The following is a 124,375-nucleotide window of genomic DNA, read 5'->3' on the forward strand; positions in this document are numbered from 1 at the left end:
TACCTGGAGAACAGGTGGAGCCTTGGGGGCCGGAGCACCCTACCGCTTGAAGAAAGCAGGTGCGTGCTCCCTTAACATGATATGGCCCCCTGCTCCCACCATATCTACCTCTCCCACACACAGTACCGATGGTAAAAACATAGCTTGGACCAGCTAGACCCCCTCCAGATACCCCCCCGCCGAACGTCCTGGCCAAGCCCGACTCTCCCCCTAGAGGCTTCCTGGTGGTCTCCCATCCTCAGGCTAACCAGGCCGATCTCTCTCAGCTGGGTGAGGGCATCGGAGGCTGGGCAGCTGCCAGCTATTGAGGGCTGAGGATCAAATACCAGCTAACGGTTGGTGATGCCAGATCAGAGCCCCCACCCTCTCCCAGCTGCAGCAGGCAGACATCCCACAGGGCGCCTATCCTGAGGCGGCCTGGATCCTCTCCTGGGATGGGGGGAGGGGCAGCACCAGCCTCAGCAGGCCAGAACTGGGTCCCCTCCTGCAGCTGAAGGAGGCGGCAGAGTCCGAACCTGCCCCACAATTGTGTGTTTGGACACAGCCAGTCACCCAAAACTGGCCCCAGATCCAGAGAGACTCTGGTGGGATCCCATCGCTCTCCTGATCAAAGCAGAACTTCTGGGCTCTTTTCAGGTTTCCCCTCCCCCACACAGAGTTTGATTCTGAGTTCTTCCTGACATCACATAAACACACACACACACACACACACACACACACACACACACACACACAGAGCAGCCCTTCTTTCTCCGGCCCCCAAGAGCTGCAGAGGGCTTCGCTTCGCTTCCCCAGCCTGAAGCTTTGGGCTCCTCCGAAGCGGAACTGAGGACCTGGCCAGGATCCAGCAGGCAACAAGCCTCCATTCTCCCTCAGGGCAGCTCAGGGACTCCCCTCCTCCTCCTCCGCCCCATGGCTGAGTCTGCAGGTGGGGCAACCCCTTGGTCCTCTTCCCCATTGGAGGAGGCTGAAGGGGCCCTTCCCCACCACCTCATTATAGTTCTCTGGTCCTTTTCTCCCTCAGTTAAAGCCCATCGAAGAAAGGAGTCCTTGACTTGTAACGGTTCATTTAGTGACCTTTCAAAGTTACAATGGCACTGAAAAAAGTGACTCTTTGCCTAATATTCCTTCTTTTTAAAATATTTTTATTTGTGAAGAGACAGTAGAAGCTTATTCGTTCCCATCAGTGTGTCGCAAAGCGAAGGGAAGGGAAGGGAGTGGGAGGAAGAATGATGGAGATGAAGCTGCTGTGGGTTCAAAGCCAGGAGAGTTGAGGGGTCTGGAGTGACAGGTCAGCCCAGTATTCCTGGGGACAGTCTAGATCAGGGGTCCTCAAACTTTTGAACGGGGCCACTTCAGGGTCCCTCAGACTTTTGAGGGCCGGACTGGCTAGATGGGTGTGGCTGGGGGGGGGATGAGACTTGGTGGGCGTGGCTAGGTGGCCATGTGACTTGGTGGGCGTGGCTAGGTGGCCATGTGACTGGGTGGGTGAGGCTGGGTGGGCGCATCCAATTTAGCAGTCCATTAAATAATACACACAAATGAAACTTTAATTGGTTTTCCTCCTGGGAGTGTTTTATTTGCTTTTGTTTGACTTTTCTTTTGACTAGATTGTTTTTTAAATTGTTTACAAGTCTAGTGGGCCACTTCAGAAAACTCAGTTTTGCAGCAATTCACATCCATCCATCTCTCTCTCTCTCCCCCTCTCCTTCTCTCTCCCTCCTAGAAGAGCAAATGGGGGTGGGGAAGAGAAACCTTGCTCCATCCCATCCCATTCGCTCTCTCCCTCCCATCTCTCTCTCAGGAAAGAAACGTCAGCCGCTTGCCCAGGTCCATTAGGCTGCGGCCACCGCAAGTGGGGAAGCCAGATCCCCATCGGAAACTTGGCTGCCCAGGATCAGCAGAGATGTGGGGGGTGGGGGGTGGAGGAACGCAATCCCGGCTGGACTTGGGCAGCCATAGCACCAATGGGGATCGAGCTTTCCCCACTCGTGGCCGCAGCCTAATGGACCTGGCCAAGCTGCTGACAGCCTTGGTGGTGTGCGAGAGGAACACGCCTTTCTAACTGGCCTCTTCGCCTCCTTCAGGCTGCACAGGTCTGCTGAGTGGCGGTGGAGTTGCCACCCAGGAGCTGCCAGGAGTAGAGACCCCCAATGATGTGCCTCTTTCACTGGGGCTGTTCAGCAGAGAGAGCAGCGCCCCGCCCTGTCCTGCCAGGCAGCAGCTCCACAGTGCTTTCGGGATGCTGCCCGAGTGACACAGCTCCTCCTGCGGTCCCTTCCCTGGACTGAAGGCAGCCTTCTGCCTTGCAGCCCTCCCCCACCACCACCGCATCTCCATTCCGAGCTCTCATGCACCTGTTGGCAAAATGGGACTGGTGAGAGGCGAGTGATCTAGGGAGTGGGCGCTGCACCAGCTGCTGCCTTCTCCCTCCCCCCCACCATTGCTCAGCTGCCCGCTCCTGAAAGAGGACAGCCGTCTCCGCCACTGGAGAGGGAGGGTGGCAGCCAAATTCCGGGAAGGCATGGCTCGGGAGTAGCCGGGCCTCCTTCCGTGTGAGCAGGCGAGTTGGCAAGGCGCCACCCAAACTGGTGCCTAAGGCTCAAAGGCTCTCTTCCTCCAGCCTTGGGGTGAGTGCTGCTTCTTACCACGCCCCCGCCCCCCAATGCCTCAGGGAAGCCCAGATGGCCCCACATGTTCTGTCTGGTAGCAGACAGGGAAAGGCCGGGCTCCCCTCCCCATTTCCTGCAGGGTCTGCTGGCAAAGCGCCCCTCTTGTGCACCCACGGCTGCAATTGGGTGCGTGAGGGGAACATGCTTCATGCATAGGCCAAGGGCAAGACCCGCGAGGGGACCAAGGAGATGACCAGCAGTGACGTGATCTCCAACTGCAGGGCAAAAGAGATGGGAGGCAGTAGGCAGCAGCCCCCCCCCACTCCTCACCTTGTCTTCCCCCGCAATGGGAGCAGTAGCCAAAGACAGAGGCGCAGGGGAGAGGAATGCCGTCCCGCGGGCTGGATGCCTCGGACAACCATGTGCCTTGTCCCAACCACATGGGATGGAGCAGGCGTGTGATCCGTATCACGTGCCTCACCCGCCTCCGCCCCTCGGCCTGCTGCCGCCACCTTGCCTGTTTCTCGGAGGGCCAGCTGCGGAGTCCCTGCTGCCACACAAGGACCATGCAGTCCCTGGCCGTCCCCCGGACCCTCTGACAGCCACAGCAGGTGAGGCACCTCTTCCCCGGGCACCTGTCAGCTAGGAAAAGCCAGCCATGCGAGGAGTGGGTGGGAGTGGTGGGGCAGCGGGCGGGGCTGAATCCCACCACTGTGTGGGCTGGATACATTGTGTCAGTGGGCCGTACTCGGTCTGCGGGCCGTAGTTTGAGGACCCCTGGCCTAGATGGTCTCCACCCCTCCGTCACAAGAAAGAGAGGCCCTGAAAGGAAGCTGGGGTGTATGTGTGTGTCTCAGCAGGAGAAGGTCCAGGCTGCCATTCTCCTCCTCCCCCCAAACTGCCACCTTCAGCCTCCATTTCTCACAGGTTGCAAACAGGACAAAGTGTCATCAGCGACTAAAGAAAAAAATATGCTTTTGCATTGGAGAGCAGGATTAGTTCATGAGTGCTGTAGAAAAAAAGATGGGGAAGAAAATTAGAAAATAAAGAGACACTTTTCCTGTAAATAACATATTTTTCTTCCTTTTCAGCTCCCACCCCCAAGGCAGACCCACACTGCAGGGGGGTGGTTGATATAGGCAGGGACACATAGAGAGAGAATTTCAGGGAGGAAAAGGCTGGGATGCTTCATATGAAGAAAGAAGACGGGGCTACGATGGGGGGAGCCTGGGCTCACTTGGCCAGAAATCGTGGGAATTCTCACAAGGAGAAGGGGGGTCAGGAAGAAGAGCCTGTCCAGGTTCCAACTAATGAACCCAAAGGAGTCTGCATGGGGTGCCAAGAAGGATCCTCTCGGACCGGAGGGTGGGGTGCAGTTCAGGGCGAAGTTTTGGAGGGAGTTCATTAAGTTGATAGGTTCATCTCAAGGGCTTAGATCCGCCTCCCACCTGAGGACGAACGGAGGTAGAGAACGAGCGAACGCAATGACAGAACAATACCTGAGATGCTATGATAATTATCAGCAATTTAGCTGGGCAGATCTCCTGCCATTTGCTGAAGTGACCTACAATACCGCAGTGCATAGTAGCATGGGTTTCACCCGGGGTGAAATGCAAAATTTGTGTGTGCTTTTGTTTTTGATTGCAATACTTTTTCAGACCTCTGTAAAGAAATGTTGCCCAAAATCCAAAAAACTGCTCTATCCACAACAAGGAGATATTGTTCAGGCAAGTTTTTTTTTTTTTAAAAGGAACAATTAAAGAATTTTAAAAGCCACCTATAACTCTTAAGAGAGGCTGAGATGAGGGGGAAGAGGAGAAACTCACCTGCAGGAGGTTGGATGGGAGTTGCTGGAAGGAGAAAAAGACCCAATCAGGACCCTTCATGGGCTGGAGGACTCAGCGGGACCCCCTCCCCATCGATAGCCCATAATGGGTTGTGTGATCCTCACTTATAGCCCCTCAAATAAGTGAAGCTGCCAAAAACATTCCTCAGGGAGACCCTCTTGGCCACCTGCTAAGCTTGAGGAGAGGCCTCCCCTAGAGGGTCCCCTCCCCACCACCTCCCCTCCAGCCCCCCAGACTCACCTTTCTTGCTCTTCAGGTAGGAGAAGAGCCCCACAGCCAGGAAGGCCACTCCTATCACGACCCCCATGATCCCCGTCCAGAGTTTGCTCCTGGCAGAGCTGGAGGAACGGGGCTCTGGGGAAGGAGAAGGAGCCTCACCTGAGCAGGAGGATCAGGCCCACCTTCCCCCAGGAGGGTCCATTCCGACTCCCCCCACAGGGAGGGTCTCTCCCCCTTCTCAGGGCAGGATGGGAGTTCCCAGACCAGGAGGCGAGGGAGGGAGGGGCTTACCCCACTGGACGGTGATGGGGACCTCCAGGCTGGCGTGCCCCACCTTGCAAGTGTAGACGTCCCCCCGTTGGGGCTGGGTCTCCAGCATCACCTGGAGCTGGTAGGTCCAGTCTCCGTTCTGGAGCTCCTCCCCAAAGGCCACGCCCTCCTCCTCCGGCCGCCCATTCTTCAGCCACTGGACCTCGATCTCCACGGGGTAAAAGCCGGTCGTGGTGCAGAGGAGGATGGTGTTGGGGGAAGAGGGGTCCATCTTGGTGGGGGAGATGGAGACGGAGGGCTTGGCTGGAGGGAAGGAGGAGAAGGAGGCACATGAGAGACACAACAGGAAAGAAATGACGCAGAAGACGGGAAGGACAGACGCAGCACGAGTCGGATGAGTCTTGGGATCTCGTTGAAAATGAAATCAGATTTTTAATTAGATCTAATACCACAATATTTGTTTGTTTGTTTGTTTAGTAAACTTAGTTATTTATTAAATTTATTTGCCAAAGTGGCCACAACTAACCCAAAGTCTTACAGACACTCTCCTAGCCGTGACTGCCACCTGCTCTCCGGGAGTCCAGGAGAACCTCCAGAATTGCCAACTGGGTCTCTGGGACAATGCAGCTCCACCCAGAAGGAAGTTGGTTAAAGTCCCCCATCTTGGGGCTCCCAACACCCAAAGCCCTTTGGCCTTTCCAGGGTTCAGCCGAAGCCCCTAATCCCCCACTCAGCCCCTCCCCCCACAGCCTCCAGGACCCTCGAGGGGGCAGCCTCAGCATCTCCTGGGTCCCCAGAGGTGGAGATGAAACCTTATAACATCAGCAGACGGAGGAGACCTCCAGCCCTGGTGACGGATGGCCTCACCCAGCGGCTTCATGCGGAGGTTATAGAGGAGAGGAGAGAGGATGGAGCCAAATGCCTCTGGGCAGCCCTGAAGGTGGTCAACCAAGCTTGCCAAGAGAAAGAAAGAAAAAGAAAGAAAGAGAGAGAAAAGAGGAGAGAAAAGCCGATATTTGTCTCAATTTTCTTTGGTGTGTCAATCACGTTTCAAAAAGTTTTATTTGGAGAGAGAAAATTTCTCCTTCCACTTTTTCTTTTCTCCCTTTAGGATCCACAAGATGCAGAAATAAACAAAAAAATCAGCAGAAGATTTCAGGGGGAAAAGTGCAAAATGTGATGTGGCTGCAAAACCCTCCAATTTTAGGCAGCCTCAAGAGAAAGAGGCATTTTGAAGGACAGGGCAAAGGAGCCCAATGGGGGGGGGGCAGCCCTTTGCTCCCCATAACTGCCAGAATCCCCTGAAGGAAAAGTTTCTCCCCCATTGAAGATGAGAGACCCTGAATCCCCCCTTCAGAGCAGGAAGGGCAGAAGAGCTTTTGGGGGATCTCATGATCTCTCTCAAGGATCCTTCCTGGGGGGGCTTTGGGGGGATTCAGAGGGAGACCCCCCCCTCAGACCAGGCTCTGCCTGCACCCAGCCGGCCTCCTTCCCAGCCGCAGGAACCGGCCATTCCTGGGGAAGGAGGTGGGGAGGGGTCCCTCTGACTCCCCGAGGGAAGCCTCTGCCCTGGATGAGGGGGGCAGGGAGTGGGGAAGGGATCCAGAGGGGATCTTGGATCTGGATCTCCTCCTTCAGCAAATGCTCCAACTGGCACAACTCTTGGATGGATTAATGGGGGGGGTTTAGTCTGGATGAGCCCCCCAAGAGAGTTGACAATAGATCCATTCCAGCCCAGAGTCCTTTGCTAACCATTTTCTTTTCTGTTGAGGGATTTTCTTCTTAACAGTAAATTCTATAATGCTTAAGAAGAACCCATTTTTAAATGGTTATTTGTAATTCCAACCTGGGATCTGGTCAGGTTTCCACGCAGACAAATAGCAGCATTTCAGGTGTGAGTTTTTTTTATTTTCCAGGAAAATCCCATTTGCCTCTTGGGACATTAAAGGCCTTTGTGGAATTGCTAAAAGAAGGCAGAGGCTTTACAAACTGAAAATGGCTTTTTTTTAAAAAACAGGAAATGCAAATTTTGGATGAGAAAAAAAGTCTTTTAGCAAGAAAATGGAAGGATCAGATTTTAAAGCTGCAATTTGGTATTTTTACATTTTTATTTTTATAGCCCATCCCAAACCTCCTTATTTACAAGACTGCAGTGTGAAGATTTTGGGGTTCCTATTTGGCCAGATGGGAGTTGCTGGAGATTTTAATTGAATTGGAAAAAGGTTTTTTTTTTCCTTTTAAATACCTACCGAGGGACACAACTTTCTCCCTCGGCCCATCCAGGAATCCAATTTAATAGACCTTTTGATTTAAAACAGCAGGAGGACAAAGTACATTTTAGCTGCCCCACATCATGTTATTCAAGATTTCTTTTTGATATCAAGCTTGATGCATAAAATAGTAAAATAGGACACAGATATAAATCAGAGTTTCTTGTAAAAACCAAATCCAGAAAGCACCCACAGGCAGATTGATTCAACAGGATTCATTAAGGTCTTTATATACATATATATAATTTTGGGGAGAATTGAGGGAAGGTTGGGAGCCTCTCTTGGTGGCCGGAGAAAAGCTTTGGCCTCTCGGGGGAAGGAGACGCCCGGATCTCTCCGGAGAGAAAAGTCAGCTCAGAAGTCAAAGAAAAAGGAAGAGAAAATTCCCCCAAAGAGACTCAAGAAACATCCTGTGATTTCAGGTCTCCTCAACTGGAGCCGCACCAACAATTTGCTCTAAATACATGGGATTTAATAAATATTCCTGTTCTTTTAATAAATGGAGAATTATTGGCCTCTTGTCTGAAGTATTTTCATGGAAGTAAAAATAATACTTTTGATGAAGAAGAAATTATATGAATCACAATGAAATTCAGGATCACCATTTTGGATTTATAATGAAAATGCATTTTATTTATGTGGATGAAGCTTCTGAGCAGCTAAAGCAACAAACCATCCAGAGATTTTGGTCCTGTTCCTGAACCAGAGGAAGGAAGGAAGGAAGGAGGCAAGGGAGGAAAAGAGGAGGGGAGGATGGGCTTTGGAGTCTTTGGGCAGCTGATGAAGCTCCTTTCCCTGAAGGGAAAATCCCCCCAGAGACCCCCAAAAGGAGGGAGGAGGGAGGGAGGCCCTGAGAGGCCCACAAAAGAGACACACTCACAACACCAACACAATTGGCACTTGGGGCACTTTCGGAGGTTCTCAAAAATCACTAGAGAAATGAATAAAAGTGAAAGTGAAATCTCTATATTAAATATTATTGGAATGAGAATTATTTCAAGTACTGTGCCAGATGACAAGAATGTTGGGCTGTTTGTAGGGGAAAAAAACTTTAAATATCATCCAGAAACCAATTAAACAGCTGAATATTATTATCTCCATGAAAATATCCTCTTTGGTAGTAAAAACATTTCCAAATGCATCTTATGTGGCAGCTGAAAATCCTCTCTTAGGATCTGGAGGTTTTCCTCTTATGGAAGAAAGATCTTATTGGATTCTATGGTGAGATGTTATTTTTGGAGAATCTCTGGAGTTAAACTTAACCAGTTCTTAAGTGATGATGCTTTAAAGACTTCTCTGATTCTAATAAAAGGAATATAATTTCCCTGGAAAGGCCGAATGGCAACAAGGGCAGCTAAAGTCCTTGATTTGCGCAATGCTTTTGGCCTCTGAAACCCCATCAGTTGATAAAAGAAATATAGAAGATTTTTATTACATAAAGAAATAAAATGAGAAAAAGAAATGTAGGCAACATTGAAGGAATCTGGAAGAGAGAATGAAAGAATCTGAGGCTTCAGGGCTGAATGGAGGCCCAATTTCTTTCTTATGACCCCAAATTCAGTTTTAAGGTTTCTGGGTGTTTTTGGATTCTCCCCCCAAATCAGGAGCCTCCCCAGGAAGGAAGACGGAAGCGATCAGGGTTCCTATTATTGAGGTTTTGCATCTCGGTTTAAGCATTGAATCATGATTACAAATTCTTGCCTGCTTCCGTTACTCATTTCTTTCTTTATTGGATTTCAAAGCTGCAATCCAATTCCAATCCAATGGAAATGACTCTGAATGAAGAAAGATGAAAGAAAAGCAGAAGATCCATAGAAAGGGGTCGACAGGAGAAAAAGTGTCCACTAATTCTTTTTTTTATTTTGGGTAAAAAATGAGGTTTTCTCCCAAAGTGCCAAAAGCAGCATTTCTGGGGCAGAGGAAGAGGGGAGGGGCTTCTGGGTGGGAAGAGGGAGGGAGACGGGAGGTTCCTGAATAGGATAGAAATGAATCGGGGATAGAGAGAAATATATATGTAGATACAGGGAGTCCTCGACTTATGACCACAATTGAGCCCAAGATTTCTGTTGCTAAGTGAGATGTTTGTTCAATAAATTTTGCCTCATGTTACGACCTTTCTTGCCACAGTCGTTAAGTGAATCACTGCAGTTGTTAAATGTGTAACAGGATTGTTAAGTGAATCCGGCTTCCCACGGACTTTGCTTATGGGAAGGTCGCAAAAGGGGGTCACGTGTCTGTGGGACACTGTGACCGTCACAAGTACGAGGCCGTTGCCAAGAATCTGGATTTGAATCACGTGACCCTGGGGAGGCTGCAATGGTCGTAAGTGTGAAAAAGGGTCATAAGTCATTTTTTTTCACTGCTGTTGTAACTTTCAACGGTCATTAAATGAACTGTTGTTAAGTGGAGGATTGCCTGCATTGAGCAGGAGAGAGAGAGAGAGAGATCTGGCTGGATTCCCCTCCCCCACCCCAAAGGAAACATATGTGGATGGATTTTCTTGTTGAGGGGGGGGAATGGATCGAAGGGATCCCAGATTCCAGAGCGGATGAGACTTTGGACCCTGGGAAGAAAAGGAGGATTTTATGAATCTGAGAGGGTAGAATAAATTAATAAGGAGCAAAACCTCCATCCCGGAGGATCCTGAGGGGTTAAATGAAAAGGGGGTCCCGGCATCCGCCTCCCTCCCTCCCCCCCAGACTCACTTCTCCGGCCAACCAGGCGCTCCTCCACCTTGGCCGACTGGAAGCTGTGCGCCCGGTAGTTGTGTCGGCAGAAGCGATCCACTCCGGCCTTCATGTACTGCAGACGCTGCTCATCCCTGTTCCACTTGTCCACATCCACCTTCCCAAACTCCGTGACGGCCACGTACTTCCCGAGGTCGCTGTCGAAGCGGAAAAACTCCTGCTGGTCGTAGAATTGCCTCTCCAGGTATCTCACCCACTGCGTCCCGTTGAGGAAGCGGCACTCGTGCTTCACCTGGGCCAGGAAATGGGCTGCGCGGGGGAGGAGGAGGGGGAGGAAGGCCGTCAGGAGGGACTCCAGGGCCCATCGCTCCCAGCCGCTGTGAGAGGAGGGGGGATCTAGCGGGAAGGGGGACCTTCCTTTCAGGTAATGGAGGAAGATGCCCCCTAGAGGAGGGAGCGGGAACTCTGTCAGTCCCAGAGAGGAAGGGAGGCTTCCTGGGGGGTCTGGAGGGGGAGGGGAGGGAAGAGGGGGAGGGGTGGGAAAAGGCAGGCAGAAGCTCAACCGGTCCAGCGATCCCGTTCAGTCTCTGCAGGGAAGGTTGGATCTCAAGGGGCAGGAAGGATGGGGGGAGGGGCTGGAGGGAAAGTAGCTTCCATCCCCCCCACTCTCTCTTCCTTTGGGAGGGGATCTGGGGAGGGGCCACAATGAGGACATCTAGACCGACTCTCGTGGGGTCTCCCTGCTGTTCAAGCCTCACCTTCCCTTCCTCTCTCCTCCCTTTTCTCCTTCCCCCCAATCTTCAGCCCAGCTCCCTCCCTTTGGGGGACTGTGGAGGATCACCCCTCTTTCCTCTCCCCCTCCCCAAAAAGACCCTGCAGTGCAGCCCCCCCGAAGAGCCTCTCAAAGGGTGGGTCTCCCGCCCCCTCCTTCTCCCTCCCTTCCCCCTCCCCTCCAGGGGGATTATGGGGGTTCTTGGTCTCCTCCCCCAATTCAGGGTCTCCCCCAGAAGGGCCCGAAGCCCCCCTCTTGCCTGACCTTCAAAGCCTCAAATCTGAGATTGAGAAGAAAAAGTGAAGTTTGTGAAGAAGGAAAAAGACTTTTGCTCAAATGCCTCTTTTCCCTTCCGGGGATTCAGGGCTGAAAATGCCTCAGTTTCCCTCTTTCGCTTTTCCTCCCCTTCCTCTTTCCATGCAGCCCCCTCCCACCCAGGCACAGGAGAGGCCGCGACCCCCACCTGGGCTACATGGGGGAAGTCTTAGGATTAGGGTCCCTCTCCGTCCTCCTGGGGGAGATTGTGGGGAGGAAGGGGGAGGAGACCACGCAGAGATCGAGGCTGGGGGAGGCTTCCTTCCCCCTTCCCAGCCCCCTCCTCCCCCGCCCAGCCCCCTCCTTACCGGGGGTCTCCTCCCCCCCTTCGCTCCCGGGGATCCGGGCCAGCGCCCCCAGCAGCAGCATCAGGGGGAGCCCAGCCAAAGCCATGGAGGCTCCCCACAAGCGCCCCAAAGGGGGGAGAAAGACGCCCCCAGCCCCAGAGGAGGAATCGGAGGGTCTGGAGGGGGGGAGGAGTTTTCCTCGGACTTCGGAAGAGGGAGTGTCCAGAAAGAGCAGGAGGACCAATGGGAATCCTCCCTTCTGCAGCGTCATCGGTCTCCGGGCAGAGCCTCCCTTGACTTCGCCCGATGCAGGAGAGAGTTCTGCGCAGAGAGAGAAGCGGAGAAAGTGGGGGAGGGGAATCCCTTCAGTCTTGGGGGTCTTTCATGCCAGCTCCGGAGGGGAGTGTGGACTTCCTTCTGCGCCCCCCCCCCATGATTCTCCTCCACTCTCCCTTTCTCTGGGCGCCCTGACTGGAGGGGCGGACTAGCTGCCCTCTGAGTTCCCACAGTGCCCAGAAGGAGCCTAAGGTGGATCTGCCGAGAGTCCAGAAGGGCAAAGTGGATCCAGAGCTCGAGGGGTCCTTCGGGGCTCAGAAGGGGAGGAGGGACCCCCAGCAGCTGCCCTGGATGACAAGGGGGGAGGGGCAGCCCCACAGCCAGCCAGGATTTGGGGGTCACACGCTCCCCCCAATCCGAAGGGAAGCCAGGAAAACCCTCAGCTGACAGTCCAGGCAGGATCTGCAGGGATCCCTCCTAATCCAGCCGAATCCCCCCCCTTCACAGGGAATCTCCATAGGGATCTCTTGGCTTTACAAGAGAAAAGGGCGATTTCCTTCCTTGAAACACGCGTCTCCCTTGCTCAGAACGTCTGGACGGACCGTCTCCTTCAGGTTTCCCGCCCCTGAACCCCGATTGTGTAGGAATCTCCCTCTTCCTTTCTCTCTGTGGGTCGGGATCCCCCTTTTCCTTGCAAAGCAGCCCCGGATGAAGATCCCGGAATGAAGTTGGGCCGTTTCTCCTCCGCTTCCCGCTCCTTTCCTCCTTTCCATAATGCAAAACAATCTCTACTTTCAGCAGAGAAATATATAAAGTGACATTTTGGAAGAAATTTTGCCATTTGATTGTGCTGATCCTGATGAGATTTGCCTATTTTGGCTGTGGGACAGGAAGGCCCCTAAAACAAAAGGCTCCTTTTTATGATTTTTATTAAGACTATAAGGGCATAAAAGAGAGAATAAAAGTCTTAGGGAAATGGGGAAGGGAAAGAAAGGGGAAGGAGAAGTGGGGGATAAAGGGCAAAAAAAAAAAAGAGAGAGGAAAAAACTTTCCCCAGCATAAAAAAATACAAAATGAAATTGTACCCTCTGTTTTTATTTCTTCTGTAAGTAAATATTAACCATTTCCATAACACTAATTTAATTTAATCAGTAAATCCCAAAACTCCAGATTTCCTTTTTTTCCTGCCTCAAGCACAAAGTCCAGAAGTGGCTTCCAGGTAGATAAACAGCTGGATATCTCTTCTTTCCTCTGCTCAAAAAGTTTATTTCTCCATCTCTGCCACATTTTTCATTCCATCCTTTCCTCCATCCTGGGGATGGAGGTTTCTTTCCATTTTTGCATATAAGGAATTCTGGCTGATGTCCAGTAATAAAGTAATAAATTTATATTTCAAGTTCCTTGTCCAGGAATCCTGAAAGGAAACTTCTGGTTGTCAACAGACCCAGAGAGATGAATCACATTTACACCCCATTCAAAAAAGACAATAATAAAGCTCGGAAGGGAAGAAAAAGACCCGCCTCCCCTCCAAGAGGCAACAGATATGCCAGGATCCATAAATCTCACAAACATTTTATATTACGAATGAGCCGGATTCTCCATTCTGGCCGTTTGTTCTTTTTTTCTAGTCTTTGGGGGAGATTTGGGTTCCTGTGAGTTACGCAAAGGCGGCTTAGAGAGATCCTGAATTCCGGATCCTGTTTCAAGAGCTTTGGGGGTCCAGAGGTGGCCTGGGTCCTTTCCAGGGATGGGGGGGCTGGAGGGGTCAAACTCCCCCCTGGCCCAGCACCAGCCTCAGCAGCCCAGAGCCAGGTCCCCCCCAGCATCTGCCCCACAGTTGTGTATCTGACACAGCCACAGCCCCAGATCCAGGCAGCCTATGTGGGGCCTCCCTCCCTCACCTGACCCAGGCAGAACCTCTGGGCCCCTTTCATGCTTCCAACCCCCCAAATATTGTGCTCTTCTCCGAGTTCCCTCTCTCTCTCTCTCTCTCTCACACACACACACACAGAGCAGCCCTTCCTTCTCCAGCCCCCGAGAGCTGCAGAGGCGCTTGGGCTTCGCTTCCCCAGCCTGAAGCTCTGGGCTCCTCCGAAGTGGAACTGAGGACCTGGCCAGGATCCAGCAGGCAACAAGCCTCCATTCTCCCTCAGGGACTCCCCTCCTCCTCCTCCTCCGCCCCATGGCTGAGTCTGCAGGTGGGGCAGCCCCTTGGTCCTCTGCCCCATTGGAGGTGGCTGAAGGGGCCCCTCCCCACCACCTCATGATAGCTCTCTGGTCCTTTTCTCCATCACTTAAAGCCCATTGAAGAAAGGAGTCCCTGACTTATGACGGTTCATTTAGTGACCGTTCGAAGTTACAATGGCACTAAAAAAAGTGACTCTCCGCCTAATATTCCTTCTTTTTAAAATATTTTTTATTGCTTTGAATGTTTTTTAATACCTGTTTTTATTTATCTCACTTTTTGTCAGATGAGGGGCTACATAAATGTGAGAGAGAAGATGAGAGAGATTTGATGGATGGATGGATGGATAACTTTATTATTTTGAATATAAGCAGAGACAGTAGAAGCTTATTCGTTCCCATCAGTGTCTTGTCCATTCGTTGCAGCCTCTTTAAATACGTTTCAATTTCTGCCCTTGAAGGAATCTCCTCGTAGATCCCCCACGGCTTCTGCCGGCCACAGTCTCCCTAGTTCTCTCCTGGGTCCTCTCTGATGAACCTTAAAGGCTTCTCTGCTGACCGGAGCCTCCCAGAGAGAGGATCGGAGGGGCCAGGAGGAGGGGGAGGGGGAGCCTCAAAGGCTCCCTGGGGGTTGGAGAAGGCCCCGTCCAGGGTCTCCCCTCCCCTGGTGGCAAAGGCCCCGTATGGGGGGAAAGGAGGGGGGGCTGCTTCCAAGGCGGCCTCTGGTCTGCTGGGTTTCCCAGGAGCCTCTTTCCTCTTCCACCAGGCGCAGAACCTGCCTCCCAGGTGAGGCAAGGGGAGTCCAAGCCCCCCATGACTCTTGGGGGGAGCTTCCTCCGGGCCTCGGCTAAGTAACAGAAACTTCCATCTCTTTCCTCTGGTTGGTTGGGAGGCTCCGAATATTCCCCCATCCCTCTTTTCTCCCCTTTTATCTCAACCCAAATGCATTGAAGGAGGTTTTTCTTTCTTCTGTTGGGTTTCTAGATCAGTTTGTTTATTATTTATATACATAGTGCAACTCCACCTCCTCTTTTATTAGGTCTGTTTCTTTGGAGCACTTTAAATGTGAAGATATTAAATGTTGAGAGCTGAAAGAGGGAAATGCACAATGGTCCAGAACACACCGTTGTGGCTGAGTGCGTGCAGGCTCCTGTATGAGGTGATCTGCGCTCTGATTGGTTGCTTTGGGTGGAAAGGGGGCGTTTCCCTTTTTCCCGCCTTTTTCTTCCATGTGCTCAGAATGCTGTTTGAGATTTACCTCACAATCTCCCGGCATTCCCAACTATCTTGTCTGCTGTGAATGTAGACGTGAAATACATTTATTTACATAAAACTACAAGTTAGTGTCCGTGTCTCCCACTTCCTTTGGACAGCTGCTTCCTGATTCCTCCGCATTAAATCTCTTTAGTTGCACCTTCCAATTTTGGGTTTCATCCCATGAAGTTTTGGTGATTGCAACAATGTCACACCTGCCTTTGGGTTCCACCTTCACCCCATTTATTCCTCGTACTATGAACATCCGTGCATCTGAGTCCCTTTTTGACTGACCTCATATTTGCTTTTTACATCTCCTGCTCTGTCTCCGAGTTTCCCTTCTTTCTTTCCATTTGGTTGATTCCTCTGAGATTTGAGCTTGGAATTTGCTTCTAAAACTTTGTCTCCCTCTCACTTCGGTCTCACTTTCAAGCCCTTCGGATGAGGCGAGCCGGTTCGTGTCCAAAGCTGAACTTCTGGGTTCTTGTGAGGGCAGCTCATCCCCTGCCAGAAGCCCCCCATGTGGGTGTTGTGGACCATGGTCCAAGAATCCCAATATCCCTCCAGAGAACCATCCCCTAAGCCAGGCTTGACTTCCCTCCTTGGATGGTTCCCTTTATTGGGAGAGTGGAAGAGAAATCCCCCTGTGCCCCCAACTCTTTGGCTCCCTTGCCCACCTGCTCCGAGTCTCTTGGCATCGTTTCCAGGGACTTTTTCATTCCTCCCAGCATGAAAGAGGAAAAAGGGATAAGAATCTGTGGGCTTCATTATTTCTGTAAGCCCCTCAGTCACGTCTTTGATAGCTGCTCCTGGGAAACAACCAACCACCTTAGTTTGATTGTCCGTCTTAGAAACGGCTGTTTCAGTTCCCCTAAACAATGAATCAACACAAGACTTACTTTTTTTCTTAAGGAGGTCCGGTCTAATTTTTCCCCCCTGCCATTGGTACATTTGGTGTTGTCCCTTCTCCAGGTTCTTGCACTCTGTCTTGCAAGGGGAGGCATTGCTCAAAGGAGCCCAAATCTTCTCAGACAATTTCAGACAATTCCTACAATCACACTCCGACCTATTTTTCCTCTAGTGGCCCCAAGACCCCAGATGAGGAAGGGGAGGGGGAAATTTTGCCTCGGGGATTGAGGCCACTGGAGTCCTGCACAGTCAGTCTGGATGACCTCTGGAGAGGGCGAGGCTCAGTTGGAGGGCTGTCTAGGGGCATCTAGAGGTGATGGGGAGAAGGGAGGGGTCTTCCACTTAGGGTTGCCCCATTGAACTCCCCCCCTTTTTCCCCCAGAGCAGGTCTTCCCCTCCATGGCAATGTCTTCTGCACCAGGAACGGCTTCAGATGGTTTCCTTGGAGGTCATCTAGTCCAACCTCCTGCTCAAACTTACACCATTTATACCATATAGCAGGAGACTCTCTACCATTTGAATCTGAGCCCCAAAGAGGGAGGGAGCCATTGGGTGCCCAAATGGGGCAGGAACCTCCAGTTGTGAAGGAGAGAAATGGATGAAATGGCTCCATGAATGTAGGGGAGTCTCGGGTGCCCCCCAATGGCTCCCCACAAATGCTCAGGGAGGTCCATGCCTGCTGCCATTCTGCTCCTCAAAAGGGGGCTTGAGGGGAAGCAGAGCAAGGAGGCCTCTGAGCAGAAAGTGGGGTCCTGCCCCTTCGCCTCCCTGGATCTGCCCACCCTCCTCCTGAACCAGTTCTGGCTTCGGACCCAAAGTAGCCTGGATGGTGGATCCAGAGGCAGCGGAGGGAGGACCCTCCTGCGGGGGCAGCAAAAAGGAAGAGGAGGAAGAGGAAGGGAGGATTCCAGGGTTTTCTTACATCTGAAGTTTATTCTTTTATAGCAAAGCGAAGGGAAGGGAAGTGATGGGAGGAAGAATAATGTAGATGAAGCTGCTGTGGGTTCAAAGCCAGGAGAGTTGAGGGGTCTGGAGTGACAGGTCCACCTAGCATCCCTGGGGACAGTCTAGATGGTCTCCAACCCTCCCTCACAAGGAAGAGAGGCCCTGAAAGGAAGCTGGGGTCTATGTGTGTCTCAGCAGGAGAAGGTCCAGGCTGCCATTCTCCTCCTCCCCACAAACTGCCACCTTCAGCCTCCATTTCTCAGAGGTTGCAAACAGGACAAAGAGTCCTCAGCTGTTAAATAAAAAATATGCTTTTGCATCGGAGAGCAGGATTAATTCATGAGTGCTGTAGAAAAAGAGACGGGGAAGAAAATCAGAATATAAAGAGACACTTTTACCGTAAATAACATATTCTTCTTCCCTTTCATCCCCCACCCCCAAGGCAGACCCACACTGCAGGGGGGTGGTTGACAGGCAGGGACACACAGAGAGAGAATCCGCCCATTTCAGGGAGGAAAAGGCTGGGATGCTTCATTTGAAGAAAGAAGACGGGGCTACGATGGGGGTGGCAGCAAAGTGGGGAGCCTGGGCTCACTTGGCCAGAAATTGTGGGAATCCTCAGAAGGAGAAGGGGGGTCAGGAAGAAGAGCCTGTCCAGGTTCCAACTAATGAACCCAAAGGAGTCTGCATGGGGTGCCAAGAAGGATCCTCTCGGACCGGAGGGTGGGGTGCAGTTCAGGGAGAAGTTTTGGAGGGAGTTCATTAAGTTGATAGGGTCATCTCAAGGACTCACCTCCACCTCCCACCCGAGGACGAACGGAGGTATAGAATGAGCGAATGCAATGACAGAACAATACCTGAGATGCTATGTTGATTATCAGCAATTTAGCTGGGCAGATCTCCTGCCATTTGCTGAAGTGGCCTACAATACCGCAGTGCATAGTAGGGGTGAAATGTAAAATTTGTTACTACCGGTTCCGTGGGCGTGGCTTGGTGGTGGTGGGGTAATGTGACTAGGTGAGCGTGGCCATTTTTTTTTTCAAAGCATTTTTTTTACCACCTCTTTGGCCGAAGAGGTTGCAGAAAAAAATGCTTTGAAAAGCCTCTGATGATCCCAGTTGAGCCGCGCGATCATCAGAGGCTTTTTTTTTTTACTTTTAAAAGCATTTTTTTGGCGGAAGAGGTGGGCATGGGGTGTGTGGGGGGGGGCAGGGCTTTTTGCTACTGGTTCTCCCAACCACCTGCCACCATCGCTACTGGATTGGGCGATCTGGTCTGAACCGGGAGCATTTCACCCCTGGTGTCACCCCTTTTAAAATAGCCATAGGGTGGAATTTGTCCCCATTCCTGAATACCCTCAGGAACCCCCCTCCACAGTGAGCCTAACAGAATGGGTGGGTTGCTTACAAAATGCGTGGGGGAATTTAAACGTGGGGTGCTCCCTCCCCAAGGGAGGAATGGGAAGGAATGGACCCCCCCTTCCCTTCCCTTCCCTTCCCTTTTACAATTTCCCCAAATGTGGAAAAATTCTGAGCAAGATTTTAGCATTTGTGTGTGCTTTTGTTTTTGATTGCAATACTTTTTCAGACCTCTGTAAAGAACGTTGCCCAAAATCCAAAAAACTGCTCTATCCACAACAAGGAGATATTGTTCATGCAAGTTTTTTGTTTTTTTTACAAAAAGGAACAATTAAGGAATTTTAAAAGCCACCTAAAACTCTTAGGAGAGGTTGAGATGAGGGGGAAGAGGAGAAACTCACCTGCAGGAGGTTGGATGGGAATTGCTGGAAGGAGAAAAAGACCCAATCAGAACCCTTCATGGGCTGGAGGACTCAGCAGGAACCCCTCCCCATCGATAGCCCATAATAGGTTGTGTGATCTTCACTTACAGCCCCTCAAACAAGAGAAGCTGCCAAAAACATTCCTCAAGGGGCCCCTCTTGGCCACCTGCTAAGCTTGAGGAAAGGCCTCCCCTAGAGGGTCCCCTCCCCACCACCTCTCCTCCAGCCCCCCAGACTCACCTTTCTTGCTCTTCAGGTAGGAGAAGAGCCCCACAGCCAGGAAGGCCACTCCTATCACGGCCCCCATGATCCCCGTCCAGAGTTTGCTCCTGGCAGAGCTGGAGAAACGGGGCTCTGGGGAAGGAGAAGGAGCCTCACCTGAGCAGGAGGATCAGGCCCACCTTCCCCAAGGAGGCTCCATTCCAGCTCTCCCCATGGGGTGGTTTTCTCCCCCTTCTCAGGGCAGGATGGGGGCCACAGAGCAGGAGGGGAGGGAGGGGAGGGACTTACCCCACTGGACGGTGATGGGAGCCTCCAGGCTGGCATGCCCCACCTTGCAAGTGTAGATGTCCCCCCTCTGGGGCTGGGTCTCCAGCATCACCTGGAGCTGATAGGTCCAGTCTCCGTTCTGGAGCTCCTCCCCAAAGGCCACGCCCTCCTCCTCCGGCCGCCCGTTCTTCAGCCACTGGACCTCGATCTCCACGGGGTAAAAGCCGGTCGCGGTGCAGAGGAGGATGGTGTTGGGGGAAGAGGGCTCCATCTTGGTGGGGGAGATGGAGACGGTGGGCTTGGCTGGAGGGAAGGAGGAGAAGGAGGCACATGAGAGACACAACAGGAAAGAAACGACGCAGAAGACGGGAAGGACAAACGCAGCACGAGTCAGATGATTCTTGGGATCTCATTGAAAATGAAACCAGATTTTTAATTAGGTCTAATACCACAACATTTGTTTGTTTGTTATTTGTTTAATAAATGTAGTTATTTATTAAATTTATTTGCCAAAGTGGCCACAACTAACCCAAAGTCTAACAGACACTCTCCTAGCCGTGACTGCCACCTGCTCTCCGGGAGTCCAGGAGAATCTCCAGAATTGCCAACTGGGTCTCTGGGACAATGCAGCTCCACCCAGAAGGAAGTTGGTTAAAGTCTCCCATCTTGGGGCTCCCAACACCCAAAGCCCTTTGGCCTTTCCAGGGTTCAGACGAAGCCCCTAATCCCCCACTCAGCCCATCCCCCCACAGCCTCCAGGACCCTCGAGGGGGCAGCCTCAGCATCTCCTGGGTCCCCAGAGGTGGAGATGAAACCTTATAACATCAGCAGACAGAGGAGACCTCCAGCCCTGGTGACGGATGGCCTCACCCAGCGGCTTCATGCGGAGGTCATAGAGGAGAGGAGAGAGGACGGATCCAAACGCCTCTGGGCAGCCCTGAAGGTGATCAACCAAGATTGCAGAGAGAGAGACAGAGAGAGAAGAGAAGAGAAGAGAAGAAGAGAAGAGGAGAGAAAAGAGAAGAGAGGAGAGGAGAGGAGAGGAGAGGAGAGGAGAGGAGAGGAGAGGAGAGGAGAGGAGAGGAGAGGAGAGGAGAGGAGAGGAGAAGAGAAAATCTTTGTCCCAATTTTCTTTGGTGTTTCAATCACTTTTCAAAAAGTTTTATTTGGAGAGATAAAATTTCTCCTTCCACTTTTTCTTTTCTCCCTTTAGGATCCACAAGATGCAGAAATAAACAAAAAATCAGCAGAAGATTTCAGGGGGGAAAGTGCAAAATGTGATGTGGCTACAAAACCCCCCAATTTTAGGCATCATCAACAGAAAGAGGCATTTTGAAGGAAAGGGCAAAGGAGCCCAATGGGGGGCAGCCCTTTGCTCCCCATAACTGCCAGAATCCCCTGAAGGAAAAGGTTTTGAGGTTTTGGGGGATCTCATGATCTCTCTCGAGGATCCTTCCTGGGGGGGCTTTGGGGGGATTCAGAGGGAGACCCCCCCTCAGACCAGGCTCTGCCTGCACCCAGCCGGCCTCCTTCCCAGCCGCAGGAACCGGCCATTCCTGGGGAAGGAGGTGGGGAGGGGTCCCTCTGACTCCCCGAGGGAAGCTTCTGCCCTGGATGAGGGGGGCAGGGAGTGGGGAAGGGATCCAGAGGGGATCTGGGATCTTGAGCTCCTCCTTCAGCAAATGCTCCAACTGGCACAACTCTTGGATGGATTAATGGGGGGGGTTTAGTCTGGATGAGCCCCCCAAGAGAGTTGACAATAGATCCATTCCAGCCCAGAGTCCTTTGCTAACCATTTTCTTTTTCTCTTGAGGGATTTTCTTATTAACAGTAAATACTATGATGCTTAAATGCTCCAAGAGGCTTTTCTCTCTTAGGATCTGGAGGTTTTCCTCTTATAGAAGAAAGATCTCATTGGATTCTATGGTGAGACGTTATTTTTGGAGAATCTCTGGGCTCCCAATGGGAACATTAAATTTAACCAGTTCTTAAGTATTGATGCTTTCAAGATTTCTCCGATTCTAATAAAAGGAATATAATTTCCCTGGAAAGGCCGAATGGCAACAAGGGCAGCTAAAATCCTTGCTTGGCCTATGAAACCCCATCAGTGGATAGAAATATAGAAGATTTTTATTACACAAAGAAATAAAAGGAGAAAAAGAAATGTAGGCAACATTGAAGGAATCTGGAAGAGAGAATGAAAGAATCTGAGGCTTCAGGGCTGAATGGAGGCCCAATTTGTTCCTTCTGACCCCAAATTCAGTTTTAAGGTTTGTGGGTGTTTTTGGACTCTCCCCCCAAATCAGGAGCCTCCCCAGGAAGGAAGACGGAAGCGATCAGGATTCCTCTTATTGGGGGTTTTACATCTCGGTTTAAGCATTGAATCATGATTACAAATTCTAGGCTGCTTCCATTACTCATTTCTTTCTTTATTGGATTTAAAAGCTGCTGGACTGGAAATGACTCTGAATGAATACAGAAAAAAGAAAAAGCAGAAGATCCATAGAAAGGGGTCGACAGGGGAAAAAGTGTCCACTAATTCTTTTTTTTATTTTGGGTGAAAAAAAAAATAAGGTTTTATCCCAAAGTGCCAAAAGCAGCATTTCTGGAGCAGAGGCAGAGAGGGAGGGGCTTCTGGGTGGGAAGAGGGAGGGAGACGGGAGGTTCCAGAATAGGATAGAAATGAATCAGGGATAGAGAGAAATATATATGTAGATACAGGGAGTCCTCGACTTAGGACCACAATTGAGCCCAAGATTTCTGTTGCTAAGTGAGATGTTTGTTAAATGAATGTTGCCCCATGTTACGACCTTTCTTGCCACAGTCATTAAGTGAATCCCTGCAGTTGTTAAAGGAATAACATGGTTGTTAAGTGAATCCGGCTTCCCCACGGACTTTGCTTATTGGAAGGTCATAAAAGGGGATCACGTGACTCCGGGATGCTGTGACCGTCACAAGTACGAGTGTGTTGCCAAGCATCTGGATTTGGATCACGTGACCCTGGGGAGGCTGCAACGGTCGTAAGTGTGAAAAACAGTCATAAGTCATTTTTTTTCACTGCCTTTGTAACTTTCAATGGTCACTAAACAAACTGTTGTTAAGTGGAGGACTGCCTGCATTGAGCAGGAGAGAGAGAGACCTGGCTGGATTCCCCTCCCCCACCCCCACCCAAAAAAACCTTATCTGGATGGATTTTCTTGTGGGGGGGAAATGGATCAAAGGGATCCCAGATTCCAGGCAGGAGGAGAGTTTGGAGCCTGGGAAGAAGATTTTGTCCCTCTGAGAGTGCAGAATAAATAAATAAATGAGGAGTAAAACCTCCATCCGGGAGGATCCAAAGGAAGGAAAGGAAAGGGGGGTCCTGGCATCACCCTCCCAGGGAAGAGCCCCCCCCTCCCTCCCCTCCAGACTCACTTCTCCGGCCAATCACCCGCTCCTCCCTCTTGGGCGCCTGGTAGTTGTACACCCCGTAGTTGTGCCGGCAGAAGCGATCCACTCCGGCCTTCATGAGCTGCATGACCTGCTTATCTCCATTCCACTTGTCCACATCGGGCTGCCCCAATGGAGTGACAGCCACGAACTTCCCGAGGTCGCTGTCGAAGTAGTCGGTCTCCTGCTGGTCGTAGAACTCCCTGTACAGGTATCTCACCCGCTGCGTCCCGTTGAGGAAGCGGCACTCGGACTTCACCTGGGCCAGGAAATGGGCTGCGCGGGGGAGGAGGAGGAAGGCTGTCAAGAGGGACTCCAGGGCCCATCGCTCCCAGCCACTGGGAGAGGAGGGGGGATCTAGCTTGGGAAGGGGGAGCTGCAGGAGTCCTTCCGAGAGAGACTGGGAGAAGACACCCCCTGGAGGAGGGAGCGGGAACTCTCTCAGTCCCAGAGAGGAAGGGAGGCTTCCTGGGGGGGTCTGGAGGAGGGAGGGGAGGAAAGAGGGGGAGGGGTGTAAAAGGCAGGCAGAAGCTCAACCGGTCCAGCGATCCCATTCAGTCTCTGCAGGGAAGGTTGGATCTCAAGGGGCAGGAAGGATGGGGTGGGGGCTGGAGGGAAAGTGAAGTCCATAACCCCCCACTCTCTCTTCCTTTGGGAGGGGATCTGGGGAGGGGCCACAATGAGGACATCTAGACGGACTCTCCCGGGGTCTCCCAGCCATTCGAACCCCCACCTTCCCTGGGTCCCCCCAGCTTCTCTTCTTCTCCCGAATCTTCAACTCAACTCCCTCCCTTTGGAGGATTCTCTGGGATCACCCCTGTTTCCTCTCCCCCTCCCCAAAAAGACCCCCTGCAGCCCCCCCAAGAGCCTCTAAAAGGGAGGGTCTCCAGCCCCCTTCACAAAGGGGAGCCCCCAATCTCCTTCTCCCTCAGTACTCCCCAGGGCCGGATTTAGATGAAAAGAGGCCCTAGGCTAGTCCACTTATGAGGCCCTTTCACCTATAGTGAAAGTGTAATTTTAATTTTGCTAACAATTTGAATGTAGGCCCCTCTTGATCTTGAGGCCCTAGGCTGAAGCCTAGTTAGCCTATAGGAAAATCCGGCCCTGATCAGACTAGAAAATACCCAGTTCCAACAACTGTTGTTTTTTATGTTTTAGCCTCCATCTTTGTTGCTCTTCTCTGCACTCTTTCTAGAGTCTCCAGATCTTATTTATTATACAAAACACAAAGTACTCCCCCCTCCCCTCCAGGTCCCGAAAGAGCAGTGGGGTGGGGAGTGTTCTGTGTCTCCTCCCCAAATTCAGAGGCTCCCGAGAAGGCACCGAAGCCCCCCTCTTGCCTGACCTCCAAAGCGTCAAAGTTGAGACTGAGAAGAAAAAGTGAAGTTTCTGAAGAAGCCCAAAGACTTTTGCTCAAATGCCTCTTTTCCCTTCTGGGGCTTCAGGGCTGAAAATGCCTCAGTTTCCCTCTTTCACTTTCGCTTTTCCTCCCCTTCCTCTTTCCCTGCAGCCCCCTCCCACCCAGGCACAGGAGAGCCTGCGACCCCCACCTGGCTACATGGGGGAAGGGTTAGGATTAGGGTCCCTCTCCGTCCTCCTGGGGGAGGAAGGGGGAGGAGACCACGCAGAGATCGAGGCTGCTGGAGGCTCTGGGGACCCATCGGCTTCCTTCCCCCTTCCCAGCCCCCTCCTCCCCCGCCCAGCCCCCTCCTTACCGGGGGTCTCCTCCCCCCCTTCGCTCCCGGGGATCCGGGCCAGCGCCCCCAGCAGCAGCATCAGGGGGAGCCCAGCCAAAGCCATGGAGGCTCCCCACAAGCGCCCCAAAGGGGGGAGAAAGACGCTCCCAGCCCCAGAGGAGGAATCGGAGGGTCTGGAGGGGGGGAGGAGTTTTCCTGGGACTTCGGAAGAGGGAGAGTCCAGAAAGAGCAGGAGGACCAATGGGAATCCTCCCTTCTGCAGCGTCATCGGTCTCCGGGCAGAGCCTCCCTTGACTTCGCCCGATACAGGAGATAGTTCGGCGCAGAGAGAGAAGCGGAGAAAGTGGGGGAGGGGAATCCCTTCAGTCTTGGGGGGCTGCAATCTGGGGGGTCTTTCATGCCAGCCCCGGAGGAGAATCTCCTCTTCCTTTTGCCCCCCCCCCCATGATTCTCCTCCACTCTCCCTTTCTCTGGGCGCCTGGACTGGACTAGATGCCCTTTGAGTTCCCAGAGTGCCCAGAAGGAGCCTAAGCTGGAGCTGCCGAGAGTCCAGGAGGGCAAAGTGGATCCAGAGCTCGAGGGGTCCTTCGGGGCTCAGAAGGGGAGGAGGGACCCCCAGCAGCTGCCCTGGATGACAAGGGGGGAGGGGCAGCCCCACAGCCAGCCAGGACTTGGGGGTCACACGCTCCCCCCAATCCGAAGGGAAGCCAGGAAAACCCTCAGCTGACAGTCCACGCAGGATCTGCAGGGATCCCTCCTAATCCAGCCGGATCCTCTCCCCAGCCCCCCCCTTCACGGGGGAATCTCCGTAGGGATCTCTCGGCTTCACAACACGCGTCTTCCTTTCTCTCTGTGGGTCGGGATCCCCCTTTTCCTTGCAAAGCAGCCCCGGATGAAGATCCCGGAATGAAGTTCGGCCGTTTCTCCTCCGCTTCCCGCTCCTTTCCTCGGAGAACGTCCACATCTTCTCCCATAATGCACCACAATCTCTACTTTCAGCAGAAAAAAATATATAAAGTTACATTTTGGAAGAAATTTTGCCATCTGATTATGCAGATCTAGAGTGGAATCGTGATGAGATTTGGGTATTTTGACCATGGAACAGGAAGGCCCCTAAAACAAAAGTCTCCTTTTTATGATGTTCCATGAAGATTATAAGGGCATGAAAGAGAAAATAAAAGTATTAGAGAAATGGGGAAGGGAAAGGAAGGGAAGGAGAAGTGGGGGATAAAGGGCAAAAGGAAAAAAGAGAGGAAAAAACTTTCCCCAGCAAGTGAAATTGGAGCCTCGGTTTTTATTTCTTCTGTAAGTAAATTTTAACCATTTCCACACCAACAACTTAACTTAATCAGTGAATCCCAAAAGTCCAGATTTCACTTTTTTTCCTGCCTCAACACAAAGTCCAGAAGTGGCTCCCAGGTAGAAAAACAGCTGGAAATCTCTTCTTTCCTCTGCTCAAAAAGTTTATTTCTCCATCTCTGCCCATTTTTTCATTCCATCCCTTCGTCCCTCCTGGGGATGGAGGTTTCTCTCCATTTTTGCATATGAGGAATTCTTGCTGCAGTCAGCAGGTCCAGTAATAAAGTCATAAATTTATATTTCAAGTTCCTTGTCCAGGAATCCCGAGAGGAAAACTTCTGGTTGTCAATAAGAGCTGTGGGGTTTTCTGACCCACCGCATAGAGGTCGGCTTCAGTTCCAGAATGGCTGCTGGTGAGCTGGGGGGGGGGGAGAGAATCGGGGGGGGGGAGAATCATCCCCCTGAAGGACCGGAGGAGGGGAGCCCATCGGGGGTTCAGCCCAGCACCAGGAGGGTCCCCGGCAGCTTCCCCTTTTAAGGAGAGTCCCAGGGTTTCTCCCCCTTCCCCCTATGCAGGAGGGGCTGGGGGGGCCGAAGGCTTCGGGTGGGGGGAGGGCCGAGGGGGAGAGGGAGACTCAAAGGCTGAAGGGGACCTTAGAGATCTTCTAGTCCAGCCCCCCCTGGCCGAGGCAGGAGCCCTTATCCCACCCCAGACAAATGGCTCTCCGACCTCTTGAAGACCTCCAGGGATGGAGCCCCTCTCCTCCCCCCCTGATTCCAGATGGGGGAGGGGCTGCTGCATTGATTCATTGGTTCTCAGGTGATGCCTCCCCATCTCCTCCCCTGGGACCTCCAAGGGGGGGTCTGAGTTCAGCCATGAGGCTGCCAAGGGGGGCTCCAGGGAGAAGAGGGAAATTGTCCCTAATTGACTTAATTAGGGGGTTAATCAAAGGGGAGGCCTCCCTCCCTCCCTCCCTCCCTCCCTCCAGAGGTTTCCTATTGAGCAGGAGGAAGATGGGGAGGCCATGGGGGAGGCAGCAAAGGGGGGAGCCAGAAATGTCAGAAGGAAAAGGGGGGAGGGGACAGGAAGGGCAATTTAGAGCCTGCAGGGCTCCCTCCCCCTCCCCCAATGAAAGGGATCCTCCCCCCCTTCCCTCCTGCAGCATCCCAGAACCTGGAGGAAGTTTCCGTGCTTTGTGTGTGTCTGTTTTGGTGTTTGAGGGCACCTCATGGTGGAGTTTTGCGTAAGGAAAATCTGGCTGAAATTTCAAGGCTTTCCTTCGTCTGGAGCACGGAGGCCCTGCAGGGAGAGTTTGAGGGCGGTTCAATTTGTTCAGAAACGATTTTTTTTGTAAAGAAAATGGAAGAATTAAAGGGTTTTTAGGAACTGGGGTGGGGGAGGGGTTCAGGTGAGGGAGGAAGAGGAGAAACTCACCTGCAGGAGGTCAGACGGGAGTTGCTGGAAGGAGAAAAAAGAGCCAATCAGGAGCCTTCATTGGGCTGGGGGAGTCAGAGGAGCCCCCTCCCCATCGAGAGATCCCACAACATTTCCTGATGGGAGGAAGCTCTCCAAATACATTTCTCCACCCTGACCTCGACCTACCTAGGCAGGGTGGATCTCCCAGGGGTCAGACTTCCTGGCCCAACAAGACCTTCTGTGCCACCTTGATGAGAGGCCTCCACCAGATGACCCCCTTCCTCTCCAGCCCCACAGACTCCCCTTTCCTGCCCTTCAGGGTGAGGGTCAGGCATTGACCACATCCCCCTCAGTCAATTGCGGAAGGCAGCTCTGCTTGCAACTGCTGAAATCCCGCGAGGAGGAGACCTTTGGCGCCATCAAACTCCCACCTCCGCCTCTCCCGGGTCCTCGGAAGGGCTCGATGGGCGGACACAAAGGCCAAATCCAGGCTGAACAGCTGAACATCCCCCCCCCCTCCGAGAACCATCTCCTCCAAAGGACCCCTCGGAGGCTCCTCTGCCTGGAGACGGATGACGCTCACAAAGCTCCATTTTTCATTGGGTGGGACGGACGTTCGACTTTCTGGAAGTCAGAAATAGAATTCCGCAGCGCTGCAGCTCCCTCCTCTTGCTTTCCCCTCCCCCATCTCCATCCTCACTTCCCCCTTGCTTTCCCCCTCCTCCTCACTCTCTTCACTCCCCCTAACTCTCCTCCCTCACTCCCTCCCCACTTCCTCCCACCCCCCATTTTCTGTCCTGCTCTGCGTGGGCAGCCTTTCCTCCCTCCTGACGCAGGACTGGGGGTCTGGCTTCCTCATGCACCGGAGACCGGCAGGAAAGGGGGGGTGGCTCCCAGGGGAGGAGCGTAAAGAGGGGCTTGGAGACCCCCAATTTCCTCCCTTGCACCCTGAGCCTCAGGAAGGTGGGAAAGACTAAAAGGCTACTGTGTTTAGAGGTGGGGGCAAGGACCAAGGAAGTTGAGACCCCCTCATTGCCCCCCTTTAGGGCTTCCCCTCCACTCTAACCTTGTCCCCTCTCTCTGGACAAGGGGAAATGGGTTCCCATGAGGTCTTCCAAACGGCAGGAACTGAGAAAGGGGGGAGGGGGAGGAGAGATCCAGGGAGATCAGGCAAGGCTGAGAGAGGAATGGGAAGTGAATCTTTTGAGGGAGGGGAGTTCAAGGAGGGCCTGAAGCTTTTCCCTCCTTGTCTTGGAGGAGTTTCAGCCTCTACAGCAGCCCAGAGGCTTCCTGGTGGTCTCCCATCCTCAGGCTCACCAGGCCCATCTCTCTCAGCTGGGTGAGGGCATTGGAGGCTGGGCAGCTGCCAGCTGTTGAGGGCTGAGGATCAAATGCCAGCTAATGGTTGGTGATGCCAGATCAGAGCCCCCACCCTCTCCCAGCTGCAGCAGGCAGACATCCCACAGGGCGCCTATCCTGAGGCGGCCTGGATCCTCTCCTGGGATGGGGGGAGGGGCAGCACCAGCCTCAGCCGGCCAGAACTGGGTCCCCTCCTGCAGCTGAAGGAGGCGGCAGAGTCCGAACCTGCCCCACAATTGTGTGTTTGGACACAGCCAGTCACACAAAATTGGCCCCAGATCCAGAGAGACTCTGGTGGGATCCCATCGCTCTCCTGATCAAAGCAGAACTTCTGGGCTCTTTTCAGGTTTCCCCTCCCCCGCAAGACTTTGATTCTCTCTGAGTTCTCCCAGACACCCCCACCCCTCTCTCCCCCCACATACACACACACACACACACACACACACACACACACACACACACACCCAGAGCAGCCCTTCTTTCTCCATCCCCCAAGAGCTGCAGAGGCTCTTGGGCTTCGCTTCCCCAGCCTGAAGCTTTGGGCTCCTCCGAAGCGGAACTGAGGACCTGGCCAGGATCCAGCAGGCAACAAGCCTCCATTCTCCCTCAGGGCAGCTCAGGGACTCCCCTCCTCCTCCTCCTCCGCCCCATGGCTGAGTCTGCAGGTGGGGCAGCCACAAGGTCCTCTGCCCCATTGGAGGCGGCTGAAGGGGCCCCTCCCCACAACCTCATTATAGCTCTCTAGTCCTTTTCTCCTTCAGTTAAAGCCCGGTGAAGTAAGGAATCGACTTATGACAGCTCATTTAGTGACTTTTCAAAGTTACAATGGCGCTGAAAAAAGTGACTCTTCGCTTAATATTCCTTCTTTTTAAAATATTTTTTATTGTTTTGAATGTTTTTAATACTTTAATGTAAATACCTGTTTTTAGCTTTGTTGTATGTGACACAGAGTCACTTGTTGTGAGATGGGTGGCTATATAAATTGATAGATAGATGATAGATAGATAGATAGATAGATAGATAGATAGATAGATAGATAGATAGATAGATAGATTGTGGAAATTGGGATTGTAGAAACACCCAGGAGCATAGAAGAGTCCAAAGGCAGATGCATGAATAAATGTGATAAATGTATTTATTCATATAATAAAACATATTAACTATATACAAAGGCTGTCTTAATATCCATTAGGATAGGGGGCACCAAGCGTGTGTGACCACCCCTATCAAAGATCATGTCTCCTGGAGAACAAACGTAAAAGAGAGAGCAAAGTGGAAAGGTTAGAGGGGGTTTTATACTCAGTGTAAGCCCCTCCTTTCCACATAGGGGTGGGGGCACTTTCTGCCTCCACTAGTGTCTGTATGATACATGTGCCAATGGCTTGCAAATACTTGACAGTTCCCCTCCTTGCGAGCCAATGGCATGCAAACATACAAATGCAATGCACAACAGATTTTACCCTGTGAGACATAACTTTTTACACAGATCTTTGTGCCTATCTGCTGGTAGAGGTTTTGTGAAAATATCAGCTGTTTGATATTTGGTCTGACAATGTGATAAAGATATAAACCCCATCTCTACTAGTTGCCTAACATTTTGATAGCGGATATCAATATGTCTGGACCTTTTTCCCACCGCATAGGCTTTGGCAATGCCTATGGCCCCGGTGTTGTCCTCTATAATTTGGATGGGCAAAGTCGGTGGTGTCCAGATGCTAGAAATTAAGGCATCAAACCATATCAGATGGTTCCCTGCCTCTGATAAGCATGCATATTCGGCCTCAGCGGTGGAGCACGAAACAAATTTCTGTTGCCCCACATGCCAATGGATGGGTGCCTCATTTAATAGTACCAAGAAGCCCGAAGTACTCCTACGTGTCTTGGTATCTCCGGCCCAGTCCGCATCCGCGAAGCATTTTAATTGGGCCTTGTCTCTATTCTCAGGTTCCAAGCGAAGCACGTAATCTGCTGTGGTCTTGAGATACCTTAATAGCTTTTTAATGGCCAACCAGTGGAACTGGGTAGGATGTTCCACTTGTCTAGATAGCAGGTTTACGGCAAGGGCAATATCTGGATGGCTCCAGTTACTTATATATAGTAATGAGCCGATCACTGACCTAAATAGAGTACTATTTTGGAACTCTGGGCTATCCTTGTGTGCCAATCCATAATAGTCGGTCTGCATTGGGATAGCCGTTGGCTTGCTATCTTCCATTTTACATTTCACCAAGAGTTCCTCTATCTTTTCCTTTTGGGAGAGAGCAAAACCTTTTGGTGTAGTGATGATTTGTACGCCTAGGTACTTGTCCACATATCCTAAAGACTTTAGAGTGAACTTTTTTTGTAGGGTCCTGGCAAATATAATACATCCCCCCTTGTCAGGCCCTATATATAAAAGGTCATCGACATACACTAGGACTTTCTCCAGTCCCCCTTTGGTATCCCTTGTGAAGGTACATTTATCAGCTGGAGATGGATGGAAACCCAGTGATTTGAGAGTTTTAGTCAGGCATTTGTACCACAGTCTGCCTGATTGTTTGAGGCCGTACAAACTTTTCTGCAGAAGCCAGGTGTGGCCTTCCTGCCGTTGAAATCCGGGGGCACCTCTGACGTAAGTTTCTTGTTTTAGATGTGCGTGTAAATAAGCAGTTTGCACATCAAATTGAAAAATGTGTTCCCCATGTGCTGCTGCGGTGACCAAAGCAGCCCTCACACTTTCCGCTCTCACGGTGGGGGAGTAGGTTTCATCAAAGTCCTGCAAGTAGCGCTGTGCGTAGCCTTGTGCTACCAGCTGGGGCTTATAGAGGAGTTTGTTGTTGGGCATTGGCTTGACCTTGTAGACCCAACGGGTGCCAATTGCTTTCCTCTTTTTCGGGACTTCCATGGGGATGAAGACTTTCAATTTTTTGAGACTGTCCATTTCCCGCTTCATTGCCACCCTCCACCTGCACTGTTCTTCCTCGGGAAGCTGGAGGACATCTGTGTACGTTTTAGGGGCCATGGTAACGCTGTTGACCGAGGCAACACAGCCAATGTCCAACCTTTTGGGTGGCACCCCTTTATTGGAGCGTTTTGACCGTCTGGGAAATTGCCACTCACCATCATCATCATCATCCGGAGCATCGGTGTCAGAATTGGAGCTGCCGGAGGTATCTTTCCAATCAAAATGGGGTGGGCCTCTGTCCCAGGCGCTGCGAATATATGGTCGTTTAGGTGAGGCAGGAGGTGTGAAGTCACCCAGGGATTCCTTGTCTGAATCGTCAGAGTCAGGTAGGTATTCATCACCATCCGGATCTTCGCTGGTCAGTTGCTTGGAGTTTGTTGGTTCATCCTCTTCAGGTGGTGCTGCTTGTTCAGTGTCGATTCTAATAGGGGAATAACCGGGTTCATTGGAATGAATTTTTGACCAATTTGACCCCTCCTCAAAGGAAGCTGATCTAGAGACAATGACAAGGTTATTTTTGTCTACAAACCTAGAGGCCTTGCTGCCGGTTGCATAACCTATAAATCTGAGCCTCCTTGATGCCTTGCCCCCCTTTCTTCTGAGGTGCTTGGGAATATGGACCCAGGCATAGGAACCAAAAATTCTCAGGTGTGAGAGGCTAGGTTTCCTTCCATGGACCAGGAAGTATGGGGTTTGGTTAATGGCACTACTCCATGTCCTGTTGACTAGATAATTAGCCATTTTGACCGCTTCTGCCCAAAAAACTTGGCTCATGTCAGCATCTGCAAGTAGGCAGTTCATGACATTCTGCAGTACACCATTTCTCCTTTCTACAATGCCATTCTCGGACGGAGTTCGAGGGGATGATTTAAAATGGAGGATACCTCTCTCCTTCATCCACTTTTCGAAAGTCTTGGATGTAAACTCAGTCCCCCTATCTCTCTGCACCTGAGTGATGCACACCTTGTGTTGCGTTTGGATCTGGTTGTAAAGATATTTGAAGTTGGTAAAGACTTCAGTTTTGTCCTTTAAAATAAATACATGGCCATAACGAGAGTAATCATCTACTACTGTTAAAAAATAACTCCCCCTACCAAGGGAGGGTCTAAAAGGACCAACCAAATCCATGTGTACCAGCTGATAAGGGTACCTTGCACGACGGGAAGAGACCTTAGGTATAGCAGCAGTTTTAGATTTTGCTGCCTTACAGATGGCACATTCCAAATAGGTATTACAATTCTTTATTTTAAGCCCATCAGAAAAATTTTGCATTTTCTTAATAACCGGGAAGCTGGCATGGCCGAGCCTGCGGTGTAATATATGAGCACAATCCAAATGTAAAGGTTTACCCATGCATACTTTGTCAACCTTATGTATCTTACCATTACAAGCCTTGGTCTGTTCAGTAATGAGAGTAGGCACTGGATTAATGGTCACCTTAGAGTTCCTCAGGGTTGGCTGAGGAGTTGTGACCTTAATGGGCTCAGCCTTAATGGCTTTGGATGTCCTAGGAGCTGGTTTAAAAGCTTCATTGGTTTTAGGTCCAGGGTCCTTGAGTTTGGACAACCTAGGGGCTGGCACAGAAGCTTTCTGCTCTATCTGGGCGTTAGCTCCCTGAGCCCTCTTGTTAGGTTTCTTGTGCCTTTTGACCTTTCCTTTTGGGGAAAAATAAGGCAAATTGTTGATTTTTACAATATCGCCAACAACACCCCCATTTTCGAAAACATAACCTCCACCCTTCTCAAAAACCAGTTTTACATTTTTATCCTCAGTCAATTTTAAGATGCTTAAAAGGTTGTTCTTGATTGAGGGAACATACAGTGCCCCTGTGACATCTCCTATACCAGGCACATTGATCACGCCTTCCCCAGTTACCTCTGCCTTGTCCCCAGTGGCAACTTTTACTGAGGACTTGAGTGGGTGTAAAACCTTAAATCATTGCTTCGTGTTGGCTATATGCGTTGATGCACCTGAATCAAGAAGCCACAGCCCCTCAGCATCCTTTACCTGGGAGGTGTGATTGTCACTAGTGACACTACAGAATTGGTATCCTTTATGACCACCTCCCCCTCTTCCACGGCCTCTTTTATTTTTATTGTGCTTAAGTCCAGCCGTGTTGGCCCTAGAGCGAGGGCACTCCCTTTTAAAGTGACCTTGTATGCCACAGTCAAAGCAGGTGGGAAGGGTATTAATCCTTTCACTTGTGTCCTGGCGCCTCCTCTGAGGCCTAGGCCTGTGATATGCCTCCTTCATTTCTTGTTGTTCCTCATCTCTGCGCCTTAAATCTTCCTCAATAAAGCGGCCAGAAAAGTATTCTATATTTCTTTGTTCCCTAGAAACCCCTTCTAGAGAAATAATAAAGGGACTCCAGGATTTGTCTAGGGAGTTCAACATCACACTAATTAAAGTGGATTCAGAAACAGGCTCCCCCCTCTGTATAAGCTCATCCCTCATGGCTTTAAGCGTTGCCAAATGTTCCCCCATTTTGACACCAGGTTTGAGTTTCTAGTTGTGGAAAATTCTTGACAATCTGCTGGTTGCAGCCATATTGTCACTATGGAACAAATTATATAGGGCAGTCCAAACTTCCTGAGCTGTGAGGCCGTCTGAAAGACTGGCATACAGAGCTGTGTCTATAGAACTGTAGGAAGTTAGCACCCACCCCTCTCCTGGAAGAGTGAAATATTTTAGGAAATATGAAAAAGGCAGAATATTATATTTCCCTGGGATAAGCATGTTTTGAAGCAGCTCCCATCTTCCTGCCCCCATCCTTTGTCAATGGGCCATTAAGGCCTGGGCCAGTCTATTCTACATAACAAAGATCTAGGAATTGCCAAAGATAGGATTAGCCCTCTACACAATAGCAGCAGAAACTCACCACATGTGACCTGGGAAGCACATGTGACCATCAGCCAGCAAGGCCCCCACCCCCTGGGAGTCTGACAACCAATCAGGATACTCTTTCGGGGCCCCAAGAAATGCAGAGCCAGGGAGAGCATAAAAACCCGAGGATTTTCTGTATCTGCCCCTTTTTCTGTTCAGGAATTCAAGCCATGTGATCCTGTCCACCATTAAACCATCTTTCCAAGCAGTCTCCATGTTTCCAGTGTCTGTTTTCCCCACTTGGAGCAGAACCTAGAAGGATGTTTCTTCCAACAGAACTTAACAGGGTTGTGTAAGCTCTTTTATGCAGGAACTCAATTTCAGGGCTCCAAGGTAAAGGGGGTGGTCTTTTGATCATGTCCAGAGTATTTTCTCTTAAGAGAATTATCTGAATCTCTTTACACCATTTTTTAAAATTCTGACCACTTAAATGTAATTTTTCAAAATTATTTGGCAAAGTTACAAAATTATTGCCATTAAACTGGATGGGGAGTTGTTCAAATGGCTGAAAAGATCCTGTTGTGAATGGCATTGGGATCCCTAAGCCTGGGATCGATTGCTTAGGTCTGGCTCCTTTTTGTAGTCCTTCTGTAGTTTGAAGCAACTGGGCACGTGCAGAAAATGGAGCATGCTCCAAAGCCTTTTCTTGTTGGAGCTCCGATCTCCCTCTCTGAGCTCTGAAGTCAGGTCTGGCTGGAGCTTCAGTATAGGCCCGAGCATCAGCTGTGTGGCGGGGAAGCCTTGGAGGAGTGGGAAGAAGGCCTGGAGATCTTTCTGGAGACTGGAGGCCCATCAGATGAGGTCCATGGGCTGGATAGGCCTGGAAATGTCTCTGGATCTCCTCTTCTCCATCAGAGGGGCAGGATTGCAGCTCTGGATCATCCCAGCAGGGCCGGAAAGGTGCGGAGGCCTCAGCCTGGGCCTCCGTGGAGCATTCAGTGAATGGTGAGCGCCTCTGCAGTGGGGGGTGGGAGGCTGCAGGTCCATCTGGGTTCCTCCGGGGGTGGGAGGTTGGATTTGGGGCCCTCCTTGAGTGGGCAGCTGGGTCTGGGACCTCGGGGGGGCCAGTGGGTGGTTGCTCCATAAGTTCCAGGGCAGCGACCAGGGCCTCTAGGGCCTCTTTGATGTTTGCCGTGGCAGGCGGGGCCTGGCAAGGGGCTTGTGGGTTCGGAGTGGTCCTCTGGGCCGCTGGAATGCTGAACTGACTGGCTGGCGTTGTAGGCCTGGGCTGTGGAGCTGGGGATGGCCTGGCTCGTGGTGCTGGCAAAGTGCCCAGGGGAGCAGCCATCTTGGAGGAAGTTGCCTCCGGAAGTGGCCTGGTGGCCATTTTGTTTGGCAGGAAACTGGGTGGGGGGGCAGTCTCTCTGGCGGCAGGCGCCATCTTGGAGAGATCAGGCAGGGGAGTCCTTACCGGGATGGCAGGCATCTCTGGTGCTGCCTCCTCAGGCCTCTCTCTGGCTGCTGCCCTTGTCTTCAGGAGGGAGGCCAGCGCTGCTCGGCACTCCTCTTCTGACATCTCAGCCACTTGCCTGTCCAGGCTTTCATCTGGTCCTTCTGCCCTCTCTTCGTCAGTGCTGAAGAAGCCTTCTCCAGCATCGCTTGGCTCGGCCCCTGGGATCTCTTGCTGCCTCTGGGTGGCCTCTGGCTGCCAGGGTGTAGCTGGATGGAAACCCCCTTCAATGTTTTCCATCGTTGATTCAGGCTGGGGCTGCTGTGAAGTTCTCCTCCGTTGAAGGCCTCTGGTCACAACAGGGTAGCTTCTCTCACAGGTTGTTTTGGAGGGCATCTTGCCTTTTCAACAGCTCCTGGAGTGGATTTCTGCTACCATTCCCTCTGCTACCATTCTGTGGAAATTGGGATCGTAGAAACACCCAGGAGCATAGAAGAGTCCAAAGGCAGATGCATGAATAAATGTGATAAATGTATTTATTCATATAACAAAACATATTAACTATATACAAAGGCTGTCTTAATATCCATTAGGATAGGGGGCACACAGCGTGTGTGACCACCCCTATCAAAGATCATGTCTCATGGAGAACAAATGTAAAAGAGAGCGTGGTGGAGAGGTTAGAGAGGGTTTTATACTCAGTGTAAGCCCCTCCTCTCCACATAGGGGTGGGGACACTTTCTGCCTCCACTAGTGTCTGTATGATATATGTGCCAATGGCTTGCAAATACTTGACATAGTAAAATAGGAGACAGATATAAATCAGAGTTTCTTGTAAAAATCAAATCCAGAAAGCACCCACAGGCAGACTGATTCAGCAGGATTCATTAAGTTCTTCATATACATATATATAATTTTGGGGAGGGAAGGTTGAGAGCCTCTCTTGGTGGCCAGAGAAAAGCTTTGGCCTCTCGGGGGAAGGAGATGCCCGGATCTCTCCGGAGAGAAAAGTCCGCTCAGAAGTCAAAGAAAAAGGAAGAGAAAATTCCCCCAAAGAGACTCAAGAAACATCCTGTGATTTCAGGTCTCCTCAACTGGAGCCGCACCAACAATTTGCTCTAAATACACGTAATTTAATAAATATTCCTGTTCTTTTAATAAAGAACAGGAACCCCTGGAGAATTATTGGCCTCTTGTCTGAAGTATTTTCATGGAAGTAAAAATAATACTTTTGATGAAGAAGAAATTATATGAATCACAATGAAATTCAGGATCAATATTTTGGATTTATAATAAAAATGCATTCTATTTATGTGGATAAAGCTTGTGAGCAGCTAAAGGTTTTTAACAAACTATCCAGACAGAGATTTCGGTCCTGTTCCTGAACCAAAGGAAGGAAGGAAGGAGGGGAGGGAAGGGAGGAAAAGAGGAGGGGAGGATGGGCTTTGGAGTCTTTGGGCAGCTGATGAAGCTCCTTTCCCTGAAGGGAAAATCCCCCCAGAGACCCCCAAAAGGCGGGAGGAGGGAGGGAGGCCCTGAGAGGCCCACAAAAGAGACACACTCACAACACCAACACAATTGGCACTTGGGGCACTTTCGGAGGTTATGAAAAATCACTAGATAAGTTAATAAAAGTGAAAGTGAAATCTCTATGTTAAATATTATTGGAATGAGAATTATTTCAAGTACTGTGCCAGATGACAAGAATGTTGGGCTGTTTGTAGGGGAAAAATAAACTTTAAATTTCATCCAGAAACAAATTAAACAGGTGAATATTATTATCTCCACGAAAATGTTTTGGAAATGGAAATGTTTTAAATTATGGGCCAAATCTTATTTAATTATTTTAAACTTATTTTAATGTTTGTGCACAAATGTTTTATTTTTGGCTGTTCATCGCCCTGAGTCCGAAAGGAGAAGGGCAGTATAGAAATTTGAATAATAAATAAATAAATAAATATCCTCTTTGGTAGGAAAAACATTTCTAAATGCATCTTATGTGGCAGCTGAAAATCCTCCCAGGTTTCGCAGGGAAGAATTTAGGAGTGAAAGTGAGTTTTGCCTCCAGACTGAATATGTGGTAAGTGTGAAAAACAGTCATAAGTCATTTTTTTTCACTGCCGTTGGAACTTTCAAGGGTCACTAAACGAACTGTTGTTAAGTGAAGAAGTGCCTGCATTGAGCAGGAGAGAGAGAGAGAGAGACCCCCCCCAAAAGAAACATATCTGGATGGATTTTCTTGGGGGGGGGGGAATGGATCAAAGGGATCCCAGATTCCAGGCAGGAGGAGAGTTTGGAGCCTGGGAAGAAGATTTTGTTCATCTGAGAGTGCAGAATAAATAAATAAATAAATGAGGAGCAAAACCTCCATCCGGGAGGATCCCAAGAAATGAAATCAAATGAAAGGGGGGTCAGGTGTCCCCCTCCCAGGGAAGCCCCCCCTCCCTCCCTCCCCCCCCCCGACTCACCTCTCCGGCCAACCACCCGCTCCTCCCTCTTGGCCGCCTGGTAGCTGTTCACCCCGTAGTTGTATCGGCAGAAGCGATCCACTTGGGTCTTCTCGTACTGCAGGAGCTGCTCATCCCTGTTCCAATAGTCCGCACTCGCCTTCCCCAACTCCTTGAGGACCACGAACTGCCCGAGGTCGCTGTCGAAGCGGGCGATCTCCTGCCGGTCGTAGATGTACCTGATCAGGAGCCTCACCCGCTGCGTCCCGTTGAGGAAGCGGCACTCGGACTTCCCCTGGACCAGGAAATGGGCTGCGAGGGGGAGGAAGGCGGTCAGGAGGGATTCCAGGGCCCATCGCTCCCAGCCACTAGTAGAAGAGGAGGGGGCGGGGCGGGGGACCTTCCGAGAGAGACTGGGGGAAGATGCCCCCTGGAGGAGGGAACGGGAACTCTCTCAGTCCCAGAAAGAAAGGGAGGCTTCCTGGGGGGGTCTGGAGGGGGGGGGAAGAAAGTGGGAGGGAGGAGAGGGACCTCCTCCAGCCTCCCACGGAGGAAAAAGGCAGACAGAAGCTCAACTGGTCGGGCAGATCTCCTCTCTGCAGGGAAGGTTGGATCTCAAGGGGCAGGAATTGGGGGGGGAGGGCCGGAGGGAAAGTAACGTCCATACCCCCCACTCTCTCTTCCTTTGGGAGGGGATATCGGGGAGGGGACACAATGAGGACATCTAGACTGACTCTCCTGGGGTCTCCCAGCCATTCGAACCCCCACCTTCCCTGGGTCCCCCCAGCTTTTCTTCTTCCCCCGAATCTTCAACTCAATTCCCTCCCTTTGGAGGATTCTCTGGGATCACCCCTGTTTCCCCTCCCCCTCCACAAAAAGACCCCCTGCCACCCCTGCACCTCAAAGGGAGGGTCTCCAGCCCCCTTCACAAAGGGGACCCCCAATCTCCTTCTCCCTCAGTACTCCCCCTCCCCTCCAGGTCCCGATACAGCAGTGGGGGATTATGGGGGCTGGGGGGTTCTTGGCCTCCTCTGCAACTTCAGGGGCTCCCCAGAAGGGCCCGAAGCCCCCCCCCCTTGCCTGACCTTCACAGCCTCCAATCTGAGATTCAGGAGAAAAAGTGAAGTTTCTGAAGAAGGAAAAAGACTTTTGCTCAAATGCCTCTTTTCCCTTCTGGGGATTCAGGGCTGAAAATGCCTCAGTTTCCCTCTTTCGCTTTTCCTCCCCTTCCCCTTTCCATGCAGCCGACTGAGACCCAGACGCTGCGGGGGGGGGGGGCAGAAAGGGGCCCGGCTGAGACCCCCACCTTGGCTACAATTGGGAAAGGGGGGGATATGGGGAGGAAGGGGGAGGAGACCACGCAGAGATCGAGGCTGTTGAAGGCTCTGGAGACACAGCAGCTTTCTTCCCCACATCCAGGGGTCCTTCCCAGCCCCCTCCTCCCCCCAGCCCCCTCCTCCCCCCCAGCCCCCTCCAGCCCCCTCCTTACCGGGGGTCTCCTCCCCCCCTTCGCTCCCGGGGATCCGGGCCAGCGCCCCCAGCAGCAGCATCAGGGGGAGCCCAGCCAAAGCCATGGAGGCTCCCCACAAGCGCCCCAAAGGGGGGAGAAAGACGCTCCCAGCCCCACAGGAGGAATCGGAGGGTCTGGAGGGGGGGAGGAGGTTTCCTCGGACTTCGGAAGAGGGAGAGTCCAGAAAGAGCAGGAGGACCAATGGGAATCCTCCCTTCTGCAGCGTCATCGGTCTCCGGGCAGAGCCTCCCTTGACTTCGCCCGATGCAGGAGATAGTTCGGCGCAGAGAGAGAAGCGGAGAAAGTGGGGGAGGGGAATCCCTTCAGTCTTGGGGGGCTGCAATCTGGGGGGTCTTTCATGCCAGCTCCGGAGGGGAATGTCCTCTTCCTTTTGCCCCCCTCCCCCCCCCATTCTCCTCCAATCTCCCTTTCTCTGGGCGCCTGGACTGGAAGGGTGGACTAGATGCCCTTTTAGTTCCCACAGTGCCCAGAAGGAGCCTAAGGTGGATCTGCTGAGAGTCCAGGAGGGCAAAGTGGATCCAGAGCTCGAGGGGTCCTTCGGGGCTCAGAAGGGGAGGAGGGAGCCCCCAGCAGCTGCGCTGGATGACAAGGGGGGAGGGGCAGCCCCACAGCCAGCCAGGACTTGGGGGTCACACGCTCCGCCCAATCCGAAGGGAAGCCAGGAAAACCCTCAGCTGACAGTCCATGCAGGATCTGAAGGGATCCCTCCTAATCCAGTCGGATCCTCTCCCTTCACGGGGGAATCTCCATAGGGATCTCTTGGCTTCACAAGAGAAAAGGGCGATTTCCTTCCTTGAAACACGCGTCTCCCTTGCTCAGAACGTCTGGACGGACCGGCTCCTTCAGGTTTCCCGCCCCTGAACCCCGATTGTGTAGGAATCTCCCTCTTTCTTCCTTTCTGTGGGTCGGGATCCCCCTTTTCCTTGCAAAGCAGCCCCGGATGAAGATCCAGGAATGAAGTTCGCCGTTTCTCCTCCGCTTCCCGCTCCTTTCCTCGGAGAGGAAAAAGTTACATTTATAAAGTTACATTTTGGAAGAAATTTTGCCATCTGATTGTGCAGATCCTGATGAGATTTGGATATTTTGGCTGTGGGACAGGAAGGCCCCTAAAACAAAAGGCTCCTTTTTATGATGTTCCATGAAGAGTATAAGGGCATCAAATGGAAAATAAAAGTAATAAGGAATTGGGAAAGGGAAAGGAAGGGGAAGGAGAAGTGGGGGATAAAGGGCAAAAGGAAAAAAGAGAGGAAAAAAACTTCTTCCCAGCACAATAAAATAGAAAGTGAAATTGTACCCTCGGTTTTTATTTCTTTTCTAAGTAAATATTAACCATTTCTATAACAACAACTTAACTTAATCAGTAAATCCCAAAACTCCAGGTTTCATTTTTTTTCTGCCTCAAGCACAAAGTCCAGAAGTGGCTTCCAGGTAGAAAACCAGCTGGAACTCTATTCTTTCCTCTGCTCAAAAAGTTTATTTTGCCATCTCTGCCACATTTTTCATTCCATCACTTCGTCCATCCTGGGGATGGAGGTTTCTTTCCATTTTTGCATATTAGGAATTCTTGCTGCAGTCAGGAGGTGCAGTAATAAAGTCATAAATTTAGATTTCAAGTTCCTTGTCCAGGAATCCTGAAAACCTAACCCTCGAAAAAGACAACAATAAAGCTCGGAAGGGAAGAGAAAGACCCACCTCCCCTCCGACAGCCAACGGATAAGCAGGGATCAGCACCAGACAAAGAGGAAGGCAGGAAACAGGAATTCCAATGGAGGCTCCATCCAGGAGGGAAAGACACCAACTCTGGCAGGGCGGAGAAACAGGCAGGAAACCCCCCTCGCCTCGGCCCTCAGGATCTTCCCTAGAGAGCCTCAGCCCTTCGACTTATACACCGCTTTATACGCGGCTTTTACAGCCCTCTCTAAGCGCTTGACAGAGTCAGCCTCTCCCCCCAACAATCTGGCTCCTCCTTTTACCCACCTCGGAAGAAGAGAAGTCTGAGTCCAGCCTTGAGCACCCTCAGGATCGAACTCCTGGCTGTGGGCAGAGGTTGCCTGGTGGACTAGATGCCCTTTGAGTTCCCGCAGTGCCCAGGGGGAATCCAGGTTGGGGCTGCCGAAACTCCAGAAGGGCAAAGAGGAGCCAGGCTCAATTTGGGGGGAGGGAGGGAGCCCCCAGCAGCACCTGGACTCTGCAGGGGGTGGGGATGAGCTGGTGACTGTGGACACGAACACACACACGCACACTGACCCCTCCCCACATTTCCTGGCCCCCAGGTGAAACCCCCAGGGAAGCCTCTGACCTTTGACCCCCTTCCTTCCTGGCACAGGGGCTGCCGTAGGGGAGGGCTGACCCCCAGCGCTGTGGGGTTTAGGTCGGTTTGGGTTCCAGAATGGCTGCTGTTGAGCTCAATGGGGGGAGGGGGTGAATCAGAAGGGGGGGGAAGAATCTCCCCCTGAAGGACTGCTGGAGCGGAGCCTGTCGGGGGTTCAGCCCAGAGTCTGGAGGGTCTCCGGCTGCTTCCTCTTTTATGGACAGTCCCAGCCTTTCCTCCCCCTCCCCCCACAAGCAGGAGGGGGTGGGTGGGTGGGTGGAAGGCTGGGGGGGAGGGCCGATGGGGAGACTCAAAGGCAGGAAGGGACCTTAGAGATCTTCTAGTCCAATCTGGTGGCCTCCAGGGATGCAGCCCCCCCTCCTCCCCGCACAATTCCAGGTGGGGGGGGCGCTCCATTGAATCATTGGTTCTCAGGGTCAGGAAATCCCTCCTGATCCCTTCCAGGTCGGATCCCCCTCGGAGGATGATCCCATTTTCCCTTCCAGGCAGATCGACCTTCTCTGGGCTTCGGCTTCTGTCAGTTGAGGGGTGATCCCTGAAGATGCTGCCCCACTTCGCGATCTGCTTGTGAGATCCCAAGTGAGTGAGGGAGATCCTAAGGGCAGGAGTGGGAATCCAATCCCCTCCAGGAAGAGTTTCCCCCCACCCAGAGCCCAGCCAAGACCCCCCCGTCCCCCCTTCTCTTCCGGCCCAAGCCCAGAATTCAGGGAGGTTCCCCATCTGAGCAGTGGCTCTTCTCCGTCCCCCCCCCAATTCTCAGCCAAAGGGCCCTCAAGGCAGTTTTTCCTCCCTGGAAATTTTGAGGGCGTTTTTGTCCTTAATTCCTTCCAACTTTTGTAGGTGTGTTTGTACAAAACGTCTTTTGAAGAGAAATATCGTCTCCAAATAAATGCAGCTTTTCCCTCCTTTCCAAATCTCTGCCGTGATTCCACCTTTAAACTCCATAAATCTCACAAACATTTTATGTTATGAAGGAGTTTGTTCTGCTGTTTGTTCTTTGCCAGGGAACTCAACGTTTTGCCTGCAGGGATCGTGAGAGAAAAAAAGAGATTTTATGGGGAAAGGAATCAGTCCTGGGGCTCCCAAGTCCGCCTCTGAGATGAATTTAGTTCTTCTGGAGGGGAGTTGGAGGAAACATTTTCCCAAAAGAAGGAGAAGAAAATCCATATCCACGGATATGATGTGTCAGAGGATCTGAGCAGATTTTCTTCCTTGGAAAAGATTTCAGGATTATTTAGGAAGGATGGATGGAGGGACAGTGTATTAAACCGAAGAATAAATTCATAATTTATAGAACAACCTGGAATGTTAATAGAAATCCTGGGGACTTCAGGGATCCTATTTCCTCCACTATAGGATTACAGCCTTTTCACCATCACAGTCTGGAAATCTCTCTCCCCCCCCCCGCATATTATCCCCCAAACAGACCTTCTGTTTCTTCTTCTCCTCTTTCACTTCATCCATAGAAAACTTTTTTTCTAGTCTTTGCGGGAGATTCGGGTTCTGCTCAGTTACGCAAAGGCGGCTTAGAGAGATCCTGAATTCCGGATCCTGTTTCAAGAGCTTTGGGGGTCCAGAGGTGGCCTGGGTCCTTTCCAGGGATGGGGGGGGCTGGAGGGGTCAAACTCCCCCCTGGCCCAGCACCAGCCTCAGCAGCCCAGAGCCAGGTCCCCCCCAGCAGCTGAAGTCCACATCTGCCCCACAGTTGTGTATCTGACACAGCCACTCACACACAGTCAGCCCCAGATCCAGGCAGCCTCTGTGGGGCCTCCATCCCTCACCTGACCCAGGCAGAACCTCTGGGCCCCTTTCATGCTTCCCCCCCCAAATATTGTGCTCTTCTCCGCGTTCTCTCTTCCACACACACACACACACACACACACACACACCCAGAGCAGCCCTTCCTTCTCCAGCCCCCAAGAGCTGCAGAGGCGCTTGGGCTTCGCTTCCCCAGCCTGAAGCTCTGGGCTCCTCCGAAGCGGAACTGAGGAACCGGCCAGGATCCAGCAGGCAACAAGCCTCCATTCTCCCTCAGGGCAGCTCAGGGACTCCCCTCCTCCTCCTCCTCCTCCGCCCCATGGCTGAGTCTGCAGGTGGGGCAGCCACAAGGTCCTCTGCCCCATTGGAGGCGGCTGAAGGGGCCCTTCCTGACCCCCGAGGAGACCCTGGAGAGCCCAGGAAAGAAACCGATGGAAGGTTGGAGAAATGTCACTCAAAGGACCCACATTCTCCCCCTTGGGACCCTTTGTGGGGAGACCCTCCCTGCTCTCTGGGGAGGCTCTGACGGAGGAAGGACGGGAGGGAAGAGGGGAAAAGGGGGACCAGCATGGAGGGGGAGGGGCTCAGTGGCAGTTGGGGGGGGAGGACACTGTTCAGAGGACCTGGAGGAGGGGGATGGGGAGGGGTCTCCCCAGAGAAAGTCTATCCATGGGTGGCTAAACATCGACACCAACTTGAAGGCACGAAACCATCATGAAACAAGCTTTTCTCCCTCCGTTGAAGCAGATTGAAGAAAGTCCTTGATTTACAAGGGTTCATTTAGTGACCATTTGATTTGGGGGTTGGGTGGCTTCCAATATACCCCCATGGCTCCATCCTTCTTTTCCCCCTTTTATATTATCTGAAATGCATGGAAGGTTTTCGTCTTTCTTCTGTTGCTTTTCTAGAGCGGTTTGGTTATTTCTTACCTATCCTGCAATTTCACCTCCTCTTTTTTTAGGTCTGTTTCTTATTTGTTTATTTATTTATTTCATAAACCGCAAAGAAAAACAGAAATAGGAAATCAGGGGAAGGAGAAAAAGAGGGGAAAAGAAAGTCTGAGGTTCAAGGGGCAAAAAGGAAAAAAGGCTTTGACTTCCGGCTCTTTTCAGCACAGTAGAAGATTTAAAAAAAAAACAACTTTTTGCTTTTACACCTTAATATGTCAGCAGCCATTTCTAGAAGGACAATTCAATCTAACGGACAAAAGCAAAGTCATTTTAGGTCCGTTTCCTTTGAACACTTTAAATGTGTTCAATTTAACAGCTGGGGAAGGAAAGTCTAGAATGATCCAGGACACCCCTTTGTGGCTGAGGGAGGGAGGGAGGGAGGGAGGGCTCCCGCCTGAGGGAATCTGCTCTCTGATTGGTTGCTGAGGGTGGAAAGGGGGCGTTTCCCTTTTTTCCCGCCTTTTTCTTCTAGGCGCCTTTGAGAAGGAGACAGATAATAATATGGAATAAGATGAAGTAAAAATTTGCATAAATAGTAAACAATAAGGAAGGATCACTACGAAAGAGCTGTAAAAAGAGTTTGTATATATAAATGTTGTATGTTTTGTTTTGTTTTAATGTTTCATAATAAAAATTATTTTTTAAAAAAAGAAAAGAGCGCTGAGCTGTGGAGAGCGGGAAACTCCAGAGTGGAAGGAGGCTGAGGAGCGGCAGGGCCGGGATCGGAGTCAGCCGGGGGCAAAAGGGAAGGAGCTGTGTGGTGCCGCTTCCCCCTACAAACGCAGCGTCCGCCTGCCCGTCTCTCAGCGAGGAAACTTCCCAGCCGCTCGCTTCGAAGTAGCCGAGCCGTTCCCGTGGAAGGGAAGCAGGCGGCCCCGGGGCTCGTGATTGGCGGCCTCTGCATGGAGCTTTCGGCCGCCTCTCCCCGGAGCCCCGAGGCATAGAAGCTGCCTGCTCCTCCCTCTCCGCCTCCCACCTGCCCTCAGCCCTGCCCCGAAGTTTGGGAAGCACCGGGGACAGTTTGTGCGCTGCTCATGGCGAGCAGGCCAGCTGGCTCCTTCCCCAGAGAAGGGAGGGCAGCATACAGAGGAGGTGCTCTCGGCCCCAACAGGGAAGCTCCAAATGCGCGGCTTGCTTGGGCTCCTCTCTGCTGGGAGCCGCAGGCTGCACGGGGAAGGGTAGGAGCGACCGACCGGCTCAGGCGCACGGGGGAGCATTTGCTGGCTGGGCAGAGGCTGCCCCGCCTGCTGCTCCTTCCCTGGTGTTGCCTCGAGCTCCGGACAGCATCCAGCATGGCCATTCACGCCGGCAAAGGTTGGTGCAACCCTCTCCCGCCACTTCTTCCAAGGGAGCATGACTGCTTTCCAGCCGGCACACCTCTTACTGCTTACTGCGCTCTCCTCCAGTCTTCCTGGAGGCAGCTCCCTTCTCCTTCTCCTGGCTGAGAGGGGTGAGGGGGCACGCAGGTACCCAGAAGAAGAAAAGGAGCAGAGCTGCCAGCTAGGCTGGGGCTTCCCTTCCTCTCTGCGGCAGCCCATGTGGATCCCAGGCAGTGCAGCTTCGGGGCCTTTCCTCGCAGTGTCGATGACAAGGTAGGCAGGCAGGCGAGCGGGTACAGGGGAGCGACTGGGGCAGTGATCCTGGCTGGCAAGGGGGTGGATGTCCTGGGGCACGCATGTGCTCCAGCCAGCTAGTCTTCTGTTTACTGGCACGCATGCGTGCACAACAATCAGGACGATGCACATGCGTGTGCCAGAAGCCCAGAAGAGGAATGGGCGACGCCTTGCATGCCAGGTGAAATGGCTCTGCGTGCCATTTCCGGCACACATGCCATAGGTTTGCCATCACGGACCTATACCGAATCTGAGCCCGAAGAGGGAGGGAGGGAGGAGTTGGATGCCAAAATGGCACAACCCTAAAATGAGAAATGCCTGCGTAAATGTAGGGGAGTCTCAGGTGCCCCCCAATGGCTCCCCACAAATGCTCAGGGAGGACCGTGCCTCCTGGCTTTCTGCGCCTCAAAAGGGGCATTGAGGGGAAGCAGAGCAAGGGGGCCTATGAGCAGAAAGGGGGGTCCTGCCCCTTCACCTCCCTGGATCTGCCCACCCTCCTCCTGAACCAGTTCTGGCTTCGGACCCAAAGTAGCCTGGATGGTGGATCCAGAGGCAGCGGAGGGAGGAGCCTCCTGCGGGGGCAGCAAAAAGGAAGAGGAGGAAGAGGAAGGAAGGGAGGATTCCAGGGTTTTCTTACATCTGAAGTTTATTCTTTTATAGCAAAGCGAAGGGAAGTGATTCGGAGGAAGAATGATGGAGATGAAGCTGCTGTGGGTTCAAAGCCAGGAGAGATGAGGGGTCTGGAGTGACAGGTCCACCTAGCATCCCTGGGGACAGTCTAGATGGTCTCCCTCCCTCCCTCACAAGAAAGAGAGGCCCTGAAAGGAAGCTGGGGTGTATGTGTGTCTCAGCAGGAGAAGGTCCAGGCTGCCATTCTCCTCCTCCCCCCAAACTGCCACCTTCAGCCTCCATTTTTCACAGGTTGCAAAGAGGACAAAGAGTCATCAGCTGTTAAATAAAAAATATGCTTTTGCATCGGAGAGCAGGATTAATTCATGAGTGCTGTAGAAAAAGAGATGGGGAAGAAAATCAGAATATAAAGAGACACTTTTACTGTAACTAATATATTCTTCTTCCCTTTCATCCCCCACCCCCAAGGCAGACCCACACTGCAGGGGGGTGGTTGATAGGCAGGGACACATAGAGAGAGAATCCGCCCATTTCAGGGAGGAAAAGGCTGGGATGCTTCATATGAAGAAAGAAGACGGGGCTACGATGGGGGTGGCAGCAAAGGGGGGAGCCTGGGCTCACTTGGCCAGAAATCGGACCGGAGGGTGGGGTGCAGTTCAGGGTGAAGTTTTGGAGGGAGTTCATTAAGTTGATAGTTTCATCTCAAGGGCTTAGCTCCACCTTCCATCCAAGTACGAACGGAGGTAGAGAACGAGCTAACGCAATGATAGAACAATACCTGAGATGCTATGATAATTATCAGCAATTTACCTGGGCAGATCTCCTGCCATTTGCTGATTTTTTTAACTTTTCAAAGCATCGGCCGAAGAGTTTGCAGAAAAAAATGCTTTGAAAAGCCTAGCCTCTGAAGATCAGGCAACTCAGCTGGGATCGTCAGAGGCTTTTCAAAGTATTTTTTTTACCACCTCTTCAGCCAAAGAGGTTGTAAGAAAATGCTTTGAAAACCCTCTGACTATCCCAGCTGAGCCACGCAATCATCAGAGGCTTTTTTTAAAAAAAATCTCTAACGATCCCAGCTGAGTTGCCTGATCGGCAGAGGCTTTTTTTTTTCTTTTAAAAACATTTTTTCTAGAACATACAAGGCTCTGACGATCAGACAACTCAGCTGGGATCGTCAGAGGCTTTTAAAAGCATTTTTCTACAATCTCTTTGGCTGAAGAGGTTGTAGAAAAAATGCTTTTAAAAGCCTCTGACGATCCCAGCTGAGCCGCGGGATTATCAGAGGTTTTCTTTTTACTTTTAAAAGCATTTTTTCAGCCAAAGAGGTTGTGGAAAAAATGCTTTTAAAAATTAAAAAAAAAGCCTCTGATGATTGCGTCACTCAGCTGGGCATTGGGGGGGGGGGCGCTGGGAGTTTTGCTACCGGTTCTCCGAACCACCCGCCACCATCGCTACCGGATTGGGCGATCCGGATCGAACCGGGAGCATTTCATCCCTGGTGTCACCCCTTTTAAAATAGCCGCAGGGTGGAATTTTCCTCATGCCTGGATACCCTCAGGAACCCCCCTCCACAGTGAGCCTAACAGAATGGGTGGGTTGCTTACAAAATGCGTGGGGGAATTTAAACCTGGGGTGCTCCCTCCTTCCTTCCCTTCAATTCAAGGAGCCTGGATAGCTCTGCAGACTAAGCACTGTAATTTAACACCAGCTGTCTGCAATTAAAGTAAGTTCGAATCTTGCCAGGCTCAAGGTTGACTCAGCCGTCCATCCTTTCTAAGGTAGGTAAATTGAGGACCCAGTTTGTGGGGTCAATAAGCTGACTTTATATAAAATATACAAAAGTATGAAGGCTATTTTTTAACGCACTGTAAGCTGCCCTGAGTCTCCGGAGAAGGGCGGCATATAAATCAATTTTTTTTAAAAAAAACCCTTTGGCAATTTCCCAAAACTTGGAAAAATTCTGGGCAAGATTTTAGCATTTCTGTGTGCTTTTGTTTTTGATTGCAATACTTTTTCAGGTCTCTGTAAGGAAAAGCTGCCAAAAATTCAAAAAACTGCTCTATCCACAGCAAGGAGATATTGTCCAGGCTTGTTTTTTTTAAAAAAGGAACAATTAAGGAATTTTTAAAGGCCACCTAAAACTCTTAAGAGAGGTTGAGATGAGGGGGAAGAGGAGAAACTCACCTGCAGGAGGTTGGATGGGAATTGCTGGAAGGAGAAAAAGACCCAATCAGAACCCTTCATGGGCTGGAGGACTCAGCGGGACCCCCTCCCCATCGATAGCCCATAATAGGTTGCATTATCTCCACTTATAGCCCCTCCAAGAACAGAAGTTCCCATAAACGTTCCCCAAGGGGCCCCTCTTGGCCACCTGCTAAGCTTGAGGAGAGGCCTCCCCTAGAGGGTCCCCTCCCCACAACCTCCCCTCCAGCCCCCCAGACTCACCTTTCTTGCTCTTCAGGTAGGAGAAGAGCCCCACAGCCAGGAAGGCCACTCCTATCACGGCCCCCATGATCCCCGTCCAGAGTTTGCTCCTGGCAGAGCTGGAGGAACGGGGCTCTGGGGAAGGAGAAGGAGCCTCACCTGAGCAGGAGGATCAGGCCCACCTTCCCCCAGGAGGCTCCATTCTAGCTCTCCCCATGGGGTGGGCTTCTTCCCCTTCTCAGGGCAGGGTGGGGTCCCCAGAGCAGGAGGGGAGGGAGGGGAGGGAGGGGCTTACCCCACTGGATGGTGATGGGGGCCTCCAGGCTGGCATGCCCCACCTTGCAAGTATAGACGTCCCCCCGTTGGGGCTGGGTCTCCAACATCACCTGGAGCTGGTAGGTCCAGTCTCCGTTCTGGAGCTCCTCCCCAAAGGCCACGCCCTCCTCCTCCAGCCGCCCGTTCTTCAGCCACTGGACCTCGATCACCACGGGGTAAAAGCCGGTCGCGGTGCAGAGGAGGATGGTGTTGGGGGAAGAGGGGTCCATCTTGGTGGGGGAGATGGAGACGGTGGGCTTGGCTGGAGGGAAGGAGGAGAAGTAGCCACATGAGAGACACAACAGGAAAGAAATGACGCAGAAGACGGGAAGGACAGATGCAGCACGAGTCAGCCCCTCCCCCCACAGCCTCCAGGACCCTCGAGGGGGCAGCCTCAGCATCTCCTGGGTCCCCAGAGGTCGAGATGAAACCTTATCACATCAGCAGACGGAGGAGACCTCCAGCCCTGGTGACACGATGGCCTCACCCAGCGGCTTCATGCGGAGGTTATAGAGGAGAGGAGAGAGGACGGAGCTGCTTTTATATAAAAATAAAATAAAATAATATTTGTACAGGTTTCTGAGATTTTGTGTGTTTCTGTAGGGTTTCACTCTAACTACACAAACACACAAAATCTCACAAAGCTGTATGTGGAATTTTGTGTGTGTAAAGTGTGAAAGTTGTTTTTTTGGGGGGCTTTTTGTGGCTGTGTGAGGTTCCTGCTTGTTTCAGGGGCCATTTTGGGACTAGCACAGCTGCTTTTACATTGTGGGTGAGCCAGTTGGTGTTTTTTAATTTTTATTTGGTGTGCGTTGGAAGAGGGGTAGTCTTATACGGCGAGTATAGCCCAAACCCTATATTTTAACAGGAAAAGTCGGGGGTTGTCTTATACGGTGGAAAATACGGTACATATATATAATTCTGGGGAGAGTTGAGGGAAGGTTGGGAGCCTCTCTTGGTGTCCAGAGTAAAGCTTTGGCCTCTCGGGGGAAGGAGACGCCCGGATCTCTCCGGAGAGAAAAGTCAGCTCAGAAGTCAAAGAAAAAGGAAGAGAAAATTCCCCCAAAACGACTCAAGAAACATCCTGTGATTTCAAGTCTCCTAAACTGGAGCCTGACCAACAATTGGCTTTAAATACACGGAATTTAATAAATATTCCTGTTATTTTAATAAAGAACAGAAACCCCTGGAGAATTATTGGCCTCTTGTCTGAAGTATTTTCATGGAAGTAAAAATAATACTTTTAATAAAGAAGAAATTATATGAATCACAATGAAATTCAGGATCAATATTTTGGATTTATAATAAAAATGCATTCTATTTATGTGGATAAAGCTTGTGAGCAGCTAAAGCAACAAACCATCCAGAGATTTTGGTCCTGTCCCTGAACCAGAGGAAGGAAGGAAGGAAGGAGGGGAGGGAGGAAAAGAGGAGGGGAGGATGGGCTTTGGGGTGTTTAGGCAGCTGATGAAGCTCCTTTCCCTGAAGGGAAAATCCCCCCAGAGACCCCCAAAAGGAGGGAGGAGGGAGGGAGGCCCTGAGAGGCCCACAAAAGAGACACACTCACAACACCAACACAATTGGCACTTGGGGCACTTTCGGAGGTTATGAAAAAATCACTAGATAAATGAATAAAAGTGAAAGTGAAATCTCTATATTAAATATTATTGGAATGAGAATTATTTCAAGTACTGTGCCAGATGACGAGAATGTTGGGCTGTTTGCAGGGGAAAAATGAACTTTAAATATCATCCAGAAACAAATTAAACAGGTGAATATTATTATCTCCACGAAAATGTTTTGGAAATGGAAATGTTTTAAATTATGGGCCAAATCTTATTTAATTATTTTAAACTTATTTTAACGTTTGTGCACAAATGTTTTATTTTTGGCTGTTCATCGCCCTGAGTCCGAAAGGAGAAGGGCGGTATAGAAATTTGAATAATAAATAAACAAATAAATAAATATCCTCTTTGGTAGTAAAAACATTTCCAAATGCATCTTATGTGGCAGCTGAAAATCCTCCCAGGTTGGCAGGGAAGAATTTAGGAGTGAAAGTGAGTTTTGCCTCCAGACTGAATATGTCGTAAGTGTGAAAAAGGGTCATAAGTCATTTTTTTTCACTGCTGTTGGAACTTTAAATGGTCACTAAACGAACTGTTGTTAAGTGAAGAAGTCCGTGTATTGAGCAGGAGAGAGAGAGAGAGATCTGGCTGGATTCTTGTGCCCCCCCCCCAAAAAAACCTTTTCTGGATGGATTTTCTTGTGGGGGGGGGAAATGGATCGAAGGGATCCCAGATTCCAGGCAGGAGGAGAGTTTGGAGCCTGGGAAGAAGATTTTGTCCATCTGAGAGTGTAGAATAAATAAATAAATGAGGAATAAAACCTCCATCCGGGAGGATCCCAAGGAATGAAGTGAATGAAAGGAAAGGGGGGTCCCCTCCCAGGGAAGAGCCCCCCCTCCCTCCCTCCCCCCCAGACTCACCTCTCCGGCCCATCAGGCACTCCTGGTAGTTGTACACTGTATACAACTGTTGTATAAATTCTATCTGGATTGATTGATTGATTTTATTGTTTAGTTTATTTATTGCTATGATTAGTTTATTATTTATTGTATTATTTAGTTAGTTTATTATTTATTAAATTTATTTTATTATTTAGTTAATTTATTATTATTCTTTCTTTCTTTAGTTTATTTTATTAGTTATTTATTTTATTTATTAGTTATTTATTTATTGATTTAGCTTTTCATTTATTTATTCTTCATTTATTTATTTAATTTTATATATTCGTTTATTTTACTTACTTACTTATTTATTGGATTGAAAAGATGCCGAACTGAGACCTGGAGAGAAAGGATTTTTTTTTTTATTGAAAAAGTTTTCAAATACAAATTTTTCCCCCTTTTTTTCCCCTCCCCCTCCCCCTCCCTAACCCCCCCTCCCCACCCATCCCCCCCTGTGACTTCTTCGTAACAAAAAACCTAATTCATAACAGATTACTTACTCCCTCCTCTGAATACTGACCTTTACTTACTAAAAATATTATTAATATTATAACATCCCCCTTTATCCATACATTTCAAGAAAGAAAAAAAAAAAGACATTATACTATAATATTGTAAAATAACTTCTAATTTAGCATAATAGTATTATAACTCCCAATTTGGCAATAATCTGCCCTTTTTTTTCTTCTCCCAAACTTATATTACAACAAATCAAAACCACCTTCCGCTTTAAAACTATACAATAAATCCTACTTTAACATTTAATCTTCTGTATGTATTACTATAACATTTCAAAGCGGCCTTCCCCATAAAATCTAATTTAACATTTATTCCACTCTATCCATTTCCTCCACTCCCCTAAATATATCACTTAAAAATCCCTTTTCTTAAACTAATCAATCTGCAACCTAGCTTATTCACCCACTGTCCTGCAAAATTACCATACACAACAATTCTTAATATCTTTGATTCACTGCCCACGCTACTTAAAATTATATGTATATATATTCCATTATATCTAAATAAAAAAGAAAAGACAATGACTTTAAATTTATAGTCCATATAATATCTTCTTGAAAGTCTTTCCACTGGATTGTTAGGACCATCATCCATAATAGGGTAACATAGCTTGCTGATGCAACAGTTTATTCAAAATCTTCAATCATATCTGCCCCCATCAGTAGTAAATATCCTCTTATATGTATAAAAGTAAAAACAACCACCCGAGTGACATTATAATTATATTCCATATAGTAATAATTGTGGCTTTCATCAGGATTATTGATTCCCATCATCATAGTGGGTAACAACCTGATCTTCTGCTTGCCCCCGCATAATTCTCTTGCCTTATGATTCAGGATAATTATAATATATTTATCAGCACAAAAAAGGAATTCCAAAGTGGATAATTCAAATCCATCAGTTTAAGGCTCTTTTCACATCCCAAGATTACGGCAATGCAGAGATCTGTCACTATCCTCAGGATAATATTGACCAATACGTCGCCTCCTCTATATTTTCACATACTCATTCATTTTTTAAAGTCACTGGCTTCACTGTTGCTTGATTTAGAAATTTCTATTTTGATGCAACCTATTTCTTTTTTTTCTTTTCTTTTTGTGGGTTTGATTTCGATCCTGGTTTCCTTTCTACAGATTGTGTATCAACTAATCAGTTTTCATTCTGCTTTGTAGATTGGTCTTGTTGGTTTTGTTTTTGTGTCTCATGTTTCTTTTTTATCCCTTGTATATCCCCTAATTGGTTTCCATGCTTGTCCTTGACTTGATAAGTCATCACGTTAAAGTCAGATGCCACTTCTCTCAAATTTGTAGATAATCCAGCTGGGGTATCCGAAAAATCCAAAGGCAATTTATCTGGTACAGTCTCTGTAATTCAATATTTTCCCTTTATTTCCAGCTCCTTCTGCTTATCCTGTATTATACCTGAAGATGTTAAGTTCATTTTCAACCTATTTTGATAAAATTCTTCCGCTCTTTCAACAGTATTTAGCTGGTATCTTTCTCCTTGATATCTCAATATGATACCAACTGGGGCGTCCCACCTAAATGGAATATTTCTCTTTTTTAACTCAGCCACCAGAAAACCAAATTTCTTCCTTTCCGTTAATATCTTAGGTGGGAGTTCTTTGTAAATCCAAATCTTTCTTCCATACAATTGCAAATTAGAATTGAAGGAATTTTGCACAATATTATTCCTAATTTCTTTATCTGTAAAATAAATCACCACATCTCTAGGCAGTTGCCTTTGCTTGGCAATCCAGGAATTTATTCTGTAAACTCTGTCAATCCTACAAAACACGTCCTCAGGTTGAACCTTTAAAATCCCAGCTAGAATTTCAGAAGATATTTTCCTTAAATCATCTCTGTTATTTTCCTGCAAACCTCTCAGTCTTATCGCATATTCTGTAAAATTATATTGTACCATTAGAACTTCTCTTTCAATCCTCTGTTGCAGATTTTCTACGTTACCAGACTTTTGATCAGCCTCCATTTTAGGTTTTTCTTCTGAGCTATTATCCTGAGTGTTTATCAAATCATTTTCAATTTTTTGGATTCTATTGTCCAATTTATCTTGAGTTTCTTCCATTTTAGACTCTAGTAAATTAATATTTGTATCCAACTGTATCATAAATTCTGAAAAACCATTAACCACTTTTAAAATTTTTCGCTCCAAAAAATCAAACTTAGATTTCACCATTTCTTTAATTTCCTGCTTAAATTTTTCAAGATGCTGATTCACAATCTCATCCCTTCTTTCAATCTCCTCCAAGAGAAATTCTATTATATTGAAATCAGGTTTCTGAGACTGGAGAGTTAAAACTTGTTCCTTTAAATTGTTAGTGGGGAAATCCCCCCCCCACTACTTGTTTGTCTGACTTTATAAGTCTCAGTGCCATGTTTCCGCCCAGGCAAGCTTTGTTAAAAGAAAAAAAAAAAACAAGAAAAAAGACTTCTTTCCAATCAAGAACAATGTCAAGTCTCCAGGGAGAAAAAAGAGAGAAAAAAAACACAGGAGCGAAGTTTTGTCTGCAAATATAGCCAGTGGTATTTATTCCGCTACATTGTAATAATAGAAAACGGAAGGACTTTCCCTTTCAGCCTCTTCTCCAGCCGCGGCAGACGCCATTTTAAAAAGCTTTTTTCTTTTTTCCCCCTTTCCTTTCCTCTTCTCTCTTAAGTAGTTTTTTTTGAAAAATAAGTAAAATACTTGCGATTCAGTATTACAGGTCCAGCTCACATTTTCTTTGAATAATCTGTTAAATTCGTAGACTTGCTTTTGACGCCTGGCTCTGCATTAGCAGAGGTCTCCCAAAGCCCGGAGCAGCGGCTGGGGATATGGGGCATCTCATCCGCTCCGTCCCAAAAGTAAAAGAAAAACTTTTGGGACTATGCAGAGAGTTCTACCCACCCCTGCCGGCTCTATCTCCATTTCCTCATGGAAACGGAGTTTTTTCGAGCCGCCATTCCGCTGTGAAGGCAGCTCTAACAGGCAATGGAAGCTGACAATCCCGAAGGAACATCTGGCGGCGGCCAGCAGCAAACCGGAAGCCGAGAAAGGATTTTTTTAATGAGCCCCCCCTTACTGGCCTTCTGGAAAGGGGTCCCAATGGGGCTCTGGGGCTTTGCTGGGGGGGGCAGAGAGGAGGAGGCAGCCTGAATCCCCTGAAGCCTTTCAATTAAGTCTCTTCATGAATTAATTCATTGATTTTTCCACTGAATTGGAGTCATCCTTGCTTTTGAAACAACCACTAAATCTTCATCTGGGAGAGTCTCAATCAAGGAAAGGAAAAGGGGGTCCCCTCCCCCAAACTCCCCCCCAAACTCTCCCCCCCCCACAAACCGGACCACCCCAACGATGCCCTTGAAGTGATGTCCCAGTGCCTGGAGGCTGTACGGATCTGGATGGGGAGAAACGGGCTCAGGCTCAACCCATCCAAGACCGAGTGGCTGTGGTTTCCGACGTCCCGATATAGTCAGCTGGCGCCATCACTGGCTATTGGGGGTGAATCATTGGCCCCCACGGAAAGGGCTCGTAACTTGGGCTTCCTCCTGGACTCACGGCTGTCTTTAGAAGAGCATGTGACGGCCGTGACCGGGAGGATTTTTCATCAGGTTCGCCTGATTCGCCAGTTGCGTCCCTTTCTAGATCGGGACTCGTTACGCACAGTCACTCATGCCCTCGTCACCTCTTGTCTGGACTATTGTAATGCTCTCTACATGGGGCTCCCCTTGAGGAGCACCCGGATGCTCCAACTGGTGCAGAGTGTGGCCACGCGGGTGGTTATGGGAGCAACATGGAGCTCCCATGTAACACCTCTCCTGCGCGAGCTGCACTGGCTCCCGGTGGTCTTCCGGGTGCGCTTCAAGGTTCTGGTTACCACCTTTAAAGCGCTCCATGGCTTAGGACCTGGTTACTTACGGGACCGCCTACTACCATCAACAGCCTCCCACCGACCAGTACGCTCCCACAGAGAGGGGCTCCTCCAGGTGCCGTCGGCCAAATAATGTCGGCTGTCGGCCCCTAGGGGGAGAGCCTTCTCTGTGGGGGCACCGACGATCTGGAATGAGCTCCCCCCAGAGATACGGAGGATTCCGGATCTGCGCACCTTCCGCCGCGAGTTGAAGACGCTTTTATTTCATCAAGCTGGCCTCGCCTAAATCTTCTCCCTTTTAAGTGTAAATTGTATATTTTTAATGTATTTTAAAATTACGGGTATTTTAAATTATGGGTATTAATTCAGCCAAATTTATTTAATTCATTTTATTCGATTTTAAATTTTGTATATCTATGTGTTTTATTTCATGGCTGTGCACCGCCCTGAGTCCTTCGGGAGTAGGACGGTATAGAAATTCAATAAAATAAATAATAAATAAATAAATAAACTCACCTCTCCGGCCAACCACCCGCTCCTCCCTCTTGGCCGCCTGGTAGCTGTACACCCCGTAGTTGTTCCGGCAGAAGCGATCCACTCCGGACTTCTTGTACTGCAGGAGCTGCTCATCCCTGTTGAAAGCATCCGCATACACCTTCCCAAACTCCGTGAGGGCCACGTGCTTCCCGAGGTCGCTGTCGAAGCGCACTAACTCCTGCCGGTCGTAGAAGTAGCGGTCCAGGAACCTCACCCGCTGCGTCCCATTGAGGAAGCGGCACTCGGCCTTATACTGGTACAGGAAATGGGCTGCGAGGGGGAGGAAGGCCGTCAGGAGGGACTCCAGGGCCCATCCTTCCCAGCCGCTGGGAGAGGAGGGGGTATCTACTCGGGAGGGGGGAGGGGGACCTTCCTTTGAGGTACTGGCGGAAGACGCCCCCTGGAGGAGGGAAGGGGAACTCTGTCAGTCCCAGAGAGGAAGGGAGGCTTCCTGGAGGGGGGAGGGGAGGAAAGAGGGGGAGGGGTGAGAAAAGGCAGGCAGAAGCTCAACCAGTCCAGCGATCCTGTTCAGTCTCTGCAGGGAAGGTTGGATCTCAAGGGGCAGGAAGGATGGAGGGGGGGGCTGGAAAAAAAATAACGTCCATCCCCCCCACTCTCTCTTCCTTTGGGAGGGGATCTGGGGAGGGGCCACAATGAGGACATCTAGACCGACTCTCCCGGGGTCTCCCCCCTTTCTTCTTCCCCTGAATCTTCAGCCCAGCTCCCTCCCTTTGGGGGACTCCTGATTCCTCTCCCCCTCCCCAAAGAGACCCTGCAGTGCAGCCCCCCTGAAGAGCCTCTCAAAGGGAGGGTCTCCCGCCCCCTCCTTCTCCCTCACTCCCCCCTCTCCTCCAGGGGAATTATGGGGGTTCTTGCTCTCTTCCCCAAATTCAGGGGCTCCCCAGAAGGGCCCGAAGCCCCCTCTTGCCTGACCTCCAAAGCCCCAAATCTGAGATTCAGGAGAAAAAGTGAAGTTTCTGAAGAAGGAAAAAGACTTTTGCTCAAATGCCTCTTTTCCCTTCTGGGGATTCAGGGCTGAAAATGCCTCAGTTTCCCTCTTTCGCTTTTCCTCCCTTCCTCTTTCCCTGCAGCCCCCTCCCACCCAGGCACAGGACAGGCTGCGACCCCCACCTGGCTACATGGGGGAAGGGTTAGGATTAGGGTCCCTCTCCGTCCTCCTGGGGGGGGGCTGTGGGGAGGAAGGGGGAGGAGACCACGCAGAGATGGAGGCTGCTGGAGGCTCTGGGGACCCATCGGCTTCCTTCCCCATTCCCAGCCCCCTCCTCCCCCGCCCAGCCCCCTCCTTACCGGGGGTCTCCTCCCCCCCTTCGCTCCCGGGGATCCGGGCCAGCGCCCCCAGCAGCAGCATCAGGGGGACCCCAAGAAAAGCCATGGAGGCTCCCCACAAGCGCCCCAAAGGGGGGAGAAAGACGCTCCCAGCCCCAGAGGAGGAATCGGAGGGTCTGGAGGGGGGGAGGAGTTTTCCTCGGACTTCGGAAGAGGGAGAGTCCAGAAGAGCAGGAGGACCAATGGGAATCCTCCCTTCTGCAGCGTCATCGGTCTCCGGGCAGAGCCTCCCTCGACTTCGCCCGATGCAGGAGAGAGTTCTGCGCAGAGAGAGAAGCGGAGAAAGTGGGGGAGGGGAATCCCTTCAGTCTTGGGGGGCTGCAATCTGGGGGGTCTTTCATGCCAGCTCCGTCTTCCTTTTGCCCCCCCCTCCCCCCCATGATTCTCCTCCACTCTCCAATCTAGTCTCTGTTTTTATTTCTTCTGTAAGTAAATATTAATCATTTCTATACCAACAACTTCACTTAATCAGTAAATCCCAGAAGTCCAGATTTCATTTTTTTCTGCCCAAAGTCCAGAAGGGGCTTCCAGGTAGAAAAACAGCTGGAAATCTCTTCTTTCAAAAAGTTTATTTCTCCACCTCTGCCCACTTTTTCATTCCATCCCTTCCTCCATCCTGGAGGTTTCTTTCCATGGAAGGAATTCTTGCTGCCGTCAGCATGTCCAGTAACAGAGACTCTGGACTCTGCAGGGGGCGGGGATGAGCTGGTGACTGTGGACACAAACACACAAACACACACACACACACACACACGCACACTGACCCCTCCCCACATTTCCTGGCCCCCAGGTGAAACCCCCAGGGAAGCCTCTGACCTTTGACCCTCTTCCTTCCTGGCACAGGGGCTGCCGGAGGGGAGGTCTGACCCCCAGCGCTGTGGGGTTTAGGCCGGTTTGGGTTCCAGAATGGCTGCTGTGGAGCTCAATTGCGGGGGGGGGGGGTGTTGAATCAGATGGGGGGGGGAAGAATCTCCCCCTGAAGGACTGCTGGAGCGGAGCCTGTCGGGGGTTCAGCCCAGAGTCTGGAGGGTCTCCGGCTGCTTCCTCTTTTAATGTAAATTTTAATTTGTTCTTAACTTGGGGTTTTAAATTTGTCTTGGGCTAAATTGATTTAATTCGATTTTACTTCTGCTCTTATATTTTTGTATTCTATGTGTTTTATCTTGTGCCTGTTCACTGCCCTGAGTCCTTCGGGAGTAGGGCAGTATATAAATCAAATAAAATGAAAATGAAAAATGAAATGGCCAGTCCCAGGCTTTATTCCCCCTCCCCCCACAAGCAGGAGGGGGTGGGTGGGTGGAAGGCTGGGGGGGGGAGAGCCGATGGGGAGACTCAAAGGCTGGAAGGGACCTTAGAGATCTTCTAGTCCAACCCCGTGGCATCCAGGGATGCAGCCCCCCCTCCTCCCCGCACAATTCCAGGTGGGGGGCTGCTCCATTGATTCATTGGTTCTCAGGGTCAGGAGATCCCTCCTGATCCCTTCCAGGTCGGATCTCCCTTGGAGGCTTTGGAGGATCCCATTTTCCCTTCCAGGCTGATCGACCTTCTCAGGGCTTCGGCTTCTGTCAGTTGAGGGGTGATTCCTGGAGACGCTGCCCCACTCCGGGATCTGCTTGTGAGATCCCAAGTGAGCGAGGGAGATCCCAAGGGCAGGAGTGGGACTCCAGTCGGTCTTCCCCTCCAGGAAGGGTCCCAAGTGGAGTTTCCCCCCACCCAGAGCCCAGCCAAGACCCCCCCATCCCCCCTTCTCTTCCGGCCCAAGCCCAGAATTCAGGGAGGTCCCCCGTCTGAGCAGCGGCTCTTCCTCCGTCCCCCCCCCCAATTCTCAGCCAAAGACCCTCAAGGCATTTTTTCCTCCCTGGAAATTTTGAGGGCGTTTCTGTCCTTAATTCCCTCCAACTTTTGTAGGTGTGTTTGTACAAAACGTCTTTTGAAGAGAAATATCGTTTCCACATAAATGCAGCTTTTCCCTCCTTTCCAAATCTCTGCCGTGGTTTGAAATAAACCTTTAAGCTCAATAAATCTCACAAACATTTTATATTATGAAGGAGCAGATTCTCCATTCCTGCTGTTTGTTCTTTGCCAGGGAACTCAACGTTTTGCCTGCAGGGATCCTGAGAGAAAAGGGGATTTTAGGGGGAAAGGAATCAGTCCTGGGACTCCCAAGTCCTAAGAATCAGCCTCTGAGATGAATTTAGTTCTTCTGGAGGGGAGTTGGAGGAAACATTTTCCCAAAAGAAGGAGAAGAAAATCCATATCCACGGATATGACGTGTCAGAGGATCTGAGCGGATTTTCTTCCTTGGAAAAGGTTTCAGGATTATTTAGGAAGGATGGAGGGAGGGACAGTATATTAAACCGAAGAATAAATTTATAATTTATAGAATAACCTGGAATTTTAATAGAAATCCTGGGGACTTCAGGGATCCTATTTCCTCCACTATAGGATTACAGCCTTTTAACCATCACAGTCTGGAAATCTCTCACCCCACCCCCAAACTATCCCAAAAGGAGACCTTCTGTTTCTTCTTCTCCTCTTTCACTTCATTCATAGAAAACTTTTTTTCTAGTCTTTGGGGGAGATTCGGGTTCTGCTCAGTTACGCAAAGGCGGCTTAGAGAGATCCTGAATTCCGGATCCTGTTTCAAGAGCTTTGGGGGTCCAGAGGTGGCCTGGGTCCTTTCCAGGGATGGGGGGGCTGGAGGGGTCAAACTCCCCCCTGGCCCAGCACCAGCCTCAGCAGCCCAGAGCCAGGTCCCCCCCAGCATCTGCCCCACAGTTGTGTATCTGACACAGCCACTCACACACAGTCAGCCCCAGATCCAGGCAGCCTCTGTGGGGCCTCCATCCCTCACCTGACCCAGGCAGAACCTCTGGGCCCCTTTCATGCTTCCCCCCCCCAAATATTGTGCTCTTCTCCGAGTTCTTTCTTCCACACACACACACACATACACATACACACACACACAGACACACACCCAGAGCAGCCCTTCCTTCTCCAGCCCCCAAGAGCTGCAGAGGCGCTTGGGCTTCGCTTCCCCAGCCTGAAGCTTTGGGCTCCTCCGAAGCGGAACTGAGGAACCGGCCAGGATCCAGCAGGCAACAAGCCTCCATTCTCCCTCAGGGCAGCTCAGGGACTCCCCTCCTCCTCCTCCTCCGCCCCATGGCTGAGTCTGCAGGTGGGGCAGCCCCTTGGTCCTCTGCCCCATTGGAGGAGGCTGAAGAGGCCCTTCCCCCCACAACCTCATTATAGCTCTCCATCAGTTAAAGCCCATTGAAGAAAGGAGTCCTTGACTTATAACGGTTCATTTAGTGACCATTGGAAGTTAAAATGGCACTGAAAAAAGTGACTCTTTGCCTAATATTCCTTCTTTTTAAAATATTTTTTATTGCTTTGAATGTTTTTTAATACTTTCATGTAAATACCTGTTTTTATTTACCTCACTTGTTGTGAGATGAGGGGCTACATAAATGTGAGAGAGAAGATGAGAGAGAGATTTGATGGGTGGATGGATGGATAACCTTATTATTTTGAATATAAGCAGAGACAGTAGAAGCTTATTCGTTCCCATCAGTGTCTTGTCCATTCGTTGCAGCCTCTTTAAATACCTTCCAATTTCTGCCCTTGAAGGAATCTCCTCGTAGAGCCTCCACGGCTTCTGCCGGCCACAGTCTCCCTAGTTCTCTCCTGGGTCCTCTCTGATGAACCTTAAAGGCTTCTCTGCTGACCGGAGCCTCCCAGAGAGAGGATCGGAGGGGCCAGGAGGAGGAGGGGGAGGGGCGGCCTCAAAGGCTCCCTGGGGGTTGGAGAAGGCCCCGTCCAGGGTCTCCCCTCCCCTGGTGGCAAAGGCCCCGTATGGGGGGAAAGGAGGGGGGGCTGCTTCCAAGGCGGCCTCTGGTCTGCTGGGTTTCCCAGGAGCCTCTTTCCTCTTCCACCAGGCCCAGAACCTGCCTCCCAGGTGAGGCCAGGGGAGTCCAAGCCCCCCATGACTCTTGGGGGGAGCTTCCTCCGGGCCTCGGCTAATTCACAGAAACTTCCATCTATTTCCTCTGGTTGTTTGGGAGGCTCCGAATATTCCCCCATCCCTCTTTCCCCCCCTTTTATCTCAACCCAAATGCATTGAAGGAGGTTTTCGTGTTTCTTCTGTTGGGTTCTGTTGGTTATTTCTTATAATTATTTTTCCTGTGGTGGCCCCAAGACCCCAGATGAGGAAGGGGAGGGGGAAATTCTGCCTCGGTGATGGAGGCCCCTGGAGTCCTGCAGAGTCAGTCTGGATGACCTCTGGAGGGGGCGAGGCTCAGTTGGAGGGCTGTCTAGGGGCATCTAGAGGTGATGGGGAGAAGGGAGGGGTCTTCCACTTAGGGCTGCCCCATTGAACTCCCCCCCCCTTTTTCCCCCAGAGCAGGTCTTCCCCTCCGTGGCAATGTCTTCTGCACCAGGAACGGCTTCAGATGGATTCCTTAGAGGTCATCTAGTCCAACCTCCTGCTCAGGCCTACACCATTTATACCATCGAGCAGGAGACTCTATACCATTGGAATCTGAGCCCCAAAGAGGGAGGGAGCCATTGGATGCCAAAATGGGGCAGGACCCTCCAGTTGTGAAGGAGAGAAATGGCTGAAATGGCTGGGTGAATGTAGGGGAGTCTCGGGTGCCCCCCAATGGCCCCCCACAAATGCTCAGGGAGGACGGTGCCTGCTGTCATTCTGCTCCTCCAAAGGGGGCTTGAGGGGAAGCAGAGCAAGGGGGCCTCTGAGCAGAAAGGGGGGTCCTGCCCCTTCACCTCCCTGGATCTGCCCACCCTCCTCCTGAACCAGATCTGACTTCGGACCAAAAGTAGCCTGGATGGTGGATCCAGAGGCAGTGGAGGGAGGAGCCTCCTGCGGGGGCAGCAAAAAGGAAGAGGAGGAAGAGGAAGGGAGGATTCCAGGGTTTTCTTACATCTGAAGTTTATTCTTTTATAGCAAAGCGAAGGGAAGGGAAGTGAGTGGGAGGAAGAATAATGTGGATGAAGCTGCTGTGGGTTCAAAGCCAGGAGAGTTGAGGGGTCTGGAGTGACAGGTCCACCTAGCATCCCTGGGGACAGTCTAGATGGTCTCCACCCCTCCCTCACAAGAAAGAGCGGCCCTGAAAGGAAGCTGGGGTGTATGTGTGTCTCAGCGGGAGAAGGTCCAGGCTGCCGTTCTCCTCCTCCCCCCAAACTGCCACCTTCAGCCTCCATTTCTCACAGGTTGCAAACAGGACAAAGAGTCATCAGCTGTTAAATAAAAAATATGCTTTTGCATCGGAGAGCAGGATTAATTCATGAGTGCTGTAGAAAAAGAGATGGGGAAGAAAATCAGAATATAAAGAGACACTTTTACTGTAAATAATAAATTCTTCTTCCCTTTCATCCCCCACCCCCAAGGCAGACCCACACTGCAGGGGGTGTTCTGTCCCCAACCCCACGCACACCCACCAACAGACGTTCAGGAGTTAAAGACCAAACCAGCCGGCAAAATCCTTTTCCTTATGATAACGGAACTTGGCAACAACCTAGTGGCTGCCTGCCAAGAGTTTATTATTTACAAAGAGGAGAGATAACTTCTCCCCACTTCTGATACATCAAAGGAAAGCAGCTCAATAATTACGGAACTAATCAAGTCCAGAGATACTCCAGCAAAGTCTTAAAGCAAAAGTCCAGCAATGCAGAATGGCATGGAAGCTTTCAGCTTTGTTCGTCACAAGGTTTGACTGGGCCCTATCTCTTGCCCTTCGGCAGACACCGAAGGCATTGCCAGAGAGGAGGGTCCCCTTCACTCTCGGAGTCCTCTCCTGACAATGACACAGGCTCCGGTAACGGAGCCACAACAGGGGGGTGGTTGATAGGCAGGGACACATAGAGAGAGAATCCGCCCATTTCAGGGAGGAAAAGGCTGGGATGCTTCATATGAAGAAAGAAGATGGGGCTACGATGGGGGTGGCAGCAAAGGGGGGAGCCTGGGCTCACTTGGCCAGAAATCGGACCGGAGGGTGGGGTGCAGTTCAGGGTGAAGTTTTGGAGGGAGTTCATTAAGTTGATAGGGTCATCTCAAGGACTTAGCTCCCCCTTCCATCCGAGTACGAACGGAGGTAGAGAACGAGCTAACACAATGATAGAACAATACCTGAGATGCTATGTTAATTATCAGCAATTTAGCTGGGCAGATCTCCTGCCATTTGCTGAAGTGGCCTACAATACTGCAGTGCATAGTAGGGGTGAAATGCAAAATTTGTTACTACCGGTTCTGTGGGCATGGCTTGGGGGGTAATGTGACTGGGTGGGCATGGCCAACTTTTTTTTTTTACTTTTAAAAGCATTTTTTTGGCGGAAGAGGTTGTAGAAAAAATGCTTTGAAAAGTAAAAAAAAAAAGCCTCTGATGATCATGTGGCTCAGCTGGGCATGGTGGGGGAGGGGGGCGCGGGGCTTTTTGCTACCAGTTCTCCGAACCACCCGCTCCCATCGCTACCGGATCGGGCTATCCAGTCCGAACTGGGAGCATTTCACCCGTGCTGTCACCCCTTTTGAAACAGCCACAGGATGGAATTTGTCCCCATTCCTGAATACCCTCAGGAACCCCCCTCCACAGTGAGCCTAACAGAATGGGTGGGTTGCTTACAAAATGCATGGGGGAATTTAAACCTGGGGTGCTCCCTCCCACAAGGGAGGAATGGGAAGGAATGGCCCCCTCCTTCCCTTCCCTTCCCTTCCCTTTTGCAATTTCCCAAAACCTGGAAAAATTCTGGGCAAGATTTTAGCATTTGTGTGTGCTTTTGTTTTTGATTGCAATACTTTTTCAGATCTCTGTAAAGAAACGTTGCCCAAAATCCAAAAAACTGCTCTATCCACAAGAAGGAGATTTTGTTCAGGCAAGTTTCTTTTTTTAAAAAAGGAACAATTAAGGAATTTTAAAAGCCACCTATAACTCATAGGAGAGGTTGAGATGAGGGGGAAGAGGAGAAACTCACCTGCAGGAGGTTGGATGGGAATTGCTGGAAGGAGAAAAAGACTCAATCAGAACCCTTCATGGGCTAGAGGACTCAGCAGGACCCCCTCACCATTGATAGCCCATCATAGGTTGTGTGATCTTCACTTATAAACCCCTCAAAAAAGAGAAGCTGCCAAAAATATTCCCCAAGGGGCCCCTCTTGGCCACCTGCTAAGCTTGAGGAGAGGCCTCCCCTAGAGGGTCCCCTCCCCACCACCTCCCCTCCAGCCCCCCAGACTCACCTTTCTTGCTCTTCAGGTAGGAGAAGAGCCCCACAGCCAGGAAGGCCACTCCTATCACGGCCCCCATGATCCCCGTCCAGAGTTTGCTCGTGGCAGAACTGGAGGAACGGGGCTCTGGGGAAGGAGAAGGAGCCTCACCTGAGCAGGAGGATCAGGCCCACCTTCCCCCAGGAGGGTCCATTCTAGCTCTCCCCATGGGGTGGGCTTCTTCCCCTTCTCAGGGCAGGGTGGGGTCACCAGAGCAGGAGGGGAGGGAGGGGAGGGAGGGGCTTACCCCACTGGATGGTGATGGGGGCCTCCAGGCTGGCATGCCCCACCTTGCAAGTATAGACGTCCCCCCGTTGGGGCTGGGTCTCCAGCATCACCTGGAGCTGGTAGGTCCAGTCTCCGTTCTGGAGCTCCTCCCCAAAGGCCACGCCCTCCTCCTCCAGCCGCCCATTCTTCAGCCACTGGACCTTGATCTCCACGGGGTAAAAGCCGGTCGCGGTGCAGAGGAGGATGGTGTTGGGGGAAGAGGGGTCCATCTTGGTGGGGGAGATGGAGACGGTGGGCTTGGCTGGAGGGAAGGAGCAGAAGGAGCCACATGAGAGACACAACAGGAAAGAAACGACGCAGAAGACGGGAAGGACAGACGCAGCACGAGTCGGATGATTCTTGGGATCTTGTTGAAAATGAAACCAGATTTTTAATTAGATCTAATACCACAACATTTGTTTGTTTGTTGTTTGCTTAGTAAACTTAGTTATTTATTATATTTATTTGCCAAAGTGGCCACAACTAACCCAAAGTCTTACAGACACTCTCCTAGCCGTGACTGCCACCTGCTCTCCGGGAGTCCAGGAGAATCTCCAGAATTGCCAACTGGGTCTCTGGGACAATGCAGCTCCACCCAGAAGGAAGTTGGTTAAAGTCCCCCATCTTGGGGCTCCCAACACCCAAAGCCCTTTGGCCTTTCCAGAGTTCAGCTGAAGCCCCTAACCCCCCATTCAGCCCCTCCCCCCACAGCCTCCAGGACCCTCGAGGGGGCAGCCTCAGCATCTCCTGGGTCCCCAGAGGTGGGGATGAAACCTTATCACATCAGCAGACGGAGGAGACCTCCAGCCCTGGTGACGGATGGCCTCACCCAGCGGCTTCATGCGGAGGTTATAGAGGAGAGGAGAGAGGACGGAGCCAAACGCCTCTGAGCAGCCCTGAAGGTGATCAACCACGCTTCCCAAGAGAAAAAAAGAAAGAGAAAGAGAAAGAGGAGAGAGGAGAGGAGAGGAGAGGAGAGGAGAGGAGAGGAGAGGAGAGGAGAGGAGAGAAGAGAAGAGAAGAGAAGAGAAGAGAAGAGAAGAGAAGAGAAGAGAAGAGAAGAGAAGATCTTTATTTGGAGAGAGAAAATTTCTCCTTCCGCTTTCCGTTTTCTCCCTAAATAATAAACAAAAAAATCAGCAGAAGATTTCAGGGGGAAAAATGCAAAATGTGATGTGGCTGCAAACCCCCCAATTTTAGGCAGCCTCAACAGAAAGAGGCATTTTGAAGGAAAGGGCAAAGGAGCCCAATGGGGGGGGGCAGCCCTTTGCTCCCCATAACTGCCAGAATCCCCTGAAGGAAAAGTTTCTCCTCCCATTGAAGATGAGAGACCCTGAATCCCCCCTTCAGAGCAGGCAGGACAGAAGAGGTTTTGGGGGATCTCATGATCTCTCTCGAGGATCCTTCCTGGGGGGGCTTTGGGGGGATTCAGAGGGAGACCCCCCCAGACCAGGCTCTGCCTGCACCCAGCCGGCCTCCTTCCCAGCCGCAGGGACCGGCCATTCCTGGGGAAGGAGGTGGGGAGGGGTCCCTCTGACTCCCTCAGGGAAGCTTCTGCCCTGGATGAGGGGGGAAGGGAGTGGGGAAGGGATCCAGAGGGGATCTGGGATCTGGATCTCCTCCTTCAGCAAATGCTCCAACTGGCACAACTCTTGGATGGATTAATGGGGGGGGGGTGTTAGTCTGGATGAGCCCCCCAAGAGAGTTGACAATAGATCCATTCCAGCCCAGAGTCCTTTGCTAACCATTTTGTTTTCCTGTTGAGGGATTTTCTTATTAACAGTAAATTCTATGATGCTTAAGAAGAACCCATTTTTAAATGGTTCTTTGTAATTCCAACCTGGGATCTGGTCAGGTTTCCATGCAGACAAATAGCAACATTTCAGGTGTGAGTTGTTTTTATTTTCCAGGAAAATCCCATTTGCCTCTTGGGACATTAAAGGCCTTTCTGGAATTGCTAAAAGAAGGCAGAGGCTTTACAAACTGAGAATGGCCTTTTTTAAAAAAAAACAGGAAATGCAAATTTTGGATGAGAAAAAGACTTTTAGCAAGAAAATGGAAGGATCAGATTTTAAAGCTGCAATTTGGTATTTTTCCATGTTTATTTTTATAGCCCATCCCAAACCTCCTTATTTACAAGACTGCAGTGTGAAGATTTTGGGGTTCCAATTTGGCCAGATGGGAGTTGCTGGAGATTTTTATTGGATCGGAAAAAGGTATTTTTTTCCTTTTAAATACCTACCAAGGGACACAACTTTCTCCCTCTGCCCATCCAGGAATCCAATTTAATAGACAAATAGAGACCTCTTGATTTAAAACACCAGGAGGACAAAGTACATTTATCTGCCCCACATCATGTTATTCAAGATTTCTTTTTGATATCAAGCTTGATGCCTAATGTAGTAAAATAGGACACAGATATAAATCAGTTTCTTGTAAAAACCAAATCCAGAAAGCAGGCAGACTGATTCAGCCGGATTGATTAAGTTCTCTATATATACATATATATAATTCTGGGGAGAGTTGAGGGAAGGTTGGGAGCCTCTCTTGGTGGCCGGAGAAAAGCTTTGGCCTCTCGGGGGAAGGAGACGCCCGGATCTCTCCGGAGAGAAAAGTCGGCTCAGAAGTCAAAGAAAAAGGAAGAGAAAATTCCCCCAAAGAGACTCAAGAAACATCCTGTGATTTCAGGTCTCCTAAACTGGAGCCGCACCAACAATTTGCTCTAAATACACGGAATTTAATAAATATTCCTGTTCTTTTAATAAAGAACAGGACCCCCTGGAGAATTATTGGCCTCTTGTCTGAAGTATTTTCATGGAAGTAAAAATAATACTTTAGATGAAGAAGAAATTATATGAATCACAATGAAATTCAGGATCAATATTTTGGATTTATAATAAAAATCCATTCTATTTATGTGGATAAAGCTTTTGAGCAGCTAAAGCAACAAACCATCCAGAGATAGGAAGGAAGGAGGGGAGGGAGGAAAAGAGGAGGGGAGGATGGGCTTTGGAGTCTTTGGGCAACTGATGAAGCTTCTTTCCCTGAAGGGAAAATCCCCCCAGAGACCCCCAAAAGGACGGAGGAGGGAGGGAGGCCCTGAGAGGCCCACAAAAGAGACACACTCACAACACCAACACAATTGGCACTTCGGCACTGAGTCCTTCGGGAGTAGGGCGGTATACAAATCAAAATAAACTAATTGGCACTTGGGGCACTTTCGGAGGTTATGAAAAAATCACTAGAGAAATGAATAAAAGTGAAAGTGAAATATCTATGTTAAATATTATTGGAATGAGAATTATTTCAAGTACTGTGCCAGATGAGAAGAATGTTGTGCTGTTTGTAGGGGAAAAGTAAACTTTAAATATCGTCCGGAAACAAATTATATAGCTGAATATTATTATCTCCATGAAAATATCCTCTTTGGTAGTAAAAACATTTCCAAATGCATCTTATGTGGCTGCTGAAAATCCTCCCAGGTTTGCAGGGAAGAATTTAGGAGTGAAAATGAGTTTTGCCTCCAGACTGAATATGTGGAGAGCAAAATCTCTGCAGGTTCCCAGAAAATATTCAATTATTTACCAAAGGAGCAAATGCTCCAAGAGGCTTTTCTCTCTTAGGATCTGGAGGTTTTCCTCTTATGGAAGAAAGATCTTATTGGATTCTATGGTGAGACGTTATTTTTGGAGAATCTCTGGAGTTAAACTTAACCAGTTCTTAAGTGATGATGCTTTCAAGACTTCTCTGATTCTAATAAAATGAATATAATTTCTCTGGAAAGGCCGAATGGCAACAAGGGCAGCTAAAATCCTTGATTGGCCTCTGAAACCCCATCAGTCGATAGAAACATAGAAGATTTTTATTAGACAAAGAAATAAAATGTAGAAAAAGAAATGTAGGCAACATTGAAGGAATCTGGAAGAGAGAATGAAAGAATCTGAGGCTTCAGGGCTGAATGGAGGCCCAATTTCTTTCTTATGACCCCAAATTCAGTTTTAAGGTTTGTGGGTGTTTTTGGATTCTCCCCCCAAATCAGGAGCCTCCCCAGGAAGGAAGACGGAAGCGATCAGGGTTCCTGTTATTGGGGGTTTTACATCTCGGTTTAAGCATTGAATCATGATTACAAATTCTAAGCTGCTTTTGTTACTCATCTGTTTCTTTATTGGATTGAAAAGCTGCTGGACTGGAAATGACTCTGAATGAAGAAAGATGAAAGAAAAGCAGAAGATCCATAGAAAGGGGTCAACAGGGGAAAAAGAGTCCACCAATTCTTTTTTTTTTTATTTTAGGTAAAATAAAACCCACATTTTTTTATCCCAAAGTGCCCAAAACAGCATTTCTGGAGCAGAGGAAGAGAGGGAGGGGCTTCTGGGTGGGAAGAGGGAGGGAGACGGGAGGTTCCTGAATAGGATAGAAATGAATCAGGGATAGAGAGAAATATATATGTAGATACAGGGAGTCCTCGACTTAGGACCACAATTGAGCCCAAGATTTCTGTTGCTAAGTGAGACGTTTGTTCAATGAATTTTGCCCCATGTTACGACCTTTCTTGCCACAGTTGTTAAGTGAATCACTGCAGTTGTTAAATGAGTAGCAGGGTTGTTAAGTGAATCCAGCTTCCTCATGGACTTTGCTTGTGGGAAGGTCGCAAAAGGGGATGACGTGACTCCCGGATGCTGTGACCGTCACAAGTACGAGTCCGTTGCCAAGCATCTGGATTTGGATCATGTGACCCTGGGGAGGCTGCAACGGTCGTAAGTGTGAAAAACAGTCAAAAGTCATTTGTTTCCACTGCTGTTGTAACTTTCAACGGTCACTAAACAAACTGTTGTTAAGTGGAGGACTGCCAGTATTGAGCAGGAGAGAGAGAGGTCTGGCTGGATTCCCCTCCCCCACCCCCACCCAAAAAAACCTTATCTGGATGGATTTTCTTGGGGGGGGGAATGGATCAAAGGGATCCAGATTCCAGACAGGAGGAGAGTTTGGAGCCTGGGAAGAAAAGGAGGATTTTGCACATCTGAGAGTGCAGAATAAATAAATAAATAAATGAGGAGTAAAACCTCCATCCGGGAGGATTCCAAGGAATGAAATGAAAGGGGGGTCCCGGGATCCCCCTCCCAGGGAAGAGCCCCCCCTCCCTCTGTCCCTCCCCCCCAGACTCACCTCTCCGGCCAATCAGGCGCTTCTCCGCCTTGGGCGCCTGGTAGTTGTACACCCCGTAGTTGTGCCGGCAGAAGCGATCCACTCCGGACTTCTCGTACTGCATGATGCGCTCATCCCTGTTGAAAGCGTCCGCATCCACCTTCCCCAACTCCGTGACGGCCACGTACTTCCCGAGGTCGCTGTCGAAGCGGACGTATTCCTCCCGGTCGTAGAAGTAGCGGTCCAGGTATCTCACCCGCTGCGTCCCGTTGAGGAAGTGGCAGTCGGTCTTATACTGGTACAGGAAATGGGCTGCGAGGGGGAGGAAGGCCGTCAGGAGGGACTCCAGGGCCCATCGTCCCCAGCCACTGGGAGAGGAGGGGGGATCTACGCGGGAGGGGGGAGTTGCGGGAGTCCTTCCGAGAGAGACTGGCGGAAGACGCCCCCTGGTGGAGGGAAGGGGAACTCTCTCAGTCCCAGAGAGGAAGGGAGGCTTCCTGGGGGGTCTGGAGGGGGGAGGGGAGGGAAGAGGGGGAGGGGTGGGAAAAGGCAGGCAGAAGCTCAACCGGTCCAGCGATCCCATTCAGTCTCTGCAGGGAAGGTTGGACCTCAACGGGCAGGAAGGATGGGGGGGGGGCTGGAGGGAAAGTAGCGTCCATCCCCCCCACTCTCTCTTCCTTTGGGAGGGGATCTGGGGAGGGGCCACAATGAGGACATCTAGACCTACCCACCTGGGGTCTCCCAACTTCCCTGGGTCACCCCAGCTTTTCTTCTTCCCCCGAATCTTCAGCCCAACTCCCTCCCTTTAGGGGACTGTGGAGGATCACCCGTTTCTTTTCCCCCACCCCAAAAAGACCCCCAAGAGACTCTCAAAGGGAGGGTCTCCCGCCCCTTCACAAAAGACCCCCAACATCCTCCTCCCTCACTTCCCCCTCCCCTCCGGGGGGATTATGGGGGTTCTTGGTCTCCTCCCCAACTTCAGGGTCTCTCCCCCAGAAGGGCCGTAAACCCCCCTCTTGCCTGACCTTCAAAGCTCCAAATCTGAGATTGAGAAGAAAAAGTGAAGTTTCTGAAGAAGGAAAAAGACTTTCGCTCAAATGCCTCTTTTCCCTTCTGGGGATTCAGGGCTGAAAATGCCTCAGTTTCCCTCTTTCGCTTTTCCTCCCTTCCTCTTTCCCTGCAGCCCCCTCCCACCCAGGCACAGGAGAGGCCGCGACCCCCACCTGGGCTACATGGGGGAAGGGTTAGGATTAGGGTCCCTCTCCGTCCTCCTGGGGGGGCGGCTGTGGGGAGGAAGGGGGAGGGGACCACGCAGAGATCGAGGCTGCTGGAGGCTTCCTTCCCCCTTCCCAGCCCCCTCCTCCCCCGCCCAGCCCCCTCCTTACCGGGGGTCTCCTCCCCCCCTTCGCTCCCGGGGATCCGGGCCAGCGCCCCCAGCAGCAGCATCAGGGGCAGCCCAGCCAAAGCCATGGAGGCTCCCCACAAGCGCCCCAAAGGGGGGAGTGTTGCAATATTTTCAGGATCAGACTCAATAATGATAATAAAGATTAGAGGTTTAAATATATCTCTCTTTATTCTTAACAGGCATTCTATATTTACTGAATATTTACAGATAGAAGCGAGGGAAATGGTGTAGGTAGCTCCTTATATATACAATGGGTGGAGCTATATGTGGGAGTGGTGAATTATGAATACATTAAGAAGTGAAGAATAAGTTAACCCCTGATACCCTGTCTGTACACTATTTACACATTGGAGAATAAGGCATTTACATCTGACAAATCCCCCTCTAAATGCCGATTCGTTATACAACACCAGTTACATTCAGATTCAGGACAATACAAAACATACAACTTAGAGGTTAAGTATTTATGCTGTTTAGAAGGTAAAGGCTTCGTTAATATATCAGCTAATTGTTCTGAAGTGTCGCAATGCACTGCTTTAATAAATCCATCCTGAGATAATTGTCTCACATGTTTAAATTTTATATCTATATGTCTGGACCTTTGTCCAATGGCATCAGATCTAGATATTTCAATGGCTGCTTTATTGTCTTCATGCATAACAAAAGGCAGAGCAGGTTTTTTCCAGACATCTGAAATTAAATCATTAAACCATACAAGATTATTTGCGGCTTTGGATAAACAAACATATTCCGCTTCTGTTGTTGAAGTAGCCACTAGTTCTTGTTTACCAGTGTACCAGTAAACTGGACAGTCATTTAAGAGAAATACATAACCAGATGTGCTTTTTCTGCATGAGGTGTCTCCAGCCCAATCTGCATCTGCATAACACGTAAGCTTTGGTTCTTTAATATCATTAGGTTCTAACATTAAACAAAAGTCTAGTGTACTTTTTAAATATCTTAAAATTCTTTTAACAGCTTCCCAGTGGTACATTGTTGGTTTGCTGACATGCCTAGATAATAAATTGAGTGGTAAAGCGATGTCCGGTCTAGTCCAATTAGATATGTAAAGGAGTGAACCTATGATTGATCTATAGAATGTATTGTCCTTGAACTCGGGAGAAGATTCATCAGAATTCCTTAGAAAGTCAGTTTGCATAGGGGTATCACAAGGTTTGGCATTGTTTAAGTTGCATTTATTTAAAAGATCTATGATCTTATCTCTCTGGGTAAGTTTGAATCCCCTTTTTGTCTTATTAATTTGGACACCAAGGTATTTGTTTACCTTGCCTAAAGATTTCAATGAGAAATGTTCATTTAGTTTAGTTACAAAAGTTTCTCTTCTTTCCTTATGTTTTCCTATGTATAAAATGTCATCCACATAAATCAATACAAATTCAATGTAATCATCACCCCTCTTGACAAAGAAACAATTATCAGCAGTGGTAGCGTTGAAGTCCATGGTCTTAAGTACTTTTACTAAACAATCATACCACCGTTTACCAGATTGTTTTAGCCCGTATAAACTCTTGTTTAACAACCAAGTCTCATTTTTGTTTGTGTATGGACTATGAGGTGCTCTCACGTATATTTCTTTATCTAATTTTGCGTGTAGGTACGCAGTCTGTATGTCATATTGGAATACATCTAGATTGAGTGCTGAAGCTACCACTAGAGCTGTTTTGACACTCTCTGTTCTTACAGTGGGGGAATACGTGTCAGTATAGTCCTCTGGATATTTCTGTGCATAACCCTGTGCAACCAATCTAGCTTTGTATAGAGTATTTCCTCCCTCTAAATTCTTAATTTTATATATCCATCTGGTACCAATAATTGTCTTATCTTTAGGTGCAGATGCAGGTGTAAATACATTTAGTCCTTGTAAACTTTCCATCTCTTTCTTCATTGCTAATTCCCATTTTTCTTTTTCTTCGTGAGGAAGTTTTAACACTTCCTCGTATGTATTGGGTGTTGTTGGTTCACCATTCATGTGCATTACATAATCCTTGTATTTATTTGGCATTTGATTTCTGGTGTTTCTAATGATTTTCTCGGGTTTACTATCGTTATCATGCAAATATCTTGCTTCCTTTTTTGTTAGTGTGTCTGTCTTTATTTTGAGTTGGCTATTTGTCCAAGTTTTAGTTTTGTTTCTATATTTGTTGATATTTTGTTTTTCTATAGTCCCTTTCTCATGAGATTTTGTATCTTCATGTTTATTTGGGAATATCTCATTAAGATGTAATTTAGACCAGTTAGCTTGTTCATGGAACACAGCTGTTCTGGAGACTATAAATTTGTTGTTACTATCAATGAATCTGTATCCTTTAGTGCCAGTCTCATATCCCATAAATCTGAGTCTCCTGGACACATTTTCTCCCTTTCTTCTTAATTGTTTAGGTATGTGTACGTCTGCTGTGACTCCAAATATATGCATGTGTGCTAATTTTGGTTTTCTATTATACATCACTTCATATGGTGTCTTATTTATAATGCTGGACCATGTTCTATTTTGTGTGTAATTTGAATAATGTAAGGCTTCTGACCAGAATTGTTTGCTTAAGCCAGCATCTTCCAATGTGCACCTAATCATGGTTTGTAATGTGGAATTTTTTCTCTCTGCAATCCCGTTTTGGAACGGAGAAAATGGACTAGATGTGTAATGTAACATTCCTTTGTCTTTTAACCATTGTGAGAATTCTTTAGACATGAATTCGCATCCTCTGTCTGTCATAATTTGTTTTATTTTGATGTTGTGTTGTGTTTCTATGCGTTTGTAAAATTCTTTAAATTTTTGAAATGTTTCATCTTTGTGTTTTAATGTGTAAACAAATCCATAGCGGCTATAATCGTCCACTATTGTCAGGAAGTAACGTTTCCTATAAGTGATTGATGGGGTTAATGGACCAACTAAGTCCATGTGTACTAAATCAAAAATTTTGTTAGTTGATCTGGTAGATTTTTTTGGCCTGGGACTAGTTTTTAGTTTTGTAGATTTACATACTGAGCATTCCAGATAATTTTCACAATTTTTTATTTTGACACCTTCTGCGTGTTCAGTCATTTTTTGCACTACAGGAAAACTGGCATGTCCTAATTTCCTATGCAATATGTGAGCACACTCATCATGAATTGGTTTGCCTATCTTTGGTTTCTTATCGTTGTGTGCATCTGTGTGATCATGAGATATTTTACATTCATCATTGTCACTGTTGCTAACATTCTCATCATCTATCTCAATACAATCTTCCATATTTGAATCAATGTTATGTAACCATTTTTCTTTCGTTATTAGGTAAGGTAGTCCTCCTTTAGTCACCACAGTGCCTACATTTATTTTATTCTTTTCCAAAGTTGCCTTTCCTTTTGAAAAGACAATGTTAATGTCAGAATCTCTGCTTAGTTTTATGGCACTTAATATGTTATGAGGTATTTCAGGTATTAGTAATACCCCCTCTATTTTTCCTAAACCAGGTAAGGTTACATTTCCTCTACCTAATACTTGAACCTTTTCTTGGTTAGCTACCTTAATTACAAATTTATCTTCTGCAAATGAAGACAATATACTTTTGTTATTAGTGGTGTGATTAGTTGCTCCAGAATCAATAAGCCAATTATTGTTCTCACTTTGTTGTGTGTTAGTGTTGTCTTGTTTATTTAATCCATTCAGTGAACCAGACTTTCTATCCTTTGAATTGTCTCTGCCCCCTCTATTCTCTCTGTGATTTGGTGGGCTCCTATATCTATGCCTTTCTATGGAAGGCTGTCTATAATCGTATTTGTTTCTGTATTCTGATCTATATCTTTCTTTTAAGAATTTTGGGCAATCTCTTCTATTGTGTTCCCTGGATCCACAATTATGACATTTAAATGTTCCACTATATTTTTCTTGGAAAGCTACTTTCCTATATGGTTTATGTTCTGTGTGATTGTTAGAACGATTCCTTCTAGAATTATCTTCTGTTATCAATTTGTTAGATAGACTTTCTATGGATAAATACCCTAGATTGATTGTGTCTAAATGTGACATAAAATTGTCCCATGATGGATCAAGTGAGTTGATAATGACACTTTTCATTGTTTGGTCTGAAATCACCTCCCCCCTCAAATGCAGTTCAGCTCTTATTTTGTTCAAAGATATTAAATGTTCACTTATGGAAACCCCTGGTTTTATCCTAGATGAAAAGAAGTCTTTAGATATCCTTGTGGTGGTGGCTACACTGTCACTGTGAAACAAATTAAACATGCATTGAATAATTTCTGAAACAGTCAAATTTGGCTTAATGCTGTGATACATTGCAGGAGACACACTAGATATTATTAAGAAAAAAGCTCTATGGTGTAAACAATCTATTTTTAGTGTCCAAGGTCTTTTTGGGGGACTAGTGATAAAAAACAGTAAGTTTTCCTTCATAAAGATAACCTGGAGCTGTTGATACCACTCTTGCAAATTAATGCCATCAATTCTAAGTTTTGGAAAATCGTTAGGTAAGTCCCCAGTATTATTATCCCCACTACTCACAACTGAGGGTATTCCATGGTCTCGTAGGTGTTGAAAGTCACAGGATGGAGTGGGTATTCTGTGCATTAGTCTGAGTGGTCTTTCATCTTCATAATGTTCTCTGTAGTTCTCTGTATGCATCTGCGCGTGTGCGTTGCTCATATCTCTGTCGGAGCTGCTATAGGAAGCCTCTGTCGCTGCAATTCCTTCGTAAGATTCCTCCTCCGACGATTCGGTCTCCGTCTCTACCTTGATCTTCTTGCTGATAGCTGACGCTTGCCTCCTTTCGCCAAAGCCGCACCGCTTGAAGCTCTCCACCTCTGGAATCGTCTGCGGCGTGGGATAAAACCTGCAGGGTCCTCTGGGCTCAGGTGTTGTCATCCTTTCTGCACGAGTTGATCTGGATATGTTCTGGTTTGTCTGTTTGCTTGCTTGTCTTTTTGTTTTTGGGTCATTGACTTCCGTTGATTTTTTTGCCATTTTTAAATCTGGATCAAAAGTTTTAAATAGTTGTTTCTTGATTGCTTCGACTTTCAGTTTGATAGATGTTTCTTCTGCGTCCGTATTTGATTCTTCTGAAGAATAAAGATTTTCTTTACTATTTTTTGTACTGTGTGATTCTTTTCGCGCCAGAGATTTTGAATGGTGTATCGTGATTGGCTCTGCTTTGCTTGCCTCAGTGGCCGGTTGAAGACAAGATGGCTGCCATTCAAAATTTTGAGCGGGATCTCTGTTCTTTCTTCTTGTTATTTTTTCTTTTATAGATGGGTCGCTCACCGTTTTTGTTTCTTTGGGTTCAGTTGTCTCGATGCTATTTTCTCTCGCTGCTTCGTTTTCTTTCAAGAAATTTTGAAGGTCCGCGATGAGATCGTAGTCATCCTTTTGTCTTTTTAGTATTCTCAGTATCTCTGATCTGAGATTGTTGCTTTCCATTTCTTTTTTATACATGTTTATTTTATTGAGTCAATCAACCATCCTCTGCTACCAGATTGTTGCAATATTTTCAGGATCAGACTCAATAATGATAATAAAGATTAGAGGTTTAAATATATCTCTCTTTATTCTTAACAGGCATTCTATATTTACTGAATATTTACAGATAGAAGCGAGGGAAATGGTGTAGGTAGCTCCTTATATATACAATGGGTGGAGCTATATGTGGGAGTGGTGAATTATGAATACATTAAGAAGTGAAGAATAAGTTAACCCCTGATACCCTGTCTGTACACTATTTACACATTGGAGAATAAGGCATTTACATCTGACAGGGAGAAAGACGCTCCCAGCCCCAGAGGAGGAATCGGAGGGTCTGGAGGGGGGGAGGAGGTTTCCCCAGACTTCGGAAGAGGGAGAGTCCAGAAGAGCAGGAGGACCAATGGGAATCCTCCCTTCTGCAGCGTCATCGGTCTCCGGGCAGAGCCTCCCTTGACTTCGCCCGATGCAGGAGAGAGTTCTGCGCAGAGAGAGAAGCGGAGAAAGTGGGGGAGGGGATCCCTTCAGTCTTGGGGGGCTGCAATCTGGGGGGTCTTTCATGCCAGCTCCGGGGGGAGAATGTCGTCTTCCTTTTGCCCCCCCCCCAAAAAAAATTCTCCTCCAATCTCCCTTTCTCTGGGCGCCTGGACTGGAGGGGTGGACTAGATGCCCTCTGAGTTCCCCCAGTGCCCAGAGGGCGCCCAGGCTGGAGCACGCTCCCCCCAATCCGAAGGGAAGCCAGGAAAACCCTCAACTGACAGTCCAGGCAGGAAGAGGCGGAGGGGATCTGCAGGGATCCCTCCTAATCCAGCCGGATCCTCTGCCCAGCCCCTCCCCCTTCACGGGGGAATCTCCGTAGGGATCTCTTAGCTTTACAAGAGAAACGGCGTTTCCCTTCCTTGAAACACGCTGAGAACGTCTGGACGGACCGGCTCCTTCAGGTTTCCTGCCCCTGAACCCCGATTGTGTAGGAATCTCCCTCTTCCTTCCTTTCTGTGGGTGGGGATCCCCCTTTTCCTTGCAAAGCAGCCCCGGATGAAGATCCTGGAATGAAGTTGGGCCGTTTCTCCTCCACTTCCCGATCCTTTCCTCGGAGAACGTCCACATCTTCTCCCATAATGCACCACAATCTCTACTTTCAGCAGAGAAATATATAAAGTGACATTTTGGAAGAAATTTTGCCATCTGATTGTGCAGATCCTGATGAGATTTGCCTATTTTGACTGTGGGACAGGAAGGCCCCTAAAACAAAAGGCTCCTTTTTATGATTTTTTTATTAAGATTATAAGGGCATAAAAGAGAGAATAAAAGTATTAGGGAAACGGGGAAGGGAAAGGAAGGGGAAGGATGTTGTGGCCCCGCCCTCTGAGCCTGTCCCATCGGAGGAAGAAAGCTCCGAGCATGAGGAAGAGGAGTCAGCCAGGCCTCCCTCTCCAGGCCCCTCCCCTCTGGCATTGTCTCAAGTGCCGGCCGAGGGAGAGGAAACAGCTGCTTCGGATCAGAGTGATAATGACACATCATTCCTGGACGCACGCCTCCGAAGGCGTGATAAACGTTTGCAGCAGCTGGGGAGGCGTGCTAGGGATTAGAAGTGAGTCACTGGACCACACCCCAGAGACCACACCCCAGAGACTATATAATAGAGGGTGGTGGTCAAGGATCTTTTGTGACGAACAAAAGTAAACCTTGAATAGTCACTAAAGCCTCGTCCGGAGCTGCTGGGAGGAATATTATTCCTGTTTGGACTTTCTTGAACGTTCGTATCTTATCTGCCTGTTTGTGAAAATAAAGTCCCTTGGCAGACGGTGTGTCTATCGCTGCCAAGAGGGAGATAAGAACTGGGTGCGTTCCAAAGTGTTTCCTTAACCCTCGGCTGGCTGTGTGGTGTGTGTGTGGGGACGGGGACAGATCAAAGGAGAAGTGGGGGATAAAGGGCAAAAGGAAAAAAGACAGGAAAAAACTTTTTCCCAGCACAATAAAATACAAAGTGAAATTGGAGCCTCGGTTTTTATTTCTTCTCTAAGTAAATATTAACCATTTCTATACCAACAATTTAACTTAATCAGTAAATCCCAAAACTCCAGGTTTCATTTTTTTCCTGCCTCAAGCACGAAGCCCAGAAGTGGCCTCCAGGTAGGGTTAGGGTTAGGAATAGATCTATTCTGACAGCCGGGTTAGCCAGGAATACCTTTGAGGATTTGAGATCTGCTGTTCCTCTAGACATATTTTAGGGAGTCTGCTGGCTTCCATCTGAGACATTTTTTGCCAGTAGGCTACCGTCCGAGTGATTGTATAGGTGTGCAGTGAGAAATGTCCCAATTCAGCTCTGACGGCAGCTGCCGAAGTGGAATTGTTTACCCCCAGCATCCTCCTTAACAGATTATTTTGAGTTCTCTCCAATATGGGGGCCTCTGTAAGACCCCAGATTTCGGCACCGTAGAGCATAATCGGAACACGTTTAGCCTGAAAGACTTTACGAAGAGGTAAAATGGAGGTTGGTTGGATTCGTTTACTTAATTTGGATACAAGGCTTGCCCCAGCTCTGACCTCTTGAGAAAGGTGTTGATGGTGCGGAGTCCAACCTCCTGCACTGGAAAAAACAATTCCAAGATAAGTATATTGGGTAACTTGCTCAATCTTTGTGTCATTAATATGCCAATTATGCTTTTTATTCTTATTGCCAAAGACTAAAACTTTTGATTTAGCTACATTTATAGTCAAGTGGTTTGTGGTACTATAACGTGAGAGCTTGGCGAGAAGTCTCCTCATCCCTATTTGGGTTCTAGAAAACAGCACTAAGTCATCGGCGTACATTAATAAATCTTGAGCCTATTTGGGGGCTGTGCGTCAGGAGATCTTCCAGCTGTGCTGGGGTATCATTTACATAAAGGTTAAAAAGAGGGGGGCCCACCAGGCAGCCCTGCCTCACTCCCCTGGTGGTCCGTATGCTGTTTATTGGGGCCCCGTTTGCTGCGTATCTGACTCTAATTGCCGTATTAGTATAGAGAGTCCTGATCAACAAAATAAGTCTGGGGTCCATCCCCATAACTTGTAGTTTCCTCCACAGATGGTCCCCTATCTATAGAATCAAAAGCAGCGGTAAGGTCAATAAAGGCGGAATACAGCTTTTTCCCCTGGCTCTCGTATTTATTAGTTAAGTGGGAAAGGACAAAACAATGGTCAGTGGTAGACCTACCCGATCTAAAACCTGCCTGCTCATTGGCCAGAATTTCCTTATCCAAGCACCAGTCCTCTATTTTATTTAGCAGATGCTTCGTATACATTTTTGAAATTATATTGAGAAGACTGATGGGTCTTCTCACTTGTTGTGAGATGGGTGGCTACATAAATTTGATAGATGGATCGATCGATAGATAGATAGGTAGGTAGACATACAGATAAACAGACAGACAGATATAAATAGGTGATAGATACTGCAGATACATAGGTGATATAGATACTGTAACTAGGAAGAGAGACAGACAGACAGACAGATATATACTGTAGATGGATGAATGGATAGATAACTCCAACCCTTATATTTTGAATATAAGCAGAGACAGTAGAAGCGTATTTGTTCACATCAGTGTGTTGTCCATTCATTGCAGCCCCTTTAAATACGTTCCAATTTCTGCCCTTGAAGGAATCTCCCCGTAGAGCCTCCATGGCTTCTGCCGGCCACAGTCTCCCTAGTTCTCTCCTGGGTCCTCTCTGATGAACCTTAAAGGCTTCTCTGCTGACCGGAGCCTCCCAGAGAGAGGATCGGAGGGGCCAGGAAGAGGAGGGGGAGGGGCGGCCTCAAAGGCTCCCTGGGGGTTGGAGAAGGCCCCGTCCAGGGTCTCCCCTCCCCTGGTGGCAAAGGCCCCGTATGGGGGGAGAGGAGGGGGGGCTGCTTCCAAGGCGGCCTCTGGTCTGCTGGGTTTCCCAGGAGCCTCTTTCCTCTTCCACCAGGCGCAGAACCTGCCTCCCAGGTGAGGCCAGGGGAGTCCAAGCCCCCCATGACTCTTGGGGGGAGCTTCCTACGGGCCTCAGCTAAGTAACAGAATCTTCCATCTCTTTCCTCTGGTTAGTTGGGGGGCTCCGAATATTCCCCCATCCCTCTTTCCCCCCTTTTATATCAACCCAAATGCATTGAAGGAGGTTTTCCTCTTTCTTCTGTTGCGTTTCTAGATCAGTTTGTTTATTTTTTATATACATAGTGCAACTCCACCTCCTCTTTTATTGGGTCTGTTTCTTTTGAGCACTTTAAATGTGAAGATATTAAATGTTGAGAGCTGGAAGAGGAAAATGCACAATGGTCCAGAACACACCGTTGTGGCTGAGTGCGTGCAGGCTCCTATATGAGGTGATCTGCGCTCTGATTGGTTGCTGTGGGTGGAAAGGGGGAGTTTCCCTTTTTCCCGCCTTTTTCTTCCATGGACTCAGAATGCTGTTTGAGATTTACCTCACAATCTCCCTGCATTCCCGACTATCTTGTCTGCTGTGAATGTAGATGTGAAATACATTTATTTACATAAAACTACAAGTTTGTGTCCGTGTCTCCCACTTCCTTTGGATAGCTGCTGCCTGATTCCTCCGCATTAAATCTCTTTAGTTGCACCTTCCAATTTTGGGTTTCCTCCCATGAAGTTTTGGTGATTGCAACAATGTCACACCTGCCTTTGGGCTCCACCTTCACCCCGTTTATTCCTCGTACTATGAACATCCGTTCAGAGGCATCCGAGTCCCTTTTTGACTGACCCCATATTTGCTTTCTACATCTCCTGTTCTGTCTCCGAGTTTCCCTCCTTTCTTTCCATATTTGGTTGATTCCCCTGAGATTTGAGCTTGGAATTTGCTTCTAAAACTTTGTCTCCCTCTCCCTTCGGTTTCACTTTCAAGCCCTTCGGATGAGGAGAGCCGGTTGGTGTCCAAAGCCGACCTTCTGGGTTCTTCTGAGGGGCAGCTCATCCCCTGCCAGAAGCCCCCCATGTGGGTGTTGTGGACCATGGTCCAAGAATCCCAATTTCCCTCGACAGAACCATCCCCTAAGCCAGGCTTGACTTCGAAGCTGCTGCCTTCCCTCCTTGGATGGTTCCCTTTATTGGGAGAACATAAGAGAAATCCCCCTGTGCCCCCAACTCTTTGGCTCCCTTGCCCACCTGCTCCGAGTCTCTTGGCATCGTTTCCAGGGACTTTTTCATTCCTCCCAGCATGAAAGAGGAAAAAGGGATAAGAATCTGTGGGCTTCATTATTTCTGTAAGCCCCTCAGTCACGTCTTTGATAGTTGCTCCTGGGAAACAACCAACCACCTTAGTTTGATTGTCCGTCTTAGAAACGGCTGTTTCAGTTCCCCTAAACAATCAATCAACACAAGACTTTCTTTTTTTCTTAAGGAAGTTCGGTCTAATTTTTCCTCTCCTGCCATTGGTACATTTGGTGTTGTCCCTTCTCCAGGTTCTTGCACACTGTCTTGCAAGGGGAGGCATTGCTCAAAGGAGCCCAAATCTTCTCAGGCAATTTCAGACAATTCCTACAATCACACTCCAACCTATTTTTCCCCTGGTGGCCCCAAGACCCCAGATGAGGAAGGGGAGGGGGGAATTCTGCCTCGGTGGTTGAGGCCACTGGAGTCCTGCAGAGTCAGTCTGGATGACCTCTGGAGGGGGCGAGGCTCAGTTGGAGGGCTCTCTAGGGGCATCTAGAGGTGCTGGGGAGAAGGAAGGGGTCTTCCACTTAGGGCTGCCCCATTGAATTCCCCCCCTTTTTCGCACAGAGCAGGTCTTCCCCTCCGTGGCAATGTCTTCTGCACCAGGAACGGCTTCAGATGGATTCCTTGGAGGTCATCTAGTCGAACCTCCTGCTCAGGCCTACACCATTTATACCATCGAGCAGGAGACTCTATACCATTGGAATCTGAGCCCCAAAGAGGGAGGGAGGCATTGGGTGCCAAAATGGGGCAGGACCCTCCAGTTGTGAAGGAGAGAAATGCCTGAAATGGCTGGGTGAATGTAGGGGAGTCTCGGGTGCCCCCCAATGGCTCCCCACAAATGCTCAGGGAGGACCGTGCCTGCTGCCATTCTGCTCCTCCAAAGGGGGCTTGAGGGGAAGCAGAGCAAGGGGGCCTCTGAGCAGAAAGGGGGGTCCTGCCCCTTCGCCTCCCTGGATCTGCCCACCCTCCTCCTGAACCAGTTCTGGTTTCGGACCAAAAGTAGCCAGGATGGTGGATCCAGAGGCAGCGGAGGGAGGAGCCTCATGCGGGGGCAGCAAAAAGGAAGAGGAGGAAGAGGAAGGGAGGATTCCAGGGTTTTCTTACATCTGAAGTTTATTCTTTTATAGCAAAGCGAAGGGAAGGGAAGTGAGTGGGAGGAAGAATAATGTAGATGAAGCTGCTGAGGGTTCAAAGCCTGGAGAGTTGAGGGGTCTGGAGTGACAGGTCCACCTAGCATCCCTGGGGACAGTCTAGATGGTCTCCACCCCTCCCTCAGAAGAAAGGGAGGCCCTGAAAGGAAGCTGGGGTGTGTGTGTGTCTCAGCAGGAGAAGGTCCAGGCTGCCATTCTCCCCCCCCCAAACTGCCACCTTCAGCCTCCATTTCTCACAGGTTGCAAACAGGACAAAGAGCCATCAGCTGTTTAAATAAAAAATATGCTTTTGCATCGGAGAGCAGGATTAATTCATGAGTGCTGTAGAAAAAGAGATGGGGAAGAAAATCAGAATATAAAGAGACACTTTTCCTGTAAATAATATATTCTTCTTCCCTTTCATCCCCCACCCCCAAGGCAGACCCACACTGCAGGGGGGTGGTTGACAGGCAGGGACACATAGAGAGAGAATCCGCCCATTTCAGGGAGGAAAAGGCTGGGATGCTTCATATGAAGAAAGAAGACGGGGCTACGATGGGGGGGGCAGCAAAGGGGGGGAGCCTGGGCTCACTTGGCCAGAAATTGTGTGAATTCTCACAAGGAGAAGGGGGGTCAGGAAGAAGAGCCTGTCCAGGTTCCAACTAATGAACCCAAAGGAGTCTGCATGGGGTGCCAAGAAGGATCCTCTCGGACCGGAGGGTGGGGGGCAGTTCAGGGCAAAGGTTTGGAGGGAGTTCATTAAGTTGATAGGCTCATCTCAAGGACTCAGCTCCACCTCCCACCCGAGGACGAATGGAGGTATAGAACGAGCGAACGCAATGATAGAACAATACCTGAGATGCTAAGTTCATTATCAGCAATTTAGCTGGGCAGATCTCCTGCCATTTGCTGAAGTGGCCTACAATATCGCAGTGCATAGTAGGCGTGAAATGCAAAATTTGTTACTACTGGTTCTGTGGGCGTGGCTTGGTGGGTGTGTGTGACTGGGTGGGTGTGGCCAACTTTTTTTTTTTTAACTTTTGAAAGCATTTTTTTAACCACCTGTTCGGTCAAAGAGGTTATAAAAAAATTCTTTGAAAAGCCTCTGATGATCCCAGCTGAGCCGTGCGATCATCAGAGGCTTTTTAAAAAAACTTTTAAAAGCATTTTTTCGGCGGAAGAGGTTGTATAAAAAATGCTTTGAAAAGTAAAAAAAAAAGCCTCCGCTGATCGTGCGGCTCAGCTGGGCATCGCTACTGGATTGGGCGATCCGGTCTGAACCGGGAGCATTTCACCCCTGGTGTCACCCCTTTTAAAATAGCCATAGGGTGGAATTTTCCTCATGCCTGGATACCCTCAGGAACCCCCCTCCACAGTGAGCCTAACAGAATGGGTGGGTTGCTTACAAAATGCATGGGGGAATTTAAACCAGGGGTACTCCCTCCCCAAGGGAGGAATGGCCCCCACCTTCCCTTCCCTTTGGCAATTTCCCAAAATTTGGAAAAATTCTGGGCAAGATTTTAGCATTTGTGTGTGCTTTTGTTTTTGATTGCAATACTTTTTCAGATCTCTGTAAAGAAACGTTGCCCAAAATCCAAAAAACTGCTCTATTCACAACAAGGAGATATTGTTCAGGCAAGTTTTTTTTTTTAAAAAAAGAAACAATTAAGGAATTAAAAAAAACACCTATAATTTTTAGGAGGGGTTGAGATGAAGGGGAAGAGGAGAAACTCACCTGCAGGAGGTTGGATGGGAATTGCTGGAAGGAGAAAAAGAGCCAATCAGGACCCTTCATGGGCTGGAGGACTCAACGGGACCCCCTCCCCATCTATAGCCCATAATAGGTTGTGTAATCTTCCTTTAATAGCCCCTCAAAAATAAATTTATATTGATATTCCTCAAGGGGCCCCTCTTGGCCACCTGCTAAGCTTGAGGAGAGGCCTCCCCTAGAGGGTCCCCTCCCCACAACCTCTCCTCCAGCCCCCCAGACTCACCTTTCTTGCTCTTTAGGTAGGAGAAGAGCCCCGCAGCCAGGAAGGCCACTCCTATCACGGCCCCCATGATCCCCGTCCAGAGTTTGCTCCTGGCAGAGCTGGAGGAACGGGGCTCTGGGGAAGGAGAAGGAGCCTCACCTGAGCAGGAGGATCAGGCCCACCTTCCCCCAGGAGGCTCCATTCCGGCTCCCCCCATGGGGTGGGTTTCTCCCCCTTCTCAGGGCAGGAAGGGAGGGAGGGGAGGGAGGGGCTTACCCCACTGGACGGTGATGGGGGCCTCCAGGCTGGCGTGCCCCACCTTGCAAGTGTAGACGTCCCCCCGTTGGGGCTGGGTCTCCAGCATCACCTGGAGCTGGTAGGTCCAGTCTCCGTTCTGGAGCTCCTCCCCAAAGGCCACGCCCTCCTCCTCCAGCCGCCCGTTCTTCAGCCACTGGATATTGATCTCCACGGGGTAAAAGCCGGTCGCGGTGCAGAGGAGGATGGTGTTGGGGGAGGAGGGGTCCATCTTGGTGGGGGAGATGGAGACGGTGGGCTTGGCTGGAGGGAAGGAGGAGAAGGAGCCACATGAGAGACACAACAGGGCCCAGAATGGAAGACCAAGTTGGTTAGTTCAGGCCAAGATCCCTTTTCACTCCTGAAAATATACTGTGTTTTAAGTCATCTTCCAAAGTAAATTGCAGCAAGAAATTAAAAGGGATCCTGAAAGAGGGGAAAACGTTAAATCCTTCCTGATTGGGACCAATTACAGTCTCCAAAAAGAATTCCCCCAATAGGCATGTCTGACAGGGATAAATGCTGGAAACGCCCAGAGGTGGAAGGAACCTTCTGCCAGATGTGGTGGACATGGAAATAAATAACGCAGAAAACAGGAAGGACAGATGCAGCACGAGTCGGATGATTCATGGGATCTCGTTGAAAATGAAACCACACTTTTAATTAGGTGTAATACCACAACATTTGTTTGTTTGTTTAGTAAACTTAGTTATTTATTAAATTTATTTCCCAAAGTGGCCACAACTAACCCAAAGTCTTACAGACACTCTCCTAGCCGTGACTGCCCCCTGTTCTCCGGGAGTCCAGGAGAATCTCCAGAATTGCCAACTGGGTCTCTGGGACAATGCAGCTCCACCCAGAAGGAAGTTGGTTAAAGTCCCCCATCTTGGGGCTCCCAACACCCAAAGCCCTTTGGCCTTTCCAGGGTTTAGCCGAAGCCCCTAACCCCCCACTCAGCCCCTCCCCCCACAGCCTCCAGGACCCTCGAGGGGGCAGCCTCAGCATCTCCTGGGTCCCCAGAGGTGGAGATGAAACCTTATCACATCAGCAGACGGAGGAGACCTCCAGCCCTGGTGACGGATGGCCTCACCCAGCGGCTTCATGCGGAGGTTATAGAGGAGAGGAGAGAGGACAGAGCCAAATGCCTCTGAGAAGCCCTGAAGGTGATCAAGCAAGTTTGCCAAGAGAAAGAAAGAAAGAGAAAGAGAAAGAGAAAGAGAGAGAGACAGAGAGAGAGAGAGACAGAGAGAAAGAGAGAGAGAGAGGAGAAAAGAGAGGAGAGGAGAGGGGAGGGGAGAGGAGAGGAGAGGAGAAGAAAAGAGGAGATGAGAGAAGAGAAGAGAAGAGAAAGAGAGAGAGAGAGAGAGGAGAGGAGAGGAGAGGAGAGGAGAGGAGAGAAGAGAAGAGAAGAGAAGAGAAGAGAAGAGAAGATCTTTGTCCCAATTTTCTTCGGTGTTTCAATCACTTTTCAAAAAGTTTTATTTGGACAGAGAAAATTTCTCTTCCACGTTCCCTTTTCTCCCTTTAGGATCCACAAGATGCAGAAATAAACAAAAAAATCAGCAGAAGATTTCAGGGGGAAAAGTGCAAAATGTGATGTGGCTGCAAAACCCCCCAATTTCAGGCAGCCTCAACAGAAAGAGGCATTTTGAAGGAAAGGGCAAAGGAGCCCAATGGGGGGGGCAGCCCTTTGCTCCCCATAACTGCCAGGATCCCCTGAAGGAAAAGTTTCTCCCCCATTGAAGATGAGAGACCCTGAATCCCCCCTTCAGAGCAGGAAGGGCAGAAGAGGTTTTGGGGGATCTCTTGATCTCTCTCGAGATCCTTCCTGGGGGGACTTTGGGGGGATTCAGAGGGAGACCCCCCCCAGACTAGGCTCTGCCTGCACCCACCCGGCCTCCTTCCCAGCCGCAGGGACCAGCCATTCCTGGGGAAGGAGGTGGGGAGGGGTCCCTCTGACTCCCAGAGGGAAGCTTCTGCCCTGGATGAGGGGGGCAGGGAGTGGGGAAGGGATCCAGAGGGGATCTTGGATCTTGATCTCCTCCTTCAGCAAATGCTCCAACTGGCACAACTCTTGGATGGATTAATGGGGGGGGGTTTAGTCTGGATGAGCCCCCCAAGAGAGTTGACAATAGATCCATTCCAGCCCAGAGTCCTTTGCTAACCATTTTTTTTTCTGTTGAGGGATTTTCTTATTAACAGTAAATTCTATAATGCTTAAATGGTTCTTTGTAATTCCAACCTGGGATCTGGTCAGGTTTCCACGCAGACAAATAGCAACATTTCAGGTGTGAATTGTTTTTATTTTCCAGGAAAATCCCATTTGCCTCTTGGGACATTAAAGGCCTTTGTGGAATTGCTAAAAGAAGGCAGAGGCTTTACAAACTGAAAATGGCCTTTTTTTAAAAAAACAGGAAATGCAAATTTGGATGAGAAAAAGACTTTTAGCAAGAAAATGGAAGGATCAGAATTTAAAGCTGCAATTTGATATTTTTAGATTTTTATTTTTATAGCCTATCCCAAACCTCCTTATTTACAAGACTGCCATGTGAAGATTTTGGGGTTCCAATTTGGCCAGATGGGAGTTGCTGGAGATTTTAATTGAATTGGAAAAAGGTATTTTTTTTCCTTTTAAATACCTACCCAGGGACACAAATTTCTCCCTCGGCCCATCCAGGAATCCAATTTAATAGACAAATAGAAACCTCTTGATTTAAAACAGCAGGAGGACAAAGTACATTTTAGCTGCCCCATATCATGTTATTCAATATTTATTTTTGATATCAAGCTTGATGCCTAATATAATAAAATAGGAGACAGATATAAATCAGAGTTTCTTGTAAAAATCAAATCCAGAAAGCACCCACAGGCAGACTGATTCAGCAGGATTCATTAACTTCTTTTTATACATGTATATAATTTTGGGGAGAGTTGAGGGAAGGTTGAGAGCGTCTCTTGGTGGCCGGAGAAAAGCTTTGGCCTCTCGGGGGAAGGAGACGCCCGGATCTCTCCGGAGAGAAAAGTCGGCTCAGAAGTCAAAGAAAACGGAAGAGAAAATTCCCCCAAAGAGACTCAAGAAACATCCTGTGATTTCAGGTCTCCTAAACTGGAGCTGGACCAACAATTGGCTTTAAATACACGTAATTTAATAAATTTTCCTCTTCTTTTAATAAAGAACAGGAACCCCTGGAGAATTATTGGCCTCTTGTCTGAAGAATTTTCATGGAAGTAAAAATAATACTTTTGATGAAGAAGAAATTACATGAATCACAATGAAATTCAGGATCACCATTTTGCATTTATAATGAAAATGCATTCTATTTATGTGGATGAAGCTTGTGAGCAGCTGAAGGTTTTTCACAAACTATCCAGACAGAAATTTAGGTCCTGTCCCTGAACCAAAGGAAGGAAGGAAGGAAGGAGGGGAGGGAGGAAAAGAGGAGGGGAGCATGGGCGTTGGAGTCTTTGGGCAGCTGATGAAGCTCCTTTTCCTGAATGGAAAATCCCCCCAGAGACCCCCAAAAGGAGGGAGGAGGGAGGGAGGCCCTGAGAGGCCCACAAAAGAGACACACTCACAACACCAACACAATTGGCACTTGGGGCACTTTCGGAGGTTATGAAGAATGAAGAATGTTGGGCTGTTTGTAGGGGGAAAATGAACTTTAAATATCGTCCAGAAACCAATTATATAGCTGAATATTATTATCTCCATGAAAATATCCTCTTTGGTAAATGCATCTTATGTGGCAGGTGAAAATCCTCCTAGATTTGCAGGGAAGAATTTAGGAGTGAAAATGAGTTTTGCCTCCGGACTGAATATGTGGAGAGCAAAATCTCTGTTGGTTCCCCTAAAATATTCAATAATTCCCGGATGGAGCAAATGCTCGAAGAGGCTTTTCTAAAATCATTGAATTGCGCCATGCTTGGCCTCTGAAACCCCATCAGTCCATAGAAATAGATAAGATTTTTATTAGACAAAGAAATAAAATGAGAAAAGGAAATGTAGGCAACATTGAAGGAATCTGGAAGAGAGAAGGAAAGAATCGGAGGCTTCAGGGCTGAATGGAGGCCCAATTTCTTTCTTATGACCCCAAATTCAGTTTTAAGGTTTGTGGGTGTTTTTGGACTCTCTCCCCCCAAATCAGGAGCCTCCCCAGGAAGGAAGAACGGAAGAGATCAGGGTTCCTATCATTGGGGCTTTTACATCTCGGTTTAAGGATTGAATCGTGATTACAAATTCTAAGCTGCTTTTGTTACTCATTTGTTTGTTTAGTGGATTGAAAAGCTGCTGGACTGGAAATGACTCTGAATGAAGAAAGATGAAAGAAAAGCAGAAGATCCATAGAAAGGGGTCAACTAATTCTTTTTTTTTATTTTGGGTAAAAAATAACGTTTTATCCCAAAGTGCCAAAAACAGCATTTCTGGAGCAGAGTAAGAGAGGGAGGGGCTTCTGGGTGGGAAGAGGGAGGGAGACGGGAGGTTCCTGAATAGGATAGAAATAAATCAGGGATAGAGAAATATATATGTAGATACAGGGAGGCCTCGACTTAGGACCACAATTGGGCCCAAGATTTCTGTTGCTAAGTGAGACGTTTGTTCAATGAATGTTGCCCCATGTTACGACCTTTCTTGCCACAGTCATTAAGTGAATCACTGCAGTTGTTAAATGAGTAGCAGGGTTGTTAAGTGAATCCAGCTTCCCACGGACTTTGCTTATCGGAAGGTCGCAAAAGGGGATGACGTGACTCCAGGACGCTGTGACCGTCACAAGTACGAGTGTGTTGACAAGCATCTGGATTTGGATCACGTGACCCTGGGGAGGCTGCAATGGTCGTAAGTGTGAAAAAGAGTCATATATCATTTGTTTTCACTGCTGTTGTAACTTTCTTTTTTTTTTTTTTTTATAAAACAAACTTTATTCGTATTTAAAAAAAGGACATTTAAAACAATTATAAGAAAAACTGAACAAGTTTTTCTTAATCAAACATACAAATTACAAGTACATATACTATACATATATAGTGCTCAACTTCATCTATCAACTACTTTCTAATGTTATATATACATATATATATATACGCACAGTGACTTATTTCCTTCTATATCTCTCTGACAGTGCCGTTGTTTATTTGCATTAATTTCTCCTAACTTTCATCTCTAAGCATTCCCTCTCTCTGACTTATCCACTGGTACCAGCTATTCCATATTTTAAAGTATTTTGAATCTTCCTTATCCTGTAATTTTAGGGTTAATTTATCCATCTCTGCGCATACATAGATTTTCTGTATTACTTCCTGATCAGTTGGCAAACGGTCTATTTTCCAGAGTTGTGCCAACGCTAATCTTGCCGCTGTTATAATGTGGAGTATTAGGTATTTTATGTCCTTCCTAATATTCTTATTGATCATGCCGAGTAAAAAGACTTCAGGTGTTAATTCAATTTCGTGATTTGTTATCTCTAATATCCATGTTTTTATTTTGTTCCAATATTTTTTGATTTTTGGGCAAAGCCACCAAGCATGGTAAAAAGTTCCCTGCGCTTTTTTACATTTCCAGCAAGCCGGGTTCACATTTGGATACATTTTTGCTAGCCTTGCGGGTGGCAGATACCATCGGTACCACATTTTATAATGATTTTCTTTGTATGATACCGATTTTGTCATTCTATAGTTATCTTCCCATGCTCTTTCCCAATCTTCTAATTGTATATTATGCCCTATGTTCCTCGCCCAGGCTATCATCTGCCCTTTGACCAACTCTTCTGCCAAATCGAATTCGAGTAAATATTTGTAGATTTTTGAAATTAATTTCCCTTCTTTTGATTCTAATAGTTTGTCTAATCGATTTTGTTTTAAATCTATTCCTTCTTCCTCTTGGTCTTTTCTGTATCTTACTTTTATTTGCGAGTAGGGCCACCAGTCTATTCCTATTCCTTGTTCTTTGAGCTCTTCCCTAGTTTTCAATTTCCCCTGAACATCTACTATTTCCCTGTATCTTAGAATCTTTTGTTTTGATAATATGTTGGGGTGGGTTATTGCTTCTATAGTCGATAGCCAGCCGGGAATTTTCATGTAGTGTTTTTGTTTAATTTGTAGCCATGTGTTAATTAAAGATCTCCTAATTGTATGGTTATTAAAATGTTTATATATTTTATTTCCTGAACTCCATATAAAGGCGTGCCATCCCTTCATTAAATCATGCCCTTCTAAATTTAGCAATCTTTGATTATCTAAGGTTATCCAATCTTTAATCCATAATAAACTGGCGGCCTTGTAATATTTATCCCATGCCGGGAGTCCAAATCCACCTCTACTTTTATCATCTTGTAGTATATTCAATTTTATTCTTGATTTCTTCCCTTCCCACACAAATTTTTTAGTTATTTTATCCAAATTATCAAAGAATTTCTTATCTAATTTTATTGGAATTGTTTGGAATAAATAAAGGAGTCTTGGCAGTATGTTTGATTTTATTGCTGCTATTTTCCCCAATAAAGACAATTTTAGTTTCCCCCATTTTTCTACATCTTCCTTTATTTTCTGGACTAAAGTATCATAATTGTCTTCTTTTATTGTTGTCGTTTTGGCCGTCAAATTTATCCCTAGGTATTTAACTTTTTTAACTGTCTGCAGACCGGATTCTTTTACTAATTTCTCTACTTGTTTTGTTATCATGTTTTTTGTTATCATTTTTGTCTTTTCTTTATTAATTTTTAAACCTGCTACCTTTCCAAATTTTTCAATCTCTTTTATTAATTTTGGGGTTGTTTCTAATGGGTTTTCTACAAAAAAGACAAGGTCGTCTGCAAATGCTTGGACCTTGTAATCCTCTCTCTTGATCTTTAATCCTTGAATTTCTTTATTTGCTCTAATTCTGATTAATAAATTTTCCAATGTTAAAATAAATAGTAAAGGGGAAAGTGGACATCCCTGCCTTACTCCTTTATTTATTCCAAAAAATTTTGTTGGGTCACCATTCACCAAGACACATGCTTTCTGATTCTGATATATCGATGTTATCATTTTAGTGAATCTTTCTCCAAAATTCATACTTTTGATTTGTTGCTTCATAAATTGCCAGTTAACTTGGTCAAACGCTTTTTGTGCATCCAGAAAGATCAGTGCTACCTGTCTCTCTGGATGCACCTCATAATATTCTAAAACATCCAATGCTATTCTTAAATTGTTTTTTATCTGCCTTGTAGGCAGAAAACCATTTTGATCCTGGTGTATTTTATTTTGTAATATTATTTTCATCCTATTGGCAATTATGCTCATGAAAACTTTATAATCGGTATTCAACAAAGAAATCGGCCTATAATTTTTTATTAGTGTGGTATCTGTCCCCTCTTTAGGTATTAAGGAAATATATGCTTCTTTCCATGTGTTGGGTAGTTTTGCCTCCATTAGGGCCTCATTATATATTTCTAACAGTATTCCATTTAATGGATCTCCAAATGTCTTATAGAATTCTATTGGTAAACCGTCTGTCCCCGGGGTTTTGTTATTTTTTTGCCTCTTCAGTGCCTCTTTTAGCTCCCCCATCGTAATCTCCTTATCTAATAATTCTCTTTCTTCCTCTGTTAGTATTTGCAATCCCTCCCCTTTTAAATAATATTCAATTTCCTCCTCTGTTACTATATCCTTTTCATACAGTTTTTGATAATATTGGACTGTTATGTCCTCTTTTCCCTCTAGGGCCCATTGAATCCTTCCCTCATCATCTCGTAATTTCTGAATTGTTCTTTTTTCTCTTTCCTTCCTCAGCCTATACGCCAGCCATCTCCCTGGTTTGTTTGCGTTTTCAAAGTAATTTTGTCTTATATATTTCAATGCTGTTGCATATTTCCCCTGCTCTAATATGTTTAGGTTATGTTTTGCTGTTAACCAATTTAACCTTATTTTTTCATCCCCTGGGTTTCTTTGCAATTTACATTCCCAATTTTGAATTTCTTCTAATAATTTATTATATTCTTTCTCTCTCTCTTTTCTCCGTTTTACATTATATGATATCATGAGGCCTCTTACATATGCTTTGGTTGTATCCCATAGGTTTTGTAGGGAAGTGTGTTGCTTTGTGTTTTCCTTATAAAACCATTCTAGCTCCTTTTCTATGTAATTCTTATACTCTTTTTCTTGCAGTATCTGTGTGTTCATAGTCCATCTATTCTTCTTTCTCTGCTGACCTCTCCACTTCATCATTATCGGGTTGTGGTCAGCCCAATTATTTGGTAAAATATCTACTTCTTCTATCTCCATTATTAACATCTTAGTTACCCAAATCATATCCAACCTTGACCATGATTTATGCGGATTCGAATAATATGTATAATTTCTTGCTTCGGGGTTAAGACATCTCCAGCTATCTACCATATCTAACTCTTCCACCATATCCATAAAGGTTTTAGGTAATACATTTTTTTTATTTTTGTTTTGCTGACCACATTCATAATCTTTTCTTACATCTAAGATAGCATTAAAATCCCCAATCAGACAGACATTCTCCATTTTTTGTTCTATAATTTTCTCATGCACTTTTTTGTAGAATTCTAATTGTTGACTATTTGGGGCGTATATTACTACCAATAATATCTTTTTGAGCTCAAGATTTAGCTCTACCATGACTATCCTACCTTCTGTATCCACATACCTCATATTACTGTCTATTCCTTCCTTGATATATACCACCACTCCTTTTTTTTTTTCCTCTGCCAATGAAGCGTATTCTTTACCTAATTTTTTATATTGTATATATTTGATATCCTGTTTTCTTATATGTACCTCCTGGAGGCACACAATGTCTGATTTTTGTTTCAAATTTTTTTTGTAAATTTGGTGTCGTTTGGATGGTGAGTTGAGTCCATTAACATTTACAGATAGTATTTTTAAAGTTCGTTCCATTATTTTTTTTTTTTATTGACTTTCCTGTTGTTTCTTCTTTATTTCTTCCTGTTCCTTTTTTTTGCCTCTTGTCTGCACTCCTTCCTCTTCCTGGGTCTCTCCTTCATCTACTTTCCCTCCTTGTTGTGGTGTTCTTTCCCGATCTCTCTTCTGTTTTCCTTTGATATTCCGTCCTTCCTCTTCTTTATTACCATTTGTTGCTTCAGCACCCATCATTTGGTCATATAGTTCTTTTGCTTTGCTGTGCGAGTCCACCTTGATTTTCTTTCCCTGCCACGTTACTAACATTCCTTCCGGGGTTATCCATTTGAATGGTATATATCTTCTGTTTAGTAATGTGGCCAGGAACCAATAATCTCTTCGCAAATCTCGTATTCTTTTAGGTACTTGCTTTAGGGTGATTATTTCTTTATTTCTATAATACATTGGTTCGTCCTTTGTTATCTTATATACAATATCCCTCACCTTCCTTCTTACAAATCTTATGTGTACCTCCCGAGGGAGTTTGTTTTGTCGGGCGTAGTTAGTGTGGACTCGGTAGACTTCATCTAGTTCATTAATTATCTCGTCTTTTTCTCTCTGGAGTGCCTCTGCTATCATCTCAGCCATTACCATCGTCAGATCTTCCTCCCGGTCTTCCGCTACGTTCTGGAAACGCAAATAGAATGCTGCCTTCTCCATTTCTAATTGGGCCACAGTGTTCTCAAGTTCCTTATTTAATCCTGTCATTTTTGTATCTAATGCTTCTAATTTTTCTTCCGTCAATTCAGTTTTTTGTTCTATTTCTTTTATCCTTTGGTCATTTTTTTGAATGATTTCTTGTATTAAGTCCATTTTTCCATCAATCTTTTGAATGTCATTCTTGACTTCTCTCTTTACCTCGTCCATGTCTTTTCTGGATTGTTCATGGTTTCTGGTCATACACTCTTGCATTTTGGCCATAGTTTCCTGAATTGTTATGAGCGTGGCCTGCATTGTTGGCATATTAGGTGTACTGGGTTGCTTGTCTGATGCAAACATTCCCTCCAAGGTTTTCTGTGTCACTGGGGAGGCCGCTGTTCCTGTTAAAAATGGTGTTGGCTTCTTAGCTGTTTTCAACGTGGTTGTGGTAGTGCTAGTCATTTCTTTCAAAATCTTGTATTGTTCTCCCAGTATTTTATCAACTTTCTCCCAAATCACCATCCAAATTTCTATAATTTCTATAATTCCTTTCTTTTCTTTTCTCTTTTTTCCCCCCTCCTTATAAAAGATCAATCCAATAAGCCTTCTTTAAATAAATAAATTCTTTTCAATAATTAATTCTCTCTATATAAAATTATATATAATTCAGTTAAGAATGTGATAAGAATATAGATATAAATCTAAATATAAATATGAGTATAAATATAGCTACCAGTATAAATATATATATAAATAAATATCTTATCTAATTAAAGACTATACAATTGATCAATTCTTAGTATCTTAATATCTAGTAATTAGTTATTCAATAAGATCCACAAACATAAAATATTCTAATAATATATACTGGTTAATATATAATAATTAATTAATTAATTAATAGTAATATGATGTTCTAATAATAGTACTTCTAAATCTCTATGTATTATAAATATTTTCTAAATTGATTAAATATACTCTATATTTCTTAATTGATTAATTCCAATAAATAACATTAATATTAATTCATCTATACTTAAGTAAAGAAAATAATGATAAGTTGGAGCAGTGCTTTTCAATGTTTTTGTTGGCCTCGGTATGTTTTCAATAAAGAAAAAAAAAACAAGTTCTTTTACAACTGTTGAAGTCTTTTCCGGTTACAGTATGGCGACCTCTATTCTGCACAGTCACTGTATGTAATCCTTACTTTGCCAAGACTTTCTCACTCCTTCCGCTCAGGCAGCTAGAAGCGGGGGTAAAAAAAAAAAAAGAGAGTCCATTCTTCTTTTAATCTCCTCTGTTTAAGTTATTTCTCCTCACCTTCGTTTGTCTGTTTTAAAGTTTTTTAGACTTTCTTCGCTGCTCCGTATTTTGCCCCTTCCTCTTTGCTCGCCTTTTCAGTTGCCGCCCGGTTACACTTTGAGATCTTCCTTCTTCACGCTGTCCCTCCGGAAAGAAAAGAAACTTTCTCCTCGGTTTTGCGCCGAAATTAGTAATCCAAATTAGTTCCGTTTCTGTTCGACCTCAGCAGTTCTGCACTGTACTCCCTCTTTTGCTCCCGATGATCTCAATCGGCTGTTGTAACTTTCAACGGTCACTAAATGAACTGTTGTTAAGTGGAGGACTGGCAGTATTGAGCAGGAGAGAGAGAGATCTGGCTGGATTCCCCCCCCCAAAAAAATCATATTTGGATGGATTTTCTTGTGCAGGGGGGTGAATGGATCAAAGGGATCCCAGATTCCAGGCAGGAGGAGAGTTTGGAGCCTGGGAAGAAGATTTTGTCCATCTGAGAGTGTAGAATAAATAAATAAATGAGGAGTAAAACCTCCATCCGGGAGGATCCCAAGGAATGAAAGGAAAGGAAAGGAAAGGAAAGGGGGGTCCTGGCATCCTCCTCCCAGGGAAGAGCCCCCCCCCAAGACTCTCCTCTCCGGCCCATCAGGCGCTCCTGGTAGTTGTACACTGTATACAACTGTTGTATAAATTCTATCTAGATTGATTGATTGATTTTATTGTTTAATTTATTTATTGCCATTATTAGTTTATTATTTCTTCTATTATTTAGTTAATTATTTATTAAATTTATTTTATTATTTAGTTAATTTATTATTATTCTTTCTTTCTTTAGTTTATTTTATTAGTTATTTATTTTATTTATTAGTTATTTATTTAGCTTTTCATTTATTTATTTCATTTATTTATTTAATTTTATATATTTGTTTATTTTACTTATTTATTTATTTATTTATTGGATTGAAAAGATGCCGGAGTGGAAATGACTCTGAATAAAGAATAGAGAGAACGGAGACCTGGAGAGAAAGGATTTTTTTAATCCCAAAATCCCAAAGGCCCCAGAGGGGGAGGGAGCCCCCCCCCATTGGCCTTCTGGAAAAGGCTCCCAAGGGGGCTCTGGGGCTTTGCTGGGGGGGGCAGAGAGTGGGAGGCAGCCTGAATCCCCTGAAGCCTTTCAATTAAGTCTCTTCATGAATTAATTCATTGATTTTTCCACTGAATTGGAGTCATCCTTGCTTTTGAAACAACCACTAAATCTTCCTCTGGGAGAGTCTCAATCAAGGGAAGGAAAAGGGGGTCCCCTCCCCCAAACTCCCCCCAAACTCCCCCCCCCCACGAACTCACCTCTCCGGCCAACCACCCGCTCCTCCCTCTTGGGCGCCTCGTAGTTGTACACCCCGTAGTTGTACCGACAGAAGGAATCCACGGAGTCCTTCTGGTACTGCAGGATGCGCTCATCCCTGTTCCAATAGTCCGCAGTCCCCTTCCCCAACTTCGTGACGGCCACGAACTTCCCGAGGTCGCTGTCGAAGCGCACGAACTCCTGCCGGTCGTAGAAGTAGCGATCCAGGTGTCTCACCCGCTCCGTCCCGTTGAGGAAGCGGCACTCGGCCTTATACTGGTAGAGGAAATGGGCTGCGAGGGGGAGGAGGAGGAGGAGGAAGGCCGTCAGGAGGGACTCCAGGGCCCATCGCTCCCAGCCGCTGGGAGAGGAGGAGGGGATCTACGCGGGAAGGGGGAGTTGCTGGAGTCCTTCTGAGAGAGACTGGCGGAAGACGCCCCCTGGAGGAGGGAGCGGGAACTCTCAGTCCCAGAGAGGAAGGGAGGCTTCCTGGGGGGTCTGGAGGGGGGAGGGGAGGAAAGAGGGGGAGGGGTGGGAAAAGGCAGGCAGAAGCTCAACCGGTCCAGCGATCCCATTCAGTCTCTGCAGGGAAGGTTGGATCTCAAGAGGCAGGAAGGATGGGGGAGGGGCTGGAGGGAAAGTAGCTTCCATTCCCCCCCACTCTCTCTTCCTTCCTGGGGAAGGGATCTGGCGAGGGGCCACAATGAGGACATCTAGACCGCCTCTCCTGGGGTCTCCCAGCCCTTCAGTCTTCACCTCCCCTCCGTCTCTCCCCCCCTTTCTTCTTCCCCCGAATCTTCAGCCCAGCTCCCTCCCTTTGGGGCACTCCTGATTCCTCTCCCCCTCCCCAAAGAGACCCTGCAGTGCAGCCCCCCCCGAAGAGCCTCTCAAAGGGAGGGTCTCCCGCCCCCAATATCCTCCTCCCTCCCTTCCCCCTCCCCTCCAGGGGGATTATGGGGGTTCTTGGTCTCCTCCCCAAATTCAGGGGCTCCCCAGAAGGGCCCGAAGCCCCCCTCTTGCCTGTCTTTCAAAGCCTGCAATCTGAGATTGAGAAGAAAAAGTGAAGTTTCTGAAGAAGCGAAAAGACTTTTGCTCAAATGCCTCTTTTCCCTTCTGGGGATTCAGGGCTGAAAATGCCTCAGTTTCCCTCTTTCGCTTTTCCTCCCCTCCCTCTTTCCCTGCAGCCCCCTCCCACCCAGGCACAGGAGAGGCTGCGACCCCCACCTGGGCTACATGGGGGAAGGGTTAGGATTAGGGTCCCTCTCCGTCCTCCTGGGGGGGGGGCTGTGGGGAGGAAGGGGGAGGAGACCACGCAGAGATCGAGGCTGCTGGAGGCTCTGGGGACCCATCGGCTTCCTTCCCCCTTCCCAGCCCCCTCCTCCCCCGCCCAGCCCCCTCCTTACCTGGGGTCTCCTCCCCCCCTTCGCTTCCGGGGATCCGGGCCAGCGCCCCCAGCAGCAGCATCAGGGGGACCCCAGGAAAAGCCATGGCTGCTGCCCCACAAGCGCCCCAAAGGGAGGAGAAAGACGCTCCCAGCCCCAGAGGAGGAATCGGAGGGTCTGGAGGGGGGGAGGAGGTTTCCTCGGACTTCGGAAGAGGGAGAGTCCAGAAAGAGCAGGAGGACCAATGGGAATCCTCCCTTCTGCAGCGTCATCGGTCTCCGGGCAGAGCCTCCCTTGACTTCGCCCGATGCAGGAGAGAGTTCTGCGCAGAGAGAGAAGCGGAGAAAGTGGGGGAGGGGAATCCCTTCAGTCTTGGGGGGCTGCAATCTGGGGGGTCTTTCATGCCAGCTCCGGGGGGAGAATCTCCTCTTCCTTTTGCCCCCCTCCCCCCCATGATTCTCCCCCGATTCTCATCCTTTCTCTGTGCGCCTGGACTGGACTAGATGCCCTTTGAGTTCCCAGAGTGCCCAGAAGGAGCCTAAGCTGGATCTGCCGAGAGTCCAGAAGGGCAAAGTGGATCCAGAGCTCGAGGGGTCCTTCGGGGCTCAATCTGGGAGGAGGGAGCCCCCAGCAGCTGCCCTGGATGACAAGGGGGGAGGGGCATCCCTACAGCCAGCCAGGACTTGGGGGTCACACGCTCCCCCCAATCCGAAGGGAAGCCAGGAAAAGCCTCAGCTGACAGTCCAGGCAGGGTCTGCAGGGATCCCCCCTAATCCAGCCGGATCCTCTCCCCAGCCCCTCCCCCTTCACGGGAGAATCTCCGTAGGGATCTCTTGGCTTTACAATTTCCCTTCCTTGAAACACGTGTCTCCCTTGCTGAGAACGTCTGGACGGACCGGCTCCTTCAGGTTTCCTGCCGCTGAACCCGAATTGTGTACGAATCTCCCTCTTTCTCTCTGTGGGTCGGGATCCCCCTTTTCCTTACAAAGCAACCCTGAATGAAGATTCCCGAATGAAGTTTGGCTGTTTCTCCTCCGCTTCCCACTCCTTTCCTCGGAGAACGTCCACATCTTCTCCCATAATGCAGAACAATCTCTACTTTCAGCAGAAAAATATATAAAGTGACATTTTGGAAGAAATTTTTGCCATCTGATTGTTCAGATCCTGATGAGATTTGCCTATTTTGACTGGGGAACAGGAAGGCCCCTAAAACAAAAGGCTGCTTTTTATTGTTTTCTTATTAAGATTATAAGGGCATAAAAGAGAGAATAAAAGTCTTAGGGAAATGGGGAAGGGAAAGAAAAGGGAAGGAGAAGTGGGGGGATAAAGGGCAAAAGGAAAAAAGAGATGAAAGAAACTTTTTCCCAGCACAATAAAATACAAAGTGAAATTGTAGCCTCGGTTTTTGTCGAATGCCTTCCTGAAGTCTAAGTCTATCGTGTCCACAGCATTTCTCTGGCCTACTAATTTAGCCACTTTGTGAAAGAACAAAATAAGATTTCTTTGGCATGATCTGTTTTTGGCAAAGATCTGCCAAAATCTGATCTGTCTTTGGCAACTGGTTCTACTGGTCATATCCTTCTTCTGCTCCCTGGGATCTGCCCAGCCTCCTCCCAGGCGAGTTCTGGCCCCAATCCAGGGAAGATCCACCTGCAGGTCCAGGGAAGAGGAGGGGGGGAGGGAGGGGATTCCAGGGATTTCCTAAAGTCTAAAATTTATTCTTTTATAGCAAAGGGAAGTGAAGCGAAGGGACTCGGAGGAGGAGGAGGAGGAGGAGGAGGAGGAGGAGGAGGAGGAGGAGGAGGAGGAGAGCAATGGAGACGAAGCTGCTGTGGATTCAGAGCTGGAAGCAGATTCGGACAGTGAGGAGGCTGGGGGGGAACCTGGGCCACTCCTGGAGTCTGGGGAAGGCTCGGATGAGGGCTCTGCGTCGGAGGCAGAGAGGGGGCCAGGGCCGTATGACAGATATCAGCTGCCTTCGGAGTCAGACATCAGTGGGGCAGAGGAACAGCTGGGGCCTGTTCCCAGTGTGGGTGTGCGCAGAGTTCCCAGGCGAAGGGAACAGCTAAGGAACAAGGGTCGACTCGGGAGTAAGGCCACAGGTGGACAATGAAGGGCCCTCCCAGAGGGAATAAAAGAGGAGCGAACGGGGAGTGGAGTTTGCAGGAGGCAATTAGTTCATTCCTGCATTCTTGCCAAGTATTGGGGCGTCTGGAAGACCTCGGCCTGGCCGCTCCCCAATAAAGGTCGGTAATTGTGAACTGTCTAGAAAGACTGTGGGAGAGGAAAGACTTTGCTGGAGAGGAATTCACTGTCAATTAAAGAAAAGGGGGTTTTGTGGGGACGAGGACTTGGCTTCCTGCTGCTGGGGAAGCCTAGGTCAGAACAAGAGAGGGGCCCTGCAAGGAAACTGGGGAGGGGTCTCGGCAGGAGAAGCTCCAGGCTGCCATCCTCCTCCTCCTCCTCCTCTCCCCCACCTCCAACCCTGAACCTCCGTCCTTCACAGGCAGAAATTCCCCAGCTCCTCCTAAAAAATGCCTTTCCCCTCGGAAAGCAGGAAGGAGGGCAGGATTCACTCCGGAGCCCTGGGGGGAAAAGAGACGGGGAAGAAAATAATATTATCACAGAATATAAAGTGAAACCCTCAGTGGGAACAAGCTCTTCCACCTCTCCTACTGCCCCCCCCCAGGAAGGCCTACACTGCAGGGGGGGCTGATGGGCAGGGACCGGACGGAGGGAAGCTCCGTCCCTTTTGGGGAAGAAAACGCTGGGAGGGGCCAGGGGTTCCCCCCCCATCTCCTCTCCTGGGACTCCAAGGGGCTCTGAGCTCAGCCGAGGGGCTGCAAAGGGGGGAACGTGAGAAGATGGGATTCTCCCCAATTGACTTAATGGGGGGGGTCAATCAAGAGGGGGGCCTCCCTCCCTCCCTCCCTCCCTCCTTCTCGGCAGAGGTTTCCTAGCAGCAGAGAAGATGGGAGGAATCCCTTCAATGCTGAGGGGAGCAAATGGGGGGGGGGGAGGAATCGGGTGAAATGTCGTTGGGGGGGGTTGAGGAAGGGCTATGCATGACCTTGGCCAGGCTGCCCCACAAAGGGGGCCGGGGGGGGGAGTGAGTGTTATGGCCAGTACAGAGCTTTTATTTGGAAGTCAAATAAAAAGGGAGGGAGGGTCCCTGCAAATCTGATTCCGGAAAGCGACATCTCTGCACACCTGAGGACCCCCAAGGTCCTGTGTTCAAATTCAGATTTGAGACTGGCAGCCTTGATGAGGCCTGGCCTAGATGATGTGTGCTGGAAGGGGGGTTGCTGGGGGGAGGTCCTGGGGAAGAGGGAGGGGCTTTCCTCTTGGGGCTGCCCCCTTGATTCCCCCCTCTCTCCCACAGAACTGGTCTTCCCCCCCATGCAAATGTCTTCTGCACCAGGAACAGCTTCAGCCTGGATTTCCTCCTCCAGCCCAAGGGGCCACCAAGGAAGACCCCCCTCCAACCTCCCCCCCCCAGGCTAACTAGGCCGATCTCTCTCAGCTGGGTGAGGGCATCGGAGGCTGGGCAGCTGCATCCCACAGGGCGCCTATCCTGAGGCGGCCTGGATCCTCTCCTGGGATGGGGGGGGAGGGGCAGCACCAGCCTCAGCAGGCCAGAACTGGGTCCCCTCCTGCAGCTGAAGGAGGCGGCAGAGTCCGAACCTGCCCCCCAATTGTGTGTTTGGACACAGCCAGTCACCCAAAATTGGCCCCAGATCCAGAGAGACTCTGGTGGGATCCCATCGCTCTCCTGATCAAAGCAGAACTTCTGGGCTCTTTTCAGATTTCCCCTCCCCCACACAGACTTTGATTGAGTTCTTCCTGACACCCCCCACGCCCCTCCCTCACACACACACACACACACACACACAGAGCAGCTCTTCTTTCTCCAGCCCCCAAGAGCTGCAGAGGCGCTTGGGCTTCGCTTCCCCAGCCTGAAGCTTTGGGCTCCTCCGAAGCGGAACTGAGGAACCGGCCAGGATCCAGCAGGCAACAAGCCTCCATTCTCCCTCAGGGCAGCTCAGGGACTCCCCTCCTCCTCCTCCTCCGCCCCACGGCTGAGTCTGCAGGTGGGGCAGCCCCTTGGTCCTCTGCCCCATTGGAAGCGGCTGAAGGGGCCCTTCCCCCCACAACCTCATTATAGCTCTCTGGTCCTTTTCTCCATCAGTTGAAGCCCATTGAAGAAAGGAGTCCTTGACTTATAACGGCTCATTTAGTGACCATTAGAAGTTACAATGGCACTGAGAAATTGACCCTTCGCCTAACATTCCTTCTTTTTAAAATATTTTTTATTTTTGAAGAGACAGTATCTCCTCGTAGAGCCTCCATGGCTTCTGCAGGCCACAGTCTCCCTAGTTCTCTCCTGGGTCCTCTTTGAGGAACCTTAAAGGCTTCTCTGCTGACCGGAGCCTCCCAGAGAGAGGATCGGAGGGGCCAGCAGGGGGAGGGGGAGGGGTGGCTTTCAAGGCTCCCTGGGGGTTGGAGAAGGCCCCGTCCAGGGTCTCCCCTCCCCTGGTGGCAAAGGCCCCGTATGGGGGGAAAGGAGGGGGGGCTGCTTCCAAGGCGGCCTCTGGTCTGCTGGGTTTCCCAGGAGCCTCTTTCCTCTTCCACCAGGCGCAGAACCTGCCTCCCAGGTGAGGCCAGGGGAGTCCAAGCCCCCCATGACTCTTGGGGGGAGCTTCCTCCGGGCCTCGGCTAAGTAACGGAAACTTCCATCTCTTTCCTCTGGTTGGTTGGGAGGCTCCGAATATTCCCCCATCCCTCTTTTCCCCCTTTTATCTCAAGCCAAATGCATTGAAGGAGGTTTTTCTTTCTTCTGTTGCGTTTCTAGATCAGTTTGTTTATTTTTTATATACATAGTGCAACTCCACCTCCTCTTTTATGGGGTCTGTTTCTTTGGAGCACTTTAAATGTGAAGATATTAAATGTTGAGAGCTGAAAGAGGAAAATGCACAATGGTCGAGAATACACGTTGTGGCTGAGTGCGTGCAGGCTCCTGTATGAGGTGATCTGCGCTCTGATTGGTTGCTGTGGGTGGAAAGGGGGAGTTTCCCTTTTTCCCGCCTTTTTCTTCCATGGGCTCAGAATGCTGTTTGAGATTTACCTCACAATCTCCCGGCATTCCCGACTCTCTTGTCTGCTGTGAATGTAGATGTGAAATACATTTATTTACATAAAACTACAAGTTTGTGTCCGTGTCTCCCACTTCCTTTGGACAGCTGCTGCCTGATTCCTCCGCATTAAATCTCTTTAGTTGCACCTCCCAATTTTGGGTTTCATCCCATGAAGTTTTGGTGATTGCAACAACGTCACACCTGCCTTTGGGCTCCACCTTCACCCCGTTTATTCCTCGTACTATGACCATCCGTGCAGAGGCATCTGAGTCCCTCTTTGACTGACCCCATATTTGCTTTCTACATCTCCTGCTCTCTCTCCGAGTTTCCCTTCTTTCTTTCCATTCGGTTGATTCCCCTGAGATTTGAGCTTGGAATTTGCTTCTAAAACTTTGTCTCCCTCTCACTTCGGTCTCACTTTCAAGCCCTTCGGATGAGGCGAGCCGGTTGGTGTCCAAAGCCGACCTTCTGGGTTCTTGTGAGGGGCAGCTCATCCCCTGCCAGAAGCCCCCCATGTGGCTGTTGTGGACCATGGTCCAAGAATCCCAATTCCTCTCGAGTGAACCATCCCCTAAGCCTGACTTCCAAGGTGCTGCCTTCCCTCCTTGGATGGTTCCCTTTATTGGGAGAGTGGAAGAGAAATCCCCCTGTGCCCCCAACTCTTTGGCTCCCTTGCCCACCTGCTCCGAGTCTCTTGGCATCGTTTCCAGGGACTTTTTCATTCCTCCCAGCATGAAAGAGGAAAAAGGGATCAGACTCTGTGGGCTTCGTTATTTCTGTAAGCCCCTCAGTCACGTCTTTGATAGCTGCTCCTGGGAAACAACCAACCACCTTAGTTTGATTGTCCGTCTTAGAAACGGCTGTTTCAGTTCCCCTAAACAATGAATCAACACAAGACTTTCTTTTCTGCTTAAGGAGCTCCGGTCTTATGTTTCCCCCCTGCCATTGGTACATTTGGTGTTGTCCCTTCTCCAGGTTCTTGCACACTGTCTTGCAAGGGGAGGCATTGCTCAAAGGAGCCCAAATCTTCTCAGACAATTTCAGACAATTCCTACAATCACACTCCGACCTATTTTTCCTGTGGTGGCCCCAAGACCCCAGATGAGGGAGGGGAGGGGGAAATTCTGCCTCGGTGATGGAGGCCACTGGAGTCCTGCAGAGTCAGTCTGGATGACCTCTGGAGAGGGCGAGGCTCAGTTGGAGGGCTGTCTAGGGGCATCTAGAGGTGATGGGGAGAAGGGAGGGGTCTTCCACTCATTGAACTCCCCCCCTTTTCCCCACAGAACAGGTCTTCCCCTCCATGGCAATGTCTTCTGCACCAGGAACGGCTTCAGATGGATTCCTTGGAGGTCATCTAGTCCAACCTCCTGCTCAGGCCTACACCATTTATACCTTCGAGCAGGAGATTCTATACCATTTGAATCTGACCCCAAAGAGGGAGGGAGCCATTGGGTGCCCAAATGGGGCAGGACCCTCCAGTTGTGGAGGAGAGAAATGGCTGAAATTGCTGGGTGAATGTAGGGGAGTCTCAGGTGCCCCCCAATGGCTCCCCACAAATGCTCAGGGAGGACCGTGCCTGCTGTCATTCTGCTCCTCCAAAGGGGGCTTGAGGGGAAGCAGAGCAAGGGGGGCTCTGAGCAGAAAGGGGGGTCCTGCCCCTTCGCCTCCCTGGATCTGCCCACCCTCCTCCTGAACCAGTTCTGGCTTCGGACCCAAAGTAGCCTGGATGGTGGATCCAGAGGCAGCGGAGGGAGGAGCCTCCTGTGGGGGCAGCAAAGAGGAAGAGGAGGAAGAGGAAGGGAGGATTCCAGGGTTTTCTTACATCTGAAGTTTATTCTTTTATAGCAAAGCGAAGGGAAGGGAAGTGAGTGGGAGGAAGAATAATGTAGATGAAGCTGCTGTGGGTTCAAAGCCAGGAGACTTGAGGGGTCTGGAGCGACAGGTCCACCTAGCATCCCTGGGGACAGTCTAGATGGTCTCCACCCCTCCCTCACAAGAAAGAGAGGCGCTGAAAGGAAGCTGGGGTGTATATGTGTGTCTCAGCAGGAGAAGGTCCAGGCTGCCATTCTCCTCCTCCCCCCAAACTGCCACCTTCAGCCTCCATTTCTCACAGGTTGCAAACAGGACAAAGAGTCATCAGCTGTTAAATAAAAAATAATCCTTTTGCATCGGAGAGCAGGATTAATTCATGAGTGCTGTAGAAAAAGAGATGGGGGAGAAAATCAGAATATAAAGAGACACTTTTACTGTAAATAACATATTTTTCTTCCCTTTCATCCCCCACCCCCAAGGCAGACCCACACTGCAGGGGGGTGGTTGACAGGCAGGGACACATAGAGAGAGAATCCGCCCATTTCAGGGAGGAAAAGGCTGGGATGCTTCATATGAAGAAAGAAGACGGGGCTACGATGGGGGTGGCAGCAAAGGGGGGAGCCTGGGCTCACTTGGCCAGAAATTATGGGAATCCTCACAAGGAGAAGGGGGGTCAGGAAGAAGAGCCTGTCCAGGTTCCAACTAATGAACCCAAAGGAGTCTGCATGGGGTGCCAAGAAGGATCCTCTCGGACCGGAGGGTGGGGTGCAGTTCAGGGCGAAGTTTTGGAGGGAGTTCATTAAGTTGATAGGTTCATCTCAAGGACTCAGCTCCACCTCCCACCCGAGGACGAACGGAGGTATAGAACGAGTTAATCCAATGACAGAACAATACCTGAGATGCTAAGTTCATTATCAGCAATTTAGCTGGGCAGATCTCCTGCCATTTGCTGAAGTGATCTACAATACCGCAGTGCATAGTAGGGGTGAAATGTAAAATTTGTTACTACTGGTTCTGTGGGCGTGGCTTGGTGGGGGGGATGTGACTGGGTGGGCGTGGCCTAACAGAATGGGTGGGTTGCTTACAAAATGCATCGGGGAATTTAAACCTGGGATGCTCCCTCCCCAAGGGAGGAATGGGAAGGAATGGCCCCCTCCTTCCCTTCCCTCCCCTCCCCTTCCCTTCCCTTCCCTTTTGCAATTTCCCAAAACTTGGAAAAATTCTGGGCAAGATTTTAGCGTTTCTGTGTACTTTTGTTTTTGATTGCAATACATTTTCAGATCTCTGTAAGGAAACGTTGCTCAAAATCCAAAAAAACTGCTCTATCCACAACAAGGAGATATTGTTCAGGCAAGGTTTTTTTTAAAAAAAGGAACAATTAAGGAATTTTAAAAGCCACCTAAAACTCTTAGGAGAGGTTGAGATGAGGGGGAAGAGGAGAAACTCACCTGCAGGAGGTTGGATGGGAATTGCTGGAAGGAGAAAAAGACTCAATCAGGACCCTTCATGGGCTGGAGGACTCAGGGGGACCCCCTCCCCATCGATAGCCCATCATAGGTTGTGTGATCTCCACTTATAGCCCCTCAAACAAGAGAAGCTGCCAAAAATATTCCTCAAGGGGCCCCTCCTGGCCACCTGCTAAGCTTGAGGAGAGGCCTCCCCTAGAGGGTCCCCTCCCCACCACCTCTCCTCCAGCCCCCCAGACTCACCTTTCTTGCTCTTCAGGTAGGAGAAGAGCCCCACAGCCAGGAAGGCCACTCCTATCACGGCCCCCATGATCCCCGTCCAGAGTTTGCTCCTGGCAGAGCTGGAGGAACGGGGCTCTGGGGAAGGAGAAGGAGCCTCACCTGAGCAGGAGGATCAGACCCACCTTCCCCCAGGAGGGTCCATTCCAGCTCTCCCCATGGGGTGGGTCTCTCCCCCTTCTCAGGGAAGGATGGGGTCCACAGAACAGGAGGGGAGGGAGGGGAGGGGCTTACCCCACTGGACAGTGATGGGGGCCTCCAGGCTGGCATGCTCCACCTTGCAAGTGTAGACGTCCCCCCGTTGGGGCTGGGTCTCCAGCATCACCTGGAGCTGGTAGGTCCAGTCTCCGTTCTGGAGCTCCTCCCCAAAGGCCACGCCCTCCTCCTCTGGCTGCCCGTTCTTCAGCCACTGGACCTCGATCTCCACGGGGTAAAAGCCGGTCGCGGTGCAGAGGAGGATGGTGTTGGGGGAAGAGGGCTCCATCTTGGTGGGGGAGATGGAGACGGTGGGCTTGGCTGGAGGGGAGGAGGAGAAGGAGCCACATGAGAGACACAACAGGAAAGAAACGACGCAGAAGACGGGAAGGACAGACGCAGCACGAGTCGGATGATTCTTGGGATCTCTTTGAAAATGAAACCAGATTTTTAATTAGGTGCAATACCACAACATTTGTTTGTTTGTTGTTTGTTTAGTAAACTTAGTTATTTATTAAATTTATTTGCCAAAGTGGCCACAACTAACCCAAAGTGTTACAGACACTCTCCTAGCCATGACAGCCACCTGCTCTCCGGGAGTCCAGGAGAATCTCCAGAATTGCCAACTGGGTCTCTGGGACAATGCAGCTCCACCCAGAAGGAAGTTGGCTAAAGTCCCCCATCTTGGGGCTCCCAACACCCAAAGCCCTTTGGCCTTTCCAGGGTTCAGCCGAAGCCCCTAATCCCCCACTCAGCCCCTCCCCCCACAGCCTCCAGGACCCTCGAGGGGGCAGCCTCAGCATCTCCTGGGTCCCCAGAGGTGGAGATGAAACCTTATCACATCAGCAGACGGAGGAGACCTCCAGCCTCCCTCAATTTTAGGCAGCCTCAACAGAAAGGGGCATTTTTAAGGAAAGGGCAAAGGAGCCCAATGGGGGGGGGGGCAGCCCTTTGCTCCCCATAACTGCCAGAATCCCCTGAAGGAAAAGTTTCTCCCCCATTGAAGATGACAGACCCTGAATCCCCCCTTCAGAGCAGGAAGGACAGAAGAGCTTTTGGGGGATCTCAAGGATCTCTCTCAAGGATCCTTCCTGGGGGGTCTTTGGGGGGATTCAGAGGGAGACCCCCCACTCAGACCAGGCTCTGCCTGCACCCAGCCGGCCTCCTTCCCAGCCGCAGGGACCGGCCATTCCTGGGGAAGGAGGTGGGGAGGGGTCCCTCTGACTCCCTCAGGGAAGCTTCTGCCCTGGATGAGGGGGGCAGGGAGTGGGGAAGGGATCCAGAGGGGATCTGGGATCTTGATCTCCTCCTTCAGCAAATGCTCCAACTGGCACACCTCTTGGATGGATTAATGGGGGGGGGTGTTAGTCTGGATGAGCCCCCCAAGAGAGTTGACAATAGATCCATTCCAGCCCAGAGTCCTTTGCTAACCCTTTTTTTTTCTGTTGAGGGATTTTCTTATTAACAGTAAATTCTATAATGCTTAAGAAGAACCCATTTTTAAATGGTTCTTTGTAATTCCAACCTGGGATCTGGTCAGGTTTCCACGCAGACAAATAGCAGCATTTCAGGTGTGAGTTTTTTTCTTTTCTCAGGAAAATCCCATTTGCCTCTTGGGACATTAAAGGCCTTTGTGGAATTGCTAAAAGAAGGCAGAGGCTTTACAAACTGAAAATGGCCTTTTTTAAAAAAACAGGAAATGCAAATTTTGGATGAGAAAAAGACTTTTAGCAAGAAAATGGAAGGCTCAGATATTAAATCAGTGGAAATTCAAAAGCTGCAATTTGGTATTTTTCCATGTTTATTTTTATAGCCCATCCCAAACCTCCTTATTTACAAGACTGCAGTGTGAAGATTTTGGGGTTCCTATTTGGCCAGTTGGGAGTTGCTGGAGATTTTAATTGGATCCGATTTTTTTTCCTTTTTAAATATCTACCGAGAGACACAACTTTCAGGTCTCCTAAACTGGAGCCGCACCAACAATTTGCTCTAAATACATGGAATTTAATAAATATTCCTCTTCTTTTAATAAAGAAGAGGAACCCCTGGAGAATTATTGGCCTCTTGTCTAAAGTATTTTCATGGAAGTAAAAATAATACTTTTGATGAAGAAGAAATTATATGAATCACAATGAAATTCAGGATGAATATTTTGGATTTATAATAAAAATCCATTCTATTTATGTGGATGAAGCTTGGGAGCAGCTAAAGGTTTTAAACAACCCATCGAGAGATTTTGGTCGTGTCCCTGAACCAGGGAGGAAGGAAGGAAGGAAGGAGGGGAGGGAGGAAAAGAGGAGGGGAGGATGGGCTTTGGAGTCTTTGGGCAGCTGATGAAGCTCCTTTCCCTGAAGGGAAAATCCCCCCAGAGACCCTCAAAAGGAGGGAGGAGGGAGGGAGGCCCTGAGAGGCCCACAAAAGAGACACACTCACAACACCAACACAATTGGCACTTGGGGCACTTTCGGAGGTTATGAAAAATCACTAGAGAAATGAATAAAAGTGAAAGTGAAATCTCTATGTTAAATATTATTGGAATGAGAATTATTTCAAATATTATACCAGATGACAAGAATGTTGTGCTGTTTGTAGGGGAAAAATAAACTTTAAATATTGTCCAGAAACAATGTAGCTGAATATTATTATCTCCAAGAAAATATCCTCTTTGGTAGGAAAAACATTTCCAAATGCATCTTATGTGGCAGCTGAAAATCCTCCCAGGTTTGCAGGGAAGAATTTAGGAGTGAAAGTGAGTTTTGCCTCCAGACTGAATCTGTGGAGAGCAAAATCTCTGCAGGTTCCCCTAAAATATTGAATAATTTCTGGAAGGAGCAAATGCTCGAAGAGGCTTTTCTCTCTTAGGATCTGGAGGTTTTCCTCTTATGGAAGAAGGATCTAATTGGATTCTATGGTGAGATGTTATTTTTGGAGAATCTCTGGGCTCCCAATGGGAATATTAAACTTAACCAGTTCTTAAGTGAAGATGCTTTCAAGACTTCTCTGATTCGAATAAAAGGAATATAATTTCTCTGGAAAGGCCGAATGGCAACAAGGGCAGCTAAAATCCTTGATTGGCCTCTGAAACCCCATCAGTCGATAGAAATATAGAAGATTTTTATTAGACAAAGAAATAAAACGAGGAAAAGAAATGTAGGCAACATTGAAGGAATCTGGAAGAGAGAAAGAAAGAATCTGAGGCTTCAGGGCTGAATGGAGGCCCAATTTCTTTCTTATGACCCCAAATTCAGTTTTAAGCTTTGTGGGTGTTTTTGGATTCTCCCCCCCAAATCAGGAGCCTCCCCAGGAAGGAAGAACGGAAGAGATCAGGATTCCTGTTATTGGGGGTTTTACATCTCGGTTTAAGCATTGAATCATGATTACAAATTCTAGGCTGCTTCCGTTACTCATTTGTTTCCTTATTGGATTGAAAAGCTGCTGGACTGGAAATGACTCTGAATGAAGAAAGATGAAAGAAAAGCAGAAGATCCATAGAAAGGGGTCAACTAATTATTATTTTTATTTTGGGTAAAATGAAACCCACATTTTTTTATCCCAAAGTGCCAAAAGCAGCATTTCTGGAGCAGAGGAAGAGAGGGAGGGGCTTCTGGGTGGGAAGAGGGAGGGAGACGGGAGGTCCCTGAATAGGATAGAAATGAATCAGGGATAGAGAGAAATATATATGTAGATACAGGGAGTCCTCGACTTAGGACCACAATTGAGCCCAAGATTTCTGTTGCTAAGTGAGACGTTTGTTCAATGAATGTTGCCCCATGTTACGACCTTTCTTGCCACAGTCACTAAGTGAGTCATTGCAGTTGTTAAATTAGTAGCAGGGTTGTTAAGTGAATCTGGTTTCCCCAGGGACTTTGCTTATCGGAAGGTTGCAAAAGGGAATCACGTGACCCCAGGATGCTGCGACTGTCAGTAGTACGAGTCAGTTTGCAAACATCTGAATTTGGATCACGTGACCCTGGGGAGGCTGCAACGGTCGTAAGTGTGAAAAACAGTCATGCTGTTTTTTTCAGTGCCGTTGTAACTTTGAACAGTCACTAAATGAACTCTTGTTAAGTGGAGGACAGCCTGCATTGAGCAAGAGAGAGAGACCTTGTTGGATTCCCCTCCCGCACAAAAAACATATTAGGGTGGATTTTCTTGGGGGGGGGGAAATGGATCAAAGGGATCCCAGATTCCACACAGGAGGAAAGTTTGGATCCTGGGAAGAAGATTTTGTCAATCTGAAGGTGCAGAATAAATAAATGAGGAGTAAAACCTCCATCCAGGAGGATCCCAAGGAATGAAATGAAATGAAAGGAGGTCCTGGCATCCCCCTCCCAGGGAAGAGCTCCCCCCTCCCCCCCCTCAGACTCACCTCTCCGGCCAATCAGGCGCTCCTCCGCCTTCGGCGCCTGGTAGCTGTACACCCCGTAGTTGTGCCGGCAGACGGAATCCATGGAGGCCTTCTTGTACTGCAGGCCCTTCCGGTGCTGCAGCTCGACCTCATCCCTGTTCCACCTGTCCACATCCCCCTTCCCAAACTCCGTGACGGCCACGAACTTCCCGAGGTCGCTGTCGAAGCGGGCGAATTCCTGCCGGTCGTAGAGGTAGTGGTCCAGGAGCCTCACCCGCTGCGTCCCGTTCAGGAAGCGGCACTCATGCTTCGCCTGGTAGAGGAAATGGGCTGCGAGGAGGAGGGGGAGGGAAGGCCATCAGGAGGGACTCCAGGGCCCATCGTGCACAGCCATTAATAGAGGAGGGGGGATCCAAGCGGGAGGGGGGAGTTGCTGGAGTCCTTCCGAGAGAGACTGGAGGAAGACGCCCCCTGGAGGAGGGAGCGGGAACTCTCTCAGTCCCAGAGAGGAAGGGAGGCTTCCTGAGGGGTCTGGAGGGGGGAGGGGAGGAAAGAGGGGGAGGGGTGGGAAAAGGCAGGCAGAAGCTCAACGGGTCCAGCGATCCCATTCAGTCTCTGCAGGGAAGGTTGGACCTCAAGGGGCAGGAAGGAGGGGGGGGGCTGGAGGGAAAGTAACGTCCATCCCCCCCACTCTCTCTTCCTTTGGGAGGGGATCTGGGGAGGGGGCACAACGAGGGCATCTAGACCGACCCTCCTGGGGTCTCCCAGCCCTTCAACCCCCACCTTCCCTCCCTCTCTCCCCCCCTTACTTCTTCCCCCTAATCTTCAGTCCCCCCCTTTGGGTCACTGTCGAGGATCACCCCTTTCCTCTCCCCCTCCCCCAAAAGACCCTGCAGTGCACCTCCCCTCAAAGGGAGGGTCCCCCACCCCCTTCACAAAAGACTCCCAACATCCTCCTCCCTCCCTTCCCCCTCCCCTCCAGGGGGATTATGGGGGTTCTTGGTCTTCTTCCCAAATTCAGGGTCTCCCCCAGAAGGGCCCGAAGCCCCCCTCTTGCCTGACCTCCAAAGCCTCAAATCTGAGATTGAGAAGAAAAAGTGAAGTTTCTGAAGAAGCCCAAATGCCTCAAATGCCTCTTTTTCCTTCTGGGGATTCAGGGCTGAAAATGCCTCAGTTTCCCTCTTTCCCTGCAGCCCCCTCCCACCCAGGCACAGGAGAGGCTGCCACCCCCACCTGGCTACATGGGGGGAGGGTTAGGATTAGGGTCCCTCTCCGTCCTCCTGGGGGGGGGGCTGTGGGGAGGAAGGGGGAGGAGACCACGCAGAGATGGAGGCTGCTGGAGGCTTCCTTCCCCCTTCCCAGCCCCCTCCTCCCCCGCCCAGCCCCCTCCTTACCGGGGGTCTCCTCCCCCCCTTCGCTCCCGGGGATCCGGGCCAGCGCCCCCAGCAGCAGCATCAGGGGGAGCCCAGCCAAAGCCATGGAGGCTCCCCACAAGCGCCCCAAAGGGGGGAGAAAGACGCTCCCAGCCCCAGAGGAGGAATCGGAGGGTCTGGAGGGGGGGACGAGGTTTCCTAGGACTTCGGAAGAGGGAGTGTCCAGAAAGAGCAGGAGGACCAATGGGAATCCTCCCTTCTGCAGCGTCATCGGTCTCCGGGCAGAGCCTCCCTTGACTTCGCCCGATGCAGGAGAGAGTTCTGCGCAGAGAGAGAAGCGGAGAAAGTGGGGGAGGGGAATCCCTTCAGTCTTGGGGGGCTGCAATCCGGGGGGTCTTTCATGCCAGCTCCGTCTTCCTTTTGCCCCCCTCCCCCCTCCATGATTCTCCTCCACTCTCCCATCTAGTCTCTGTTTTTATTTCTTCTGTAAGTAAATATTAACCATTTCTATACCAACAACTTCACTTAATCAGTAAATCCCAGAAGTCCAGATTTCATTTTTTTTCTGCCCAAAGTCCAGAAGGGGCTTCCAGGTAGAAAAACAGCTGGAAATCTCTTCTTTCAAAAAGTTTATTTCTCCATCTCTGCCCACTTTTTCATTCCATCCCTTCCTCCATCCTGGAGGTTTCTTTCCATGGAAGGAATTCTTGCTGCAGTCAGCATGTCCAGTAATAGAGACTCTGGACTCTGCAGGGGGCGGGGATGAGTTGGTGACTGTGGACACAAACACACAAACACACACACACGCACACACGCACACTGACCCCTCCCCACATTTCCTGGCCCCCAGGTGAAACCCCCAGGGAAGCCTCTGACCTTTGACCCCCTTCCTTCCTGGCACAGGGGCTGCCGGAGGGGAGGTCTGACCCCCAGCGCTGTGGGGTTTAGGCCGGTTTGGGTTCCAGAATGGCTGCTGTTGAGCTCAATGGGGGGGGGGTGTTGAATCAGAAGGGGGGGAAGAATCTCCCCCTGAAGGACTGCTGGAGCGGAGCCTGTCGGGGGTTCAGCCCAGAGTCTGGAGGGTCTCCGGCTGCTTCCTCTTTTAATGTAAATTTTAATTTGTTCTTAACTTGGGGTTTTAAATTTGTCTTGGGCTAAATTGATTTAATTCGATTTTACTTCTGCTCTTATATTTTTGTATTCTATGTGTTTTATCTTGTGCCTGTTCACTGCCCTGAGTCCTTCGGGAGTAGGGCAGTATATAAATCAAATAAAATGAAAATGAAAAATGAAATGGCCAGTCCCAGGCTTTCTTCCCCCTCCCCCCACAAGCAGGAGGGGGTGGGTGGGTGGAAGGCTGGGGGGGGGAGAGCCGATGGGGAGACTCAAAGGCTGGAAGGGACCTTAGAGATCTTCTAGTCCAACCCCGTGGCATCCAGGGATGCAGCCCCCCCTCCTCCCCGCACAATTCCAGGTGGGGGGCTGCTCCATTGATTCATTGGTTCTCAGGGTCAGGAGATCCCTCCTGATCCCTTCCAGGTCGGATCTCCCTTGGAGGCTTTGGAGGATCCCATTTTCCCTTCCAGGCTGATCGACCTTCTCAGGGCTTCGGCTTCTGTCAGTTGAGGGGTGATTCCTGGAGACGCTGCCCCACTCCGGGATCTTCTTGTGAGATCCCAAGTGAGTGAGGGAGATCCCAAGGGCAGGAGTGGGACTCCAGTCGGTCTTCCCCTCCAGGAAGGGTCCCAAGTGGAGTTTCCCCCCACCCAGAGCCCAGCCAAGACCCCACATCCCCCCTTCTCTTCCGGCCCAAGCCCAGAGTTCAGGGAGGTCCCCCGTCTGAGCAGCGGCTCTTCCTCCCTCCCCCCCCCCAATTCTCAGCCAAAGACCCTCAAGGCACTTTTTCCTCCCTGGAAATTTTGAGGGTGTTTTTCTCCTTAAGTCCCTCCAACTTTTGTAGGTGTGTTCATAAAAAACGTCTTTTGAAGAGAAATATCGTTTCCAAATAAATGCAGCTTTTCCCTCCTTTCCAAATCTCTGCCGTGATTTGAAATAAACCTTTAAGCTCCATAAATCTCACAAACATTTTATATTATGAAGTAGCAGATTCTCCATTCCTGCTGTTTCTTCTTTGCCAGGGAACTCAACGTTTTGCCTGCAGGGATCGTGAGAGAAAAGGGGATTTTAGAGGGAGAGGAATCAGTCCTGGGACTCCCAAGTCCTAAGAATCAGCCTCTGAGATGAATTTAGTTCTTCTGGAGGGGAGTTGGAGGAAACATTTTCCCAAAAGAAGGAGAAGAAAAACGTCCATATCCACGGATATGATGTGTCAGAGGATCTGAGCGGATTTTCTTCCTTGGAAAAGGTTTCAATATTATTTAGGAAGGATGGATGGAGGGACAGTATATTAAATCGAAGAATAAATTTATAATTTATAGAATAACCTGGAATGTTAATAGAAATCCTGGGGACTTCAGGGATCCTATTTCCTTCACTATAGGATTACAGCCTTTTCACCATCACAGTCTGGAAATCTCGCCCCCCCCTCAAACTATCCCAAAAGGAGACCTTCTGTTTCTTCTACTCCTCTTTCACTTCATCCATAGAAAACATTTTTTCTAGTCTTTGGGGGAGATTCGGGTTCTGCTCAGTTACGCAAAGGCGGCTTAGAGAGATCCTGAATTCCGGATCCTGTTTCAAGAGTTTTGGGGGTCCAGAGGTGGCCTGGGTCCTTTCCAGGGATGGGGGGGCTGGAGGGGTCAAACTCCCCCCTGGCCCAGCACCAGCCTCAGCAGCCCAGAGCCAGGTTCCCCCCCCCCAGCAACTGAAGTCCGCATCTGCCCCACAGTTGTGTATCTGACACAGCCACTCGCACACAGTCAGCCCCAGATCCAGGCAGCCTCTGTGGGGCCTCCATCCCCCACCTGACCCAGGCAGAACCTCTGGGCCCCTTTCATGCTTCCAATCCCCCAAATATTGTGCTCTTCTCCAAGTTCTCTCTTAAACACACACACAAATACACACACACACAGAGCAGCCCTTCCTTCTCCAGCCCCCAAGAGCTGCAGAGGCTCTTGGGTTTCACTTCCCCATGCAGCCAGCCTGAAGCCTGAAGCTTTGGGCTCCTCCGAAGCGGAACTGAGGAACCGGCCAGGATCCAGCAGGCAACAAGCCTCCATTCTCCATCAGGGACTCCCCTCCTCCTCCTCCTCCGCCCCATGGCTGAGTCTGCAGGTGGGGCAGCCACAAGGTCCTCTGCCCCATTGGAAGCGGCTGAAGGGGCCCTTCCCCACAACCTCATTACAGGTCTCTGATCCTTTTCTCCATCACTTAAAGCCCATTGAAGGAAGGAGTCCCTGACTTATAACGGTTCATTTAGTGACTTTTCAAAGTTACAATGGCACTAAAAAAAGTGACTCTTTGCCTAATATTCCTTCTTTTTAAAATATTTTTTATTTTTGAAGAGAGAATATCTCCTCGTAGAGCCTCCATGTCTTCTGCCAGCCACAGCCTCCCTAGTTCTCTCCTGGGTCCTCTCTGATGAACCTTAAAGGCTTCCCTGCTGACCGGAGCCTCCCAGAGAGAGGATCGGAGGGGCCAGGAGGAGGAGGGGGAGGGGTTGGAGAAGGCCCCGTCCAGGGTCTCCCCTCCCCTGGTGGCAAAGGCCCCGTATGGGGGGAAAGGAGGGGGGGCTGCTTCCAAGGCGGCCTCTGGTCTGCTGGGTTTCCCAGGAGCCTCTTTCCTCTTCCACCAGGCCCAGAACCTGCCTCCCAGGTGAGGCCAGGGGAGTCCAAGCCCCCCATGACTCTTGCGGGGAGCTTCCTCCGGGCCTCAGCTAAGTAACAGAAACTTCCATCTCTTTCCTCTGGTTGGTTGGGAGGCTCAGAATATTCCCCCATCCCTCTTTCCCCCCCTTTTATCTCAACCCAAATGCATTGAAGGAGGTTTTTCTTTCTTCTGTTGCGTTTCTAGATCAGTTTGTTTATTTTTTATATACATAGTGCAACTCCACCTCCTCTTTTATTAGGTCTGTTTCTTTGGAGCACTTTAAATGTGAAGATATTAAATGGAAAAGCTGGAAGAGGAAAATGCACAATGGTCCAGAACACCCCATTGTAGTCAAGTGAGGGCGGGGCTCCTGTATGAGGTGATCTGCGCTCTGATTGGTGGCTTTGGGTGGAAAGGGGGAGTTTCCCTTTTTCCCGCCTTTTTCTTCCATGGGCTCAGAATGCCGTTTGAGATTTACCTCACAATCTCCCTGCATTCCCGACTATCTTGTCTGCTGTGACTGTAGATGTGAAATACATTTATTTACATAAAACTACAAGTTTGTGTCCGTGTCTCCCACTTCCTTTGGACAGCTGCTGCCTGATTCCTCCGCATTAAATCCCTTTATTTGCACCTTCCAATTTTGGGTTTCATCCCATGAAGTTTTGGTGATTGCAACAATGTCACACCTGCCTTTGGGCTCCACCTTCACCCCATTTATTCCTCGTACTATGAACATCCGTGCAGAGGCATCCGAGTCCCTCTTTGACTGACCCCATATTTGCTTTCTACATCTCCTGCTCTGTCTCCGAGTTTCCCTTCTTTCTTTCCATTCGGCTGATTCCCCTGAGATTTGAGCTTGGAATTTGCTTCTAAAACTTTGTCTCCCTCTCACTTCGGTCTCACTTTCAAGCCCTTCGGATGAGGCGAGCCGGTTGGTGTCCAAAGCCGACCTTCTGGGTTCTTGTGAGGGGCAGCTCATCCCCTGCCAGAAGCCCCCCATGTGGGTGTTGTGGACCATGGTCCAAGAATCCCAATTTCCCTCGAGAGAACCATCCCCTAAGCCAGGCTTGACTTCCAAGGTGCTGCCTTCCCTCCTTGGATGGTTCCCTTTATTGGGGGAGTGGAAGAGAAATCCCCCTGTGCCCCCAACTCTTTCCAAGGACTTTTTCATTCCTCCCAGCATGAAAGAGGAAAAAGGGACCATACTCTGTGGACTTCATTATTTCTGTAAGCCCCTCAGTCACGTCTTTGATAGTTGCTCCCGGGAAACAACCAACCAACTTAGTTTGATTGTCCGTCTTAGAAACGGCTGTTTCAGTTCCACTAAACAATGAATCAACACAAGAATTTCTTTTTTTCTTAAGGAAGTTCGGTCTAATTTTTTCCTCCCCTGCCATTGGTACATTTGGTGTTGTCCCTTCCCCAGGTTCTTGCACACTGTCTTGCAAGGGGAGGCATTGCTCAAAGGAGCCCAAATCTTCTCAGGCAATTTCAGACAATTCCTACAATCACACTCCGACCTCTTTTTCCCCTGGTGGCCCCAAGACCCCAAATGAGGAAGGGGAGGGGGAAATTCTGCCTCGGTGATGGAGGCCACTGGAGTCCTGCAGAGTCAGTCTGGATGACCTCTGGAGGGGGCGAGGCTCAGTTGGAGGGCTGCCTAGGGGCATCTAGAGGTGATGGGGAGAAGGGAGGGGTCTTCCACTTAGGGCTGCCCCATTGAACTCCCCCCCTTTTTCCCAGAGAGTAGGTCTTCCCCTCCGTGGCAATGTCTTCTGCACCAGGAACGGCTTCACATGGATTCCTTGGAGGTCATCTAGTCCAACCTCCTGCTCAAGACTACACCATTTATACCATCGAGCAGGAGATTGAATGAATGTAGGGGAGTCTCGGGTGCCCCCCAATGGCTCCCCACAAATGCTCAGGGAGGACCGTGTCTGCTGGCATTCTGCTCCTCCAAAGGGGGCTTGAGGGGAAGCAGAGCAAGGGGGCCTCTGAGCAGAAGGGGGGGTCCTGCCCCTTCGCCTCCCTGGATCTGCCCACCCTCCTCCTGAACCAGTTCTGGCTTCGGACCCAAAGTAGCCTGGATGGTGGATCCAGAGGCAGCGGGGGGAGGAGCATCCTGCGGGGGCAGCAAAAAGGAAGAGGAGGAAGAGGAAGGGAGGATTCCAGGGTTTTCTTACATCTAAAGTTTATTCTTTTATAGCAAATCGAAGGGAAGGGAAGTGAGTGGGAGGAAAAATAATGTAGATGAAGCTGCTGTGGGTTCAAAGCCAGGAGAGTTGAGGGGTCTGGAGTGACAGGTCCACCTAGCATCCCTGGGGACAGTCTAGATGGTCTCCACCCCTCCCTCACAAGAAAGAGAGGCCCTGAAAGGAAGCTGGGGTGTATGTGTGTCTCAGCAGGAGAAGGTCCAGGCTGCCATTCTCCTCCTCCCCCCAAACTGCCACCTTCAGCCTCCATTTCTCACAGGTTGCAAACAGGACAAAGAGTCCTCAGCTGTTAAATAAAAAATATGCTTTTGCATCGGAGAGCAGGATTAATTCATGAGTGCTGTAGAAAAAGAGATGGGGAAGAAAATCAGAATATAAAGAGAATCTTTTAGTGTAAATAATATATTCTTCTTCCCTTTCATCCCCCACCCCCAAGGCAGACCCACACTGCAGGGGGGTGGTTGACAGGCAGGGACACATAGAGAGAGAATCCGCCCATTTCAGGGAGGAAAAGGCTGGGATGCTTCATATGAAGAAAGAAGACGGGGCTACGATGGGGGTGGCAGCAAAGGGGGGAGCCTGAGGTCACTGGGCCAGAAATTGTGTGAATTCTCACAAGGAGAAGGGGGGTCAGGAAGAAGAGCCTGTCCAGGTTCCAACTGATGAACCCAAAGGAGTCTGCATGGGGTGCCAAGAAGGATCCTCTCGGACCGGAGGGTGGGGTGCAGTTCAGGGCGAAGTTTTTGAGGGAGTTCATTAAGTTGATAGTTTCATCTCAAGGACTCAGCTCCACCTCCCACCCGAGGACGAACGGAGGTAGAGAACGAGCGAATGCAATGATAGAACAATACCTGAGATGCTACGTTAATTATCAGCAATTTAGCTGGGCAGATCTCCTGCCATTTGCTGAAGTGACCGAAAATACAGCAGTGCATAGTAGGGGTGAAATGTAAAATTTTTTACTACTGGTTCTGTGGGCGTGGCTTGGTGGGAGGGATGTGACTGGGTGGGCATGGCCTAACAGAATGAGTGGGTTGCTTACAAAATGCGTGGGGGAATTTAAACCTGGGATGCTCCCTCCCCAAGGGAGGAATGGGAAGGAATGCCCCCTCCTTCCCTTCCCTTCCCTTCCCTTTTGCAATTTCCCAAAACTTGGAAAATTCTGGGCAAGATTTTAGCGTTTCTGTGTGCTTTTGTTTTTGATTGCAATACATTTTCAGATCTCTGTAAAAAAATGTTGCCCAAAATCCAAAAAACTGCTCTATCCACAACCAGGAGATATTGTTCAGGCATGTTCTTTTTTTAAAAAAAAGGAACAATTAAGGAATTTTAAAAGCCACCTATAATTTGTAGGAGAGGTTGAGATGAGGGAAGAAGAGGAGAAACTCACCTGCAGGAGGTTGGATGGGAGTTGCTGGAAGGAGAAAAAGACCCAATCAGGACCCTTCATGGGCTGGAGGACTCAGCGTGACCCCCTCCCCATCGATAGCCCATAATAGGTTGTATAACATTCACTTATAGCCCCTCCAAGAACAGAAGTTCCCATAAACATTCTTCAGGGAGATCCTCTTGGCCACCTGCTAAGCTTGAGGAGAGGCCTCCCCTAGAGGGTCCCCTCCCCACAACCTCTCCTCCAGCCCCCCAGACTCACCTTTCTTGCTCTTCAGGTAGGAGAAGAGCCCCACAGCCAGGAAGGCCACTCCTATCACGGCCCCCATGATCCCCGTCCAGAGTTTGCTCCTGGCAGAGCTGGAAGAACGGGGCTCTGGGGAAGGAGAAGGAGCCTCACCTGAGCAGGAGGATCAGGCCCACCTTCCCCCAGGAGGCTCCATTCTGGTTTCCCCCACAGGGAGGGTCTTTCTCCCTTCTCAGGGCAGGATGGAGTCCCCAGATGAGGAGGGGAGGGAGGGGAGGGAGGGGCTTACCCCACTGGACGGTGATGGGGGCCTCCAGGCTGGCATGCCCCACCTTGCAAGTGTAGACATCCCCCCGTTGGGGCTGGGTCTCCAGAATCACCTGGAGCTGGTAGGTCCAGTCTCCGTTCTGGAGCTCCTCCCCAAAGGCCACGCCCTCCTCCTCCGGCCGCCCGTTCTTCAGCCACTGGACCTCGATCTCCACGGGGTAAAAGCCGGTCGCGGTGCAGAGGAGGATGGTGTTGGGGGAAGAGGGCTCCATCTTGGTGGGGGAGATGGAGACGGTGGGCTTGGCTGGAGGGAAGGAGGAGAAGGAGCCACATGAGAGACACAACAGGAAAGAAACGACGCAGAAGACGGGAAGGACAGACGCAGCACGAGTCGGATGATTCTTGGGATCTCGTTGAAAATGAAACCTGATTTTTAACTAGATCTAATACCACAACATTTGTTTGTTTGTTTAGTAAAGTTAGTTATTTATTAAATTTGTTTGCCAAAGTGGCCACAAATTGCTAAAAGAAGGCAGAGGCTTTACAAACTGAGAATGGCTTTTTTTTCAACAGGAAATGCAAATTTTGGATGAGAAAAAAAAGTCTTTTAGCAAGAAAATGGAAGGATCAGATTTTAAATCAGTGGAAATTCAAAAGCTGCAATTTGGTATTTTTATATTTTTATTTTTATAGCCCATCCCAAAGCTCCTTATTTACAAGACTGCAGTCTGAAAATTTTGGGGTTCCAATTTGGCCAGTTGGGAGTTGCTGGATTTTAATTGGATCCGATTTTTTTTCCTTTTTAAATATCTACCGAGAGACACAACTTTCAGGTCTCCTAAACTGGAGCCGCACCAAGTGTTTGCTCTAAATACATGGAATTTAATAAATATTCCTCTTCTTTTAATAAAGAACAGGAACCCCTGGAGAATTATTGGCCTCTTGTCTGAAGTATTTTCATGGAAGTAAAAATAATACTTTAGATGAAGAAGAAATTATATGAATCACAATTATTATTATTATTATTTATTAGATTTCTATACCGCCCTACTCCCGAAGGACTCAGGGCGGTGCACAGCCAAACAATAAAAACACATACAATACAAAATTTAAAAAATAGAATAAAATCAAATTAAATAATTTTGGCCCCGACAAATTTAAAACCCCAAACTTTGAAAACCAATTTAAAATTGAATATATAAATACTAAAAAATATTTAAAATTTTAAAAATCTTTTATAAAAGAGGGGGAAAATTAGGCCAGGCCGGCCTGGTGAAATAGTAAGGTCTTTAAGGCGCGGCGGAAGGTGCGCAGATCCGGGATCCTCCGTATCTCTGGGGGGAGCTCGTTCCAGATAGTAGGTGCCCCCACAGAGAAGGCTCTCCCCCTGGGGGCCGCCAGTCGGCATTGTTTGGCTGACGGCACCCGGAGGAGCCCCTCTCTATGGGAGCGTACCGGCCGGTGGGAGGCTATTGGTGGTAGTAGGCGGTCCCGCAAGTACCCGGGTCCTAAGCCATGGAGCGCTTTAAAGGTGGTAACCAAAACCTTGAAGCGCACCCGGAAGACCACCGGGAGCCAGTGCAGCTCGCGCAGGAGAGGTGTTACATGGGAACGCCATGTCGCTCCCATTACCACCCGCGCGGCCGCACTCTGCGCCAATTGGAGCCTCCGGGTGCTCCTCAAGGGGAGCCCCATGTAGAGAGCGTTGCAATAGTCCAGGCGGGAGGTGACAAGGGCATGAGTGACCGTGCGTAAAGAGTCCCGATCCAGAAAGGGACGCCTGGCGAATCAGGCGAACCTGATGAAAAATCCTCCCGGTCACGGCCGTCA

At 49.1% G+C, this 124,375-nt stretch overlaps 4 protein-coding genes across 4 annotated transcripts; all 4 read right to left on the minus strand.

Annotated features, from left to right (window-relative positions):
- Nucleotides 1-1,131: 1,131 nt before the first annotated feature.
- Nucleotides 1,132-100,280, minus strand: LOC148116160 (H-2 class II histocompatibility antigen, E-S beta chain-like). Its single transcript, XM_087884952.1, has 6 exons — nucleotides 100,072-100,280; nucleotides 71,027-71,317; nucleotides 4,970-5,251; nucleotides 4,700-4,813; nucleotides 4,439-4,462; nucleotides 1,132-3,621 (listed from the first exon to the last, which is right to left on the minus strand). The coding sequence occupies exons 1-6, from the start codon at nucleotides 100,154-100,156 to the stop codon at nucleotides 3,608-3,610; spliced, it is 810 nt and encodes a 269-aa protein (XP_087741078.1). The 5' UTR covers nucleotides 100,157-100,280; the 3' UTR covers nucleotides 1,132-3,607.
- On the minus strand, nucleotides 8,782-38,737 carry LOC148116161 (uncharacterized). Its single transcript, XM_087888313.1, has 10 exons — nucleotides 38,716-38,737; nucleotides 38,016-38,293; nucleotides 26,977-27,000; nucleotides 25,918-25,959; nucleotides 22,531-22,945; nucleotides 19,138-19,419; nucleotides 18,840-18,981; nucleotides 15,671-15,864; nucleotides 9,924-10,214; nucleotides 8,782-8,861 (listed from the first exon to the last, which is right to left on the minus strand). Exons 1-10 carry the CDS (start codon nucleotides 38,735-38,737, stop codon nucleotides 8,782-8,784), a joined length of 1,770 nt encoding a protein of 589 aa, XP_087744439.1.
- Nucleotides 46,505-62,400, minus strand: LOC148116162 (rano class II histocompatibility antigen, A beta chain-like). Its single transcript, XM_087888450.1, has 4 exons — nucleotides 62,269-62,400; nucleotides 56,950-57,370; nucleotides 49,515-49,796; nucleotides 46,505-46,563 (listed from the first exon to the last, which is right to left on the minus strand). The coding sequence occupies exons 1-4, from the start codon at nucleotides 62,398-62,400 to the stop codon at nucleotides 46,505-46,507; spliced, it is 894 nt and encodes a 297-aa protein (XP_087744576.1).
- Nucleotides 100,281-108,396: 8,116 nt separating the features above from the next.
- Nucleotides 108,397-119,447, minus strand: LOC148116163 (H-2 class II histocompatibility antigen, E-S beta chain-like). Its single transcript, XM_087888451.1, has 6 exons — nucleotides 119,333-119,447; nucleotides 113,307-113,615; nucleotides 112,289-112,389; nucleotides 108,977-109,253; nucleotides 108,707-108,820; nucleotides 108,397-108,404 (listed from the first exon to the last, which is right to left on the minus strand). The coding sequence occupies exons 1-6, from the start codon at nucleotides 119,445-119,447 to the stop codon at nucleotides 108,397-108,399; spliced, it is 924 nt and encodes a 307-aa protein (XP_087744577.1).
- Between the last annotated feature and the right edge of the window lie 4,928 nt (nucleotides 119,448-124,375).

The sequence above is a fragment of the Pantherophis guttatus genome, chromosome 2 (genome assembly GCF_059756535.1).
Source record: "Pantherophis guttatus breed Tessera chromosome 2, ASM5975653v1, whole genome shotgun sequence".
NCBI lineage: Eukaryota > Metazoa > Chordata > Lepidosauria > Squamata > Colubridae > Pantherophis > Pantherophis guttatus.

Bases quoted from the DNA above. Each gene is read 5' to 3' on its own strand.
- LOC148116161 (XM_087888313.1), bottom strand. From the start codon at position 38,737: ATGGCTGGGAGACCCCAGGAGA. The intron at 27,001-38,015 runs GTTGGCCGGAGA...TTCTCCTTCCAG, and splicing joins CCAAGAGGGAGGAGCGGGTG to CAACTCCCGTCTGACCTCCT. The intron at 25,960-26,976 runs GTGAGTTTCTCC...CCCCCCCCCCAG, and splicing joins TCCCGTCTGACCTCCTGCAG to CTCACCAGCAGCCATTCTGG.
- LOC148116162 (XM_087888450.1), bottom strand. From the start codon at position 62,400: ATGGGGGAATATTCGGAGCCTCCCAAACAACCAGAGGAAATAGATGGA. The intron at 57,371-62,268 runs GCAGGTTCTGGG...TCCCTCCTCCAG, and splicing joins CCCCTGGCCTCACCTGGGAG to GGGGCGTCTTCCGCCAGTAC. The intron at 46,564-49,514 runs GTAAGCCCCTCC...TTTGAGGCGCAG, and splicing joins CCCCATCACCATCCAGTGGG to AAAGCCAGGAGGCACGGTCC.
- LOC148116160 (XM_087884952.1), bottom strand. From the start codon at position 100,156: ATGGCTTTTCCTGGGGTCCCCCTGATGCTGCTGCTGGGGGCGCTGGCC. The intron at 71,318-100,071 runs GTAAGGAGGGGG...TCCCCCTCGCAG, and splicing joins AGGGGGGGAGGAGACCCCAG to CCCATTTCCTGTACCAGTAT. The intron at 5,252-71,026 runs GTGAGTCTGGGG...CCTTCCCTCCAG, and splicing joins GCGCCTGATTGGCCGGAGAG to CCAAGCCCTCCGTCTCCATC.
- LOC148116163 (XM_087888451.1), bottom strand. From the start codon at position 119,447: ATGGTCCACAACACCCACATGGGGGGCTTCTGGCAGGGGATGAGCTGC. The intron at 112,390-113,306 runs GTGAGTCTGAGG...TTCTTCATTCAG, and splicing joins GCGCCTGATTGGCCGGAGAG to AGTCATTTCCAGTCCAGCAG. The intron at 108,821-108,976 runs GTAAGCCCCTCC...CTCCTTCCCCAG, and splicing joins CCCCATCACTGTCCAGTGGG to AGCCCCGTTCCTCCAGCTCT.